At 43.9% G+C, this 144179-nt stretch overlaps 2 protein-coding genes and 1 non-coding gene across 5 annotated transcripts; 1 reads left to right on the top strand and 2 right to left on the bottom strand.

The window, feature by feature from the left end:
* The first annotated feature begins 1034 nt into the window (after positions 1–1034).
* Positions 1035–1137, top strand: LOC144506689 (U6 spliceosomal RNA). The gene has a single exon (XR_013499938.1). It is a non-coding gene; the product is annotated as a U6 spliceosomal RNA (small nuclear RNA).
* A 42340-nt stretch (positions 1138–43477) lies between these two features.
* On the bottom strand, positions 43478–136616 carry mrps6 (mitochondrial ribosomal protein S6). The gene is made up of 3 exons (XM_078232787.1): positions 136492–136616; positions 73211–73350; positions 43478–43768 (listed from the first exon to the last, which is right to left on the bottom strand). The coding sequence occupies exons 1-3, from the start codon at positions 136534–136536 to the stop codon at positions 43585–43587; spliced, it is 369 nt and encodes a 122-aa protein (XP_078088913.1). The 5' UTR covers positions 136537–136616; the 3' UTR covers positions 43478–43584.
* Positions 118692–136599, bottom strand: LOC144506534 (sodium/myo-inositol cotransporter-like). Of its 3 annotated transcripts, none has more exons than XM_078232783.1 (3): positions 136492–136599; positions 128278–128331; positions 118692–127153 (listed from the first exon to the last, which is right to left on the bottom strand). In XM_078232783.1, the coding sequence occupies exon 3, from the start codon at positions 126831–126833 to the stop codon at positions 124704–124706; it is 2130 nt and encodes a 709-aa protein (XP_078088909.1). In that variant the 5' UTR covers positions 126834–127153; positions 128278–128331; positions 136492–136599; the 3' UTR covers positions 118692–124703. The 3 variants fall into 3 exon arrangements, with proteins under 3 accessions (XP_078088909.1, XP_078088910.1, XP_078088911.1); XM_078232784.1 differs by lacking the exon at positions 136492–136599 and adding an exon at positions 129232–136482; XM_078232785.1 differs by lacking the exon at positions 136492–136599 and adding an exon at positions 135258–136482.
* Positions 136617–144179: the final 7563 nt, after the last annotated feature.

The following is a 144179-nucleotide window of genomic DNA, read 5'->3' as shown; positions in this document are numbered from 1 at the left end:
GAACATTCATAGCCAAGGACAATGCTACATATCTCATATGGGTTAAATGAATAGGTCATACATTACAGCAGATAAGAGAGTCTAGAAAATGCTATGGGAGTGTGAGAAAGAATTTTCAAATTTCACGAACTCATGTATTCTCATGCTGACAGAGAGTAAATGTTATTTGCCAAGGTAAATGACCTAAAATAGTGATTGGTTCATGCCCAACCGGGGTGGGCAAGAAGGTGGGAAGAATGACTTTTGAAAATTGTATAATTGTAATACTGACAGCCATGTAACTTCAAAGTAGATTTGAACTGCCCTAAGTCTCTATCCCAGCGTATGTTGGTCAATAAAAGAATGTCTTTATCCAGAATATTGTCTCCATGAGTCTTGTGTTAGCTGTGTCGTCATTGAGTGAAAGCCAGCATAATACATGGCCTCTGAAAAACGCTCCTACACATGCCAACACATGTCACCCCGACCTGACAAATATCAGATAAAGTTTTTCAATATGGAAAATCCATTTTAGTTTTTTAAGTTTATTTATTAGCATCACAAGTAGGCTTACATTGACACTGCAATGAAGTTACTACGAAAATCCCCCAGCCGCCACACTCCGGCACCTGTTCGGGTACACTGAGGGAGAATTTAGCATGGCCAGTCTTTCAGACTGTGGAAGGAAACTGGAGCACCTGGAGGAAATCCATGCAGACACAGTAAGTAGTCTCACAACACTGACATGCAGACACCGGGAGAACGTGCAGACTCTGCACAGACAGTGACCCAAGTTGGGAATCGAACCTGGGTTCCTGGCACTGTGAGGCAGCAGTGCTAACCACTGTGCCACCGTACCGCCCCATTTATGTCGTTTGGCTTTGTTTCCACTCAAGACAACTGGTTTGTGAGGCATTGATCAAGCCATTAGTGATATTTGTTAATATACCCATGCAAACTATGTGCACTTGCTGATACAGAGGATGGGAGTCAGCCATTGTTCATTTGACAAAGTAGTGTACTAAAGTGGAGATCTATCTGGAGTGGCATTGTTCTTGCTTCAGTGGCATGCATACTAAAGTTAGAATGATACAGAGAAGATGAGCATGGCCCCTACGCAAAGATGACATGCAAGTCCGTGAAACCTAACAAAGAATCTGGAGTGGCATTGACTTAGCATTGGCTAATTGCTCAAAGAAGTGTCTTTTATGTTACTTGATGATCAATTCTGTAATTGTCAATACATTTAGAGATAGTAACTGATCTCAGATCACACCCTTATATTCAATGTAAAGAATGTTCTCAAGGCACAAGGCAACAATAGTGGAATTGCCCTTCATTTCAGACTCACATTCCTCCCCTGATCCTTATTGTCCTTGGAATCTACATCCCCCATTTTATTTCCAATCATCATGCCATCAGCATTTCTTTAACAAGTTATATTTTGACCCTTTCAGGATTAAAGGCAGACAAGTTCCCAGGGCATGATAGCCTAGATCTTCGGGTCTTAAAGGAAGTGGCAACTGATATAGTGGAGGCCTTGGCTATAATATTCCAAAATTCCCTGGAGTCTGAAAAGAGTCCAGTAGGTTGGGAAAAGGCTAATGCAATGTTCCTGTTCAAAAAGGAAGAAAGGCGGAAAGTAGGAAACTGTGCATCAGTTAGTTTAATGTCTATTGTTGGGAAAACGTTGAAATCCATTATTAAGGAAGTAGTAAAGGGACATTTGGAAAGTCAAAATGCAATCTATCGGAGCCGGCATGGTTTTATGAAGGGTAAATCGTGTTTGACTAATTCGCTGGGGTTCTTCAAAGACGTAACAAGCAAAGTGGATAATGGGGATCCGGTAGAAAGTTAGAATGCTGGTACAGCAGATAATAAGGAAGGCAAATGGAGTTTTAGCATTTATTGTCAATGGAATCGAGTATAAAAGTAGGGAAGTGCTGTTGCAACTGTACAGGGCATTGGTGAGACTGCATCTGGAATACTGAGCACAGTTTTGGTTTTCCTACTTGAGGAAAGATGTAAATGCGTTAGAGGCAGTTCAGAGAAGGTTCACTAGATTGATTCCAGGGATGAAGGACTTATCTTCTGAAGAGAGATTGAGCAGTTTAGGCCTTTACTCGCTGGAGTTTAAAAGAATGAGAGTGGATCTAATTGAGATATACAAGATGCTAAAGGGGATTGACAGGGTAGATGTAGAGCGGATGTTTCCTCTTGTTGGACATTCTAGATCAAGGGGCCATAGTTTTAGGCGAAGGAGTGGCAGATTTAAAACAGAAAGGAGGAGGAATTATTTCACTCAAAGGATTGTGAATCTGTGGAATTCTCTACCCAGAGTACAGTGGATGCCAGAACACTAAACAAACTGAAGGAGAAGATAGAAAGGTTTTTAATAAGTAACAGAAAGAAGGGTTATGGGGAGTGGATAGGAAGGCGGTGATGAGGCCGAGATGAGATCAGAGATGATTGTACTGAATGGCAGAGCAAGCTGGAGGGGCTGAACTGCCTACTCCTGCTTCTAGTTATGTTCTTATGGCAACAACCTTCGGATTTCTGTGTTTAAGCACGCAGCTGCCCTGTCCTGAAGTTGTTGCGGGATTTGATCAAGGACCTGCCTGCAGACAAAGTACTCGAGAAGAAGAAGGAGGAGAATGAAGATAGACTGCCCTCATATTGTAGGGATAGCTAGCAATTCCCTCAGCCTATACTTGCAGCCATTTTCCTCTGTTCTTCTTCAAGGCTTTCGCCCAAGTGGCATAGTGACACTCCAGCCACTGTGAGAGATAGTGGCTCTCCGCTATCAACTCACCTGTCCTCCCTAACCAGACACAACTCTTAACTAGAAACTTCTGGAAAATTGACCTGAAAGGCTTGTCGCTCTGACAGTCAGGTTACAAACCTGGAAACATTCTTGACGGCCAAAAATATTCTGTATCCAGAAATTCAGCCTATTGTGTCCATAATAAGTAACAGAAAGAGTCAAAGTTCTGAATATGAATCCATTATTGTTCCATTGTTTGTCTAGTGCCAAACCCCCTATCCAGCTGGAGTACGGTGAATTGATATAGGTTATCAGAAAAAGGAATTCTGTTTTCCTCCAAAAAGTTGGCTTTCTTGAAACACAATTGTACATTGTTATAAATCCAACACAATTAGACAAAACAAAACGCTGTTTGGGAACGTTACCAGCTCAAACTGAAGAAAGTCGGGGAAACCAAAGTTGTGAAAATAATGAGCGCCGTGTTATTTTCTATTAAGATGAATTTCTTTGTTTATTCTCGATAAACGCTACACACAGCTGCATGCCCAGCTGCAAGGCTCGTTAACACATTTGCATTTGCTATTTACTCCCGCTGGAATTGGCATTTTAACACACTCTCTCTCTCTATATTTATATCATACAATTGCTTGGGGTAACGTTGTACAATTGTCAGTTCTTTAGATATAGCACTTCAGTAGAAAGTCCAATGTGCAGCCAGCACTTAGGCCACTAAAGATGCAGGTCCAACATTGGACACTGTTTGGAGCCTAGTTAAAGTGGTATGATATTTCTTTTTACTTTGTGCAGTGTTACGGACCAGATCAGAAACCCCAAGGTATATTATGAAGTTAGCCTAGACCCCAACTTTATATGATTTTGGTGTTAGTGCGAGCATGAGGTGTTTCGCTCCAGGTATGATTCTACAGTCACAGCGGGAGGTGATGGCCGAGTGGTATTATTGTTAGATTATTAATCCATAAACTCAGCTACTGTTCTGGCGACTCATGTTCAAATCCCACCACGGCAGATGGTGGAATTAGAATTCAATAAAAAAAATCTGGAATTAAGAATCTTCTGATGACCATGGAATCATTGTCGATTGTCAGAAAAACCCATCTGGTTCACTAATGTCCTTTAGGGAAAGAAATCTGCCATGCTTACCTGGTCTGGCTACATGTGACTCCAGAGCCACAGCAATATGGTTGACTCTCAACTGTCCTGGGGCAATTAGGGATGGGCAATATAATACAGGTCTGCCAGCGACACCCATGTTCCACAAATAATTTTTTTAAAAATACCCACTGAGTACTTTTTATTAAAGTAAATTTTATTTAAGAGTACAGCTAAAACATAACAAAAAGAATTAGCAGAGTTTTCTTAGAAACCCTACAGCACAGAAAGAGGCCATTCGGCCCACTGAGTCTGCACCGACCACAATCCCACCCAGGCCCTACTCCCATATCCCTACATATTTACCCACTAATCCCTCTAACCTACGCATCCCAGGACACTAAGGGCAATTTTAGCGGGGCCAATCAACCTAACCCGCACATCTTTGGACTGTGGGAGGAAACCGGAGCACCCGGAGGAAACCCACGCAGACACGAGGAGAATGTACAAACTCCACTCAGACAGTGACCCAAGCCGGGAATCGAACCCAGGTCCCTGGAGCTGTGAAGCAGCAGTGCTAACCACTGTGCTACCGTGCCGCCAATTAAAATACTTAAACATGACATAGCATAATTCGTAACAGCTATCTATCTCTATAGTTCCAATTTAAGCAATATCCCCATAGACATAAATCAAACTTCAGAACCAATTTGCACCAAAAAACAGATATGCTCATGGATGCTAGATTTCCAGCCTTTTAACCCTTCTGGAGAGATACAGAAAGACATTTGCCTTCTGACTCCCATACAACAGCTTCCAGAGAAAGATCTACCTTCAAGAAGCAGAATTTCAGAGAAAGATACCTATTTTCTGGCAGGTTCCAGTCTCCAAATCCAGAGAAAGAAGGAGACAGACAGGGAGCTATTTCTTCTCTCTACAGATCCAAAATAGCAACTGAACTGGGTTTCTCTCTGTGAGCCTATCCCCACCCAGTCACATGACCTTACTTTTCAATCAACCTAATCAAGTCCCATCCTGAAAAACCCAAGGGAAAACACTAGAATAACAATCCTGCAATAGTCCAGATTAAAACAAATATTCCAGCAATTAAGATTAATTATGCTGCTGCAGTAACAACAAGGGCTGCTGGATACTGACAAAGCAGCACCGATAAGCAAACAAACTGCTAAAACAAATCCTGCAGAAGAAACATGACACAAATACATTTCTTAAAGTCACAGTATCGTCACAGTTGACAAAGAGGCTTATCCCACTTCCACATGGACACTTGATCAGGGGGTTGAAATCATGTCGAGAAATGGAACACTATTGGCCTGATAAATGCCTCGAAAATGCCTTGCCAATGATTGAAGGATTGTCAATGTTATACTATGCCCATTGTACACCACTGGTTTATGTCAATATTTCCACTGGATCACTCTGTGCATAAAATAAAAGCTCATGATGTAAAGGGTAACATATTGGCATGGACTGAAGATTGGCTAGTTAACCAGAATCAGAGAGCTGGCATAAATGGGTCTTTTTCAGGTTGGCAGGATGTGACAAGTGGTATGCCATAGGCATCACTGCTGGAGCCTCGGCTTTTTACAATTTATATCAATGACTTGGATGAAGGGACTGAAGGTATGGTTGCTAAATTTGCTGAGGACACAAAGATAGGTAAGAAAGTAAATTGTGAAGAGGGCATAAGGAGGCTACAAGGGAATATAGATAGGTTAAGTGAGCGGGCAAAAATCTGGCAAATGGAGTTTAATGTGGGCAAATGTGAAATTGTCCATTTTGGAATAAAAAAGAAGCTATTATCTAAATGGTGAGAGATTGCAAAACTCTGACATTCAGAGTGATCAGGGAGTCCTTGTGCATGAATCACAAAAGGCTAGTAGGTACAGCAAGTAATTAGGAAAACTAACAGAATGTCATCACTTATTGTGAGGGTAATTGATTACAAAAGTAAGGAGGTTACGCTTCAGTACAGAGCATTGAAAAAGCAAAAGTAAAGTTTATTTATTAGTCACAAGTAAAGCTTACAATACATGGTGTACAGGTTACACAGGTCACTGAAAGTGGCAATGCAAGTGGAGAAGGTAGTCAAGAAGGCATACGGCATTCTTGCCTTCATCGGCCAGGGCATTGAGTTTAAAAATTGGCAAGTCATGTTGCAGCTTTATAGAACCTTGGTTAGGCCGCACTTGGAATATAGTGTTCAATTCTGGTCGTCACACTACCAGAAGGATGTGGAGGCTTTAGAGAGGGTACAGAAAAGATTTACCAGGATGTTGCCTGGTGTGGAGGGCATTAGCTATGAGGAGAGCTTGGAGAAACTTGGTTTGTCCTCACTGGGACGACGGAGGTTGAGGGGCGACCAGATAGATGTCTACAAGATTATGAGGGGCATGGACAGAGTGGATAGTCAGAAGCTTTTTCCCAGGATGGAAGAGTCAATTACTAGGGGGCACAGCTTTAAGGTGCGAGGGGCAAGGTGTAAAGGAGATGTACGAGGCAGATTTTGTACACAGAGGGTGGTGGGTGCCTAAAACTCATTGCCGGGGGATGTAGTGGAAGCGGATACGGTAGTGACTTTTAAGGGGCGTCTTGACAAATACATGAATAGGATGGGAATAGAGGGATATGGTGCCCGGAAGGGTCGGGGGTTTTAGTTAAGTCGGGCAGCATGGTCGGTGCAGGCTTGGAAGGCTGAAGGGCCTGTTCCTGTGCTGTAATTTTCTTTGTTCTTAACACTGCAATGAAGTTACTGTGAAATTCCCCTAGTCGCCACACTCCGGCGCTGTTCGGGCCAATGTACCTAACCTGCCCATCTTTCAGAGTGTGGGAGGAAACCGGAGCACCCGGAGGAAACCCACACAGACACAGGGAAAACATGCAAACTCCACACAGACAGTGACCCAAGCCGGGGAATTGAACCACATCTGGAATATTATGCACAGTGTTGGCCTCCTTATTTACCGAAATATGTAAATATGTTAAAATCAGTTCAGAGAAAGTTCGTTAGACTAATACTAGGAATGGGCGGGTTGTCTTATGGGAAAAGGTCAGAGAGGTTAGGTTTGTATCCACTTGATAGGCGACTTGATCAAAACCTTTAAGATCCTGAGGGGTGTTGATAGGGTGGATATGGAGAGAGTATTTCCCCTTGTGGGAGAATCTAGGACTAGGGGTCACTGTTTAAAATTAAGGGGCTGCTCATCTAAGCTAGTGATGAGGAGACGTTTTTTTCTCTCAGAGAGTCATTATTCTTTGGAATTCTCTTCCTCAAAAGGCAGTGGAAGCAGTGTATTTAAAACATTATGCTGATATTAACTATGAATACTGGTGCGAGTGCACATTTTTGATTTGAATTACTTTTAGTGCATTTTGGATAGAATTGTGACCATGAACCTCACAGCGCCAGGGACCCGGGTTCGATTCCTAGCTTGGGTCACTGTCTGCGCGGAGTCTGTACCTTCTCAACGTGTCTGCGTGGATTTCTCCCCGGGTGCTCCAGTTTCCTCGCACAGTCCAAAAGACGTGCTGGTTAGGTGCACTGGCCATGCTAAATTCTCCCTCAGCGTACCCAAACAGGTGCCGGAGAGTGGCCGCTAGGGGATTTTCACAGTAACTTCATTGCAGTGTTAATGTAAGCCTACTTCTGACACTAATAAATAGAATAAAATTTTAACAATCTATTCATGACTCAATCAGATATCTGTTATAGTTTCCTTTTGAATGTTTCAGTGAACCCATTTATCGGATATAAAGTGAAAAGTGTGAAAAAAAAGAAACACTGCGAAGATTGCCTATTCTTCTTTTCTTACAGTTCCTGAAGTGTTAATAAATCCTCTCATGATTCAAATTTTGTTGATTATTTTTAATAGCTCATTGCAAATTATATTTTTTGCTTATCTATTCAGGTATCTCAGCAGTTTATCGAAGAATATACTTCAAGTCTAATATTATTTTGTTCCCTCTTTCACCTAATTAACTCAAATCTCCTATTACTAAAGCAGCAATAAACCACAACTGAACGTGATCGGAAGCAGCGAGGAGGAAGCAGGATTGAGAGCTGCTGTGGCCAAATGGGCCATCTAAAATGGCGATTTGCAAAGCACCCTGGGACAATTGGGCAAGAACTGAAACGTAAGCTGCAGCCTAAAAGACAGAGATAAACAGGCTGCAACCCAGACGGGTGAATACACAGGATATGGGTCAAACTGGGTTGTTTACCAGACATAAGGGTGCTGTAACCCCTTATTTGGGAGGGAGGTGTGAACCCTATGTGCCCCCAGCACCTACAGGCATGGCTGTTGGGTACACACCCAGAGATCGGTGTGGCGACACCTGATTGGACTCTTATCGATCAGGGTGATCAAGCCCTGATCGACTGATTGACAAGAATCAGGAGACCGCCCAAAAAGGACACAAAACCAGGGAGGGATAAAAAGCTGCTGCACAACAGAGGTTCTCTCTCTCTTTCTCTCTGACCCCACGGACGAGCTACAACACCGGTGACCATCGCCAGCGACGACTAGCACGAGGAGAGCCACCACACCCGAGAAGGAAGGAAGACCAGAGCCAGACTGCCAGACCAGACCAAAGGACCAGACTACACAGAGGACGACCGAGACCAGCGCACAGATAAAGGCCAATATCTGCTTGGGTACTTGCCAGTCACGCAAAGTTAAGTCAAGGTCTTGTATTGGACTTGAATTCTCATATTTTCTGTAAGGATAACTTATTATTGGCTGGGTGGGTGATTATTGATTGTGTGTCTTAAATAAATATTGATTGAACTAACCAGACGTCTACTCGCAGTTATATGTCCACCGTATAAGGTTAAAACAGACCGTGCGGCAGGCACAACACTGCTAAACATGGCTAAAAATCCAAATGCAAGATACGTGTCTGAAAACCCTGTCGACTGACATCCGGGATCAGCTGAAAAGTGAATTGCTGAAGTAATGTTTGTAACACTATAAAACATTAAAAATCCGCAAGTGAATGAATTTATCTGTGCAACAGCGTTTCAGAATTGGAGACAGCTTTCCTATTTCATTTCTGTGCTGAAGTGAGAAGACTGAGCCTTGGGTGTTTACGGAACACTAGAATCTTCAGCAGAGTTGCTTCAAGTTAGCACAGCTCTGAGCAAACATCAGTGTGCACAATATTTTTGTGATGGACAGGAAGACTTGGCAAACTCTATGGCTATTCATAGAACATGCAGAGACTTAAGAATCTGTAAGCCCTATACCCTCCAGTGGAAAATTACTGATAATGAAAAAAACCCATGGAAACTATTTTAAAGTAATGAAAGTATCCAGAATTTTATTTTGGTATTAAACATCAAAGACAAGACAAAGCATAAACTCAGCAACTTTTGTGGAGGTAATATTTTTGCAAAAAAAAATACTTATATGCATACTAGTGTGTGGCGAATGACGTTTTAAACAAGGTCAAGTTTCAAACTTCAATTTTTAGCTGTCGTTACATGTTCTAAATGGTACATTCACTGCTTTTTCTTTTCATTTCTACTAAGAACTGAAACAACTCAAGATCACGGTTGTTCAGCTGTCCAGCATCCTCGAGTGGGGATCACTCCCATTTACCTGCCCACCACCGAACTTCGATTCCAGAACAGAAGATTCTGCCCATTAACTCTGATTCTCTCTCCACTGATGCTGTCTGACCTGCTGAGTTATTTCCAGCATTTTCTGGTTTTATTTCAGATTCCCCACATCCACAGTATTTCGTAGGTACGTTTATGTCAGTTGTTGATGTGTACGCATACCCGTGGCTGCTGGTGGTTGGCAACTTTACCTCAGGGACAGTTCATCAGGGCCAGGTCGAAAAGGGTCCAAGGGCACAGCACACTAATGTTATTGAAAAGAATAAAAGTAAGCTCATTTAAACACTTGTTAAATCACATTTCCTTTATAATTCAGAACTCCGAGTCATGATAATGACTTGTCAGAAGTCATAGATTGGTACAGCACAGACAAGGCCCTTCGGCCCATTGAGTCTGCACTGACAATAACTACCACTAAAGTCACGCTAATCCCATTATCTAGCACTTGTCCCAGATCCTTGAATGTTATTATATTTCAAGTGCTCATCCTAATACTTTTTATGGGTTGTAACGTTTCTAGTCTCCTTCCCAGGCAGTGCATTCCAGATTCCCACCACCCTCTGAATGAAAACAATTTTTCTCAATTCCCCTCTGAATCTCCTGCCCCTTACCCTCAAACTATGCCTCCCTCGTGATTGACCCCTCAACCAAGGGGAACAACTACTTCCTGTTCACCCTGTCCATACCCCTCATAGATCAAACACTGGGGACTGGGATTCTCCTCAAGTGATTCAGTAACTAATTTAATATGGATATTTGTTGTTTTAAATTTGTTATCTTATGAAGTGGAGATATTTGTAATGGATAGCTTTGATTAATTCTAATCTTCAGAATATAAAGCATCAAAATTTGACCCCTGATACCATCCCCCAGACTCACTTTCCCCTAATTTAGTTTGCAAATGTCAAGTTGTCTTAGCTGAACACAAGCTACAGGGCATTCTAGTTGAGCCGAATGCCTTATTTGTTAGTTATTAGTGGTTAGTGTTATATAACTTATGGCTGAGTCACAGGATTGTGGGTTCAAGTTCCAATCCAGGACTTCAGCGCACAATCAAGTTGGCACTGCAGCAGTCCCTGTCTGTCTGTTGTGGTCTATGAGGATCAGGGCATTGTCTTAGTGTTCAAAACGGCAAATGCATTAACTAGTATTAGAAAAACAAAGCTGATATCTTGTCGAGCATGTGCTGAGTTTAAACACGCTGGTGCAGGAGGCAGTGAAGAAGGCAAATAATATGTTCATAGCGAGAGGAGTCGAGTCCAGGAGCAGTTTTAAAGTTTATTTATTAGTGTCACAAGTATCCATACATTAACACTGCAATGAAGTTACTGTGAAAATCTCCTAGTCGTCAACACTCCGGCGCCTGTTCAGGTACACTGAGGGAGAATTTAGCATGGCCAATGCACCTAACCAACACGTCTTTTGGACTGTGGGAGGAAACCAAAGCACCCGAAGGAAACCCACGCAGGCATGGGGAGAACATGCAATGGTGGAGCAGGCTCAAAGGGCCAAATGGCCTCCTTCTGCTCCTATTTTCTATGTTTCTAAGTTGCTGCAATTCCTGCTGATTAGTTCAATAGCTATTACTTACATTGGATCTACTCCACGTTTTTGCATTGATGGCATCCAGATTATGACATTTTTAATGAAGTGAGCTTTTGGGTGCACGCACTGCGATTGGATACACAATTTGATTTGATTTGATTTATTATTGTCACATGTATTAACATACAGTGAAAAGTATTGTTTCTTGCGCGCGACACAGACAAAACATACCATTCATAGAGAAGGAAACGAGAGAGTGCAGAATGTAGTGTTATAGTCATAGCTAGGGTGTAGAGAAAGATCAACTTAATGCAAGGTAAGTCCATTCAAAAGTCTGACAGCAGCAGGGAAGAAACTGTTCTTGAGTCGGTTGGTACGTGACCTCAGACTTTTGTATCTTTTTCCCGAAAGACGAAGATGGAAGAGAGAATGTCCGGGGTGCGTGGGGTCCTTAATTATACTGGCTGCTTTGCCGAGGCAGCGAAAAGTGTAGATAGCGTCAATGGATGGGAGGCTGGTTTGCGTGATCGATTGGGCTACATTCACGACCTTTTGTAGTTCCTTGCGGTCTTGGGCAGAGCAGGAGCCATACCAAGCTGTGATACAACCAGACAGAATGAGTTAGATTTGTGTGGGTAAACGAGATTGTGATAAGGGGGTGTCTGAACAGTGGGAGTTAACTATATTTCTGATGTGGTCTCACCAATGCCCTGTCCAACTGCAACTAAGCATCCCGACTTTTATATTCCATTCCTCTTGCAAGAAATGCCAACATTCCATTTGTCTTTCTGATCACTTGCTGTACCTGCATAGTAACTTTTTGTCACCCAGAATACCCAGATCCCTCTGCATCTCAGAATTCTGCAATCTCTTTCCATTTAGATAATATGCTGGATTACTATTCTTCCTGCCAAAGTGGACAAGTTCACATTTTCCCAGATTACACTCCATCTGCCAAACGTTTGCCCACCCACTTAACATGTCTCTATCCCTCTGTAATGTGGAGTTGCCGGCGTTGGACTGGGGTAGGCACAGTAAGTAGTCTCACAACAACAGGTTAAAGTCCAACAGGTTTATTTGGGAGCACGAGCTTTCGGAACGCTGCCCCTTCTTCTGACTCACCTGATGAAGGAGTAGTGCTCCGAAAGCTCGTGCTACCAAATAAACCTGTTGGACTTTAATCTGGTGTTGTGAGACTACTTATTGTGCCTATCCCTCTGAAGACTCTTTATATCCACTTCACAAGTTACTTTCCTACATATCTTTGTGTCATCAGCAAATTTAGCAACCATACCTTTGATCGAGTTATCCAAGTCATTGATAAAGATTGTAAATAGTTGAGATTGCAGCACTGATCATCACACCTTGGAAATGATCCACTTATTGCTATCTCTGTTTGCTGTTTACTAACATTGCTGACATTGCCCGATTCCTTCTCTGCCTCAGCTGATCTACTGTTGAAATCCTCATCCATGCCATGTTATCACTAGACTTCAAAACTGGAATTTTACCATCCTGCCCGCCACGGGAATCGGAGAGGACCATGGAAAGATCCGGTGACCTCAGGCGGGATTTTAGTTCCGGGATGAGTAAGGCTGTATTTCCCACCCTGCTAATCCAACGCACTCCTCATCCACCTCAAAACATTCGCCTTACCTAAACTAGAAGACCTCCAAATTTCTGATGCCCGTGTCTTTATTGCTGAGAATTGTTCACCCATCATCCAGTGCTCATTAACCTACTTTGATTCTCGCTTCAGCAACACTTCAATTTTGAAGTCATCTTCCTTGTTTTCAAAGATGTCCAAAGATGTTTCAAGTCCAAAGATGTGCGGGTTTGGTTGATTGGCTATGCTAAAAAAAAATTGCCCTTAGTGTCCTGAGATGCGTAGGTTAGAGGGATTAGTGGGTAAATATGTAGGGATATGGGGGTAGGGCCTGGGTGGGATTGTGGTCGGTGCAGACTCGATGGGCCAAATGGCCTCTTTCTGTGTATTGGAGGGTTTCTATGATTTCTATGATTCTATGAAATCCCTCTATGGTCTAACCTTCCTCCGTGTTGAGTGGGAACAATCAGGAGGCAATCTGTAACTGCATCTTCAATAAGACATGTTTTACCTTCAAACTTGACTAATCCTTGCTGACCTCAACACTACTTCCAAAAACTAGGTGGCATCCAAATTTCTGATGCCCCTATCATTACTTGCCGAACCTCATTCACCCATTATCCTGTGCTCACTGACCTCTCGGTTAAGCAAGGTATTTTTTTATTTGATTTGATTTATTATTGTCACATGTATTAACATACAGTGAAAAGTATTGTTTATTGCATGCTATACAGACAAAGCATACTGTTCATAGAGAAGTAAAGGAGAGGGTGCAGAATATTGTGTTACAGTCATAGTTTTAAATATTGTGGAGTAGACGGATTACAAGGGAATCATAGAATCCCCACAGTGCAGAAGAAGGCCGTTCAGCCCATCAAGTCTGCACCAACCGCAATCCCACTCAGGCCCCATTCCTGCAACCCAACACATTTACCCTGCTAATCCCCCTGGCATTTAGCATGGCCAATCCACCTAACTCACACATCTTTGGACTGTGGGAGGAAACCGGAGCAACCAGAGGAAATCCACATAGACACGGGAAGAATGTGCAGACTCCACACGGACAATGGCCCAAACCAGAAATCGAAGCCAGGTCTCTGGCACTGTGAGGCAACAGTGCTAACTACTATGCCACCATGCTGCCCCATCTAGCCTCATTTCATCAGGCATAGAACTGCTATGAGTCAAGGGCACATCCATTATAACACTTCAATTACTCTTTCAGTTTGATATATTTTGAAGGGATTGGGTTTGACTGTAAAAATCATTTATATTATCCGCACTTCTGACAAATCTTTCCAACCAGAGTGTTTACCTATCTTTCTCTTTCAAAAGCTGATTGACCTGCTGTTAATTTCCTGCATTTTCTGGATTATAGCTCGAGTTTTCAGCAGAATGTATGTCATATGTTGTGTTCACTGTAGGCAGTTGGGGAAAACTAAAGTTCAAAAGGAACACTTGTAATCGTCGTTTAAAATATTCGAGTTCCTGAATAGTTGAAGGCACTGGGGGAAGATGGAAGGTGTCCAACTTTTCACGGCTCTTTGAACATGGGAATGATACTAGAAGGTTGGAAAAACACTAATGTTCCATTCTGGTCAGGCACGTGACCCTGGGAATTTCAATTTCTTAGCTTGATTTATACAGGAACTGAGGAAGGAATTTCAGTGCAAATATAGCAGTCCATTAGAAAGGAAGGAATTCGAGTCCATTAAATCAGAATAAAGAGTAAGGAATTGGATGATGCAGCGAGTTAGCACACTTCACCTACAGAACTCAGGTTCTGTCGCCCAGATGCATAGAGCGAAAGTCTTTGCTTTGATTTGATTTATTGTCACATGTATTAGCATATAGCGAAAAGTATTGTTTCTTGCATGCTATTCAGACAAAGCATACCGTTCATAGAGAAGGAAATGAGAGAATGCAGAATGTAGTGTTCCAATCATAGCTAGGGTGTAGAGAAAGATCAAGTTAATGCGAGAAGGTCCATTCAAGAGTCTGATGGCAGCAGGGAAGAAGCTGTTCTTGAGTCGGCTGTACGTGATCTCAGATTTTTGTATCTTTTTCCCAATGGAAGAAGGTGGAAGAGAGAATGTCCGTGTGCATGGGGTCCTTGATTATGCAGGCTGCTGTACCGAGGCAGTGGGAAGTGTAGACGGAGTCAATGGATGGGAGGTTGGTTTGCATAACAGACTGGTCTACATTCACGACTTTTCGTAGTTTCTTGCCGTCTTGGGCAGAGCAGGAGCCTTACCAACCTGTGATATAACCAGAAAGAATGCTTTCTATGGTGCAGTGTAAAGGTTGGTGAGAGTCGTAGCTGACACATCAAATTTCCTTAGTCTTCTGAGAAAGTAGAGACGTTGGTGGGATTTCTTAACTTTAGCGTCGGCAGGGGGGACCAGGACAAGTTGTTGATGATCTGGACACCAAAAAACTTGAAGCTCTCAACAATTTCTACTTCGTCCCCACTGATGTAGACAGGGGCGTGTCCTCCACTACGCTTCCCGAAGTCGATGACAATCTCCTTTGTTTTGCTGATATTGAGGGAAAGATTGTTGTCACCGCACCAGTTCACCAAATTCTCTATCTCATTCCTGTACTCTGTCTCATCATTGTTTGAGATCCGACCTACTACGGTGGTGTCATCAGCAAACTTGAAAATCAAGGAGAATTTGGCCACACAGTCATAAGGAGAATAGTAAGGGGCTGAGAACATAGCTTTGTGGGGCACCGGTGTTGTGGACGGTCGTGGAGGGGGTGTTGTTGCCTATCCTTACTGATTGTGGTCTGTTAGGAAGTTCAGGATCCAGTTGCAGAGGGAGGAGCCGAGGCCCAGGCCACGGAGATTGGAGATGAGTTTCATGAGAATAATGGTGTCTCAGTCTGTTAGCTGGAGTAGCACAAGACATGTTTGAGTTGGCTCAGTCCTGGACAAACAGGCAGATGACAGAACTTTTTTTTCCCAAAAATATACTTCATTCATAAGAAATCTGCAACAACATCATAAAATTCCAAAATGATCATCGCACAAAATGCAATAATATTCAGGCTTGTTACATACATCAAGTAACACCCTGAGATGCTTCAGTACAGTAACGGAACGGTTCAAACATTTTACAATGCTCCTTACAAATGTTGCAAAGTTAGTTTAAATGTTGTCTACATAGAACAAGTTGCACTCTGAGGTGCTTCAGTACAACGGAGATACATGTAATATAGGGAGAGGCGATGGCCTAGTGATATTATTGCTAGACTATTAATTTAGAAACTCAGCTATGTTCTGGGGACCTGGGTTCAAATCCCGCCACGGCAGATGGTGGAATTTGAATTCAATAAATATCTGGTGTTAAGAATTTATTGATGACCATGAAACCATTGTCGAATGTTGGAAAACCCCTTCTGGTTCACTAGAATCATAGAATCCCTACGGTGCAGAAGGAGGTCATTCGGCCCATTGAGTCTGCACCGACCACAATCCCACCCAGGCCCTATCCCCATAACACCAAATATTTACCCTGCTAATCCCCTGGCACTAGGGTCAATTTAGCATGGCCAATCAACATAACCCGCACGTTTCCAGCAGGAAACCGGAGCACCCAAAGGAAACCCACACAGACATGGAGAGAAAGTCCAAACTCCACACAGACCGTGATCCACGGCCAGAATTGAAAACGTGTCCCCGGCGCTGTGAGGTAGCAGTGCTAACTGCAGTGCCTCTAATGTCCTTTAGAGAAGGAAATCTGCCATTCTTACATGGTCTGGCTTACATGTGTCTCTAGATGTGGTTAGAAACATAGAAAACATAGAAAAGCTACAGCACAATACAGGCCCTTCAGGTTAACTCTCAACTGCCCTCTGAAATTGACTTACTGACAGTACGGCGTTCCCTCAGCGCTGACCCTCAGAATTTTTGTTTTCATTTATCTGGAGTGGGCCTCGGACTCTGAAACCTGGTGACTGAGGTGAGGGACATTGACCTTTCCATAGATAGGGGCGGCATGATGGCACAGTGGTTAGCACTGCCGCCTCACAGCGGCAAGGACCCTGGTTCAATTCTGGCCTCAGGTAACTGTGCGGAGTTTGCACATTCTCCCCGTGTTGCATGGGCTTCCTCCGGGTGCTCCAGTTTCTTCCCACACTCCAAAGATCTGTGCGTTAGGTGGATTGGCCATGCTAAATTGACTCTTAGTGTCATGGGATTAGCAGGGTAAATACATGGGATTATGGGGATAGGGTGGGATTGTTGTCGGTGCAGACTCGATGGGCCGAATGGCCTCTTTCTGCACTGGTGGGGGGGGGGGGGGCAATAAATGCTGGCCAACCAGCGACACCCATGTTCCACAAATGAATAAAAGAAAATTGCATACATTCAGTGAGTCATCCAGCCTGAGGGGGTTCTGTTCCCCTCAGCTCACAGTGGTCGAAAGGCCTTAGACAACAACCTTCCCCATTGCGCCTCTGCGTCAGCTGCCCCAGACTTTAGCATGCTCCTCTGCACGTATCCTTATTTACCATTAAATTAGCCAACTCATTGAGAAAATCGACAAGATGAATGTGCATGAAGGGGGGCCACTCACATTCATGTAATTGTGGGACTTCTGACTTAAATCTAATGCAGTAAGAAGTTTAACAACACCAGGTTAAAGTCCAACAGGTTTATTTGGTAGCAAAAGCCACACAAGCTTTCGAGGCTCTGAGCCCCTTCTTCACCTGAAGAAGGGGCTCAGAGCCTCGAAAGCTTGTGTGGCTTTTGCTACCAAATAAACCTGTTGGACTTTAACCTGGTGTTGTTAAACTTCTTACTGTGTTTACCCCAGTCCAACGCCGGCATCTCCACATCATTAAATCTAATGCACAAGAACGGGACAAAAGTAGAAGAAATCTTCCTCTGTGGTTGCCTCGGGCATTCAGGGATACTTGTTGACGTTGAGCAAGATATTACAATTGTTCAGTTCCGTAGCACTAAAATCTCTTGGCCTGATTAGCATGAATAAAACGTGAACAATGAACCAAGGCAATAAATACAGGCCAATGGACAGTTAAGAAAAGGAAAACAATCCTTGCCAAAGAACCATAGCTTTCTGAGAAAGTAGCGAAATTAGAATCAGCAGTGTGGCTGGAGCAAATCTTGATTTTTCTGAAGGCATTTAATAAATTGCTCTCAGGAGACTTGTAGACAGAGCTTTTGTAATAAAGCAGGAAACTGCAAATTGGATATATAATAAGAAACAAAGGATAAACAAACAAATGGTACTGATAATTTGAAACTAAAACAAAAAGCTGGAAAAAACAGAGCAGGCCAGGCTGCAGCACTGGTTTGATTTGATTTGATTTGATTTATTATTGTCACATGTATTAACACACAGTGAAAAGTATTGTTTCTTGCTCGCTATACAGACAAAGCCATACCGTTCATAGAGAAAGAGTGCAGAATGTAGTGTTACAGTTATAGCTAGGGAAAGATCAACTTAATGCAGGGTAAGTCCACTCAAAAGTCTGACAACAGCAGCGAAGAAACTGTTCTTGAGTCGGTTGGTTCATGATGTCAGACTTTTGTATCTTTCTCCCGACGGAAGAAGGTGGAAGAGAGAATGTCCGGGGTACGTGGAATCCTTAATTGTGCTGGCTGCTTTGCCGAGGCAGCTGGAAGTGTAGACAGAGTCAATGGATGGGAGGCTGGTTTGCGTGATCGATTGGGCTACATTCACGACCTTTTGTAGTTCCTTGCGGTCTTGGGCAGAGCAGGAGCCATACCAAACTGTGATGCAATCAGAAATAATACTTTCTATGATGCGTCTGTAAAGGTTGGTGAGAGTCGTAGCTGACATGCCAAATTTCCCTAGTCTTCTGAGAAAGTAGAGGTGTTGGTGGGCTTTCTTAACTATAGTGTCGGCATGGGGGGACCAGGACAGGTTGTTGGTGATCTGGACACATAAAAACTTGAAGCTCTCGACCCTTTCTACTTCATCCCCATTGATGTAGACAGGAGCATGTTCTCCTTTACGCTTCCTGAAGTCAATGACATTCTCCTTCATTTTGTTGATATTGAGGGAGAGATTATTGTTGCTGCACCAGTTCACTAGATTCTCTATCTCATTCCTGTACTCTGTCTCGTCATTGTTTGGGATCCAACGCACTATGGTGGTGTCGTCAGCAAACTTGAAAATCAAATTGGAGGGGAATTTGGCCACACAGTCATAGGTGTATAAGGATTATAGTTGGGGGCTGAGAACACAGCCTTGTGGGGCACCGGTGTTGAGGATGATCGTGGAGGAGGTGTTATTGCCTATCCTTACTGATTGTGGTCTGTGAGTTAGGAAGTTCATGATCCAGTCACAGAGGGAGGAGTCAAGGCCCAGGCCATGGAGTTTGGAGATGAGTTTCGTGGTGATAATGGTGTTGAAGGCTGAGCTGTAGTCAATAAATAGGAGTCTGACATAAGAACAAAAGAACAAAGAACAATACAGCACAGGAACAGGCCCTTCGGCCCTCCAAGCCCGCGCCGCTCCCCGGTCCAGGATTGAATCCTGAATCCAGGATCCCCGCCCAATTTTCCAGCCTATCTACATACCAATATCCTATCCACCGAGCTGTCCCTCACAGCTACGATGCTTTGTTCATTACAACCTATTAACTCACCCCCACCCCCCTATTCCAGACCATGTGATCCCCAGGGAGAGGCGAAAACCCAGAGTGAAAAACCCCAGGGCCAATATGGGGAAAAAAAAAATCTGGGAAATTCCTCTCCGACCCCCTGAGGCGATCGAAACGAGTCCAGGAGATCACAATGGCCCTGATCGGAAAATGCTTCCCAACCCTAGTCATTTCCACTTCCATGAACACCATATGAATTCCCTGCCCCCGAGACAGGTTCCCAACTATCCGCAGTCTCGCTCTGTACTGGCACCAGCAAGGTGATCATAGAATGAAGCCTTGAAACGAGAAACAAGGAACAATTAGCCCGCGCCGCTCCCTGGTCCAAACTAGACCACTCTTTTGTATCCCTCCATTCCCACTCCGGTCATATAGCAGTCTAGATAAGTCTTAAACGTTCCCAGTGTGTCCGCCTCCACCACCTTGCCCGGCAACACATTCCAGGCCCCCACGACCCTCTGTGTGAAATATGTCCTTCTGATATCTGTGTTAAACCTCCCCCCCTTCAAAGAACAAAGAACAAAGAACAGTACAGCACAGGAAACAGGCCTTCGGCCCTCCAAGCCTGTGCCGCTCCTTGGTCCAACTAGACCAATCGTTTGTATCCCTCCATTCCCAGGCTGCTCATGTGACCATCCAGGTAAGTCTTAAACGATGTCAGCGTGCCTGCCTCCACCACCCTACTTGGCAGCGCATTCCAGGCCCCCACCACCCTCTGTGTAAAAAACGTCCCTCTGATGTCTGAGTTATACTTCGCCCCTCTCAGCTTGAGCCCGTGACCCCTCGTGATCGTCACCTCCGACCTGGGAAAAAGCTTCCCACTGTTCACCCTATCTATGCCCTTCATAATCTTGTATACCTCTATTAGATCTCCCCTCATTCTCCGTCTTTCCAAGGAGAACAACCCCAGTCTACCCAATCTCTCCTCATAGCTAAGACCCTCCATACCAGGCAACATCCTGGTAAACCTTCTCTGCACTCTCTCCAATGCCTCCACGTCCTTCTGGTAGTGCGGCGACCAGAACTGGACGCAGTACTCCAAATGCGGCCTAACCAGCGTTCTATACAGCTGCATCATCAGACTCCAGCTTTTATACTCTATACCCCGTCCTATAAAGGCAAGCATACCATATGCCTTCTTCACCACCTTCTCCACCTGTGTTGCCACCTTCAAGGATTTGTGGACTTGCACACCTAGGTCCCTCTGTGTTTCTATACTCCTGATGACTCTGCCATTTATTGCATAACTCCTCCCTACATTATTTCTTCCAAAATGCATCACTTCGCATTTATCCGGATTAAATTCCATCTGCCACCTCTCCGCCCAATTTTCCAGCCTATCTATATCCTGCTGTATTGCCCGACAATGCTCTTCGCTATCCGCAATTCCAGCCATCTTTGTGTCATCCGCAAACTTGCTGATTACACCAGTTACACCTTCTTCCAAATCATTTATATATATCACAAATAGCAGAGGTCCCAGTACAGAGCCCTGCAGAACACCACTGGTCACAGACCTCCAGCTGGAAAAAGACCCTTCGACCACTACCCTCTGTCTCCTATGGCCAAGCCAGTTCTCCACCCATCGAGCCACTTCTCCTTGTATCCCATGAGCCTTAACCTTCTTAACCAACCTGCCATGCGGGACTTTGTCAAATGCCTTACTGAAATCCATATAGACGACATCCACGGCCCTTCCTTCATCAACCGTTTTTGTCACTTCCTCAAAAAACTCCACCAAATTTGTAAGGCACGACCTCCCTCTTACAAAACCATGCTGTCTGTCACTAATGAGATTGTTCCGTTCTAAATGCACATACATCCTGTCTCTAAGAATCCTCTCCAACAACTTCCCTACCACGGACGTCAAGCTCACCGGCCTATAATTTCCTGGGTTATCCCTGCTACCCTTCTTAAACAACGGGACCACATTCGCTATCCTCCAATCCTCAGGGACCTCACCCGTGTCCAAAGAAGCGACAAAGATTTCCGTCAGAGGCCCAGCAATTTCCTCTCTCGTCTCCCTGAGCAGTCGAGGATAGATGCCATCAGGCCCTGGGGCTTTGTCAGTTTTAATGTTCCCTAAAAAACCTAACACTTCCTCTCTCGTAATGGAGATTTTCTCTAACGGGTCAACACCTCCCTCCGAGACACTCCCGGTTAACACGCCCCTCTCCTTCGTGAATACCGATGCAAAGTATTCATTTAGGATCTCCCCTATTCCCTTGGGTTCTAAGCATAATTCCCCTCCTTTGTCCCTGAGAGGTCCGATTTTCTCCCTGACAACTCTTTTGTTCCTAACGTATGAATAGAATGCCTTAGGATTCTCCTTAATCCTGCCTGCCAAGAACATCTCGTGCCCTCTTTTTGCCCTTCTAACTCCCCGTTTGAGATCTTTCCTACTCTCTCTGTATTCCTCCAGAGCTCCATCTGTTTTCAGTTGCCTGGACTTAACGTACGCCTCCCTTTTCATTTTAATCAGATCCTCAATTTCCCTGGTTATCCACGGCTCTCGAATCCTACCTTTCCTATCTTTCCTTTTTACAGGCACATGCCTATCCTGCAGCCTTATCAATAGTTCCTTAAAAGACTCCCACATGCCAGACGCGGACTTACCCTCGAACATCCTCTCCCAATCAACATCCACCAATTTCTGCCTAAACCGGCTATAGTCAGCCTTCCCCCAATTTAGCACCCTGCCCGTAGGACAGCACTCATCCTTGTCCATTACTATCCTAAAGTTAACAGAGTTGTGGTCACTATTTGCCACATGTTCCCCTACCGAAACTTTGACGACCTGACCGGGCTCATTTCCCAGAACTAGGTCCAGTATAGCCCCCTCTCTAGTCGGGCTATCTACATACTGTTCCAAAGAACCTTCCAGTACGCATTTTACAAATTCCTCCCCGTCCGGTCCCCCAGCTCTAAGCACTTTCCAGTCTGTGCCAGGGAAATTAAAGTCCCCCACTACAACAACCCTATGTTTTCTGCACCTATCCAGAATCTCCTGACATATCCTTTCCTCCACTTCCCGTGGGCTGTTGGGTGGTCTGTAGTACACCCCCAGCATAGTGACTGCACCCTTCCTGTTTCTGAGTTCCACCCACAGCGACTCAGTACATGACCCCTCTAAGTTGTCTACCCTCTGCACCGCGGTAATATGCTCCTTAACTAATATCGCTACTCCCCCACCTTTTTTAGCCCCTCCTCTGTCTCGCCTAAAACACTGATACCCCGGAATATTCAGCTGCCAGTCCTGTCCTTCTTTTAACCAAGTTTCCGTCACCGCAACCACATCCAAATTCCGCACAAGCATTAAGGCCCTAAGTTCGTCTGTTTTACCCGTTACACTCCTCGCACTGAAGCAGATGCACTCCAGACCTCCAGGCCCAGTCAGGTCCTCCTCCTCCAGAGTGCTCCTCTTCTTAGCTAGCCTTGCCCTGGCCCCCAGCTCGACCCCAGCCTCAGTATTTACTGACCTCCTGTTTTGTTCCCCACCCCTCTGCCACACTAGTTTAAATCCTGCCGAAACACTCGAGCAAAACTCCCAGCCAGGATATTTGCTCCCTTCCAGTTAAGGTGTAACCCATCCTTTCTGTACAGTTGCCATCCTGACTTGAAGATTTCCCAGTTATCTATGAATTTAAAACCCTCCCTCTTGCACCAGTCCTTTAGCCACGCGTTCAACTGTAGAATCTCCCTGTTCCGAGCCTCACTTGCACTAGGCACCGGGAGCAGTCCAGAGATTGCTACACTGGAGGTCTTACTTTTTAGCCTAGCACCCAACTCCCTGAATTTCTCTCGTATGACCCCCCTGCTCTTCCTACCTACATCATTTCCCCCAATGTGTACAATCACATCCGTTTGACTACCTTCCTTTTTAAATATGCTTCCTACCCTCTCGGAGACATCCAGTACCCCGGCACCAGGGAGGCAGACTACCATCCTGGATTCTCGTTCAGTCCCACAGAAGCGCCTGTCCGTGTCTCTAACTATTGCGTCCCACACAACTATCGCTCTCCTAAACCCCTTCTTTCCCTTCCGGACCCCTGAGCCTGTCCCCGTGGAGGCGATCTGGTCCTCGTGGCTTACCCCTGGAGGGTCATCCCCCTCCACAGAATCCAAAACAATATACCTATTGTGGAGGGGGACAACCACAGGGGATCCCTCCACAGACTGCTCACTCCCTTCCCTTCTCCCATCTGTTGCACATCCCTTTCTCTTATGGGAGACTGCCACTGGGGTGCTTTCTGGCACATCACCCTTCTGACTATTACCCCTCCTAACCGTGACCCACGTGTCTTCCTTCCGAGACCCTGGTGTCACTACCTGACTATAACTTTTATCTATGACTCTCTCATTTTCCCTAACTAAACTGAGTTCATCGAGCCTCAGCTCCAGCTCCCTTACACGATCCTTCAGGAGATGCAGTTCCACACATCTGGCACAGATATGGACTTCCGGGAGGCAAGTTGTCTCCAGGAACTCCCACATCCCACACCGAATGCAGTATACTGGCCTCCCACTCATACCAGCCATGTCCTTTTTAGTTTTGGGGATAAAACAAAAAGGGGGTGTAACCGAAGAAAAACAAACAAACAACCTTCCTCGCCGAAGCCCTGTGAGTCAAAGCCCTTTTAGCTCTCACTCTGTCCCCTGCTCACTCCACTGCCCGCTAACGACGCTGCCCGCTCAAAGGTGCGGCCTACTTTTAAACCCTCCAAAATCTTCCCAGGCTGCTGCTGGGCCTATTTCCTGTTTAGAAAAAAAAACCTCCGATTTTTTTTACTAATTGAACTGAAAAATAATTAAATAAATTAATTACTCTACTGCAGCCCGAGCAGCACTCCCACAGTGAGACACCAACTGTCACACTCTACTGCAGCCCGAGCAGCACTCCCACAGTGAGACACCAACTGTCACTCTCTACTGCAGCCCGAGCAGCACTCCCTCACTGAGACAGCAACTGTCACTCTCCACTGCAGCCCGAGCAGCACTCCCTCACTGAGACAGCAACTGTCACTCTCCACTGCAGCCCGAGCAGCACTCCCTCACTGAGACACCAACTGTCACACTCTACTGCAGTCCGAGCAGCACTCCCTCATAGCTGTCCTTGTTATCTAGGTGTTCCAGGGTTGAGTGCAGGGTCAGGAAGATGGCGTCTGCTGTGGACCTGTTGTGGCAGTAGGCAAACTGTAGTGAATCCAGGCAGTCTAGGAGGCTGGAATTGATTCGTGCCATAACTAACCTTTCGAAGCACTTCGTAATGATGGATGTCAGAGCCACCAGCCAATAGTCATTAAGGTACGCTGCTTGGTTTTTCTTAGATGTCGGGACGATGGTCATCTTCTTGAAGCAGATAGGGACCTCAGGTTGCTGTAAAGAGAGATTGAAGATGTTTATGAATACTCCCGCTAGCTGATCCACACAGGATCTGAGTGCTCGACCGGGTACCCCATCTGGGCCAGTCGCTTTCCGTGGGTTGATCTTCAAGGAACCTGCTCTGACATCTGCAATGGTGACCCCAGATACAGGTTCATCCAGGGCTTCCAGGGTGGAGGGCATGCTCTCGCTGACCTCTTGCTCAAAACGGGCATAGAATGCATTGAGCTCATCAAGGAGGGGTGCGTTGGAGCCGGCGATTTTACATGCCTTTATCTTGTAGCCTGTCTTGCAGACCTTGCCAAAGTCGGCGGGGGTCGGTGTGGCTAGCCTGGGACTCTAGCTTGGTCCAGTACTGTCCAGTACCTGCTTCAAAGAAAAACAGGAGTCAGGTAGAAGGCTGTGTCGACCTTTACAATGGGAAAGTTGAAAGAAATTGGAATAGAGAAAGGAGAAACACATAAATAATGCAATCGGTGAAATGCAAACCGATAGAGGGAAAATCTGCTGATCAGGTCTGAAATTAAAATGAGAATCTGGCTAAGTGGGGTTGCAGGTTCTAGCTAAGTGTGCAGCGTACCACGCAGCACGGGGGGAGAGGCTTATGGTGAGGGCTCTTCAGGCAGTAGGAAGCAGGCAGCCAGAGATTCATTCAATGAGCAAGAGGCCAGGGTGAGCGGAAATGTGTTTTTGTGGTTTGGGAGCTGGCGGGGGGGGGGGGGGGGGGGGGGGGGGTGGTGGATAGAGGGAGAATATCAAACTGGAGGAGGGTGAGCATATTCTGAGGGATAGACTGTGCAGAGATTTAAAGATAAGACAGGATATTAAACTTAAAGTGCTGGAAAATGGGCATGATGCGGAGATGCCGGCGTTGGACTGGGGTAGGCACAGTAAGTAGTCTCACAACACCAGGTTAAAGTCCAACAGGTTTGTTTGGAATCACGAGCTTTCGGAGTGCTGCTCCTTCACCAGGTGAGTGGAGAGGTAGATTGTGGTGAACCATAGATGGTTACCACTATGGGTACTGAACCATAGATGGTTAGCACTATGGGTACTTGTACATACGTTACTGTTGTCACTGTTGGGGTTAGGGTTGGGGTGTTCTACCTGTTGGTATTGTTCTGTGGTACACTCCGGTTGGCTCCGCCTACCTGTAGGAGTATAAAGGTCACTGCACTGCCGGGTGACCCTTTAGTCTGGGATTGTATTGTTATATAGTATGCTCCGTTTTTGTTACTAATAAAAGCCTTTATTTCCCGGGTACGATCCAGCCTCCCGAGTGATTTAATCGCGCATCATAGATTTCACATACACGGCATATATAGATAGAGATTCCATTGCAAGATAATGGTTGGAATGTGAGTCTTTACAGGTAATCAAGTCTTTACAGGTACAGACAATGTGAGTGGAGAGAGGGATAAGCACAGGTTAAAGAGGTTGAATTGTCTCAAGCCAGGACAGTTAGTGGGATTTTGCAAGCCCAGGCCAAATGTTGATTCCAAATAAACCTGTTGGACTTTAACCTGATGTTGTGAGACTTCTTACTGGAAAATGGGGACTAGGTCAGTGAGGTTGGAGTTGTTTGTCCGATTTGGTGCAAGACAGGATAATTGCAGAAGAGTTTTAGAAAAGTTAGAATTTTTGGAGGATGGGAGACCAACAGAGTTTGAAAGTTTTTGAGTTTGGAGGTGATCAAGGCATGTATAAGGTATAGGCCGAGTGGTCACATGATGATGTGGCTACTTTAAGGATTACATGACAGGGGTGCGGGATTTCTCCCTGGAGCGCGGGCAGAATACCAGCATGTAGTGCCGCCTAGACTAGTGAATAAACTATTGTTGTTCTAAGCTAAATTTTCAGTTTTATTTCAACTGTTCCCCGTGGTATTAAAGAAAAAAAAACCTTGGCAAAGGAACCATAGCTTTCTGAGAACTCAGTTTTATTATAAACTGTTTGCTGTTCACGATTTCCCCCTTTGTCAGGTCTCTCAGGAACAGGACCCATTCGAAAAGCGGGAATTGACTATACTATGTAAAGTTTTGGACTCCTTATTTAAGAAAATACCTAATTGCTTTAAAAGCAGTTCATAGAATGTTCACTTGATAGTAATGAAGGCACAAAAATGGTCAGAGTAGGTGTTAATAGCAGAATAAAGGTCAGCACTGTCTGAAAGTAAAAACATGACAGCAAGGCACAGAGCAGTGCTGTAGTGAATAATTTCAAAATGGAGGACAGAATTCATGGTCTGAAGTTGTTGAACTCAGTGTTGCGTCCAGAGGCTGTAACGGGCCGAGTCGGAAGATGAGGTGCTGCTCCCTGAGCTTGCGTTGGCCTTCACTGGAACATTGCAGCAGGCCGGGGACAGAAATGTCAGAGCAAGATCCTGAACTGAAATGGCGAGTGATCAGAATGTCAGGGTCATGTTTGAGGACTGAGTGGAGGTGTTCCGCAAAGCGGCCACCCAGTCTGTGTTTAGTCTTCCCAGGGTAGAGCAGACGGCATTTTGAGCAGCAAGGACAATTAAACAAATTGAAAGTACAGTTAAATGCTGCTTCACCTGGTATGATTGGTTTATCTTAATCTGATGCATTTTGTTAAAGGCTTGAATTTTACGCTCCCCACTGGTGGGTTTGAGATGGGGAGAGGGCATGAAATCCCATGGCCAGGATTCGCTCCAGGATCCTGTCTGCCCCAACCTGGATGTGATTATACAGTGGTATTGGCAGGCCCTCAAACAGGAAGCCTGCCCCTCAAACAGGAAGCCTGCCCCTCAAACAGGAAGCCTGCCCCTCAAACAGGAAGCCTGCCCTTGCCCTACTAAGGCCCTTAAGTGGCCACTGAATGGCACCCCCATTAAAAAGCCCATGTTGATTGAAGGTGCCCTCCCCTCATGGACTGGACGCTTTCAGATCTCCCACCCCGCCCGGTCTACCCCTCAATTACCCACTCGCACCACCTGGTGACTCCTCACGGCATCCTCTACCCTCCCCTCCCTGGAGCCCCTACTTACCTCACGCTTGCATATACCTGTCTCTGTACCTGGAGAGTCTGGAGAGCTGTCAGCCAATCTGATTGACCGGCTGGACTTCCTTCTGAGTGAGGACGGCCAATCGACACTCATTAGTGTTCCCAGCCGTCTCTCCGAATCGGCCATCTGAAAAATTCAGGCCAGTGTGATGACTGTTTCTGCCTCCACCATACTTTCAGACAGCGAGTTCCAGCTCCAACACCTTCAACCCACAGCTAATCCATCCACCAATTACTTTAATTCTATGCCTTCAAATAATGAGCTTTCTGTGAAGGGAAGATCTATCTATTCTATCTATACTCCTCATCTTTTTATTCATGTATTAATTACACAGACTATACTTAGAAATATTAAAAATAGGAGCAAGAGAAGGCCTTTTGGCCCTTGGGGCCTGCTCCAACACAGTGTCCTGTTCCTGCTTTTCCCCCATAGCCTTTGACCCCTTCACCCCAAAGTAATATCTCTTTCTTGAAAAGGGGGACAATTCTCTCACAGAAATTCTATGTGTTGAATTTGTGTAAAAACTGGAGTAAATCCCGTTGTTTTTTTCAGCGGGAGTTTCAGAATGAATCTCCCGCACTCTGTGCACTGCAGAGGGCACTAGCATGAATCACACAAAAAATCTGGTGGTGGGGCCTATTCCCGCTGGAGAGGCCAGCAGCCCAGCGCTAAGCAGGCCACTGCGCATGCGCCTATCTATCAGCAGCAAGATCGGCACATGCGAAGCAGCCCCGCACTGCCGGCCTCCTGATTGCTGGCCACCCGAATCACTGGCCAGCTCCATGACCCCCGCATTGCTGGCCCTCCAACCACCCCCCCCCCCCCCCCATCCACCCCACCCCACCCCATGGCCCAATCCCTGGCCTCCCGAATGTGTCCAGGCCAGCCTCAAACCCCCTCTCCCGCGGCCCGCCTTGATTCCCCCCCCCCCACCCCCCACTCTCGGTAATCCCGATTTCCTGATCCCTCCCACTCCCACTGGCAGCCCTGACCATCCCCCTCCCTCCCTGCAGTCACAATCCCACCCCGCTACACCAACCCTCCCCCCACCCACCCCCCCTCACCTCCTCCTCACCCCCCCCCCCCCCACCCCCCCACCACCCCGGACAAGCTGACCGCGCCCCCACACCGATGGCCAGCCCTGATCACTGGCCCTGATCCCTCTGTCACCAAGCCCGTATGCAGAGTGACAGCAGAACTCCCCCACCCCCATGAATCTCACCCTCAGAGGTCCCACCCATTAGGCCCCACCCCCTTGACACTGCCCAATGCCAGGTGGGCAGTGCCAGGGTGCCCCCTGGGCATTGCCACTTTGCCCCTTGGGCAGTGCCGAGGACCAGGCTGGCACTGCCAGACTGGCAATGCCCAGGGGGTACCCCCCCTATTACCCCAACCTCCTGGAGGATTTCCATTGCCCTCCCTTCACTGCAGCGGGGTTGGACCACCAGCTCCATGAGTGGGTATCTATTATAAATCACACTGGAGTGAAACACTCCTGGCGGGGGTTTTGGGAGGGGACGGGTGACTCTATCACTTCAGTCTCTAGACTTCAATCCCAAGTCTGCTAATTACATGTAAAATACATTCAAATGAGAATTAACATAAATTATACAGCTCCGTGCCTCATTTCCAGCGCAGAGTTGATGGCGCCGGAAATCCGGTGCCCGGAGACTCGCAGAGGCCGCAGCATCCAACGGGAAGCCCGCTAACTGGAATTGTTATAGCTCTAGCTCGTTAGAGGGGTCAGTTTTTGTTCAAAGCGTGCAGGAAGGTTTTTTGACTCAGTATGTAGACAGGCCAACTAGAGGTGAGGCTATATTGGATCTGGTGCTGGGAAATGAGCCAGACCAGGTGCTAGACTTGGAAGTTGGTGTGCATTTTGGTGATAGTGACCACAATTCGGTTACGTTCACCTTAGTGATGGAAAGGGATAGGCATGAACCTCGGGCCAGTGGTTTTAGCTGGGGGAAGGGTAATTATGAGGCTATTAGGAGAGAATTAGGAAACATAGGTTGGACTAGGAGATTACAGGGACTGGGAACGTCCGACATGTGGAGTTTTTTCAAGGAGCAGCTACTGCGAGTCTGTGATAGGTATGTCCCTGTCAGGCAAGGAGGAATTGGTAGGGCTAGGGAACCGTGGTGCACCAAAAAAGTTTCTTTGTTGGTTAAAAAGAAAAAGGAGGCTTATGTTCGGATGAGACGTGAGCACTCGGGTAGTGCACTAGAAAGCTTTAGATTGGCTAAGAGGGAGTTGAAGAGCGAGCTTAGAAGGGCTAAAAGGGGACATGAGAAGACTTTGGCGGATAGGGTTAAAGAGAATCCTAAGGCGTTCTATAGGTATGTCAAGAACAGAAGGTTGGTTAGGGCAAGTTTAGGGCCAGTTATAGATGGCAGAGGGAAGTTATGTGTGGAACCGGAGGAGATTGGTGAAGCATTGAACCAATATTTCTCTTCGGTGTTCACGCAAGGGGACATGAATATAGCTGAGGAGGACACTGGGTTGCAAGGGAGTAGAATAGACAGTATTACAGTTGATAAGGAGGATGTGCAGGATATTCTGGAGGGTCTGAAAATAGATAAATCCCCTGGTCCGGATGGGATTTATCCAAGGATTCTCTGGGAGGCAAGAGAAGTGATTGCAGAGCCTCTGGCTCTGATCTTCAGGTCGTCGTTGGCCTCTGGTATAGTACCAGAAGATTGGAGGTTAGCGAATGTTGTCCCATTGTTTAAGAAGGGGAACAGAGACTTCCCCGGGAATTATAGACCGGTGAGTCTCACTTCTGTTGTCGGCAAGATGTTGGAAAAAATTATAAGGGATAGGATTTATAGTTATTTGGAGAGTAATGAATTGATAGGTGATAGTCAGCATGGTTTTGTGGCAGGTAGGTCGTGCCTTACTAACCTTATTGAGTTTTTTGAGAAAGTGACCAAGGAGGTGGATGGGGGCAAGGCAGTGGACGTGGTATATATGGATTTTAGTAAGGCGTTTGATAAGGTTCACCATGGTAGGCTTCTGCAGAAAATGCAGATGTATGGGATTGGGGGTGATCTAGGAAATTGGATCAGGAATTGGCTAGCGGATAGGAAACAGAGGGTGGTGGTTGATAGTAAATATTCATCATGGAGTGCGGTTACAAGTGGTGTACCTCAGGGATCTGTTTTGGGGCCACTGCTGTTTGTAATATTTATTAATGATCTGGATGAGGGTATAGTTGGGTGGATTAGCAAATTTGCTGATGACACCAAAGTCGGTGGTGTGGTAGACAGTGAGGAAGGGTGTCGTAGTTTGCAGGAAGACTTAGACAGGTTGCAAAGTTGGGCCGAGAGGTGGCGGATGGAGTTTAATGCGGAGAAGTGTGAGGTAATTCACTTTGGTAGGAATAACAGATGTGTTGAGTATAGGGCTAACGGGAGGACTTTGAATAGTGTGGAGGAGCAGAGGGATCTAGGTGTATGTGTGCATAGATCCCTGAAAGTTGGGAATCAAGTAGATAAGGTTGTTAAGAAGGCATATGGTGTCTTGGCGTTTATTGGTAGGGGGATTGAATTTAGGAGTCGTAGCGTTATGTTGCAACTGTACACAACTCTGGTGCGGCCGCACTTGGAGTACTGTGTGCAGTTCTGGTCCCCACATTACAGGAAGGATGTGGAGGCTTTGGAGAGGGTGCAGAGGAGGTTTACCAGGATGTTGCCTGGTATGGAGGGGAGATCCTATGAGGAGAGGCTGAGGGATTTGGGATTGTTTTCGCTGGAAAGGCGGCGGCTAAGAGGGGATCTTATTGAAACATATAAGATGATTAGAGGTTTAGATAGGGTGGATAGTGATAGCCTTTTTCCTCTGATGGAGAAATCCAGCACGAGGGGGCATGGCTTTAAATTGAGGGGGGGTAGTTATAGAACCGATGTCAGGGGTAGGTTCTTTACCCAGAGGGTGGTGAGGGATTGGAATGCCCTGCCAGCATCAGTAGTAAATGCGCCTAGTTTGGGGGCGTTTAAGAGATCCGTAGATAGGTTCATGGACGAAAAGAAATTGGTTTAGGTTGGAGGGTCACAGTTTGTTTTTTTTAACTGGTCGGTGCAACATCGTGGGCCGAAGGGCCTGTTCTGCGCTGTAATGTTCTATGTTCTATGTTCTATGTTAAACAGCCAGCACTAGAGTTCCCCGGCTCACTACACTGCAAAACTGGGAGAATCACCCCCACCATGTTTTGGCCTCATCTGCTTTCTGTGGTATAGAATTCCACCCTCTGGGTGAAGAAGTGTCTCCTCATCTCAGACCTAAATGGTTTACCCCTTATCCTTAGACTGTGACCCCTGGTCTGGATACCCCCACCATCAGGAACATGTTGCCTGCATTTACCCTGTCTAGCCCTGTCTAGATTCCCCCCTCATTTTTCCAAACTACAGTGAATACAATCCTAACTGACTCAATCTCTCCTCATACATCAGTCCTGCCATTCCAGGAATCAGCCTGGCAAACCTTCTCTGTACTCCCTCTAGAGCAAAAGCATCCTTCCTCCGTTAAGGAGACTCAAACTGCACACACTACTCCAGGTGTGGCCTCACCAAGACAAGCACCAAGACATAATAAAAGCAAATTACTGCGGATGCTGGAATCTGAAACCGAGAGAGAAAATGCTGGAAAATCTCAGCAGGTCTGGCAGCGTCTGTAAGGAGAGAAAAGAGCTGACGTTTCGAGTCCAGCTGACCCTTTGTCAAAGCTGCCAGACCTGCTGAGATTTTCCAGTATTTACTCTTTTGGCAGCAGCAAGCCACCGCTGCTCCTGTACTCCAATCCGCTCGCTACGAAAGCCACGTTTTTAATTAATGGAAGTGATGACCTTTACCAACAGCTCAGAGGCTGTCAGTCAATGATCCTTCTAATTTTTTATTGTTGTGCATCACTTGTTTAATTCTACACTCGACATTTTAAAGGCGGCAGCTTGTTTGTGGCCCGCACGCCACCTTCACAATGGCTACAGTGGGGACAAAGCTTCAACATTCCCAACGTCACGGCAGGCCTCCAGGATTTGCCCCAACAAAACTGTGACAATGAGCCCAGAAATATTTGATGATCGTGAGGCTTGATGACCAGATGGTGTTAAGTGGTGAGTTAAAAATCCTGCCATTCCAGAGGTACATCTCAATTCTGCAAAGGCAAAAAATCCAGGTCATTGTTTACTTTGCACCATTTCCCCGCTACCTTCTCCCTATTCCAATCTTTTTGGCTTCAAAAGTAGGTTTTCTTTGGTCTCCTACATTCATTTCATTGGCTCCAGCTCCTACCTAATTGAATCCAGCCGTAAGTATTCCTGCACCCAGCCAGGGTAGCAAGAACAAAGAAGAAAAAGGCCATTACAGCACAGGAACGGGCCCATCGGCCCACTAAGTCTGCGCTAACACATGATGCCTTTCTAAACTAAACAACTTTTGCCTCTACGCAGTCTGTATCCCTCTACTCCCTGCCAATTCATGTATCTGTCAAAATGCCTCTTGAACGTTGCTATTGTATCTGCTTCTACCACCTCCTCTGGCAGCGCATTCCAGGCACTTACTACCCTCTGTGGAAAACACTTGCCTCTCACATCCCTCTGTAAACTTTCCCCCTTTTACCTTAAACCTATGTCCCTTAGTAATTGTCATTTCTACCCTGGGAAAAAGTCTCTGACTATCCATTCTATCCATGCCTCCCATCATTTTGTAAACTTCTATCAGGTCGCCTCTCAGCGTCCAATGTTCAAGTGAAAACAAACTAAATTTGTCCAATCTCTCCCCATAACTAACACCCTCCAAACCAGGCAACATCCTGGTAAATCTTGTCTGTACTGTCTCCAAAGTTTCCATATCCTTCTGGTAGTGTGGTGACCAGAACTGTACGCAATATTCCAAACGTGGCCTAACTAAAGTTCTATACAGCTACAAAATGACTTGCTGATTTTTATACTCTATGCCTGACTGATCATAGAATCCCTACAGTGCAGAAGGAGGCCATACGGCCCATCAAGCCTGCACAGACAACAATCCCACCCAGGTCTGATTCCAGTAACCCCACATATTTACCCTGCCAATAAGTGGCAATTGAGTATGGCCAATCAACCTAGTCCATCTTTGGATTGTGGGAGGAATCCAGAGCACCCGTAGGAAACCCACGCAGACATGGAGAGAACATGTAAACTCCACACAGACAGTGACCTGAGGCCGGAATTGAACCCGGGTCTCTGGCACTGTGAAGCATCAGTGTTAACCATTGTGCCAGAGTGCCGTCCTTGATGAAGACAAGCATGCCATGTGCCTTCTTGATCACGTTATCCACTTGTGTTGCCACTTTCAGGGAACTGTAGACCTGTACGCCCAGATCCCTCTGTATATTGATGCTTCTAAGGATTCTGTCATTTACTTCCCTCCTGCATTCAACCTTCCAAAATGCATACCTCGCATTTGTCCATAGCGTTTGGAAAATGAGAAAGTCCAATGATACTGGATAGTGAAGTAGAAAGCGTTCCCATTCCTGAATCCTCTTTGGTGATTCTCCACTGCAAAATGTGTGAAAGTGAATGCCAGTGGAATACTGAGAATTGATGCCTGTGTTGTCTTCACAGTAAAGTCGTTTAACGACACCAGCTACCTAGGCTCAGCATGACAGATGCTGTGGAGGTGATGGCCTAGTGGTATTATCGCTAGACTATTAATCCAGAAACATTGTTAATGTTCTGGGGACCCGGGTTCAAAACCCACCACGGCAGATGGTGGAATTTGAATTCAATAAAAAATATCTGGAATTAAGAATCTATTGATGACTATGAAATTACTGTCGATTGTCAGCAAAACCCATCTGGTTCACTAACGTCCTTTAGGGAAGGAAATCTGCCATCCTTACCTGGTCTGGCCTACATATGAATGCAGAGCCACAGCAATGTGGTTGACTCTCAACTGCCCTCCAAGAGCGATAAACGCTGGTCAGCCAGCAATGCCCCATGTCCCATGAATGAATTTTTAAAATGGTAATTTGCTTAAGGCACCAGGGTGTGGCATGGATGTGAGGGTCAGTGCCGTGGGAGCAAGGTGGAGATACAACTGTGGTAAAAGATAAATGTTTCTCGGACATCCCAAAATTAGGATAGCTGCTTTTGATTAAATGCTAAAAAAAATCTTTTGTCAAGATATAAGAACATAAGAACATAAAATCTAGGAGCAGGAGTAGGCCATCTGGCCCCTCGAGCCTGCTCCGCCATTCAATAAGATCAGGGCTGATCTTCTCATGGACTCAGCTCCACTTACCCGCCCGCTCACCATAACCCTTAATTCCTTTACTGTTCAAAAATCTATCTATCCCTGCCTTAAAAACACTCAACGAGGTAGCCTCAACTGCTTCACTGGGCAGGGAATTCCAGATTCACAAACCTTCGTGTGAAGAGGTTCCTCCTCAACTCAGTCCTAACTCTGCTCCCCCTTATTTTGAGGCTATGCCCTCTAGTTCTAGTTTCACCTACCAGTGGAAACAACTTCCCTGCTTCTATCTTATCTATTCCCTTCATAATCTTATATGTTTCTATAAGATCTCTCCTCATTCTTCTGAATTCCAATGTGTATAGCCCCAGTCTACTCAGTCTCTCCTCATAAGCCAACCCTCTCAACTCCGGAATCAACCTAGTGAATCTCCTCTGCACCCCCTCCAGCGACAGTAAATCCTTTCTCAAGTAAGGAGGCCAAAACTGTACTCACTACTCCAGGTGTGGCCTCACCAGCACCTTATACAGCTGCAACATAACCTCGCTGTTTTTCAACTCCATCCCTCTAGCAATGAGGGACAAAATTCCATTTGCCTTCTTAATTAACTGCTGCACCTGCAAACCAACTTTTTGTGATTCATGCACAAGGACACCCAGGTCCCTCTGCACAGCAGCATGCTGCAATTTTTGACCATTTAAATAATAGTCCATTTTGCTGTTATTCCTACCAAAATGGATGGCCTCATATTTACCAACATTGTACTCCATCTGCCAGACCCTTGCCCACTTACTAAGACTATCCATATCCCTCTGCAGACTTTCAGCATCCTCTGCACACTTTGCTCTGCCACTCATCTTTGTGTCAGCTGCGAATTTGACATATTACACTTAGTCCCCAACTCCAAATCATCTATGTAAGTCGTAAACAATTGTGGTCCCAACACTGATCCCTGAGGCACACCACTAATCACTGATTGCCAACCGGAAAAATACCCATTTACCCCCACTCTTTGCTTTCTGTTAGTTAACCAATCCTTTATCCATCTTAATCCGTAACATCGTGCACCTTTATCTTATGTAGCAGTCTTTGGTGCGGCACCTTGTCAAATGCCTTCTGGAAATCCAGATACACCACATCCACAGATTCCCCATTGTCCACTGCGCACATAATGTTTTCAAATAATTCCATCAAATTAGTCAAACATGACCTGCCCTTCATGAACCCATGCTGCATCTTTCCAATGTGACAATTTATATCCAGATGTCTCACTATTTCTTCCTTGACGATAGATTCAAGCATTTTCCTTACTACAGAAGTTAAGCCAACCGGCCTATACAAAGAACAAAGAAAATTACAGCACAGGAACAGGCCCTTCAGCCCTCCAAGCTTGCACCAACCATGCTGCCCATCTGAACTAAAACCCCCTACCCTTCCGGAGACTATATCCCTCTATTCCAATCCTATTCATGTATTTGTCAAGATGCTCCCTAAAAATCACTATCGTATCTGCTTCCATTATCTCCCCCGGCAGCGAGTTCCAGGCACCCACCACCCTCTGTGTAAAAAACTTGCCTCGTACATCTCCTTTAAACCTTGCCCCTCGCACCGTAAACCTATGCCCCCTAGTAATTGACTCTTCCACCCTGGGAAAAAGCTTCTGACTATCCCCTCTGTCCATGCCCGTCATAATCTTGTAGACTTCTATCAGGTCGCCCATGGAGATCGCCTACAGGTTTTTCACGTAAAGAACTGTTTCTTCTGCAGGACTCTCTACTTATTTTTAACCTGGCCACATAGACAGATTCTGGAACTCTGTCCTCAGTTGAACGGGCTGCTGCAAGGTCCTAATGTCCACCTGGTTAAAATCTCACCTGAGGAACAGCATCAGTTCACCACATACCTGTGGTCAATCTGCCATGGGTGGCGAGTGATGAGCACATTGGACAACACTGATCCCGACTGTATTTAAGGCTGTGACTTTACCTCAGATTTGAGAGGGGTTAAAGGTCTTATTGGGGCTCTCTGATTTGACAACAATGCCCAGTGTAGAACTGAGCCACAAACAAGCCCAGGTTCAACTTCTGGTCTACACCAAGTTAGCTGATCTCATCTGGGGGTGGGGTAGGGGATGACTGCAAGGTCATTAACATTAGCTTCAATATCCCTGGCAATTAAGAACATAGTTACCCACCTTTTGTTTACCTCCTTTTTTAAACAGTGACGTCACATTTGCTGTTTTCCAATCTGCCGGAACACCCCAGAGTCCAGTGAATTTTGATAAATTACCACTAGTGCATTTGCTATTTCTCCCGCCATCTCTTTTAGTTCCCTGGGATGCATTCCATCAGGGCCAGGAGACTTGTCTACCTTTAGCCCTATTAGCTTGCCCAACACTACCTCTTTTGCAATAATGACTGTTTCCAGGTCCTCACCTGCCTTCTTGTCATCAATTTTTGGCTTGATATTTATGTCTTCCACCATGAAGACCAACACAAAATACCTGTTCAATGCCTCAGCCATTTTCTCATTTCCAGTTATTACATCCCCCTTTCTCATCCTCTAAAGGACCAATGTTTACTTCAGCCACTCTTTTTCGTTTTACATATTTGTGGAAACTTTTGCTATCTGTTTTTATATTCTGAGCTAGTTTACTCTCATAATCCATCTTACTTTTCTTTATCGCTTTTTTCGTGGCTTTCTGTTGACCTTTAAAGATTTCCCAATCCTCTAGTTTCCCACTAATCTATGCCACTTTGTATGCATTTTCTTTCAATTTGATACCCTCCTTTATTTCCTTAGATATCCATGGCTGATGACCCTTTTTCTACAGTCCTTCCTTATCACCGGTATATACTTTTGCTGAGCACTGTGAAAAATTGCTTTGAAAGTCCTCCACTGTTCCTCAATTGTCCCACCGTAAAGTTTTTGCTCCCAATCTACCTTAGCCAACTCCTCCCTCATCCCTTTGTAGTCTCCTTTGTTTAAGCACAAGACACTGGTATTGGATTTTACCTTCTCACCCTCCATCTGTATTTTAAATTCAACCATACTGTGATCACTTCTTCCGAGAGGATCCCTAACTGTAAGATCATTAATTATTCCTGTCTCATTACACTAGAACAGATCTAGGATAGTTTGCTCCCTTGTAGGTTCCATTACATACTGTTCAGGGAAGCTATCGCGGATACATTCTATGAACTCCTCCTCAAGGCTGCCTTGACCGACCTGGTTTGACCAATCAACATGTAGATTAAAATCCCCCATGATAATTGTTGTATCAGTTTTACATGCATCAGTTATTTCTTTGTTTATTTCTCGCCCCACCATGATATTATTATTTGGTAGCCTATAGACTATGCTTATCAGTGATTTTTTTCTCCTTACTATTTCTAATTTCCACCCAAATGGACTCAGCCTTATTTTTCATAGAACCTATATCATCTCTCACTACCACCCTGATGTCATCCTTAAATATCAGAGCTACACTCCCTCCCTTATCTTCCAGTTGGTCCCTCTGAACAGTCTAATACCCCTGGATATTGTAACTCCCAGTCGTGACCATCCCGCAACCATGTCTCTGTAATGGCCACCAAATCATACTCGTTCGCAATGATTTGTGCAGTCAACTCATTTACCTTGTTTCAAATGCTACAAGCATTCAGATAAAGTGCCCTTATGCTAGTTTTTGTACCTTCTTTTTGAATTCTAACATCTCCATTAATAGCATCTCCTGAATTCTCCTTCCTTTTAACTTTTTTCCTGATTTTCGATGTAGTTGGAACCTCCTCCTCACATGCTAACCTGCTGCTTTGCTTTCCATTAACCATTATAGTTTTACTCTTCCCTTCACCCCAAACTTGCTAGTTTAAAGTCCTTGTGACCACCCTATTTATCTTTTCGCTAGAACACTGGTCCCAGATCGATTCAGGTGAAGACGTCCCAGCGGTACAGATCCCTCCTGTTCCAATACTGATGCTAATGCCCCATGAAATGGAACCCCTCTTTCCTGTACCATTCCTTTAGCCACGTGTTAACTTCCCCCTTCTCTCAACCCTATGCCAATTCACATATGGCTCGGGTGTAATCGAGAGGTTATAACCCTTGAGGACCTGTTCTTTAATTTAATTCCTAGTGCTTGATAGTCCCCAAACAGGTCCTCTTTCCTAGTCTTGCCTATGTTGTTTGTCCTAACATGGACCACAACAACTGGATCCACCCCTCCCACTCCAATATCCTTTCAATATATACATTTTATCACTTACAATAAATGTTAAAAGGAGATTTGCAATACCCTGAAGCTGCGCATATTCCTATAGCTATGGATCAAAGCGCAAAGTTCTCATTCCAAGGTACAATAGGTATTTCAGATGCCAGAAAGCTGGAATTATGTCATAAAATAACAGGCAACTTAAAGAGAAACAGCCTACGGTCTATTATCACAATAATAAGTAACAGACCAGGCAAAAAAGCTTATGTGCCCAAAGTGTTTACTGTCCTCTTAATATTGGTTGCTGGCAATAAGCCCCATTTCAAATCTGGAAGCTTTGATTAGTTTAGTGAAACAAAAAATAAGTATGTGTTTTCTGTGGAAAAGCATTCATCTAGCTGTCTGGATTTATATATGACCTGAAATATGATACTATATTTCAAAATGTTGTAAACTTTCAGCACTGCTTAATTGGAAATCCATTAATAGACCATCAAAACTGATCTTTTATCATCCTGGACAGAGATTTTATTGTGAGAATGTTCACAATCGCAGTTGAAATGAACTACAAGCCTGAAGGAGGAGGGGACCTAGATCACAGCAGAAAGATCAATCCAATCATAACACAACATCTATTGCAAAGCCAAATACATAATGTCACTGGCAATCGACAAAGATACATATCATATATTAAACACAGATGTGAAATCACAATGCCTAAAACATAAACACCCTGTAAAGGGAGGATTTATTCCAGGGACTGAGCGTTTGGGATAGAACTCCAAAGTGTAAAATTTAATTCAAAGAACAATACAGCACAGGAACAGGCCCTTCGGCCCTCCAAGCCTGCACCGATCAACTGTGTTTCTAACTAGACCATCCGTTTGTATCCCTCTATTCCCAGTCTGTTCATGTGGCTATCTAGACAAGTCTTAAATGATCCTAGCGTGTCTGCCTCAACCACCTTGCTTGGCAGTGCATTCCAGGCCCTCACCACCCTCTGTGTAAAATACGTCCCCCGCATATCTGTATTGAACCTTGCCCCCCTTACCTTGAACTTGTGACCCCTTGTGTTTGTCATTTCTGACCTGGGAAAAAGCTTCCAACTGTTCACCCTATCTATGCCCTTCATAATAATTCATGGTGTAGTGTGGATCATTCCAGATTTGGAACAGAAACAAAAGATTATTGTGGCTGTGTTTGGTGTGGAACTGGTCCCTCATCAAGCGACCTGGCTCTCAATCTTACAGCCATTCGTTCCCAGAAATAATTTCGCTGCCATTTTCACAATTAATTATCAAAAGCAAAAGAGCGATATCAAACGCAGATTCATCCTCTTCCCAATGTCCTAACAACTGGTTTTGGAGGTGACTGTCCAGTACTTGTGCTCAATGGCAAATAGCACAGCAAATGGTTAGTTGCCAATTGCTTTGAAGAAGGAAAGCTGTGAGGGTGCAACAGGTCTACCCTCATGGATACATGATTGGGTGCCTATGCACAACTCTCGCAAACCTTTACAGATGTACCATAGAAAACATCATTTCTGGACGTATCGCAGCTCCTGTTCTGACCAATGCCACAAGAAACTACAAAGGTAGCTCAGTCCATCACGCAAACCAGCCTCCCATCCATTGACTCTGTCTACACTTCCTGCTGCCTCAGAAAAGCAGCCAGCATAATTAAGGACCCCAAGCACCCCGGGCATTCTCTCTTCCACCTTCTTCCATCGGGAAAAAGATACAAAAGTCTGAGGTCACGTATCAACCGACTCAAGAACAGCTTCTTCCCTGCTGTCATCAGACTTTTGTATTAACCTACCTTATATTAAGTTGATCTTTCTTTACACCCTAGCTATGACTGTAACACTTTATTCTGCACCCTCTCCTTTTCTTCTCCCCTATGTACTCTATAAATGGCAAGCTTTGTCTGTATAGGGCAAGAAACAATACTTTTCATTGTATACTAATACAGGTGACATCAATAAATCGAATCAAATCATATCACCACAAAGTTTCCTCTGTAGGGAGTTGGTTTAGCACAGTTGACTAGATAGCTGGTTTGTGATACCAACAGCACGGGTTCAATTCCCAGCAGAGGTTATTCATGAAGGCTCCGTCTTCTCAACCTTGCCCTTTGCCTGAGGTGTGACCCTCAGATTAGTGACCATGGTCATCTGGGACAATGGCAACTTTACAGTTACTGTACAGAGTTTCCTTATAAAGCTGTCATCAAGTTTGGACTGGGAAAATAAGCAGCCCCATAAACACACTGTAAATTTCAGAATGAGGTGAGCAACCTGCTGAGATTGGACATTTAGATAACAACAAACTATATCACAATAAAATCCCAGCAGCCATCATGGCGCCGTTGCAAACAACATCTGCCAATGAAACAAAAATAATGTAATCCAACTTGGACCAGGTTTGATAATCTCATGCCAAGACTAAGATTTGATTAGCAAAGAGCAAGGGACATAAAACATAGCACAGCAGAGGAAGAATGTTCCTTTTTTGACAGGACACAATATTACTACAAATTCTGTCAGGTAACAATCTGCTCCTCAGGGCGAATTTTAAAGAAATTAACCTCCTTATTCAAGATGTTTCTTAGAATGCAAAAGGTACCACACATTAGGAGATGATTCAAAAGGCTTGAAACTTCTCTTGCTCCCTGTTCACTGATGAACGTTTTCAGGAGTACTGGGTGCCCTTTGCACCTTACGTTGAGTAGCCATTATTCATGTGATGGTATGCACATAAGAAATAAGAACAGGATTGGGCCAATCAGCCCCTCTAGCGTGCCTTATCATTCAATGTGATCATGGCTGATCTTCTACTTCAATACCACTTTGCTGCACTACCCCTTGATGTTTTTAGTATGTAGAAATGTGGGGATCTCAGTCTTGAACATGCTCAATGATTGAACCTCCACAAAGAATTCCAAAGATTTACCACCTCTGAGTGAAGAAAAAACTGGAATCAATGGATATCAGGGGGCAAACTCTCTGCTGGTTGGAGTCATACCTGGTCCATAGGGAGATTGTTGTGGTTGTGAAGGGTCAGCCATCTCAGCTCCATGACATCTCTGCAGGAGTCCCTCAGGGTAGTGTCCTACGCCCAACAATCTTCAGCTGCTTCATCAATGGCTTTCCCTCCGTCATAAGGTCAAAAGTGGGGACGTTCGCCGATGATCGCACAATGTTCAGTACCATTCGCAACTCCTCAAGATACTGAAGCAGTCCATGTTCAAACGCAACAAGATCTGGACAATATCCAGGTTTGGACTGATGCGTGGCAAGTAAGATTCGCGCCATACAAGTGTCAGGCAATGACCATCATGCAGACTGAGCGAAGGTGTTTCTCAAAGCAGTCTCCCAGTCTGCATTTAGTCTCCCCAATGTAGAGGAGATCGTATTGAGAACAGCGAATACAATGAACTAAACTGAAGGAAGTGCAAGTGAAACCCTGCTTAACCTGAAAGGGGTGTTTGGGCCCTTGAACAGTGAGGAGGGAGGAGGTAAAGGGACAGGTGTTGCACCTTCTGTGATTGGATGGGAAGGTGCCATGGATCAAGGTATCATAGAGGGAATGGCCTTGCTGACAGGAGGAGTTGGGGTGAAAGGAAGATGTGTTTAGTGGTAGAATCATGCTAGAGTTGGCAGGAAAATTATACCTGGACTCTCAGTGCTACACCCCACTCCAGTCTTTCCCACAATACAGTTGCTTTCAACACTATAGCCCGTGCCCCTCTCCACTTTTTGCATTCAAGGATATGAACCCAGTGGCAAAACCACAACCGATGCCAGGATTTTACTGGCGCGCCCACCCGAGGCTCGCAGAACGGCCTCGGGCAGGATCTTATGAGCCTTGGGCAGGCGAGACAGTAAAATTCCAACATGAGTGTTTGTGAGGTGGTAATTGAGGAGTAGGAGTTGTCCTGACACTATTCCTTACATCACTAGGCTGGTGATTGGAAGGAGTCAGATAGGGCTGTAATTAGCCAGAGTAGATACAGGGCATACCGAGATAACTTTCCACGTTATTGAGATGATAGTTTTAATGGAGTGGCTTGACCTAATGTAGATGTAGATATCTGGTGCGAACAACTTGTCTGTTCTCCACACGTGGCTAGTGTAGACACCAGCAAAAGAATCAGGTTCAGCTGGGATGCCCTCTAACACGCACTATCTCAGCTTAGAAATGCAAAAAAAGGACATATTGGATAAGAAGGATCCCTTGGAACCATACTCTATATTCCTCTGTATGTGCTCACTCCTATCCATGTGACCCAGCTGGCAAAAATAACAAGATTTTTAAAAAATGCCAGTAATTCAAAACTTTTCACCTTTAATGAAGCAACGGTCTGATCATTTTCAGTACAGAATGAATTGGATATATGTTCCTTTAAATAGTTAATTGTCTTATGACACGGGATTATTTCTTTCTAGATTGCAATTTTGCTTCGTAGTTGGGTTGGGTCATTCCTGGGCAGGTTTCATCGGTCTCTGGAGTGCGGTGCTTGAGTATCGTAGGTCGGATTACATCTATGTCACGTCCTAAATGATCCAACATGGTTGGGATAACGGTAGGAGGGGCATCAAAATCCACTAGGAAATATCTGAAAAATAAACAGAAGATCATAAGCAAACTCACCGTAAATAAATAAATGGCCATTTTTGATCTGACTACAGCCAACAGTGTCCCCTCTGGACATCTTGATAAGTGAAAGATGATGGGAGACACCACTGTAATGTATGCTGTGAGCATAAAGTCTCTCTTACATTTTCCACCCATCCCCAAATTGTTTAATTTTAAATCCTCCATGCTAAGTTAATTAATTAATTTTAATCAGGGGAATCGCAAGAAGTGCAATTGATTCCATAAACTAAAGAAGCAAATCATAAATTATCACGTAGGCAAAATCTTGCGTCAAGAAATAAATCAGTTTTAATCTCAGAACTGCTATACTCCTCACACAAAATTCACTGCCCAACATCCCTTTTCATTGTTCAGGGTTATTCTGCAGCCGCCATTGATACAGGGCTGAGCATCACCAACCCTTAGGAGACTGGCTGGGAGGGGGGCTGGTAAACTGGCAAGGAGCTTGGCTTCTATAGTATTGTGTCAGCGGCAGGAACATCAACGGTGCAGATGTCCACTGGATGGCCAATTAAGAGCTCAATTAAGAGTCTCCTCCAACACCCTGCATGGTAGCACAGTGGTTAGCTCTGCTGCCTCACAGCGCCAGGGACCCAGTTTCGCTTCCCAGCTTGGGTCACTGCCTGTGTAGAGTTTGCACATTCTCCCCGTGTCTGCATGGGTTTCCTCCAAGTGCTTCAGTTTCCTCCCAAGGGCCAAAGATGTGCGGGTTAGGTGGATTGACCATGCTAAATTGCCCCTTAGTGTCAGGGGGAATAGCTAGCGTAAATACATGGGGTTATGGGGATAGGGCCTGGTTGGGATTGTGGTCTGTCCAGACTCGACGAGCCGAATGGCCTCCTTCTGCATGGTAGGATTCTTTGATACCTCTGCTAGCATTTTACAGACAACGGGAGGAACCTCCGCTGCATGGGGAGGGGTGTCTTGGAAGGCAATGTCCGGGGGGGTGGTGGGAGTGGGGAGTGGAGAAGGTACCTCATTTCTGGTCACTCCATGGTGCACAAGGTGAAGTAAATAAGAACAAAGAACAGTACAGCACAGGAACAGGCCCTTCTGTCCACCAAATCTGTGCAGACACAGATGCCTCTCTAATCTAATATTTTCTTGCCTCTACGTGGTCCATATCCCTCTATTTCCTGCCTATTCATGTATCTATCCAGATGCCTCTTGAACATTGTTATAGAATCTGCTTCCACCACCTCCTCCAGCAGCGCGTTCCAGGCACTCACCACCCTCTGTGTGAAAAACTTGCCCCTTACATCTCTTAAGCTTTCCCCCTCTCACTTTACAAACATACTAAGTTGTTAAACTTTAAAATGATTGGAAAGAGACTAGAGCTTTAGTTTCACAAATGGAAATAAGGTAATACTCAACTTACATGCATGACTGGTTATGTTATAGTTAGAATATCATGTCCAGCGTTGAGTGTCTTGATTTAGAAAATATATGAAGGCCACGAAGAGGGTACAGAGATTGAAGGAAAAACATGAATAAATATGAACAGTGACCAGGGAACCTAATTAGCATATTCAAGGCTCATTTAAATTTTCAGTAAGGTGGGAGAAAGTAGAGGAGATTTGATAGCGACGTTCAAAATTAGTTGTAGAAGCAGATCCATAACCAGCATTAAAATGGAAATGGATCATTTGTATTAGAAATATTGATAAATATGGAAACATAGAACCATGGAAGATAGGAGCAGGAGGAGGCCATTCGGCCCTTCAAGTCTGCTCCACCAATCATCGTGATCATGGCTGATCATCCAACTCAACAGCTGAATCCTGCTTTCTCTCCATAACCTTTGATCCCGTTCACCCCAAGTGCTATATCCAGCCGCCTCTTGAATACATTCAATGTTTTGGCATCAACTACTTCCTGTGGTAATGAATTCCACAGGTTCACCACTCTTTGGTTGAAGAAATGTCTCCTCACCTCCGTCCTAAATGGTTTACCCTGAATCCTCAGACTGTGACCCCTGGTTTTGGGCTGCCCCACCATCGGGAACATCCTCCCTGCATCTACCTAGTCTAGTCCTGTTAGAATTTTATAGGTTTCTATGAGATTCCCCCCTCATTCGTCTGAACTCCGACGAAAACAATCCTAACCTCGTCAATCTCTCCTCATACATCAGTCCTGCCATCCCCGGAATCAGCCTGGTAAACGTTCGCGCACTCCCTCGAGAGCAAGAACATCCTTCCTCAGAAAAGGAGACCAAAACTGCACACAAACTGTCTAGGTGTGGCCTCACCAAGGCCCTGTATAATTGCAACAACACATTCCTGCTCCTGTACTCGAAACCTCTCGCAATGCAGGCCAACATACCATTTTCCTTCTTTACCGTCTACTGCACCTGCATGCTTACCTTCAGCAACTGTGGAACAAGGACATCCAGATCCCGCTGCACACTCCCCTCTCCCAATTTACAGCCATTCCGGTAGTAAGGATAGAATGAATGTGAAAAGGGGCAAAAAGTAGCTCTTTGAGAATTCCATAGGTGTAAAAGGCCAAATGGACTACAACCTCTGTTATAAAATGCTGAGAGAAATTAGTTCACATCAGGCTTGAAATTTGGATGGTCAGGAATGAATTTTAGTTGGCAATATACTGTGCGTGATCTGTAACAGGCAAAGAACCCTTGAGTGTGCTAATCAGGAACCTAACAGCTTATGGAATGGGAGCAGTCAGAGGGCAGAGCAGCAGCACAGAGTGCGTATAAAAACTAACATACCTTGGGGATCCACAGCCTAGTCTGCAGGGAGCAGTTGGAGAGCGGAACTAAGGTAGAATGGGAGCGAAGACTTTATGATGGAACAATTGAGGAACAGTGGAGGACTTTCAAAGCAATTTTTCAAAGTATATACCAGTGAAAAGAAAGGACTGTAGGAAAAGGGAAAATCAGCCATGGATATCATAGAAATCATAGAAATCATAGAAACCCTACAGTACAGAAAGAGGCCATTCGGCCCATCGAGTCTGCACCGACCACAATCCCACCCAGGCCCTACCCCCATATCTACCCACTAATCCCTCCAACCTATGCATCTCAGGACTCTAAGGGGCAATTTTTAACCTGGCCAATCAACCTAACCCGCACATCTTTGGACTGTGGGAGGAAACCGGAGCACCCGGAGGAAGCCCACGCAGACACGAGGAGAATGTGCAAACTCCACACAGACAGTGACCCAAACTGGGAATCGAACCCAGGTCCCTGGAGCTGTGAAGCAGCAGCGCTAACCACTGTGCCACCGTGCCCCCCCTGTCTAAGGAAATAAGGGAGGGCATCAAATTGAAAGGAAATGCATGCAAAGTGGCAAAGATTAGTGAGAAACTAGAGGATTGGGAAATCTTTAAAGGTCAACAGAAAGCCACGAAAAAAGCTATAAAGAAAAGATGGGTTATGAGAGTAAACTAGTTCAGAATATAAAAACAGATAGCAAAAGTTTCTACAAATATATAAAACGAAAAAGAATGGCTACGGTAAACATCGGTCCTTTAGAGGATGAGAAGGGGGATTTAATAACAGGAAATGAGGAAATGGCTGAGGCATTGAACAGGTATTTTGTGTCGGTCTTCACAGTGGAAGACACAAATAACATGCCAAAAATTGATGACAAAAAGGCTATGGCAGGTGAGGACCTAGAAACTGTCATTATCACGAAAGAGGTAGTGTTGGGCAAGCTAATGTGGCTAAAGGTAGACAAGTCTCCTGGCCCTGATGGAATGCATCCCAGGGTACTAAAAGAGATGGCGGGGGAAATAGCAAATTTACTAGTGGTAATTTACCAAAATTCGCTGGACTCTGGGGTGGTTCCCGCAGATTGGAAAACAGCAAATCTGACGCCACTGTTTAAAAAAGGAGGTAGACAAAAGACAGGTAACTATAGGCCGGTTAGCTTAACTTCTGTAGTAGGGAAAATGCTTGAATCTATCATCAAGGAAGAAATAGCGAGACATCTGGATATAAATTGTCCCATTGGTAAGATGCAGCATGGATTCATGAAAAACAAGTCATGTTTAACTAATTTAGTGGAATTCATTGAAGGCATTATGAGCGTGGTGGACAACAGGGAACCGGTGGAATGGTGTACCTGGATTTCCAGAAGGTATTCGACAAGGCTGCTGCATAAGATAAAGGTACATGGCATTATGGGTAACGTATTAGCATGAATAGAGGATTGGTTAACGAACAGAAAGCAAAGAGTTGGGGTAAATGGGCATTTTTCTGGTTGGCGACCAGTCACTAATGATGTGCCTGAGTGATCAGTGTTGGGACTGCAATTGTTTATGATTTACATAGATGATTTGGAGTTGTTTCAAAGTTCACAGATGATACTATGATGAGTGGTGGAGCAAAGTGTGCAGAGGACACTGAAAGTCTGCAGAGGGATACAGATAGTTTAAGTAAGTGGGTAAAGGCCCGGCAGATGGAGTCCAATGTTGGTAAATATGAGGCCATCCATTTTGGTAGGAATAACAGCAAAATTTAAATGGTAAATAATTGCAGCATCCTGCTGTGCAGAGGGACCTGGGTTCATTGTGCATGAATTGCAAAAAGTTGGTTTACAGGTGCAGCAGGTAATTGAGAAAGCAAATGCAATTTTGTCCTTTGTTGTTAGAGGGATGGAGTTTAAAAACAGCGAGGTTATGTTCAGCCGTATAAGGTATAACCTGGAGTACTGTGTACAGTTTTGGTCTCCTTACTTGAGAAAGGATATACTGGCACTGGAGGGGGTGCAGAGGAGATTCACTAGGTTGATTCTGGAGTTGAGAGGGTTGGCTTATGGGGATAGACTGAGTAGACTAGGACTATACTTATTGGAATTTAGAAGAATGAAGAGGTTTCTGAAAGAAACATTTAAAATTATGAAGGGAATAATGAGAGAGAGGCAGGGAGGTTATTTCCACTGGCGGGTGAAACTAGAACTAGGGGGCATAGCCTCAAAACAAGGGGGAGCAGATTTAGGATTGAGTTGATGAGGAACTTCTTCACCCAAAGGGTTGTGAATCTGTGGAATTCCCTGCCCAGTGAAGCAGTTGAGGCTGCCTCCTTGAATGTTTTCAAGGCGAGGATAGATAGATTTTTGATCAGTAAAGGAATTAAGAGTTATGGTGAGTGGGCGGGTAAGTGGAGCTGAGTCCACGAAAAGATCAGCCATGATCTTACTGAATGGCGGAGCAGGCTCGAGGGGCCAGATGGCCTACTCCTGCTCCTAATTCTTATGTTTTTAATGTTATGTTCTTATGAAATCTGCTCCCAAATTAGGTAGAAACGGAGCTCCACTCGGCTGATCTGAATCTATGAGTTGTCTAGACAATGCTTCTTAAAGGGACCCGCCTTGGGGCTGTTGGCATAAAGGCAATGCTTTTGTCTAAAAAAAACCTTACTGCAGTGTGGAGCCAGGAGCACCTTTGCCTTTGTCAGCCTGGGCTCATTCTCTCGGTTCACATCCCAGCTCCCAAACCAGCATCAAGCCAACCACTTTGAGAAGACGCTGGCCAGAGTGCTGAACCGGGGTGCCCAAGTGGTGCCCACAGCTCACCAATTTCATGGAGATGAAGCTCAAGGCCCAACTTGCAGCAAGCCATGGGACAGGTTCTGTGGGAAGCTGATGCCCGGACGCGGGGATCTACTTTGTGCTGATTCCTGGTGCAGGACGAGTATCCTGGCTTAGAACATTGCTAAGCATTTTATAAAAACGCACCTCAAATAAGAGGCAACGAGTGAGTTAAATAGATACTATGTGCGCATAGCACCAAGCAAATCTTGTACCTGTAGTTGGTTAAGGTACATTTTCAGCCGCTGTTAAATGAACTGCAGTCAACAGAAAAAGAATGAAAAAAATTCCCCAATCAAATGGCTTCTACCTAAAAGTCAATGCATATTATTATATAAGTTTACCAGAGCAGCAAAGTAAAGGTCCAGAGTAAAGTTAAAATGAGAAGAATTAAGGAAATCCAGGCTGCAAACAAATTATGCATTTACTATTTAATATTTAAAAAGTTGGAGAAATTACTGTCATTAGTCCCAATATGTTCTGTGAAATGTATTCCCCATGTTAAACCTTACTTGCCTAATGACTAATTTTGCAGGTCTTGGCAGCAATACAACGTGGATTTTTCCACACTGATTAGCTGTGTTGGAGCAGTATTAAAAGACTTTGAAAGGAATCTGGCAAAGTCTTTGCTGACTGATTTACATCGAGTATTCTTCCACACAGTTACTTCCTCAAACTATATGCAGTGAAATTTTCCAAACAGCATTAATTTTTTGCCCTCTAAAGGTACTGCACATCCCTTGCCCCCTCCCAAAAACAGATCCTGAACCCGTACGCAAGATCTGATCTTTCAATATATTTTTTGTCTCGAAGTAGTCTGCAAAGTCATTGAGGGTCAGTTTTGACTAACTGGGTTGATGGTAGGGATGGGGAGTGATTGTTTTGAGGACAGATTTGAGATACAGGCTGGAAATTCTAATAATAGCTCCACAAAATCAGATGTTCCCATCTCATATCATACTGTAAAGTTCTAACCTTTAGAACAGCAGCAACATCAGGTTGGAGCAATGAAAGACTAGCATAGCCACAATGGGCCAAATGGCCTCCTCTGAGCCAGGGATTTTCTATACAGGCTGCCCTCATAAATTGAAAGTGGAGAGAATAGTACAACCATTAACAAATGGGAAAGAAAACACCCTGTGAACTGGAGGGAGGAATAGATGCGTGCCAATGCAAACTGGATTGAAGATGTTGCGGTACCCTGTTCCTCTAGATTGGCAGGGGTGGGGAAATGGGTGCCAGTGTGAACTGGAGGGGTGGAATGCTAAACAGGTGGCAGTATGAACTGGAGGGGTGTGGGTAAACAGCACTTGTGTGAACTGGGAAGGAAGAGATTTCAGCATAAAGTGAGGCCACTAGAATGACCGGAGTAGTAGGGTGGGAGAATAATGACAGGTCAAAGCACTTCCATCTTTCCTGGGGTAGAGATGGTGTCAGTTTGGTCAAGTGAGCGGGGTAAAGAGAGGGTTAAGTGACAAGAACATGATTGACTGATAGTTTTGTCCGAGAGATGGAAAACTACATTCCAAGAGTACTTGGAATAAATATTTTTGCAGCTTTTTCCCCTTGAGATTGGCGAATGTTGGAGATCACTTGTGTTGACACAAAACAAAGCAAACAACAGATTACTCCTCAACTAACCTGGATGGAAAGAATTATTTGCCCCTTTTTCTTAAATTAGTGAAACAGTTAATTTCTCAACGTTTTAAAAATGTAAAGATGCTACTAATAATCTACAATTGCACAAATAGCAATGACAGACGATACCTCGAGTAAATGAATCAGATCTTTGAACAGAAAATGCAATCTCCATGTCATAAAGTGATGTTTGTCATCAACAATGCCCTGCATATCCACAGATATGCACGGTGGCACAGTGGTTAGCACTGCTGCCTCACAGCGCCAGGGACCCGGGTTTGATTCCTGGATTGGGTTACTGTCTGTGTGGAGTTTGCACGTTCTCCCCGTATCTGCGTGGGTTTCCTCCGGGTGCTCCGGTTTCCTTCCACATTCTGAAACACATGCTGGTTAGGTGCATTGGCCACGCTAAATTCTCCCTCAATGTATCCGAACAGGCGCCGCGTGTCCTGCGGTGCCGCAGATCTGGATTCACTGCTGCAAAAAGTTCAATGAGCACATGGGAATAGGAAAGATGAGAATCCCCCTTTCAAATTCCAACCCTCACAACCTGACTTCCCCGGTATTTTCCTGCGTTCCTCAGTCCAACACATTTTGCAACTCCACCCATTCCTCACTCTCAAAGCACCTCCACACATTCCCATTTGAACAACCGACAGTCACACTCACCATCGTCTCATTGCCTATCTCGCACCCATTGGTAATGAAGAGAATGGGGTCTCATGGGCACATGGTGACAGAATTAAAAATCACATTGCATATAATCCCATAAATCACTAACATGCAATTTCTGTCACCATTATTTGAAATATGAGCACCACATAATGACGACGTGGAACTATTTCCCCAAGTCAGATCTAATTGCCTTTCATCTCCCGCAGGTCCTTGAAGTGTGATGCAGGAGGCGGCCGGGGTTACTCTGAGTAATTATTGTTGCATAACTAACAGGTACCCTTCACCAGTGCAGATACACATCTCAGTCGGATCTCCAAGGCAGATACTGAGATTGTCATATGTCGCATGTACATCACAAGTGAGCAGGAAAAAAGGTTTCCTGCTTTTATCTTTTTATCCTTCATTCATTCGTAGGACATGGGCGTCGCTGGCTGGCCAGCATTTACTGCCAACTCTCGTAGCTCGAAGACAGTTGAGAGTCAACCACATTGCTGTGGCTCTGGAGTCACATGTAGGCCAGACCAGGTAAGGACAGCAGATTTCCTTCCCTAGTGAACCATAGAAATCATAGAAACCCTACAGTACAGAAAAAGGCCATTCGGCCCATCGAGTCTGCACCGACCACAATCCCAGATGGGTGTTTCCAACAATCGACAATGGTTTCATGGTCATCAATAGACTTTTAATTCCAGATTCTTTTTATTGAATTCAAATTTTACCATCTGCCGTGGCAGGATTCAAACCTGGGTCATAGAATTCCTACACTGCAGAAGGAGGCCATTTGGCCCATCAAACCTACACCGACAACAATCCCATCCAGGCCCTATCCCCGCAACGCCACATATTTACCCTGCTAACCTCCCTGAAACTAACGGACAACTTAGCATGACCAATCAATCTGACCCCCACATCTTTGGGGTGTGGGAGGAAACCGGAACACCCGGAGGAAACCCACGCAGACACGGGGAGAACGTGCAAACTCCGCACAAACAGTGACCCAAGCCGGGAATCGAACCTGAGTCCCTGGCGCTGAGAGGCAGCAGTGCTAACCACTGTGCCTGGACCCCCAGAACATTAGCTGAGTTTCTGGAATAATAATCTAGCAATAATACCACTAGGCTATTGCTTCCCCTAGTTAATCGTCTTTCCCTGTCAATATGTCATCCAAAACCATGAGCTCATATCTTGTGCAGTAAACTTACTGAACACCTTTTGGAAACCAAATTACATCCACAGATACCCCTTTATCCACCCTGTTTGTAATATCCTCAAATAATTCTAATAAATTAGTCAAAGTGATTTTCCTTTCACAAAACCATGTTGCCTCTGATGGTTTTTCCTGCTTTTTTTTATTCATTCGTGGGACATAAGTGTCGCTGGCTGGACCAGCATGTATTGCCCATCTCTAGTTGCCCTTGTTGGAAGGGCAGTTGAGAGTCAACCACATTCCTGTGGTTCTGGAGTCGCATGTAGGCCAGACCAGGTAAGGACAGCAGATTTCCTTCCCTAAACTCTAGTCCCAGTTATTGACAACACTCAGACCACTGATTTCATCCCAATCTGATCTCGGCCACTGTGGAAATATCACTCATTCCTCTGTTACCTCTAATAATGCCTCCAAAAGCTTTCCAACTTCCAACCCCCCAGAAACTGAGGCCATTCAGATCTCTGCTGCCTATGCCTTTAGCCTGCAATAATCTTCCTAAAGCTCTTCACCTCCCTTCCCTTCATCTCTATGCGGCAGCGTCAGGGTTTGCTCCTGTGGACCACCTTGGGATCTTTTACAATGTGTTGTGTAAATATAACTTATTAGTCATAGAGTTATCAAGGTTTACAGCATGGAAACAGGCCATTCGGCCCAACTTGTCCATGCCGCCCTTTTTTGAAACCACTAAGCTAGTCCCAATTGCCCGCATTCGGCCCATATCCCTCTATACCCATCTTACCCATGTAACTATCTAAACGCTTTTTAAAAGACAAAATTGTACCCGCCTCTACTACTACCTCTGGCAGCTTGTTCCAGACACTCACCCCCATCTGTGTGAAAAAATTGCTCCTCTGGGCACTTTTGTATCTCTCCCCCCTCACCTTAAACCTATGCCCTCTAGTTTTAGACTCCCCTACCTTTGGGAAAAGATATTGACGATCTAGCTGATCTGTGCCCCTCATTATTTTATAGGCCTCTATATTGTTCTGATGTTTATTAATGAGGCAATAGTTCCTGAACATTCTCATTCACTGACACAGACAGAAACAGCCCATTCAGCCTGACAAGCCCGTCTTTCTGCTCCACATCAGCCTCTTTCTACCTGACACAATCTCACCCGATCAGCACAATTCCTTTCTCTCCTTTCCTTCTCCTTTAATGTATTTGCACCATTCACTTCGCCACTCGCTGTGTTAGTGACTCTCACATTCTCACCACTCTCTGCCTCACGAAGAATGTTTGAAGAAGTGACTAGAATGGTTGACGAGGGAAGGGCCGTGGATGTCGTCTATATGGACTTTAGTGAAGCGTTTGACAAAGTCCCTCATGGTAGGTTGGTGCAGGGGGTTGGATCTCATGGGATGCGGGGGGAGGTGGCTGGATGGGTGGAGAGCTGGCTTGGTCACAGGAGACAGAGGGTGGTAGTGGAAGGGTCTTTTTCCGGCTGGATGCCTGTGGCTAGTGGTGTTCCGCAGGGCTCTGTATTGGGACCTCTGCTGTTTGTGATTTATATAAATGATCTGGAAGAAGGTGCAACTGGGGTGGTCAGTAGGTTTGCGGACGACGCGAGGATGGCTGGACTTGCGGATAGTGAGGAACATTGTCGGAGGCTACAGAGGGATGTAGATAGGCTGGAAATTTGGGCAGAGAGATGGCAGATGGAGTTCAATCCAGATAGGTGCGAAGTGATGCATTTTGGTGGAGCTAACGTAGGGGGGAGCTATACGATAAATGGCAGAACCATGAGGGGTGTAGATACGCAGGGGGACCTGGATGTGCAAGTCCACGGATACTTGGGGGTGGCGTCACAGGTGGAGAGGGTGGTGAATGGGGCATGTGGCATGTTTGCCTTTATAGGATGGGGCGTAGAGTGTACAAGTTGGGGTCTGATGTTGCAGTTGTATAGAATGTTGGTTCGGCCGCATTTGGAGTGCTGCGCCCAGTTCTGGTCGCCGCACTACCGGAGGGACGTGGAGGCTTTGGAGGGAGTGCAGAGGAGGTTTACCGGGATGTTGCCTGGTATGGAGGGGCTTGGTTATGGGGAGAGATTGGGTGAACTGGCGTTGTTCTCACTGGAAAGACGGAGGATGAGGGGTGACCTAGTGGAGGTGTATAGAATTGTGAAGGGCATGGAAGGGGTGAACGGTGGGAAGCTTTTTCCCAGGTCGGTGGTGGCGTTCACGGGGGGTCATAGGTTCAGGGTGAGGGGGGGAGGTTTAGCACGGATGTCAGAGGGACGTGTTTTGCACGGGGGGTGGTGGGGGCCTGGAGTGCGCTGCCGGGCGGGGTGGTGGAGGCAGACACGCTGGGAACGTTTGAGGCTTATCTGGATGGCCACATGGGCGGAGTGGGAATGGAGGGATACAGGAGAATGGTCTGGTTGGGACCGGGGAGCGGCGCGGGCTTGGAGGGCCGAAGGGCCTGTTCCTGTGCTGTATTGTTCTTTGTTCTTTGTCCCCTTGTTCAAAAAGGGGAGTAGGGACAACCCTGGTAATTATAGACCGGTGAGCCTTACTTCTGTTGTGGGCAAAGTTTTGGAAAGGATTATAAGAGATAGGATTTATAATCATCTCGAAAGGAATAATTTGATTAGGGATAGTCAGCACGGTTTTGTGAAGGGTAGGTCGTGCCTCACAAACCTTATTGTGTTCTTTGAGAAGGTGACCAAAGAGGTGGATGAGGGTAAAGCGGTTGATGTGGTGTATATGGATTTCAGCAAAGCCTTTGATAACGTTCCCCTGGTAAGCTATTGCAGAAAATACAGACACGTGGGATTGAGGGTGATTTAGTGGTTTGGATCAGGAATTGGCTAGCTGTAAAAAAACAGAGGGTGGTGGTTGATGGGAAATATTCATCCTGGAGTTCAGTTACAAGTGGTGTACCGCAAGGATCTGTTTTGGGGCCACTGCTGTTTGTCATTTTTATAAATGACCTGGATGAGGGCGTAGAAGGATGGATTAGTAAATTTGCGGATGACACTAAAGTCGGTGGAGTTGTAGACAGTGCAGAGGGAAGTGGTAGGTTACAGAGGGACATAGATAAGCTGCAGAGCTGGGCTGAGAGGTGGCAAATGGAGTTTAATGCGGAAAAGTGTGAGGTGATTCACTTTGGAAGGAGTAACAGGAATACAGAGTACTGGGTTAATGGTAAGATACTTGGTAGTGTGGATGAACAGAGGGATCTGGGTATCCATGTGCATAGATCCCTGAAAGTTGGCACCCAGGTTGAGAGGGTTGTTAAGAAGGCATACGGTGTGTTAGCTTTTATTGGTAGAGGGATTGAGTTTCAGAGCCATGAGGTCATGCTGCAACAGTACAAAACTCTGGTGCGGCCGCACTTGGAGTATTGCGTACAGTTCTGGTCGCCGTATTATAGGGAAGATGTGGAAGCGTTGGAAAGGGTACAGAGGAGATTTACCAGGATGTTGCCTGGTATGATGGGAAGATCGTATCAGGAAAGGCTGAGGGACTTGAGGTTGTTTTCGTTAGAGAGAAGAAGGTTAAGAGGTGACTTAATAAAGGCATACAAGATGATCAGAGGATTAGATAGGGTGGATAGTGAGAGCCTTTTTCCTCGGATGGTGATGGCTAACACAAGGGGACATAGCTTTAAATTGAGGGGTTAGAGATATAGGACAGATGTTAGAGGTAGGTTCTTTACTCAGAGAGTAGTAAGGGCGTGGAATGCCCTGCCTGCAGCAGTAGTGGACTCGTCAACATTAAGAGCATTCAAATGGTTATTGGATTAACATATGGATGATATTGGAATAGTGTAGGTTAGAGGGGCTTTAGATTGGTTTCACTGGTCGGCGTAACATCGAGGGCCGAAGGGCCTGTACTGCGCTGTAATGTTCTATGTTCTATGTTTTTAAAGGACATTAGTGAACCAGATGGGTTTTTCCGACAATTGACAATGGTTTCACAGTCATCAATAGATTCTTAATTCCAGATTTTCCTTTATTATTCCCTTAATAATGGATTCTAGTATTTTTTCAATGTCAGATGTTAGATTAGCTGGACGAGAGCTTCCTGTTTGCTGTCTCCCTCCTTTCTCGAATAAATGATCATTTTTTAAATGAAGATAAAGCCAGACATAAACTGTATTTCCCATCATAATCCCATGCTCACCATTTAAACATACAGTGGCTCGAAGACTTAATAGAATAATAAATCTAGTCCAAATGTCTGTGTTAAGGTTTAAACCCTAGGTTTGCTATATGTTAAAGTATTCTAAGCTCTTCCTGCTTTAGTTGGCTTCACCAGCCATTTTTCCCGTCACACTTGTAAATCTTCCTGGTAAATAGTGTGGTTGTTATTCATTACAACTTCTGAAAGCGTTCCATTTGATCAGTGTTGACTGGCTAATCCAAGATACTGTCATTTCCAGTTGAACCACAAGAACACTGACAAAACATTCAACCCAAAATATCACGTGGTCTTTTGCATTCAAAACAGTATGTTATATACACAATAAACCTCCATCCACATCTTTCTTCAAAATATGTTTAGAGGTCAGTCCAGAAAACTTGGAGTCTTTAAACTTAATTAAAGTTAAACGTTTGCGCTACAATGACTTAGAACTAAACTGGATGCTCACTCAGTAAGTCATTACCATTGCAAAGATTCATTTCATTATCTACAATATCAGTGGGACAGATGTCTGCCAGACACCTTCAGCACATGGCTGCATCTTCAGTCAGTTTATACACAACTACTTATACAAATAATCTAAAGCTCAAAAAAGTGGCATTCACTAAATATTTTATGATTTCGAACCTTTAGAACTCCACAAATCAACGAGAAGACAATGGAAAATTTAACTTCAGTTTTAGCAAAACAATCTTCTTGCCTGCCTTTAAACTTGATAAACAAGAACTGTCGGATTACTTAAAGTTTATTTATTAGTGTCACGAGCAGGCTTACATTAACACGGCAATGAAGTTACTGTGAAAATCCCCCAATCGCCACACTCCGGCACCTGTTCGGGTACACTGAGGGAGAATTTAGCATGGCCAATGTGTCTGACCAGCACGTCTTTCGGACTGTGGGAGGAAACCGGAGCACCCGGAGGAAACCCACGCAGACACGGGGAGAACGTGCAGACTCCACACAGACAGTGACCCAAACTAGGAATTGAACCTGGGTCCCTGGTGCTGTGAGGCAGCAGCGCTAAGCACTGTGCCACCATGCCACCCATATTTATTTTGCACAAGATCAGTAAATGGATCTCCGAGTGCCAACTGGCACAATCTTCCTTTAGTCAGATGCTGGACCTGTCAGTATGACATATGCAGTAGTGAACTGTTGCTATGTGTGACTATTTGCTCCCTAAACAGACAAACTACAACCGGAACAGGATCCAACTGCAGCCTGCTCAACCTGCCCACAAGCTATATGGCAGGGTTGCCACAAACAAAATTTCCATTTGACTTCTTTCAAATATCGTACTCAAATTGTTTTCCTTTCACAACGTGCGAATATTAAAAACTTATTACCAATTAAAACATTAAAGAATAAAAGCAAATTACTGCGGATGCTGGAATTTGAAACCAAAAGAGAAAATGCTGGAAAATCTCAGCAGGTCTGGCAGCATCTGTAAGGAGAGAAAAGAGCTGACGTTTCGAGTCCAGATGACCCTTTGTCAAAGCTGACACAGGGTCATGTGGTCTCAATGTCAGCTCTTTTCTCTCCTTACAGATGCTGCCAGACCTGCTGAGATTTTCCAACATTTTCTCAAAACATTAAAGAATCCTCCTTTAAAGTGGAGATTTGTCAAAAATTCAGATCTGTGCCTCCAGTCCATCATGCAAACCAGCCTCCCGGCCGTTGACTCTGTCTACACTTCCCACTGCCTCAGAAAAGCAGCCAGCATTATCAAGGACCCCACGCACCCCAGACATTCTCTCTTCCATCTTCTTCCATCGGGAAATAGATACAAAAGTCTGAGGACACGTACCAACTGACTCAAGAACAGCTTCTTCCCTGCTGCCCGTCAGACTTTTTAATGGACCTACCTTATATTAAGCTGATCTTTCTCTGCACCCTAGCTATGACTGTAACACTACATCCTGCACTCTCCTTTCCTTCTCTATGCACAGTATGCTTTGTCTGTGTAGCGCGCAAGAAACAATACTTTTCACTCTATACTAATACATGTGACAATAATAAGTCAAATCAAAAAATATTTGCTATTTGTTAGAGCTTTATTTTTGTTAGGAATACCCAGAGTTCAACTGACATTGTTCCACATTTAGATAGTGGGCAGTGCTGATGGTTCACTGACTACGCAAGTAATTCACAAAGAAGGCTTGAAACAAAATGTTGATCAACTTCAGCTTGAAACAAGTAACTCAGGAACGCTGTGGCTGGGATTTTCCAGGCTCGTTCGACTTGGGCAAAAATCCTGTTATGGCCACCAACTCTTGCGAGAGCGTCACAACAGGATTTGCACTGAGGAGACCTCAGAATATCTTCCCCAGTCCCCCGCCGGTGACATAGTCAGGTTTACGTGCAGTGAGGCCCTGAACCCGTTACCATCAATCTGCATGGATTTAAATATGCCTAAACGGCTTAGCGCTGTAACTTCTGGGAACATCACGTGAACACCGATGTGATGTTCTCCAGCAGTCGAGATGACCATGTGGGGCTACAGAGGCCAGTGTAGCCCTCAGGTGGTCAGAGACATGGCTGGGCAGTGCTCTGGCACAGTCCCCCGACAGCTGGGTGGCATGGTGGAACAGTGGTTAGCACTGCTGTCTCACCACACCAGGGACCAGCCTTGGGTCACTGTCTGTGTGGAGTTTGCACGTTCTCTGTGTCTGCGTGGATTTCCTCCGAGTGCTCCGGTTTCCTCCCACAGTCTGAAAGATGTACGGGTTAGGCTGATTGGCCATGCTAAATTGACCCTAATGTCAGGGGATTAGCAGGGTAAGCAAGAAGGGTTACGGGAATAAGGCCTGGCTGGGATTGTGGTCGGTGCAAACTCGATGGGCCAAATGGCCTCCTTCTGCACTGTAGGGATTCTATGATTCTAAATTACCCTGGCAGGGCCAACCACGGCACACCCTGCATGTCTGAACCAGGTTTTTATAAAAAAAACAGGCTTAAAAAGTCTTCGTACATTTAAAATCATAGAATCCCAGAAGAGGCCATTCGGCCCATCGAGTCTGCACCAACTCTCTGACAGGGTATCTTACCCAGGCCCTCTTCCCCGCCCTATCCCCGTAACCCCACACATTTCCCATGGCCAAGCCACATAACCTGCACATCTTTGGACTGTGGGATTCCCAGCAGCAGAATATCAATTAAACTCATTAATGAACTATTTGACAGGTATTATTACAATTTAGTGGGTGGCTCGGTGATGAAATGGAAGCTGTGCAGCGTTCCTGCACCCTCGGAAGCCCACGCAGCAAACCCTGTTCTATAATTCTGCTGAGTGGGTTTGCCAGCACCTTCCTGCCGTGTGAGTTTCCCCTCACTATCAAATTCTCTGTCCAATCAAGGCAGCTGGCATTGGGCAGTGGGATGGCTGCTAAAAATCTCTGCCTTTGACCCCTCCCCCTTCCCCCAAATGGTCCCTTCGCGCCTACACCCATGTGTGCCTGAGGGGGGGCCCATAATTATCCAGGGCGTTTGACAACAACAGTGCCACCAGCAGCCACCGCTCTCTCTGGTACTACAAACATGGCGGACTGTCAGCCTCTTGATTGGTCAGCCACTCTCAAAAGTAGGAAGGACTTCCACCACCCAGGAGCTCAGCCACGAGGGAGGCCCAACGGCTGTTACTCAATCGCCTGATTGCTTGATTCCATCAAGCCTCCCCCCACGGACTCACGGGGGGGGGTTCCCCTCTGGTTCTCTGACAGGCAGACAACACCTCCGCTGTCACACCAAAATCCAGCCCTGAAAAAATATTTTCTTTTAAGGAAAATACTTTCAATGAGATTCAAATACAATCTAAGGTCATCTCAATTAAGTTAAGTTTATTTATTAGTGTCACAATTAGGCTTACATTAACACTGCAATGAAGTTACTGATTTAATTTGATTTATTATTGTCACGCGTATACAGTGAAAAGTATTGTTTCTTGCACGCTACACAAAGCATACCGTTCATAAGGAAGGAAGGGAGAGAGTGCGGAATATAATGTTACTGCAAACGTCCCCTAGTCGCCACATTCCGGCGCCTGTTCGGGTACAATGAGGGAGAATTTAGCATGGCCATTGCGCCTAACCAGCACGTCTTTCGGATTGTGGGAGGAAACTGGAGCACCCTGAGGAAACTCACGCAGACACGGGGAGGACATGCAGACTCCGCACAGACAGTGATCCAAGCCAGGAATCGAACCCAGGTCGCTGGCGCTGTGAGGCAGCAGTGCTAACCACTGTGCCGCCTAGCAGGACATGAGAGTGGTAACGTTAAAGAGAATCCTGACAGTCTGAGTGCAGCTGCTCAAACATCAGAACCAGTTCAGTATTTTGACCCAGCAAGAGGGAAAGAACAGACAGTTACAATGGGATGTGGCAATCAGTGGGATGTAGCTATCAGGTTATTAAGAAGCAAAGTATAACCAGTCTTTCCAGTACTAAAGAACAATGGAAAATTTCTGTAATGTAGAATAGATTTCTCCCTACAACATACCTTCGCTCAAACATTATCTCTAACTGCACCAATGCCACACACCTACTTACCACACAGCCACTGCTCAGTATGGTTATCAGTTCAAGACCAAATGATAACTTTGTGGATCTGTGCCCACCTATTATAGTCACAAGTGTCTGCATGTATTTCACATAACATTTTGTAACTGGCACAATGTGATTTCCGTCACGTCTGGATTTCATTCTGGGGAGTTGTTGTAATCTATCAGGATAACTGTTCCAAGCTAGGAGGAGGAATATAGCACTAAGAGTGCGAAATTCCCACTGGAGTGCAAGTTTAAAATATTTCTGTTCAAAGTGGAAGTTGCTGTTTCTCACCCTGGGGCTACTTGCAAAGTTCAGCTTGCAGCAGTAATTTTAAAAATTAATATCTACTAAAAGAGGACTCTCCTTTAAGATGGGAGTTAAGGTTATAAAGTTTATAACCATCAAAGTCCGCCCTTTTCATGTTGGCTGGTGTTCACATATACAGTATCTTTCCTATTGCTCATTTCAAACAGTGTATTCTCATGTGCTGTTTTTCTAATCGTCCTGCACAGTGATATTCACCTGACCCTCCCCCTCTCGACTCCAGTTCAACTCCAGCCGAAGTTCTGTAAATCCCGTGTCTGTCCTGATAGGCTGTCTGTGATTTTACGTCTGCAGTAAGAGCTGGGACGGATGTTAGGATGGAAAGCAGTCATTAAAAAATTGGGGTGATACGGTGGCACAGTGGTTAGCACTGCTGACTCACAGCACCAGGGGTCCTGGGTTCAATTCCTGGCTTGAGTCACTGTCTGTGTGGAGTTTGCACGTTCTCCCTATGTCTGCATGGGATTCCTTCGGGCACTCCGGTTCCCTCCCACAGTCCAAAGATGTGCGGGTATAGGTAGATTGGCCCTTAGTGTCAGGGGGACTAGCTAGGGTAAATGCATGGGGTTATGGGGAGAGGGCCTGGGTGGGATTGTGGTTGGTGCAGGCTCGGTGGGCCAAATGGCCTCCTTCTGCACTGTAGGCATTCTATACTTCTGTCAGAATAGTGAAGCTAAAACCACTTTGGAGAGAAGGTGGGCATGCTCCACATACATTCAATGAGTAAATGTAACATCACAAAATTGAATGGTGGTGGTAGGGGTTGGAAGTCAACTCATCAATATAACCTTTAGAACTCTTTCCTGATCAACATGCTTTATGTTTCTGTAAATTAGCACATTTTGATGTGTGGACTGACAAATTTTAGAAAGAGTTACATTGCTGAAGGCGTTGTCCTAGATTGAGACATTAAACCAAGGTCCCGCCTCCTTCAATGAATGTAAAAGACTATAATTTTTCAAAGTAAACAAAGTTCTGTACCTCAACCAGCAAAAACACATTCCCTGGACATTTATGGTTATAGCTGTTTGCTGGACCTTACTTTGTCCAATCTGGTTGCCCCATCTGCCTCTGAAACAGGACTACACTGCATAATTAATTTATGCATTAGTGCTATGAAGCACTTTAGAATGTCCTGCGGGTACCAGAGACACTATATATATAAAAAGATGAAAGAGCAGCGCTCCGAAAGCTCGTACTACCAAATAAACCTGTTGGATTTTAATCTGGCATTGTGAGACTTCTTACATTGCCCATCCCAGTCCAACGCCAGCATCTCCACATCAGGGTTGTGAAGGGAATGGCTAAATTGCGGTGGGCAGATAGTTCACTAATCAATGATGCATCACTACATTAAAAATACACCTATATTACAATACAACACCTAATAGTGACATTTGAAGATGTCCAAACATTTTGTACTTGGTCTTTCCCCACTCCTCAATAGGCTTCCCTGGTGGTCATGAGCTCTGCAAAGTGGTGTGATGTTTTTTAGGCTTACAAAATCCACACCAGCACAACATAAATATTGTTTTGGATGAATGTAAATTTTCCTGCTATTCCCACAACAGGGACCTGACCTCGGAAAAAGTGCATTTTGCACCCGAGGCTTTTCTGACCCTCCAGACGGCCACCTGAGTTTGGCGTGGACTCAGGATGCCACAGGAAAATTGTTTCTCCAGCAAAACAAAATGAAATTCAGCATTTTGCAAGTCCACAGGAGACCAAAATCTAGTCCTTTATCTCTTGTTGCTCTCTCCACAGATTCTGCCAAACCAGCTAAGCGTTTCCAACATTTTCTGTTTTGATATGAAATTTGATAGGTTTGGTTTAAATCTCCTAACATCTGGTTAAACTCAAACTTAAACTTTTTACACAATTAATTTTGTTCAGTAATAGTTCTGAAATCTAAAACAGGTGATTCAGGAAAACAAAAGGTGCAAGTGCAGCAGCTTGAAGGCGGATCATGATGTACATTCTCCTGATGAAAGCAAATGATCAAAATTGAAACCACATCTCAGATATAAACATTAAATGTATAGAAACTTTAATTCTCCTCAATTGAATTGCGACCAGACTTCTGATCTTCACGTTCCAGTATTGGAAGTAAAGTTGTACAACTTTGTCTGTCCGCAGCTGTCATCTCTTAACCCTTAAAATACATTGGCGTAAAAGGTCTCTACAGGCTGCTTCTATCAGAGGACAGGGGCAATGAGTGCTGAACCCACTGCTCCTCTGGAGTCTCTCGCTTTAAACAGACCAAACTCTTCGCCACACACCAGGGAAGGTTCACGTTGGCCACTTAGTGGCCCTTATTGGATGCCATAACAATAGTGGGATCAACTACAATGGCCTCAACAATTAAATAGCTTGTTCACACCCAAGCTAGCTCTATACAGCAATCAACCACATTGTCAAGGTACCAGGTGGCACTACCAGACAAAAATAGTTTGAGAGGGAAGGTGGGGTTTGGGGAGGGAGGGGAAGGAAAGAGAGAACAAAATAATCATACACAGCAGATTATCACTGTTTGGGATTTGAAAGGTAACCAGTGTGATTGACACCACAGGCCATAGAATCAACCATAGAATCCCTACAGTGCAGAAGGAAGCCATTCGGCCCATTGAGTCCGCACTGACTCTCCGAAAGAGCATCCCCAACCCAGATCCACCCCTCCGTCCTAACACTGCACATTCACCATGGCCAATCCACCTAACCTACACATCTTTGAATACTAAGGGGTAATTAGGAATGAACAATCCACATAACCTGCATATCTTTGGACACTAAGGGTCAATTTAGCATAGCCAATCCACTAACCTGCACATCTTTGGACTGTGGGAAGAAACGGAAGCATCTGAGGAAGGGCAGTAACATGTCGCAAGTCTTCAGGAGCACTCTCACTGCTATTACATTGAAGGCTGCCAATTGCCCTCACATCACAGGCACTGACAGGCCCTGCCATCTCCTCACGCTGTCCACTGTCCCTAATTGAATAGTGATCCTGGAGGTGAGTTCTTTATTGGTCATCAGTGGTGAGATTGGGCCCAAAGTCCAGTTGCTGCTGCAAACTGGGGTTAGGGTCCAAACATTTTTGGATTCTGGAAGATTCCACCCCAAGTCTCCCACTAGCCTCACAGATGTACAAACACCATTCCTCCATCAGGGTTAAAATCCTAACACCATTGTAGAATACCATCTCCACCACCACAGGAACTGCTCTGATTCAAGAAAACATCACATCACTTTCTCAGGGTAACTTTGGATGGCGGGTAAATGCATCCATGCCAGCAATGAATGGGGCAGCACGGTAGCACAGTGGTTAGCAATGCTGCCTCACAGTGCCAGAGGCCTTGGTTCGATCCCTGGCTTGGGTCACCGTCTGTGCGGAGTCTGCACGTTCTCCCCGTGTCTGCTTGGGTTTCCTCCGGGTGCTCCGGTACCCTCCCACAGTCCAAAAGTTGTGCTAGTTAGGTGCATTGGCCATGCCAAATTCTCCCTCAATGTACCCGAAAAGGCGCCGGAGTGTGGCGACTTGGGGATTTTCACAGTAACGTCATTGCAGTGTTAATGTAAGCTTACTTGTGACACTAATAAATAAACCTTAAACTTTTAATAATATTCATACCTCATGAAGCAATGTTTAAAATATCATCAAAAGGAACTGACTTTCCTACACACAAAACTGACTCCAAATGTTCCAACCTTTCAATGTCATTTCATCCACAAGCATAAGAATCTTCCAACCTCTCCCCCTTGACAAACTCTTTTATTTAAACATCCTCACGTCCCCTTATGCTGAAAAGAAAGGGCATCACGTCCTGGATACTTTGTTTTTTTTTATCTCACATTCAATCTGTAATCAAAGGATGAATTCCCATGTGAGAATTCCTTGGTAGTGTAAAGCATCATAAGCTTCAGGAAAACCCATTAGTAAGAATGCCTATTAAAATAAAGTAAAGTTTATTTATTAGTCACATTGCATTAACACTGTAATGAAATCACTGTGAAAATCCCCTAATCACCACACTCCGGCGCCTGTTCAGGTTCACTGAGGGAGAATTTAGCATGGCCAATGCATCTAACCTGAACATCTTTCAGAATGTGGGAGGAAACCGGAGCACCCAGAGGAAACCCACGCAGACACAGGGAGAATGTGCAAACTCCTCACAGACAGTGACCCAAGCCAGGAATCGAACCCGGGTCCCTGGCGCTGTGAGGCAGCAGTGCTAACCACTGTGCCGCCCCGGCAATTAACGAATAACTTAACAAATCTTAGTAAGTTCAGTCCCTGAATGGGCAAATAAATAGCAAGCTCTACCTGATTACATATTAAAGTTTTAAGAAGTAACAATGAAAGCAACAGTTTAGAATGCTGCACTGTATCACATCTGGTACAACATTTGAACGTGAAGCTACCCATGAGATGTTGAAGAAATTAAGGGCGAGTCAGTGATTTCTTCCATATGGTAACTGGTTTCGAGGTCCCAAAAGGCTGTGTTAATTACTGGGAAAAATATCAATATGCTCTCTGAGGCAATTATCTGCACCAGGGATCCTAAATAAATGCAAGATGCTCTTGACGTTCATGTTAATCCATCAAACGTATTGGCAGATTCTCACAGTCCCCTGCACCCCCACAATGCACATTTTCCCTTTTTGTAGGCTCCAAAAATGCACCCGCTAAAATTGCAATGTGGACTTTCTAGATAGCTTTACCAAATTTAATATCAAACCAAGTTTCTTGAATTTTCATCTTCATCTGTTAAGAGTAGCGAGAAGAGGGCAAACCTCCGCCAAAGACAGACCGAACTCAGAAAGCATCCGAGCATTCAGAAGTTTTTAAAGAAAGTACAAACTTTTATTTATATACGCATCGTTTACAACCACAAGGGATCCACTAGCGATGGCCCCTAATGGTATTATCACTGGACTATTAATCCAGAAACTCAACTAACGTTCTGAGGACCCGGGTTCGAATCCCGCCACGGCAGATGGTGGAATTTGGAATTCAATAAAAAAATCTGGAATTAAGAATCTACTGATGACCATGAAACCATTGCCGATTGTTGGAAAAACCCATCAGGTTCACTAATGTCCTTTAGGGAAGGAAATCTGCCGTCCTTACCTGGTCTGACCTACATGTGACTCCAGATCCTCAGCAACGTGGTTGACTCTCAACTGCCATCCAAGGGCAACTAGGGATGGGCAATAAATGCTGGCCCAGCCAGCGACGCCCATGTCCCACAAATGAATAAAGATTTCACAACCAGTTAATTACCTTTGAAATGAAGCACGCCTGACACACGGTTTGCAAGCAGCAAGGTCCCACAAATGAATGGATAATTTGCTTGTGTGATGTTGGCTGAGTGAGGAAATGTAGATCAGGACATGAGGTGAAATATGTTTTTCTTTGAACAGCGGGTCAGGATGAAGCCTCAGTTTAATATCCAAAACACAGAATAGCAGGACATTACAAAGCTCAGAGGAAGATGGAATGGGGCGGGGGGGGGGGGGGGGGGGGGGGGTGCTTGTCCACAGATTCCTGAAGGCAGCAAGACAGGTTAATAGGGTAATTAAGTCATATATGCCACGTACCTTTATCAGTCATGACATAGATTATAAGAGCAAGGTTATGTTGGAACTGTACAAAACTTTGTTCAGGCCGCAGCTGGATTACTGTGTGCAGTTCTGGTCACCTCACTATAGGAAAATGTGATTGCACTGGACAGGGTGCAGATCTGATTGATTTTATGTACAAATAAAGCTGATAGGAAGCAGCTGTTCCCCTTAGTTGAAGGGTCAATAATGAGGTGGCATAATTTTAAGGTGAGAGACAGGAGGTTTAGAGGGGTCTGAGGAAACCTTTTTTTCACTCATTGTGTGGTGAGAGTCTGGAATGCACTGCCTGGGAGGGACTAGAGGCAGGAAACCCCACAAACCTTTCAAAAGTACATGAATGAGCACTTGAAATGTGATAACATTCAAGGCTATAGACCAAGTGCTGGAAAGTGGGATTAGTGTGGATTTAGTGTAGTTTGGTCAGTGCAGACTCGATGAGCCGAAGGGCCTCTTCTGTACTGTTTGACTCTATGGCAGCACTTCAGATAAAGTGGCATTTTCTCTGTACTGTACTGAAGTGTCAGCTGACGATGTTCAAGGTCTGAGCTGGGGCCTGATCCCTCATTTCTGACTCAAAGTAGCAAGCACTACCACTGAGCCAAGATGACACTGTTCAATCCTTTTTTCCATTACTACTTGTAAAACGATGGACTACATTGTTGATTCAAAAAAAAAATTCCTTGCCTGTATCCCGCACTGTGGTCCGTGACCCTCCCCCTTAATAAACCCATTTTAAAAACATTGGGATGAAATTGAAGCTTGAAGCGTTATGTACTGCCAAGGAATATCAGATTGGAATAACTGTCCACCTTTGAACGTCAGGAATATTTCTGCAAAACCTTCCCCTTGGACGTTAAATGAATGGGACATAATGATACGTTAGATGATTAAATCAAAACGCAGATGCTCGAATCTGAAACTAAAACAGAAAATGCTGGAAAACGCAGCAGTTGTGACAGCATCTGTGGAGAGAGAACAGAACCAATGTTTCGAGCCTGGATGACCCTTCATCAGAGCTGGTATATGGGCCGGAATTTTCCCATCCCACCCACCACTGGAATTCTAGCAGGGGGGCGGCAGCGGTGGGGGGAGGGGGGGAGGAGTCGGAAATGGTCCATGGTCTCTACATATTCTTACCTAAATATTACCTGTTTATAGGTGACAAGACAGACCACAGCAGGTCATAGCACCAGAAAGACATTTGATCGCATGTCTAATTCGGTAAAAGCTTAGCTGCTGAAGGTGGATTAAAGTGAAGGCCAACCCACATGACTTTATGCATCAATTTACCTCAAGCGCTTCTTGAACGTTTGTTTGGATAAGCTATTTATGTACCGCATTTTTCAAAAAGATTGTTCTATTGAGTAGCTCGATGGAAGAGTGAAAAAAAAATGACAGAAATTGTTCAATAATGCAGCACTACCTTTCAACTCTGGAACTTTGAGTTGACTCCAAGATAAACTCAGTGCTTATTTTCATTAATATCACAGTTGGCAAAATCCACAAATAGCTTTTTGCAGCTGATTATCAAATATTTGGAATTCAGATCTTAAAATATTTAATACCCAAATGCAATATTTAATCTCTTATGAGCAGGGAGAGACATGTGTGCAGCCGTTACAAACCTATCTTTAAAAACTGTATTTCAGTTCTGATTCCATGGAGTAGAAAAGTATGAAGGGAAAGAAGAAACTGGATGGTGTTATGATATTTGTTGCCCATCGCTAATTGCCCTTTGATGGCAAGCCACCTTGTTGTGCCACTTCCGTCCATTTGATCCTCTTTAGACTTTTCTGTAACTGTTTGGGACAATCGAGTGATTTGTTAGGCCATTTCAGGGGGTAGTTAAGAGTCAACCACATTGCTGTGGGTCTATGGGGGAGGCTGTGGTGTCGTGGGATTGTCGCTGGGCTAGTAATCCAGGCACCCAGGGTAATGCTCTGGGGACGCAGGTTCTAATCCCACCACAGCAGATGGTGGAATATGGAATTAAATATCTAATGACGACAGTGAAATCATTGTTGATTGTCGAAAAAAAAATCTGATTCACTAATGTCCTTTAGGGAAGGAAATCTGCTGTCCTTACCTGGTCTGGCCTACATGTGACTCCAGAGCCACAGCAATGTGGTTGACTCTTAAATGCCCTCAGGGGTGGACAACAAATGCTTGTCCAACCAGCGCACATTCCATGAACAAATAAAAAAGTCATAATGATGCCAGATTTCCATCCCTAAAGGACATTAGTGAACCAGATGGATCTGTAAAACAATCAATTATAGGTTGTTGATCATCATATCTGAGACTAACTTTCAATCCCTGGTTTATTAATTGGTTGAATTTAGTTGATTAAATATAAATTCCACCGGCAAATGGTGTGATTTAAAGACATGTCCCCCGAGCATTAACCGGAGCCTCCGGATTACTGGTCCAGTGACATTAAAGGTATGTCACCATCTTTCCATTACCCCTATAGTGCCTAATCTTGACTCCAATCTAGATTGACTGGATGAAAGTCTCCACTTAGCTCCTTGTAGACAAGGGTCCCAAGCAAGAGATTCTACACTTTGGCATTAACAGATACTTTCACACATAGAAGAGAATGACGGCTGCAATAAGAAAATGAATGTCCGTGCAATACAAGACATTTTCAGGGGCTGAGGAACAGAAACACTTGTAGGCAGAATAGAAAGAGCTCAAATCTGCATGGGAGTTGTTCATCTAGATCCCAAGAGCCGACAAAGGTGTTAACAGCCCTAACATCCCTCACTGACATAAACAAAGTTATATATGAAAGTGAATATTCTGAAGTGACAAAGATTTTTGTCCACTACATTGCTGATCAAATGTAAATTGTAGAGAAGAAATGTTTGGTACACCATAAGCATTAATATACATCTGCTGGTTCCTGTCAAACAAAACAAGGCTTAATAAGCTAACATTTGTGAAGAGAGAAAGCAGACTGCTGGAGACTGGAACTCAGAATCTCCATCGCACCAGGCAACAACTTGCACTTATGTAGCATCCTTAATGTAACAAAATGTCCCAAGCTTCAGAAGAGTTTTACCAAATAAAATTGGACGACAAACCATATAAGGAAATATTCGTGCAGCTAACCATTAGTGCAGATGGCCAAGGGATGCATCAAAGAGGTAAATTTCAAGGATGATCTTAAAGAAGGAAAGAGGTCTTGAGAGTAGGTTATAGAGGCAATCCTAGATGTTAGTGCCTCAGCAGGTAAAGGATGGTGTGAGTAAGATCAGGGATTTTAGGAGGTCAGAATTGGAGTTCAGAACAGTTATCTTGGACGGTTGTGGGATTGAAGGAGATTAAAGAGGCTGGGAGCAGGCAATGCCTTGGAGGTATTTTACAAGAATCAGAATCTTAAAATTGAAGCCTGAGTGAAACGGGAGGCAATGTAGGTCAGGGGATATAAGCATGATGGGTGAATGGGACTCGGTGCACATTATGATTGAGTTTTGAATGAGTTTAACTTTATGAAGAGTAGAAGGTGGAAGGAGAAGATAGGAGACCAACCAGGAGTACATTGGAACAATAAAGTCTGCAGGTGACAAAGTGAGGATGTGTTTGGGCAGGGCCAGCGTCAGGCAGTGTTTTGGAGGTGGAAATAAGCAGTCTCGGTGAAGGCGCAGATACATGGCCAGGCAACTAATCTCCAGGTCAAAATGTAACATCAAGATTGCAAAGTCTGATCCAGCCTCAGTCAGTTGCTAGGGAGAAGGATGGAATTGGTGGATAGAGAGTGGAATTTGTGACAGAGACTGAAGACAATGGCTCCACAATGGCATGCATGAAGTGAGCAATTGTGTTTCAAAGATTCTGGGTGGAATTCTCCCAAAAAACTTCAAAGTTTGAATTCATGTAGAAACTGGAGTAAATCCCACTGCTTTTTTTAGCGGGATTTTCAAAATGAATCTCCCACAGAGTGCACTAGCGTGAATCGCGATGAAAATCAGTGGCCGGGGCCTATTCCTGCTGGAGAGGCTGGCAGCATAGCGCTGAGTGGGCCACTGTGCATGCGCCAATCTGTCAGAGCGGAGATCGGTGCATACGCAGTAGCCCCGCACCACCGGCCTCCTGAGCGATAGTCAGCTCGATCGTTGGCCAGCCCCGCGACTCCCCGTCGCTGCTCCTCTGATCCCTCCACTCCCCGATTGCTGGCCTCCTGGACGTGTCCAGGCCAGGTCCAACCCCGACCTACACACCCCCCCCACCCCCCGCCGCAGTCCCTACCCTCACCCCCCGCAGCCCCGGTGAGTTGACCACCCACCACCACAATGGCCAGCTCCGATCGCTGGCCTCCCTCCTTCCCTCTGTCACTCATTGAAAGTGCAGAGTGGTAGTGGGACCCCCCCCGCCACCCCCATCAATCTCCCCTCCCAGAGGTCCCGCACCCTCTCTGGGCCCACCTCCTTGGCACTGCAAAATGCCCAGTGGGTAGTGTTAAGTTATCCCCTGGGCATTACCAGTTTGCCCCTTGGGCAGTGCCAGGGGGCCAGGCTGACACTGCCAGGCTAGCAATACTCAGGGTCACCACCCCTTACCTCAGCCCTGTCGGGGGATCTCCGTGGCCCCCCTTCACTCCAGCGGGGTTGGGCCACCAGCTCCCCACTAGTTGTGAACCCCGCTGGAGTGAAACATTCCTGGCAGGGCGGAAGAGGCTAGCAGGCCCGGAGACCTCGGTCCTGGGCTCGCTAATGACATTTAAATCAAGGTTTGAATAATTTATTCAGCTCTGCACCAATTTCTGGCACGGAGCTCTCGACGCTGGAAATCTGGTGGCTGGGGAGCTACAGAGGCCATGGCGCCCAACGGGGAGCCCGCTACACGGCCTCCGCTTATGGCTCCCCGCCCGCTGTGTTGCTAAGGCAGGGCAGCAGGCTGGGAGAATCGCCCCCCAGATTTATATTGAATGAATACTAAAGAAACATCTGGTTTGACAGTTCAAGGAGAAAAGAAAAGGCTGCAATTACATGAGAAACACAGTCTGTTCTGAGTGCTATCCGTTTAATCACAGAATGTCAACAGTGCAGAGGGAGGCCATTCAGCCCATCGAGTCTGCACTGACTCTCCAGCAGAGCACCTTACCCAGATCCACCCTCTGCCCTATCCCAGTAACCCCACGCATTTACCCCATTAATCCCTCTAACCTACACATCTTTGGACACCGAGGTGCAATTTAGCATGGCCAATCCACCTAATCAGCACATCTTTGGACTGTGGGAGGAAGCCGGAGCATCGGATGAAACCCACGCAGATACGGGGAGAATGTGCAAACTCCACACAGTCACCCAAGGTCAGAATTGAACCCGGGTCCCTCGCGCTGAGAGGCAGCAGAGCTAACCACTGTGCTGCCCAATGTTAATGGCTCAACAATAAACAAATTTGCTATCTGGTTTAGACTAATAAAGTGCAGAGCAATCCATGTTCTGAAGCTAGAGGTAGAGTACAGGATATCCCAGTAAACAGCAGTACAGCGACAAGGGATACTTCACTTGACTTTTGGGTTTCAGTATATTTACATAGCCGCTCAACAGATAGAGATTCACTGTGGGCCATGAGGCTATGACTTACATATGCTTACTGCTGGAGTCACCAGTGGCAAAGAGATTATCTAGGGTACAGCCTCCCAAAATGTAGCAGCATTTATAACAATCTCTACGTCAGACATACCCGCCGCTGGCGTGCCGCAGATTGTGTTTGGACATTTTGTATGGCAGGGTTTGCTCTCCCAGGTTATCCAGGTTCCTCACCACTGCTCCATTCTTCAGTAATGCCTCCACCGTGCGACGTAGGGCTGCAGCTGTCTCTGTCTATTAACGGAAGAATGGGAGTTGGGAGGAAAAGGCAAAGAGAAAGAGGACAGAAAAAGAGATCAAACTTTAGAGTCCAATGATTACGTCTACAAAAACACCATTTAGCATTTCATAAGCCCAGTCATTTCTCACTTGGAGGAAATAAGCTGTTTCCCACCTCCCTGCGCACCTCCCCCCCCCCCCTCCACCCCCACTACCCCCACTCCTCAACCCTCTATTCTATCCCCGTAACCCAATTCATTCACTATAGCTAATCTTTGAACCTACACATCTTTGGACACCAAGGGGCAATTTAGCATGGCCAATGCACCTAACCTGCACATCTTTGGGGTGTGGGAGGAAACCGGAGCGCCCGGAGGAAACCCGCGCAGACATAGGAGAACATGCAGACGCAACACAGTCGCCCAAGGCCGGAATTGAACCCGCGTCCCTCACGCTGTGAGGCAGCAGAGCCAACCCTTGTGCCGCCCAATGGTAATGGCTCAATAATAAACAAGTTTGCTTTTTGGTTTAGACTAACAATAGCCATCCATGTTCCTGTGCAGACACGGGGAGAAGGTGCAAACTCCACACAGGCAAACACCCAAGGCCGGAATCGTATCCCAAGTCCCTGGCGCCGCGAGGCAGCAGTGCTAACCACTGTGTCACCGTGTTCCTATGTTAGCATCACACAAGGGTGAGTTCAGAAAGTGCTCTCACAGCAAATCAAGCCCAACAAAACAAAGTGCTTCTTGCTCCTTTTTACTGCAACCAATATAAGAAGAGTAGAATGTCAATAATGCCGTAACGATGGATACTTTCAAACAACACATTATTAACTGAAGCATGGCAACAAAAAACAGAATTTGCTGCCAAATTATCTGTTGACACAGTCAATTACAGACCTCATTAGATGGAATTTACATCCAGACCTGGTTTCCATACCTACAGAATCACTATCAAACCACAGAATTACCTAGAATCTATGACGATGTGTGACCCACACTACATTAAATCAGGGAACTACCTGAAAATCCACTGCAATTACATTCAGGAAAGCCATATACGATTTCAAAAGGGTAAATGTTCAGTAGATTGAGGGATAAGCTAAAATAAAATACATGCAGTACATTGGTCAGACAGACCCCATTGAGGGGTCTCATCTGCTCCACCAGGGTAAGTCACCCTTTCAGCTCTCAACATGGCTTCATGGATAACAGCAACTCTCTTCAGGGATCTCATACATCCATTAGCGGGCACACATATCACCACCCATTCTCTCACGCAGACTTTCATATCACCACAATCCCATCTATCATGTTGCTCACACTCCACCCTCTGGCTCTGCTGGGGAGGGCTCACCACACATAGAGTACATGCATCTTACCCACCTTCTGCTCCATCCTTTCTCATCACATGCCATTCTTTAGTCTTCACACAGGCCAAGCTGGCACGCCACAGAAGGAAAAGAGGGCAGACTGGGGAAGGGACGGCCAACATCATTGCCCTCACTGAGTTTGAGTAGGCTGCCACCAAACTGGCCGGGAGGAGATGGATCACTCCTGTAGGGGCGGCATGGTGGCACAGTGGTTAGCACTGCTGCCTCACAGCGCCAGGGACCTGGGTTCAATTCCCGGCTTGGGTCACTATCTGTGCCGAGTCTGCACTTTCTCCCTATGTCTGTGTGGGTTTCCTCCGGGTGCTCCGGTTTCCTCCCACAGTCCAAAGATGTGCAGATTAGGTGCATTGGCCAGGCGAAATTCTCCCTCAGTGTACCCGAACAGGTGCCAGAGTGTGGCGACTAGGGGGTTTTCACAGTAACTTCATTGCAGTGGAAATGTAAGCCTACTTGTGACTAATAAATAAACTTTAACTTTAGGGAAGGAGAGATCAAGATGTCCCATCAACCTTGTACAGATCACAGCTCCATCACTTCATCAAATCCTGATGATCACAGTGAGTCACACGCAGCATTACATTGCTCAAATTCATCAGCTGAAACTGTATTCTCTGTTTTAAATGTGGAGGCAATGGCCTAGTGGATTTTCACCAGACTATTAATCCAGATACTCAACCAAGGTTCGAATCCCACCACGGCAGATGGTGGAATTTGAATTCAGTGAAAAATATCTGGAATTAAGAATCTACTGATGACCATGAAACTATTGTCGGAAAAACCCATTTGGTTCACTAGTGTCCCTTTAGGGAAGGAAATCTGCCGTCCTTACCTGATCTGGCCGACATGTGACTCCAGAGCCACAGCAATGTGGTTGACTCTCAACTGCCCTCAGGCAACTAGGGATGGGCAATAAATGCTGGCCAGTCAGCAACGTCCACGTCCCATAAATGAATTTAAAAAAACATTTCTAGGCAGTAGCAGATTGAGCCCCACAAGGCAGCCCAGTATGAGTCCGAGTTCCTAGACCAGGCTCAGGTCCAAAGAGGAAGCGCTGGAGAAATGTCGCTGTGCTGACCCGCACTCTCCACCAGCACAGAGACACACACCGCAGTGGGGCACAGCTCTGGATTAGACTCAGGTCACTTTCTGGACAAGGCCTCACTGGCATGTCCCCACAGCAGTTGGTGGCAGGGACTGCCCAGGTCTCCAGCAGTTGGAAGGCTGCTGGAAAACAGCCACCTGCTCAGTCTGAGTCAGATGAGGAAACTGTGCGAGCAGCCACTCAATGCAGAAGATGCATCAGGCCAGAGTTTTGACAGTCACTCAGCAGACCAGAGCGAACAATGTAGGAGTCCATCCATGTTCTGTCTGATGCCATGACTCCGACATAGGAGCGCCTCAAGTCCATCACAGGATGGTTGGCAACCACCATAAAGATCTTAGTCCAGCAGGTCTTGCTGGATATGCACTCAGCCCTGCAATCCATGGCCGCACACCCCAATAGCACCATCAAGAAGTAGGCGACACGGAAATGCAGCACCTTGACTTCCCTCCAGGTGCACCATCTCCTCGAGGAGTCACGGGGGCCCTCAGAAACCCAGAGGGAGGATGAGCATCAGCCAGACATCCCGGGGCCTCTACTCAGGACACTCCAAGAGTGTGTGGTCACCCCTGTCTATGACCCAATCCACTCTAGCTGCTCAGACCCCTGACTGAGCATCTGCCCCTGAGCAGGAGACCCTCATCAGGCCAAGGCCCTCCAGACCTCAGACCACCAGAAGACATCTGCCAAGATCATCACAGACATCAAGGCACAGCAATGAAAGACTGTCTCCGCCTCTGCTGTGGATGTCAGAGCTACAGTGAGACATAGCGGTATGGCTAGAAAGTTAAGAAAGTTTGATGTCAAAATTTGGGTCATCACTGTAAAGAAACTTCAGTTTTGATGTTTATGTGAATATTTTGGTCAGCTGAGGGCGTGGTGATTTTGTACATTGGAATCCTCTTATGTCAAGGTTTCGCCATCGTCTCACTCAGTGATAATGTCCCAATGTGAGATTAACATTCATCATAGAATTCTATCCTATGATTCATTTGAACTGGTCTCTACACCCTTGTGTGATATCAGGAAGATGTGTTCAAAGTAAGTGGTTTAAGCTTTTCTAACCCTTCTTCCACAAGGAATGTCATTGAGTGAGAGCTGCCCATCAGCATTGCTATTCTAAAGGAATCAGTGTCAGTCAGTGGTAGTGGCAGAACACAAGACATGCCTGGGAGAAGGAGATCACTAGCCATGACCTCATCTCAGTCACAGCAGTGTTTGAGAAGTTGGGAGGAAGCTCGCATTGGAGCCATTTCAGGAGGTGAGATTTTTCCCCCTCAGGAACAGGAAGGCCAATCAGTGGCTGGCAGCACTAACGGGGATTGATTATGAAGAGACCCCAGGCCTACCACCAGGCTGGGTGCTTGACATGGGCCTCATCTCGCCGCTGATCAAATCCTAGTCATCATAGAATCATAGAATCCCTACAGTGCAGAAGGAGGCCATTCGGCCCATCGAGTCTGCACCGACCACAATCCCACCCAGGCCCTATCCCCGCTTAGTTACTCTGCTAATCCCTCTAACCTATCACATCCCAGGACACTAAGGGTTAATTTAACATGTCCAATCAACCTAACCCACACATCTTTGGACTGTGGGAGGAAACCGGAGCACCCGGAGGAAACCCACGCAAACACGGGGAGAACGTGCAAACTCCACACAGACAGTGACCCAAGCCGGGAATCGAACCCAGGTCCCTGGAGCTGTGAGGCAACAGTGCTAACCACTGTGCCACCGTGCCGCTTAAGTGGCGGGGTGAGGCCCCTTGAAACCCCAAGCCTTCAAACCTATCATCAGGGGAGCAGAAATTCTAACCTATGTCTCTGTCAACGCAACCACATTATAATCCCATGTAGCAATTTAAATACATAAGAAATAGAAGTCAGTCATTTGGGCCTTCAAGTCCACCTCGCTCTTCAGAAGGTTCAGAGTTGATCTACTCAGCTCCACCTTCCTGCATTAAACGTGTATCTCTTGATTTCCTTAGTACCGAAAAGTCTACTGATCTCTGGCTAAAATATACTCAGGAACTGAGCATCTGCATCACTGTGAGGTCGAGAATTCCAGAGGTTCACAGCTCTGTGCGAAGAAATCTTTCCTCATCTCTGTCTTAAATGGCTAAGCCCTTATTCTGAGACTATGACACCTGGTTCTAGACTTCCCAGCTAGGAGAAATGCACTCCCATCAATTACCCTGTCAAACTCATTACTTATGTTTTAATGAGATCAGTTCACTTCTAAACTCGAGAGAATGAAGGCCTAATCTACTCAATTTCTCTTCATGTCCTTCCTTGGGTAAGAAAACTAAAATTGTGCTCAATAATCCAGGTGTGACCTTACCAAGGTCCTATATCATTGCAGTAAGCTTTCTTTCATCTTAAATTCAACTCCTTCGGAAAAAAGGCTAACACTCCATTTGCTTTCCTAATTGCTCGCTACACCATGTTAACCTTCCGTGATTCACGAATAGTACAAGGACACCCAGATTGGAGGTTTTTTAACCCTTCTTCCAAAAGGAATATCATTGAGTGAGGTCAGCTCATCAGCATTGATATTCTAAAGGCCGAACGGAGGTTGAGGGCAACTTGATAGAGGTTTACAAGATTATGAGTGGCATGGACAGGGTGGATAATCAGATCTTTCCTAGGGTAGAAAAGTCAAGTACTAGGTTTAAGGTGCGTGAGGAAAAGTTTAGAGGAGATGTGTGAGGCAAGTTTTCTAAACAGAGGGTGGTGAATGTCTGGAACATTCACCACCCAGGTAGTGCTTGGAGCAGGTACGATAGTGGCATTTAAGGGGCAACTGGATGAATACACGAATAGGATGGGAATGGATGGGAATGGAAGGATATGGACTCCATAAGTGCGGAGTTTGCATGTTCTCCCGTGTCCGTGCGGGTTTCCTCCGGGTGCTCCGGTTTCCTCCCACATTCTGAAAGATGTGCTGGTTAGGTGCATTAACCCAAACAGGCACCGGACTGTGACGACAAGGGGAATTTCACACATTGCAATGTTAATGGAAGCCTTACTTGTGACTGATAAATAAACTTTACTTTTACTTTAGAACATGCAACCCTTCATAGATTTTCAAAGTGGCTAAGCGGTAAAGAAATAAAACGGTGAACAAAGGCAGGCAAATCAGATCAAGTAAATAGCTTTTCCAGAGAACTAACTTAGATGTGATGGGTCGAATGGCCTCACTGCGTAAAATTCTGTGAAATGCAATTCTAAAATGTTGCTGTAGATGCTTTATTTCCAAAGGCCAGTGAACAGATAGATTGGAGTGTAGAAAATACCTAGCAGTCTGTGTTGCCGAGCATGATTATACTCCGTATTTCCTTTAGTTCAGGCAATTTCTGATGCTTAAAATTGCACAATTTATAATAATCACCTAAGGAGCAGTAAAGTCATTCCCAAATAGTTATTAATCCTGACAACAACTGCATACATTGCACCTTTAATGAGGTAGAACTTCCCAGAAGCATTACTAAATGGGATATAACACAGAGTCACATCTTAGGGAGTCACGGCAGGTGACTGAAAGCTGGATTTTAAGGGGGAGTCTTAAAGATGGAAAGCAACGTAGAAAGGTGGTGGGGTTTTAGGAGGGAACTCCAGACTTTTAGATAACGATAGAGTGCTTGAAGTTGCTAAAGAGGCTAGAATCGCAGGGGTGCAATTGTGGAGCTGGCAAAGTTTAAGACTATGAGAAATTTAAAATCAAGGCATTATAATGGGGAGCCAGGACAGAGCACAAGAGTGAGAGGGAAACGAGGTTGCACAAGCAGTGTTTTGGATGGCCTGAAATTTATAAACGGTCGAAGATGGAAGGCCAGCCTGGAGTGCACTGGGATAGTCAAGTCTAGAGGCAACAAAAGGGATGGATGAGGGTTCCAGCAGATGAGCTGCCGTGGGGCGGAGCTGGGACTTGGGAATAGTCAGTCTTAGCGAGAATGTCATCTTGGGGTCAAATCTGACGTTGAGGTTGTGAACAGTCTGATTCAGGCTTGGGCCGCTGGCAAAACAAACTGGGGTTTGCATTTAATTTTAGCCTTAAAACTGAGATGGTGGTTCTGTCCATTCACAGAGAACAGATGGAATATATATTCAATGCAGATGCTCTGGTTGTATAATTCCTGTCGCGGAATTAACAGAAATCTGTCTGAGCAGCACACTTGAATCTGAGGCCCATCAGCAAGTCACAAAGTCGTGGTTAATCTCAGAATTGGGCTAGAGGGGACGTTGGCGCTTTGTTTGTCAGCTGTGATTGGCTAGGTAACTGTTTCTCCAGCAGTCTCAGGTGTGGATGGGAGGAAGAAGGGCTGAAGGTTGAGCCTCGTATTTTTACTGCTGAGAGTAAGGCAAATATCTTCAACAGTCAAACATTAAGAACTTAACCTCGAAAGGAACGCGTGATAACCTGGGCGCCACACCCTGGGCACCCCCCCCCCCTCACCACCTGTGCCACCTGCGACAGAGACCTGTAGGTCATACATTGAACTCCTCCGTCACTTGAGAACTCATTTTTAATGTGGAAGCAAGTGATCCTCGACTCAGAAGGTCTGCCCGAGAAGAAGAACTGACAGCACAATATGAAGCACTACAATATAAAGCACAGTCACTCCTCCTGCCTGTTCTAAATATGGTCCCTCAAGTGAAGGCACCACGCTTACTGGCTAGGTGGTTGGAAACACCTGGATGATGGGTGTGGGGTGGCAGGGGGGTTGGGAGGTAGCGTTGGAATGAGAGAAATCATCTCCGTCAGCTCCTTCACTGCCGCTGATGATGAGGTATTTGTGTGGGAGCAGATGTTTGAGAAGAAATGCGCTCTGGCTGTCTCAATCTGATCAATGGGGAATCCAGAGGAAGCAGGCTTCTGTAGATCGCAGCTCCAAGGTGCCATCGCACCAGTCAAAGCCGTTGAGAAGTTGCGACTGAGCTTAGAATGTTGGCCAATTGTCAGTGTTATGTGTCATTAACCATTCAATTGCCCACTTGCATAACTCATCGAAATTCTTCCATAGCTGGCTAATTGTCGACTTGTTACGTGGGCGGCACGGTGGCACAGTGGGTTAGCACTGCAGTGCCAGGTACCCGGTTTCAAATCCCGGCTTGGGTCACTGTCTGTGTGGAGTTTGCACTCTCCCCATGTCTGTGTGGGGTTTCACCCGGGTGCTCCGGTTTCTTCCCACGGTCCAAAGATGTGCAGGTTAGGTGGATTGGCCATGCTAAGTTGCCCCTTAGTGTCAGGGGGATTAGCTAGGGAAATGCATGGGGTTATGGTGATAGGGCCTGGGCAGGATTGTAGTCAGTGCAGACTTGATGGGCCGAATGGCCTCAAAGAACAAAGAACAATACAGCACAGGAACAGGCCCTTCGGCCCTCCAAGCCCACGCCGCTCCCTGGTCCAAACTAGACCATTCTTTTGTATCCCTCCATTCCCACTCCGTTCATATAGCTGTCTAGATAAGTCTTAAACGTTCCCAGTGTGTCCGCCTCCACCACCTTGCCCGGCAGCGCATTCCAGGCCCCCACCACCCTCTGTGTAAAATACGTCCTTCTGATATCCGTGTTAAACCTCCCCCCCCCTTCACCTTGAACCTATGACCCCTCGTGAACGTCACCACCGACCTGGGAAAAAGCTTCCCACCGTTCACCCTATCTATGCCTTTCATAATTTTATACACCTCTATTAGGTCACCCCTCATCCTCCGTCTTTCCAGTGAGAACAACCCCAGTTTACCCAATCTCTCCTTATAACTAAGCCCTTCCATACCAGGCAACACCCTGGTAAACCTCCTCTGCACTCTCTCTAAAGCCTCCACGTCCTTCCGGTAGTGTGGCGACCAGAACTGGGCGCAGTATTCCAAATGCGGCCGAACCAACGTTCTATACAACTGCAACAGCAGACCCCAACTTTTATACTCTATGCCCCGTCCTATAAAGGCAAGCATGCCATATGCCTTCTTCACTACCTTCTCCACCTGTGATGTCACCTTCAAGGATCTGTGGACTTGCACACCCAGGTCCCTCTGCCTCCTTCTGCACTGTAGGATTCTAGGATTCTATGATTGTCTCAGAGCTAGTTGGTTTGTGCATCTACACTATTCATGTGAAAGGACAAAGATTTGACACAGTAACCCAGTGCAGTACTCCAGTCAATATACCTCTGTCCTCAGTCTTAAGCTGCACCTTTTATGATTGTTCTTTGTTTCTTTGGGCAGAATCCTGCCTGCCCCGGATATCCTGGTTATCAAGTACTCGGGGGCAATGGAAAAGGAAAAATGCCATATGGCAGCAAAGATTAAGACACTTGTAATAATTATAAATAGAAAGGATATAATGGATGGTACAGGAGCTGAACCTGTTTGGCTTGATTTGAGGGACAAAGGGGGAGTTTTTACAACATTATTCTCTAACCACCAAGGGCAACTAGGGATGGGCAATAAATGCTTGCCCAACCAGCACTGCGCACATCCCATAAATTATTATTTTGTTAACTCTCCCTTGGAATGAGTGACTTGCTAGGTTATTTCAGAGGGCAGTTAAGAGTCAACCACATTGCTGTGGGTCTGGAGTCACGCGTAGGCCAGACCAGGTAAGGATGGCAGATTTCCTTCCCCAGCAGACATTACTGATGGGTTTTTCTGACAATCGATGATGCTTCCATGGTCACCATTACTGAGATTAGCTTTCAATTCCAGATTTATTAACTGATTTAAATTTCTACCTTGGTGGGATTTGAACCCATGTTACCGGAACATTAGCCTGGTCCCCTGGATTGCTCCAGTAAATCCAGTAAGGAGTCTCACAACACCAGGTTAAAGTTCAACAGGTTTATTTGGTAGCAAAAGCCACTAGCTTTCACAGCTAGTCCAGTGACATTACCAGTACACCACCATCTCCCCAATCCTGTCCGCAATCAACTACACAGGCTTTATTTAAATAGCCTTTCTGCATTATTTTTTTCCAAAACTAAACAAGCAATATTTTGTTGTATATATTTTACCTCTGCTACATGTGGATTTCAATACCTGCAGATAATACAAATCTTGGAAGTTTTGTGAACTGTAAGGTGAATAGTGATAGTAATAGACTTTAAGAGGATATATGGAAGATAAATTTTAATTTAAAGTGGTGGGAAGTGATTCATTTAGCCATAAGTATCAGGAGAGGCAATATAACATAGACAATGCAATTCTAAAGGAGATACAACTCTGAAGATGGCACAGCAGATTGAGAAAGTGGTTTAAAAGGTATACAGGATCTTGTGCTTTATAAAATGCAAAAGCAAGGAAATATGGTGGGAGGGTGGTGGAGGCCTTGTATCCTTTAAAAATTCCCTGGATGAGTACTTGGCATACCGTAACATTCAAGGCTCTGGGCCAAGTGCTGGCAAGTGGGATTAAGTGGGCAAGTCAGGACCTTTCATGTGTCGGTGCAGTCTCGATGGGCCGAAGGACCTCTTCTGCACTGCAGTATTCTGTGATAATTGAGTCATTATATTCTCAAGTGGGTTATGGTGTTCAATTCTGGGCACCACACTTCAGGAAGGATGTGAAGGCTTTAGATGTGGTGCAGAAAAGATTTACTAGATGAGGGACTTCAGTTTTGTGGAAAGTTTGGAGAAGCTGGATTGTCCTCCTTGATGCTGAGAAGGTCGAGAGGAGATTTGATCTAGGTGTTCAAAATCGTGTGGGCTCTCGACAGTAGACAGAGAGAAGCTGTTCCCCTTGCCAGAAAGGGTGAGAAGCAGGGGATACTGATTTAATGCAATTAGCAAAAGAAACAATGAAGGCAGGAAGGAAAACCTTTTTATTAAATGCAGCGAGTGGTTAGAATCTAGAAAGACCTGCCAGAGAGTATGGTGGAGGCAGATTCAATGACGGCTTTCAAAGGGAAATTGAATAAACACCTGAAGAGGAAAGCTTTGCACGGCTGCGAGGAAAGGTTAGGGAGTGCGACTAGCAAAGTTGTTCACAGAGAAACAGCCAGTGCAGACACAATAGGACAAATGTCATCCATCAATGCTGTAACCACCTGATCCTGCTCAGAGTTCTGTTGAAGTGTATTAACAGCTTCTATAGTGTCAAATAATTGAAGGTCATTGATAGGCATTTCATGTTATTTTTAAATTTTAATATACTATTAATTTTAATATACGTGCTGGGCAGCACGCTGGCACAGTGGTTAGCACTGCTGCTTCGATTCCCGGCTTGGGTCACTGTCTGTCTGGAGCTTGCACGTTTGCCCCGCGTCTGCGTGGATTTCCTCCGGGGGCTCCGATTTCCTCCCACAGTCCAAAGATGTGCGGGTTAGATGGATTGGCTATGCTAAATTGCCCCTTGGTGTCAGGAGGTTTGGCTAGGGCAAATACATAGGGTTATGGGGATAGGTCTTGGGTGGGATTGTGGTCGGTGCAGACTCAATGGGCTGAATGGCCTGTAGGATTCTATGATTCTTAATTTCACACTGAAGTGAACTGAAGTGAAGCTACAGGACAAGCAAGTGCCTGTAAAAAAGGATAGGAAGGGTAGGATTAGAGAACCGTGGATAACCAGGGAAATTGAGGGACTGGTCAAAAAGAAAAGAGAGGCGTATGTTAGGTCCAAGCAGCTAAAAACGGAGGGAGCTCTGGAGGAGTACAAAGAAAGTAGGAAAGTACTCAAACGGGGAATTAGAAGAGCAAAAAGGGGTCACGAAATGTTCTTGGCAGACAGGATTAAGGAGAATCCCAAGGCATTTTATTCATACGTTAGGAACAAAAGGGTTGTTAGGGAAAAAATCGGACCTCTCAGGGACAAAAGTGGGGACTTATGCTTGGAGCCCAAAGAAGTAGGGGAGATCCTAAATGAATACTTTGCGTCGGTATTCACAAAGGAGAGGGATGTGTTGACTGGGAGTGTCTCTGAGGGGAGTGTTGAACCGTTGGAGAAAATCTCCATTACAAAGGAGGAAGTGTTAGGTTTGTTAGAGAATATAAAGACTGACAAATCCCCAGGGCCTGATGGAATCTATCCAAGGCTGCTCAGGGAGACGAGAGGTGAAATCGTTGGGCCTCTGACGCAAATCTTTGTCTCGTCACTGGACGCAGGTGAGGTCCCAGAGGATTGGAGGATAGCCAATGTGGTCCCGTTATTTAAGAAGGGTAGGAAGGATAACCCGGGTAATTATAGGCCGGTGAGCTTGACGTCCGTGGTGGGGAAGTTGTTGGAGAAGATTCTTAGAGATAGGATGTATGCGCATTTAGAAAGGAATAAACTCATTAACGATAGTCAGCATGGTTTTGTGAGAGGGAGGTCATGCCTCACTAACCTGGTGGTGTTTTTTGAAGAAGTGACCAAAATGGTTGACGAAGGAAGGGCCGTGGATGTTGTCTATATGGACTTTAGTAAAGCGTTTGACAAAGTCCCTCATGGTAGGCTAGTGAAAAAGGTTGGATCTCATGGGATAAAGGGGGAGGTGGCTAGATGGGTGGAGAACTGGCTTGGTCATAGAAGACAGAGGGTGGTAGTGGAAGGGTCTTTTTCCGGCTGGAGGCCTGTGACTAGTGGTGTTCCGCAGGGCTCTGTATTGGGACCTCTGCTGTTTGTGATTTATATAAATGATCTGGAAGAAGGAGTAACTGGGGTGATCAGTAAGTTTGCGGACGACACAAAACTGGCAGGACTTGCGGATAGTGAGGAACATTGTCAGAGGCTACAGAAGGATATAGATAGGCTGGAAATTTGGGCAAGGAAATGGCAGATGGAGTTCAATCCTGATAAATGCGAAGTGATGCATTTTGGTGGGAATAATGTAGGGAGGAGCTACACGATAAATGAAAGAACCATAAAGGGTGTAGAGACGCAGAGGGACCTGGGTGTGCAAGTCCACAGATCTTTGAAGGTGACGTCACAGGTGGAGAAGGTGGTGAAGAAGGCATATGGCATGCTTGCCTTTATAGGACGGGGCATAGAGTATAAAAGTTGGGGTCTGATGTTGCAGATGTATAGAACGTTGGTTCGGCCGCATTTGGAATACTGCGTCCAGTTCTGGTCGCCACACTACCAGAAGGACGTGGAGGCTTTGGAGAGAGTACAGAGGAGGTTTACCAGGATGTTGCCTGGTATGGAGGGGCTTGGTTATGAGGAGAGATTGGGGAAACTGGGGTTGTTCTCCTTGGAAAGACGGAGGATGAGGGGAGACTTAATAGAGGTGTATAAAATTATGAAAGGCATAGATAGGGTGAACGGTGGGAAGCTTTTCCCCGGGTCGGTGGTGACGTTCACGAGGGGTCATAGGTTCAAGGTGAAGGGGGGGAGGTTTAACACAGATATCAGAAGGACATATTTTACACAGAGGGTCGTGGGGGCCTGGAATGTGTTGCCGGGCAAGGTGGTGGAGGCGGACACACTGGGAACGTTTAAGACTTATCTAGACAGCTATATGAACGGAGTGGGAATGGAGGGATACAAAAGAGTGGTCTAGTTTGGACCAGGGAGCGGCGCGGGCTAATTGTTCTTTGTTTCTCGTTTCAAGGCTTCATTCTATGATCATCTTGCTGGTGCCAGTACAGAGCGAGACTGCGGATAGTTGGGAACCTGTCTCGGGGGCAGGGAATTCAGATGGTGTTCGTAAAGCAGAAGTGGAAATGAATAGGGTTGGGAAGCATTTTCCGATCGGGGCCATTGTGATCTCCTGGACTCGTTTCGATCGCCTCAGGGGGTCGGAGAGGAATTTCCCAGATTTTTTTTTCCCCATATTGGCCCTGGGGTTTTTCACTCTGGGTTTTCGCCTCTCCCTGGAGATCACATGGTCTGGAATGGGGGGGTGGGGGTGAGTTAATAGGTTGTGATGAACAAAGCATCGTAGCTGTGAGGGACAGCTCGGTGGATAGGATATTAGGATGTAGATAGGCTGGAAAATTGGGCGGGGATCCTGAATTCAGGATTCAATCCTGGACCGGGGAGCGGCGCGGGCTTGGAGGGCCGAAGGGCCTGTTCCTGTGCTGTATTGTTCTTTGTTGTTCTTTGAAGTATTTTATTTAGAGTGCTTGATTTTTAATTACAACGCATCAGAATCTCCAGCAGATTGATCTACTTTCCATTCTGAATTTGTATTTCAAGCTTATCCCCCGATCTGCATGGCACAATATTAAACGTGGAATTTGCTTTGTTAGGTAGCTCAGTATTTCTCAAATGGGAGTACAGCAAAAAAAATAATACTCAAAACCCCCACAGTAACTTCAGTTAAAAATAAACTAATGAATCATGAGTGTTGTATGATTAAGCTCCTTACACTAAATGAAAAGATTATGAAGGTCATGAAACATGTCCTCCTACAGTGTAGGACAGAACATTTTTGAAATTCTGTAAGCAGCATGCACAGAAGATCCTTTCATTGCTAACCCTGCATCTAGAGGTTTGGTGAGCCAGTCTCTCAAGAGGCCGATAAGAAGTTTAAAATTACAAGACTTAATAACATCAGATATCAGTTCTTTGGAAACATGTTCTGATTTTTTTGAAATTGTTTACAGTAGGATTGTTTATGGTGGATGTACGCAGAGACCAATGCTGGTATTTTGTGTACAGTACATTAACTGCACTATTGGCAAACAATTCTTGACTTGGCAAATGAAACCACATTAACTATGTTATTGTTGACTCCACAATTTCTTTAAATGCTCTGGCTCAGCTTCAAGTGTCTGTTCTGCTTCAGAATAGAATGTCTTTTTGTTTTTTTTCTCCTCATGTCCACATCTGCATATCAGGCCATCATTGTCACATATCATAAAAACTGGAATGCCAGTTACATATGAGCAACCATCAGTTATCCCCTGAGGCTATCTCTCTCTCAAACCACTCTTGCATTTTGGATACTGGTGAGCAAGATGGTTCCTCAGAGGACTGTAGCAAAAGCCAAGTTTGTGGCACCGGGGCAGGCTCAGCTGCACAGGATGGGAGGAGGAAGAATGCAAGTGCCATAATGGTAGAGCATTCCATTGTTAAGGAGGCAGGCAGGTTTCGGCAGCTGTAGCTGCGACTCAGAATGGCATGTTGCCCCTCTGGTGTTGGGGTCAAGTGTGTCACAGAGCGGCTGCAGGGCATTTTTATGGGGGGAAGTGAACAGCCAGAGGTCATGGTTTATATTGGGACCAAGGATATAGTCTTCAAGTTTAAAATGTATTTATTAGTGTCACAAGTAGGCTGACATAAACACCGCAATGAAGTTACTGTGAAAATCCCCTAGTCGGCACACTCCAGCAGCTATTCGGGTACACTGAGGGAGAATTTAGCACGGCCAATGCACCCAACCAGCACATCTTTTGGACTGTGGGAGGAAACCAGAGCACCCGGAGGAAACCCACGCAGACACAGGGAAAACGTGCAAACTCCATACAGACAGTGACCCAAGCCAGGAATCGAACCTGGGTTCCCTTCTCACTGTGAGGCAGCAGTGCTAACCACTGTGTCACCGTGCTGCCCCAGGAAGGGAAAAAGGATGAGGTCCTGAAAGCAGAGTTAGAATGGGAATTAAAAAGCAGGACCTCAAGGGCAACAATCTCAGAAATTACTCCCAGTGCTATGTGCTAGTGAGCATAAGAATAGGAAGACTGGGGTCAGTTCAACATGTGTCTAGAGAAATGGAGTAGGAGAGAGGGTTTTAGATTTCTGAGGCATTGGGAATGGTTCTGGGACAGGTACGATCTGTACAAGAAGGACGGGTTACACTTTAACAGGACTGGGACTAATGTCCTCATGGGGAGGTTTTAAACCAGAGTGGCAGGGAGATGGAACCTGAGGGGAAATTCAGAGTGGAGAGGGAAACAACTAGCAGTGGGAAGTAGAGAAATATTAACTGATAAGGAGGATATATCAGAGAGTAGCACTAAGATAAACAGAATACTTGAAGAGTTTGATAGAATTAGAATAGGCAAAAGTAAGTCATTAGATGAGATCAGAGTAAGGGGGATAGTAAAATAACCTAAATCACGGTTAATGTATGCATCAGCGTTGACTGAATTAGAATCAAATGTTGGTAGAAAAGACAGTGACTGAACAAGGGGCAATCTTGAAAGAGATAGTACTGCAGGCAACGTCAAGGTATATTCCCTTAAAGGGGAAAGGTAGGACAAATAAAGCCAGAGCACCATGGATGATGAGGGAGTAAAGGTGAAGATGAAAAGGAAGAAGTACGAGAGATGTGGGGTAGAAAATACAATAGAGAATCAGGCTGAATATAGAAGGAGCAGACAGTGAAAAAACTAATAAGAAACAGAAGGAGAGAGCATGAAAAGAGACTGGCAGCTAACATAAAAGAGAATCCCAAGGTTTTCTATAAAGTGTGTAAATGATAAAAGCGTGGTAAAAGAAAGTGAGGCCAGTTAGGAATAAAAAAGGGGGCTCGCAATGGAGTCCAGAAAAGTAGTGGAGGTATCAAACAAGTACTTTGCATCTGTCTTCATAAAGGAAGAAGATGCTACCCATGCCGAGGTGAGAGAGGAGGTATCTGGTACACGCAAAGAATTTACAATTGAGAAAGAGGCAGTATTAGAAAGGTTATCTTGGGTTAAAACTGATATGGTATGAGGATTGGATGTGATGCATCTAAGGATCCTGAGGGAAGTGAGAGTGGAAATTGCAGAAGCACTATTGATAATCTTCCAGTCTTCCTTAGACACAGGGGTAGTGCCAAAGGACTGGTGAATTAAGAATGTTACACGCTTGTTCAAAAAGGGGTACAAAGATTGGCGTATGAGGAAAGATTAAACAGTTTGGGCTTATACTCACTGGAGTTTAGGGGAGCAGATCGAGGTATATAAAATTTTAAAAAGGATTGATGAAGTAAATGTAGACCAAATGTTTCCTCTTACGGGACAATCTCGAGCGAGAGGTCACAGGTATAGGTTGAGAGGCGGTAGATTTAAAACCGAGATGAGGAGGAACTACTTCTCGTAGAGGGTGGTGAATCTGAGGGCAGACGGTGGCACACTGGTTAGCATTGCTGCCTCACAGCACCAGTGAACCGGATTCGATTCCCGACTTGGATCACTGTCTGTGCGGAGTTTGCACATTCTCCCCATGTCTGCATGGGTTTCCTCCAGGTGCTCCGGTTTCCTCCCACAACCTGAAAGACGTGCTGGTTAGGTGCATTGACCCAAACAGGCACCGAAGTGTGGCGACTAGTGGAATTTCACAGTAACTTCAGTGCAGTGTTAATGTAAGCCTTACTTGTGACTAATAAATAAACTTTTATAAGCTTTGTGGAACTCGCTGCCCCATAGCGCGGTGGAGTCTGAATCGTTGAATGGTTTCAAGAAGGAGATTGATATATTTCTAATAAAAAACAGGGATAAAGAGATATGTGGAACAAGTAGGGAGATGGATTTGAGACTATGGAGGGATCAGCCGTGATCTGATTGAATGGCGGAGCAGGCTCAAAGGGTTGAATTTGCCTTCTTCTGCTCCTAATTCCTATGTTCCTATAAACCTGGCAACTACAGACCAGTCAGTTTGACTTCAGTGTTCAGAAAACTTCTACAAGCTATGGTTCTGGAAAAAAATCAATAATCACTTAGACAACTGCAGGATAATTAAGAAATACTTGTGTGGATTTGTTAAGGGAAATCATGTTTAACTAACTTGCTGGAGTTTCTGGAAGAGTACCAGAGAAGTTTGAAAAGAGAAATGCTGTTGGTGTGCATATGGATTTTCAAAAGGCATTTGATACGATGCCACCTAACACACCTGTGAATAAAATTCTAGTTATAGAATCATAGAATCATAGAAACCCTACAGTGCAGAAGGAGGCCATTCGGCCCATCGAGTCTGCACCGACCACAATCCCACCCAGGCCCCACCCCCACATATTTTACCCGCTAATCCCTCTAACCTACGCATCCCAGGACTCTAAGGGGCAATTTTTTTTTTTTTAACCTGGCCAATCAACCTAACCCGCACATCTTTGGACTGTGGGAGGAAACCAGGGCACCCAGAGGAAACCCACGCAGACACGAGGAGAATGTGCAAACTCCACACAGACAGTGACCCGAGCCGGGAATCGAACCCGGGACCTGGAGCTGTGAAGCAGCAGTGCTAACCACTGTGCTAGTTCTTGGAATAAAAGGGGAAGTCAGCACTTGGATAAGAAATTGGCTGAGTGACAGGAAACAGAGGTGATAGATGGGTTGTTTTTCACATTGAAGGGAGGTTTGTAGTGGAGTTCCCCAGGGGACAGTGTTGGTACCTTTGCTCTTCCTGGCATTTATATTAATGAACTAGAATGTGGTGCCCATGGCATGATTACAAATTTGCAAATGATATGAAAATTGCAAATATCAACTGTGATGAGGAAGGTCTTCAACTTCAAAAGGAAAGGATTGGATAGAAAGGTGGCAAATGAAGTTCAATGCAAAAAAGTGCAAGATAATACAATTTGGCAGGAAGAATATAGAGAGATGGTATAAAATAAAGGGAGAAACTCTAAAGGTGCAGGTCTAATGGAGGTGCAGGAACAGAGGGACCTCGATGTACATCTACAAGTCATTGAAGATGGCAGGCTATACTAAGAGAGCAGTTAATAACGCTATAGTATCTTAGGCTTTATTAATAGGGGCACTAAGAATAAGAGTAAAGAGGTCGTAATGAACTTAAGACACTAGTTGGGCCTCATAAGGAAAAGTAAAAAGTTTATTTATGAGTCACAAGTAAGGCTTACATTAACACTGCAATGAAGTTACCTTGAAATTCCCCTAGTCGTCACAGTCCGGCATCTGTTTGGGTCAGTGCACCTAGCCAGCACATCTTTCAGACTGTGGGAGGAAACCAGAGCACCCGGAGGAAACCCACGCAGACACGGGGAGAATGTGCAAACTCCACACAGACAGTGACCCAAGCCGGGAATTGAACCCAGGTCTGGAGTACTGCATCCAGTTCTGGGCACTGTGAGGAAGGATGTGGAGGCACTGGGGAGAGCAGAGGAGATTGACAAGAATGATTCCACGGATAAAGGACTGTACCTATGAGGATTGATTGGAGAGGTTGGGATTGTTTTCATTGGAGAAAAGAAGATTAAACAGAGACTTACAAAGATATTCAAGATCCCGATGGGTATGGACAAGGTAAATAGTGAGAAACTGTTCCCACACCAAGACAGAATCAAGAACTAAAGGGCACAGATTCAAAATAATTGGCAAAAAGAGTAAAAGTGATGTGAGGAAAGTTTTTTCATCCAGGGGGCATTTGGAATCTGGAACAAACTTCCTGAGAGGATGGTGGAGGCAGGTTTGGTCAAGGGAATTGGATTGCTATCTGAAAACAAAATGGCTGGAATTTTACCGTTTTGCAGAACGGAATTTTTGTTTGGCCTTGGGTGGGATTTTACGAGCCTCGCCTGAACGAGGTTGTAAAATCCCGGCCAATGTGTACGGTTACGGGGATAAGGCAGGGGAGAGGGACTGGGTGGAATGCTGTTTATGAGAGTCACTGTAGACCCGATGGGCCGAATAACCTCCCACTGCACTGTGAAGATTGTAAGAAGTTTAATTACAAGTTAACTTTAAACTTCACAAAATATCAGGTTTTAATTCGTATGATCAAAGTCGACGGACTAGCATCAAGCAACAGAAATCCAAATCTTTTATTCGTCAATTTTTAATTAAATTTGAATTAATAATGAAATCATAATTATTAATGCCCATTTGATAATATTACATAAAGTACACTTTAAGATACAGAAAACACAAAAACTGGATGGATCCACCGTAAAACTATAAACCATCATATACACAGGGGTGTAAAATCAGATGGCTTGTGGAGTTTAGGACATACAGTTTATGACATCTGAACACCTTCATGAGCTGGGTCTTCTGATCATTGTGAGCTAAAGTTTGGTTTCTGTAGAAGTTTTTAGTAAGAGTGAAGTAGATGTGCTAGTTTCACCAGGTATTGCACACAGCATCACACCACTTGCTGTATACTGCACCACCAGTGGCTTACTCTAAAATCAAAATGAAGTGCGTGAATATTAAGTACAAGTGGGGTAACTATTTGACAGGAAAGGTCAGTAGGTTAGAACTATGACCAAATGTAATGTAGTGCAATATCTGCAATCAGCTTTACTTATCATTCTTGGTTTGGATGATTTCACAAAATGTAGATTTCTCAATCTTTATTGGTAGGAAACCAACCAGTAAAACTACTTCAGAGAATCTCTACAGTGCAGAAGAAGGCCATTCGGCCCATTGAGTCTGCACCGGGTATCTTATCCAGGCCCTCTCCCCCACCCTATCCCCATAACCCCACACATTTACCTTTGCTAATCCACCTAACCTACACATCTTTGGACTGTGGGAGGAAACCGGAGCACCCGGAGAAAACCCCTGCAGAGCCGAAGAGAATATCTGTGTGGAATTTGCACAGTCACCCAAAGACGGGATTGAACCTGGGTCCCTGGTGCTGTGAGGCAGCAGTGTTACCCACTGTGCCACCCTCACTTACAACAAGGTGTTCCATGTTTAGGAAGCTCAAGGTTCGAGGAGGTTAAGCATTCTGTGAAAAAGTATACCATTTGAAAAAAGATAATTGACAAAGTATGTGCATGGCTGTCAAGTTTAAAAATCAAGGATAGTTAGCAAAATTCAAATGAAACGAAGAGGCAAATTTTACCATCCCGCCCGCAACGGGAAAGGGAGCGGGCAAGGGGCGGATCATGGAAAGGACCATTGACCTCGGGCAGAATTTTCCAGGGCGAGCAAGGCCGGAAAATCCCGTCTGATCTCGCCACAGATGCTGCCTGACTCGAGTTTTTCCAGCACTTTCTATTTTTGTTGCAGATTTCCAGCAACTGCAGTAAGTTGTTCTTATAATCAGAAAAGGCTTGTTTATTGCTGTGATTACAAGGCTATTGTCTTTGGTTCAATCACACATTTATCTTTTTTTGATTGTCATGGTTTATGTTGGATAAGCATTTTTTCTTACTCCAAAGCGAGGTTTGTGGTTAATCTTTGGCAGTACTTTCTTCAAGCTAATAATGAAAGATAATAAATTATGATTTCTCTTAGTAAACATTAACATGTGCTTTTATTTGGCTAGAAAGAAGCATAATACTGCAAACAATTTTTAAATATTGTTTGCAGTCAGTGTCAGAATTAGATTTAACACAGACTACAAGTTCCAATTACAAGTTCCACTCTGAAAACAGCTTCACAGGTGGCAACCTGGTGAAGGAAGACTGAGGCCAAGTACTTTACTATCTAAAGGTACCCTGCTCTTAACACAAATATTTTAAACTTCATGTTTGTCCAGCAATGTCTATTGCTAAGCTGAATAACAGCAATGTATTATAACCCTCAAGTTCCTGAGTTCCATACAACATTCCCACCTATCATTCAAAGTGTCCATTTCAAATGTTCACATTGAGAACACCCTCCAACGTATTGTGTGGCACTGCCACCATGCTAAATAGAATAGATTTCAAACAGATCTAGCAACTCAAGACTGGGCAACCATGAGGCATTGTGTGCCATCAGATGCAGCAGAATTGTACTCAACCACAATCTGTAGTCTCATGGCCCGGCATATCCCCCACTCTGCATTACCACCAAGGATCAACCCTGGTTCAATGAAGAGTGCAGGAGGACATGACAGGAGCAGCACCAGGCATATCTAAAAATGAGGTGTCACCTTGGTAAGCTGCAACACAGGACTACTTGTATGCCAAACAGCATAAGCAACAAGCGATAGACAGAATTAAGTAATTCCACAACTAAAGGATCAAATCTAAGCTCTGTCGTCCTGCCACATCCAGCCGTGAATGGTAGTGAACGCTTAAACTCACTGAAGGAGGCGCCTCCACAAATATCCCCATCCTCAATGATGGGGTCTCACGGCACATCAGTGCAAAAGACAAGGCTGAAGCATTTGCAACAATCTTCAGCCAAAAAAGTGCCAAGTGAAGATCCATCTTGGCCTCCTTCCACTTTGAAATACCCCGTTTAAGCCTCTCTGACATTCCAACCCCTCTCCTTCGAGTCTCCTCATGGATTACCTCTTCTTTTATCTTGTCATACATTATTCCTTGGAAAATATCTGTGAACTACCTTGGAAAGTTTTCCTATAATAAATACACCATACAAGGGTACAGACAGCCTCAGTGTAACAGGTTACCTGAAAGATGGCATCTCCAACAGTGGAGCACTCCGGTAGCACTACACAAGAGGGTCAGCTTTGATTTTTATGTGCACATCCTGGAGTAGGATTTGAGCTCACAACCATCTGACTCTGAGACAGGAGCACCCCCAGCTGAGCCACGGCCAACCCCCATGACTAGATACTTGACCAAAGTGAATCCAACAGTATACATGTGAAGGGCAGGAAATACAAAGTTCAGGACCTATATGCCTTTCCCAAAAGAAACTAAGACAACAAAAATGTCCCAAACCTAGAAGATACAAAATGATCCCGCAGCATACAAACAGATAAACTAGTCGCTTCTTCATCTCATGATGCACCCATTCTAGCGTCACTGCCAGTTCAGAACTAAAACCAAGGTCCATGTTCTCATGGGTGAGTAGTCCTTATTCAAGGTGGAGAACAATTTGAGCAGTCAAAAACATTGACAGTTTCATATCGGAATATAGTCGGTAACAGACATGGTTGATTCTTTAGCTGTCATTGATATACTAGGAATGGAACATCCTGCCTTACTCAATTATAACAATGGGAAAACATTGATAATGCTGACAACTCATTATCAAACCTCCCTCAAGACTGACTCTGCCATTCGAGATGAAGATACACATAGGTTAAAAGTGTCTACATTTACTAGAATATCTCCAAATTCCCTAAAAAGACTGTACCAATAAATGCAATAAGCAGCATAGTCAGGCTCTCCTGTGAACAGAGTTTCAAACCTATTTCAATCAAAGGTTGCTCTTCAAATATTGCCCGAGTCTGAAGATTAGACACAACGTTTTCTTATTAAAGAGGCAGCAAGGTAGCACAGTGGTTGAGGTGTTACGGTGGTTAGCACTGCTGCCCCCCCCCCCCCCCCGAGTGCTCTGATTTTCTCCCTCAGTCCAAAGATGTACTGGTTAGGTTGATTGGCCATGCTAAATTGCTACTTAGTGTCAAGGGGACTAGCAAAGTAAACATGTGGGGTTTTGGGGATAGGAGCTGGGTGGGACTGTTGTCAGTGCAGGCTCAATGGGCCGAATGGTCTCTGCACTGTAGGGATTCTATGATTCTAACTTCTCAATGTAGCCGATTTTCTACAGCTATGAGCAATTTAGGATCATATTCTTCTCTTATATCTCACACCAATGAGTATTTGTAATTGAGGAGAGAAAAGCATAGGCTGAAAACTTATCAAAAGTTTTCAGCAAAAATTATCAATGCCCACGGCATCGGATTGAGCAGGACCCTGGTCACAACATAAAAAAAACCATCTACCAATTTAACATCAAATCACAAAACACAAGTACCAGCTTACACCAACATTTACAGTCACAGCGGGGCTGGAGTGTCTCACAGGGAGCCCTAGTACGGTGGCTGTGGGAGGCCGATCCTCTTAGTTCCTGAACAACACTGCATCAGTTCTTCAGGGCAGTGCCTTGGGACAATAATTCTCAGTTGCTTCATCCCGACATGACAATGTCAGGTGGGGCTATTTACCGGGTATTGCATAATGTTCTGCTCCCATTTGCAATTGCTCAGATGATGAAAGGATACATCCCACATGCAGTAAGGCCTGGACAACATCCAGGTCTGGGCAGGTATGCGGGGCAGTCATATTTGGGCCGCACATTGACCATCTTTAACAAGAAACTTGTTCCATAGATATTAATTTGCTTTTTTATAAGATAGGTGAGAATTTAGGGCCAACTGGTTTTGATAGCATAAGCAAAGTTTCTTATATACTCTGGATTTATTTGATACCTGCAGATTTTGTACTCCTGTTCTGTGGATCTGCAATTATCAGTAAACTAAAGAAACTATCTAGATCAGTGTTGTGCAAATGAATACTTAGAGGTTTGATTCACACCTTACCAGACCTCATTTAACAAGAGAAAATGAGTTCTGTGTGACCCGCTCCATAAATCAGAGCGTTAAGTCCTGGATTCACTTGTCTGCTTGTTTCTAAACCTCTCCAAATGTATCAACATTTAAATTTACATCCAGTTTGAGGGAAAGAGTGTGTCCAAGACTACCATTTTGAACTTAAATAAGAACAATTATGTGGGCATAAGAGCTGAGCTGGCTAAAGTAAACTGACAGATAGGTTTAAGGGATGGGTCATTAGAGATGTAGAGGCAGACATTGAAAAGGATATTTCAGAATACACACAGAATTAATACATTTCAATGAGAAAGAAAAATTCCAAGGGAAAATTCCACCATCTGTGGTTCACTAAAAAGCGAAAGACAGTACCAAACTTAAAGAAAATGCATACGATTGTGCAAAGACGGGCAGCAGGTTAGAAGGTAAGACGGAATATAAATAATAGCGAAGAATAATTAAAAGATTGAGGAAGAAAAAATAGAGTACAAGAGAAAGCAGCTAGAAATACAAAGAAGGAAAGGAAGAGTTTCTATAGATGCTTAGATAAGGAAAGAATTGAAGTGAGTCTGGGGAATTAATGATGGAAATTAAAGAGATGGCAGATGAATTGAACAGATATTTGCATCGGTCTCCACTATAGACAATCCAAGTAACATCCCAGAAATAGCTGTAAATCAGGAATTGGAAGAGAGGAACTTGGAAAAATTATAATCCCCCAGGAAGTGATACTTAGCAAATTATTGGAGGTTGGCAAATCCCTGGGTCCTGATGGACTTCATCCTAGGGTCTTTAAAGTGGCTAACAAGATTGGTATTCATTTTCCAAAGTTCCCTGGATTTGGGGAAGGTACTATTAGTTTGGAAAACAGCAAATGTAACTCCTTTATTCAAAAAAGGGAGGAAAGCAGAAAGCAGGAAACTACATGCCAGTTAGCATAACATCTACCTTAGGAAAAATGTTGGAAGCTATTACTTAAGATGTTATGGCAGAGCACGTAGAAAAGAATCAATGCTATCAGACAGAGTCAACAAAGTTTGTGAAAGGGAAATCATGTCCAACCAATTTATTGGAGTTCATAAGTCACATTTGCTGTGGATAAAGTGGAACCAGTGGATGTACAGTACTTAGATTCCAGAAGGCATTTGATAAGGTGCCACATGAAAAGATTAATTTCATAATGGGATTGCATGGTGTAGGGGATAACTTACTGGCATGGGTGGAAGGTTGGTTAGCTAACAGAAAATAGAATGTTGGCATAAATGGCTTTTTCTGGTTGGCAGAATGTAACAAATGGTGCGCCACGGGGATCAGTTTTGGGCCCTCAACTTTTTACAATATATAAATGACTTGGATGAAAAGACAGAAGGTGTGGTTGCTACATTTGCTGATGACACAAAGACAGGTAGGAAAGTAAGTTGCGAAGCGGACATAAGAGGACAAAGATAGGTAAAGCAAGAAGGCAAATGGTCGGAAAATATAAAATGGTCCATTTTGGCAGGAAAATAAAAAAGTATATTATCTAAATGATGAGAGATCACTGAGCTCTGAGATTCAGAGGGATCAGGATCTCCAAGTGTATAAATCACAAAAGGCTCTTATGCAGGTACAACAAGTAATTAGGAAAGCTAAGAGAATGTTACTGTTTATTGTGAGGGGAATTTAATATAAAAGTAGGGAGGTTATACTTCAGTATAGGACACTGACGAGATCACACCTCGAGAATGGTGTGCAGTATTGGTCTCTGTTATGTTTGTATTAATTCTTATTAGTCTAGTGAGGCTTTGTTGCATTGATGTCTTCGTGTATTCGCCGGACGTGATGTCACAAGTCCCTAGGGCGGGAAACAGGCAGAGAAGAAACAGCCATGTAGCCATGTAAGAGAACACACATTTATAAATAAAGCTCCACTATTTTAAAGCCTCCCGTTTTCCAGTACACAACAGTCTCCTTCTTTAAGGAAGGATGTAAATACATTAAAAGCAGTTCAGAGAAGATTTACTAACATAGTATCAGGAATGGGTGGATTGTCTTATAAGGAAAGATTGGACAGGCTAGGCTTGTAACCGTTGGAGTTTAGAAAAATAAGAGGGGACTTGATTGAAACACAAGATCTTAAGGGGCCTTGACAGGGTAGAAATAGAGAGGATGTTTCCTTTTGGGAAGGATCTAAAACTAGGGGTCACCATTTTAAAATAAGGGGTCAGCCATTTAAGACAGAGATGGGAAGATTTATTTTCTCTCAGAGGATCGTGAGTCTTGGAACGTCCTTCCTCAAAAGGCAGTGGAAGCAAAATATTTGAATTTTTTCAAGGCAGGTGCAGATAGATTCTCGATAAACAAGGAGGGTTATCTGGGACAAGCAGGAGGTTATGGTGAGATCAGCAATCGTCATATTGAATGGTGGAGCAGGTTCAAAGGGCCAAGAGGCCTACTCATGCTCCTAACTAGTGTGTTCATATGCATGTTATTTTTTTGAAGTAAAATGTTGAAAATTATTCATAAAAAGGTTCGAATTTATATAGTGTCTTTCAGAACTATCTTTACAGCCAATTAAATTTATTTTTTAAGTGAAGTCATTGTTGTAACGTAGGAAACACAGCAGCCAATTTACTCAAAGCAAACTCTCACAAACAGCTTTCTGATGATATTCAGATAATCTGTTTTTCTCAAAAATTCTGGAACTCCCTCCCTAGCAGCACTGTGGGTGTACCTACACCACATGAACTGCAGCCGCTCAAGAAGGCAGCTCACCACCACCTTTTCACAGAACAAAGAAAAGCACAGCACAGGAACAGGCCTTTCGGCCCTCCAAGCCCGTGCCGATCATGATGCCCTAACTAAACTAAGAAAAAACCTTCTGCCCTTACTCAGCTCTCCCTATTCATGTATCCATCCAGATGTCTCCCAAATGTTGCTAATGGGTGCCTGCTTCCACCACCTCCTCCTCCTCAAAGGCAATTAGGGATAGGCTATAAATGTTGGCCGAGCCAGTCAAGCCCACTTCCCATGAATAAATGTTTTAAATGTCGATTGAATGATGAGTATTGACCAGGACATCAGAAAGCTCCCTTGCTCTCATCGAAGTAGTGCCATGGGATTAGTTATGTCCACGTGTGGGGTGAGGGGGCACACTGTTTAACGTCTCATCTGAAATATAGCACCTCTGACAGTGAAACACTCTCTCAGTACTGCGCTGGAGTGTCAGCCTAGATTGCTGTGCTTGGGTACTGGAATGGGACTTCAACCTACAACCTCCAGACTGAGAGGCAAAAGTGAGCCAAGGCTGACACAGTCGTCCTACCAGTAAGTTAAACAAATCTAAAATAATTTACCCTCGAAATGTGTCCTAAACAAGAACCACATATTGAAGTGACTGCCCAATAACCAGGCTCAATTTGAAAACTACCATTGCCAATTAATATATTAGACTCATAAAGGTTTACAACATGGAAACAGGCCCTTTGGCCCAACTTGTCCATGCTACTTCTTTTTTTAACCCCCAAGCTGGTCCCAATTGCTCGCGTTTGGCCCGTATCCCTCTATACCCATCTTAACCATGTAACTGCCTAAATGCTTTTTAAAAGACAAGATTGTACCCGCCTCTACTACTACCTCTGGCAACTTGTTCCAGACACTCACCATCCTCTGTGTGAAACAATTGCCCCTCTGGACCCTTTTGTATCTCTCCCCTCTCACCTTAAACCTATACCCTCTAGTTTTAGACTCCCCTACCTTTGGGAAAAGATATTGACTATCTCGCTGATCTGTGCCCCTCATTATTTTGTAGGCCTCTATAAGATACCTCCTAAGCCTCCTACGTTCCAGAGAAAAAAGTCCCAGTCTATCCAGCCTCTCCTTATAACTCAAATCATCAAGTCCCGGTAGCATCCTAGTAAATCTTTTCTGCACTCTTTCTAGTTTAATAATATCCTTTCTATAATAGGGTGACCAGAACTGTACACAGTATTCCAAGTGCGGCCTTACCAATGTCTTGTACAACTTCAACAAGATGTCCCAATTCCTGTATTCAATGTTCTGACCAATGAAACTAAGCATGCTGAATGCCTTCTTCACCACTCTGTCCACCTGTGACTCCACTTTCAAGAAGCTATGAACCTGTACCCGAGATTTCTTTGTTCTATAACTCTCCCAATGCCCTACCATTAACCGAGTAAGTCCTGCCCTGGTTCAATCGACCAAAATGCATCACATTGCATTTATCTAAATTAAATTCCATGTGCCATTCATCAACCCACTGGCCCAATTGATCAAGATCCCATTGCAATCCCAGATAACCTTCTTCACTGTCCACTATTCCATCAATCTTGGTGTCATCTGCAAACTTACTAACCATGCCTCCTAAATTCTCATCCAAATCATGAATATAAATGAAAATAATAGTGGACCCAGCCTGAGGCACACCACTGGTCACAGGCCTCCAGTTTGAAAAACAACCCTCTGCAGCAACACTTCTGTCATCAAGCCAATTTTGTATCCATTTGGCTACCTCGCCCAGGATCCCGTGAGATTTAACCTTATGCAACAACCTACCATGCGATACCTTGTCAAAGGCCTTGCTAAAGTCCATGTAGACAACATCAACTGCACTACCCTCATCTACCTTCTTGGTTACCCCTTCAAAAAATTCAATCAAATTTGTGAGACATGATTTTCCACTCACAAAGCCATGCTGACTGTCCATAATCAGTCCTTGCATCTCTAAATGCCTGAGATCCTGTCTCTCAAAATACCTCCTAACAACTTACCTATTACAGATGTGAGGCTCACTGGCCTGTAGTTCCCAGGCTTTTCCCTGCAGCCCTTCTTAAACAAAGACACAACATTTGCCACTCTCCAATCTTCAGGCCCCTCACCTGTGACTATCAATGATTTAAATTTCTGTGAGGGGACTCGCAATTTCCTCCCTCATCTCCCACAATGTCTTGGGATACACTTCATCAGGTCCCGGGGATTTATCTACCTTGATGTGCTTTAAGACTTCCAGCACCTCCTTCTCTGTTATATGTACACTCCTCAAGACATCACTATTTATTTCCCCAAGTTCACTAACATCCATGCTTTTCTCAACAGTAAATAGTGATGAGAAATATTCATTTAGGATCTCACCCATCTCTTGTGGATCCACACATAGATGACCTTGTTGATCCTTAAGAGGTCCTACACTCCCCTTGTTACTCTTTTGCCCTTTATGTATTTGTAGAAGCTCTTTGGATTCTCCTTCGCCTTTTCTGACAAAACAGTCTCGTGTCCCCTTTTTGACCTCCCGATTTCTCTCTTAACTCTCCTCCTACACCCTCTATTCTTTTCAAGGGATCTATTTGATCATGTGCCTCCTTCTTCTTCTTGACCAGGGCCTCAATATCCCGAGTCATCCAGGGTTCCCTACTTCTACCAGCCTTGTCCTTCACTCTAAGATGAATGTGCTTACCCTGAACCCTGGTTAACACACTTTTGAAGGCCTCCCACTTACCAGACGTCCCTTTGCCTTCCCACAGACTCCCCCAATTAACTTTTGAAAGTTCTTTTGATACCATCAAAATTGGCCTTGCTCTAATTTAGAATTTTAACTTTTGGGCCAGACCTTTCATCCTCCATAGCTATCTTAAAACTAATAGAATTATGGTCACTGGTCCCAAAGTGATCCCTCACTAACACTTCTGTCACCTGCCCTTCCTTATTTCCCAAGAGGAGGTCAAGTTTTGCCCCCTCTCTCATCGAGCCATCCACATACTGAATGAGAAATTCCTCCTGAATACACTCAACAAATTTCTCTCCATCCAACACTCTAATGGTATAGCTGTGCCAGAAAAATGTTGGGAAAATTAAAATCCCCTACTGTTACCACCCTATATTTCTTGGAGCTATCTGTAATCTCCTTACATATTTGCTCCTGAATTTCCCATCGACTATTTGGGGGCCTATAGTACAACTCTATGAAAGTGATTTCCCCCTTCTTATTTCTCAGTTCTACTCATATAGACTCAGCGGGCAAATCTTCGGATATATCCCCTCTCAGTACCACCGTGATGTTTTCCTTAATCAAAAGTGCAACTCCCCCTCCTTTCATATCTCCTGTTCTATCTTTCCTATAGCATGTGTACCCTGGAACATTGAGCTGCCAGTCCTGTCCTTCCCTTAGCTATTATTATTGGGTAAATATCTCATGTTTTCCAATCCATTTACCTTCATAAATCTCCTCTGCCATTCTACAGCTCAAGTCATTAGCATGCAAAAAGCCCTGGCAATTTGAGCATTTTAAAATCTAATCCTGACATCCTGACCAGACAGCTTGATGTACTCCAAAAATTTTACTCAGGAACATTTGCGAACAGTGTAAACTGTTTTACCAGGCCCCTTGTCGGCTTTACCGACACCCGATTCAGACGCGGGTCCGGCCCGCGCCCGAATCGGGCGGCCCGACGATTTAAATGCATTAGCATGTATTTAAATCGACTTAATGAACCGCGCACCCAACTCTACCGCCAAATCCCACTTTACCGTCTTCTGGCCAGATCCGGATCCGCGCTTTTAACGACCTGGTGAATAAAAGTCTGAAGTCGTCGCTGCAGCTTCCAAAGGGCGGGCTCAGAGCCTGCAACGGCTCTCTGACCCAGGTCATCCTCTGGTTTGGGGGGGGGGGGGGTTCCACTGCCAGTCTGCAGCCGATCGGTGGGGAGGGAGGGGGCAGGGGGGGTTCCGCTGCCACTCTGCGGCCGATCCCTCCTCCCCACTGGAGGAACGAATCCCTCCTGCGGCCATGCCATCCCACAAAACCTACAGGATGAAGCGATTCCTCGCTAAGAAGATGAAGCAGAACCGGCCGATTCTACAGTGGATCCGCATGAAAACCGGCTACAAGATCAGTACAAGTCCAAGAGGAGACACTGGAGAAGGGCCAAGCTGGGCCTGTAAAGGGATACACCATCACTGGTACACTACCAGCCACAGCCATCTCTCCCGCTCTCTTGCCCCTGCAGGGAAGAGTAATCTGTATTTGACGCCCAGATTCGGCACTTAAGAGACTCAAAATGGTAAAATTAGGCCCAAGGGCCTCAGAACAGACCACTGCAGAACCCATGTGACACATCTGAGGGCACTTTAGCTCTCCATCTTCTAGCTTCAGCTGCCAAGCTAAATTTGCATCCAGATAGCTGTTTTACAATTAATCTTGTGCAGGTTAGCTTTTCAACAGGAAATTGATCAAACACCTGAAAATCCAAGCAAATTACCAGAGGACACAGTGTACACTCATTGCCGAATTCCAGTGGATTTGTGAGGCATGAGTTATCGCTACTGTGGCCACATGAATTACCTTTTGTGACCTCCACACATTGTTAGTGTCACATAAAATTTTAAAAATATTTTCCCTGCTACCAATGTTACACTAATAATTTTAAAACTCCTGTTCATTTTGACTCCTTTTTGATGTAGATTGTAATGAAGTTTGCTGCTATCCATGGGCGGCACAGTGGTTAACACTGCTGCCTCACAGCACCAGGGACCTGGGTTCAATTCCGGCCTTGGGTGACTGTGTGGAGTTTGCACATTCTCCCTGTGTCTGTGTGGGTTTCCTCCAGGTATTCTGGTTTTCTCCCACAGTCCAACTATGTGCGGGCTGGGTGGATTGGTAATATTAAAATTGCCTCTTAGTGTCAGGGGGATTAGCAGGGTAAATATGTGGGCTTACGTGGATAAGGCCTGGATAGGTGTCCATGCAGGCTCAATAAATGGCTTCCTTCTGTACTGTAGGGATTGAATGATTCTAACTAGCAAGGAAAAGTAAAGTTAAAGTGTATTTATTAGTCACAAGGCTACATTAACACTGCAATGAAGTTACTGTAACCTTTGCCTATACTAAGCTCCTGGAAATATTTAGAGTTTCACATTTTTTTAAAAAATGTATCGTAAGAAAAACTTAGAGATTTGCTCCAGGCCAGCTGCCCGACAAGAGTTATTTTCAGTTTCTGTGCAACAAGCACTGTACTTAGCTCTACGTGTTATAAATCCCCAAATCAATGCGACTGGCTCGGGAATTTGGCCACAGAGAAGAATTTAACATCTGCAATTTTTAATTCTATCCAGACCCCCATGGAACTCTACAATGTTGACCCTGGAGAGCATTTTATTCATTTATCATTTCTTAGGTTCTGTTTCTAAGCCAACGAATACCTTTAAAAAAATCATCCATCTGCCCACTTTATATAGAGCTAAAATTATTTTGATTCTCAGGCAGGGAACAAAAGTCTGCCTCCTGAAGCCCAGTTACCCTCCCCCTTACTCACTTTGATGTCAGCTAACAATGACTTCAGCAGTCCAAGCCAGATTGATGTCAGCATCAAAACCAAAATCAACCCATGACGCATCTTGATTTACTTTACTTTTGCTTACAATGCAAAAAGGGGCCATTCCATCTATTTGGCGCATGCTTCCAGATCATGTGCAATCTACAGTATGCAGTGCAGTATCCATTCCATTTAATCATTCAGAGGAAAGATGTATCTAGGATTTATCTATGTTCCCGATTGTAAAAAAATCAAAGGTACTTATCTCCACTATAATCCAAGGTGCATCATTGCACAAGATGTTACAACCCAAGGAGGGCAGCTTCCGCATCCCAATTCAATCAGGATAAGAATGCACGCCACCACCACCACCGCCCCTCCACCACACCCCCCCTCCACCACACGCCTCCCCCCCCCCCCCCCCCCGCCTTCCACCACACCCCCCCATGCCAATGTCAGGAAATGCTAACACTGCAAAACAGCAGGTTTCTCCAATGTGGTAGGTTTGTTCCAGCCAGTCAAGGCTTTAAGAACACCTACTAATGTTTAGGCATCACCTCCTCTGGGGAGGCGATGGTCTAGTGGTATTATCGCTACATTATTATTCCACAAACTCAGCTAATGTGCTGGGGACCCTGGTTTGAATCCCGCCGCAGCAGATGGTGAAATTCGAATTCAATTTAAAATAATCTGGAATTAACAATCTACTGATGACCATGAAACCATTGTTGGAAAAACTCAGATGGTTCGCTAATGCCCTTTAGGGAAAGAAATCTGCTGTCCTTACCCAGTCTGGCCTATATGTAACTCTAGAGATACAGAAATGTGGTTGACTCTCAACTGCCCTTGGAGCTGGACAATAAATGCTGGGCAGCCAGCGATGCCCATGTCCCACGTGTGAATAAAATAATCTTCATTTTTTTGTCCTAACAGTACTTTCCACTCCTTACTCTGGGACTATCATCTCCTTTTGTGTATCTCAGTTGCTACGTAATTCCATTCCAATGCCAACCAGTTATTAGTGCAGTTCCTCTTTGAAAGTATTAAGTAATTATTTTTTATTAAAATGTTACTCCATTTGCCCATTACTCACTAATAATTGACAAGTTTCAAAAATGTGTTTTGACTTGTAATGAAATGCCTAGGATGTGTGTCTGTATGCAATGCCCTGCATGTAATACCATTGTGTAGATAGTGTAGAATAGTGTGGAATAGTGTGGAATAGTGTAGATTAGAGGGGCTTTAGATTGGTACCACTGGTTGGCGCAACATCGAGGGCCGAAGGGCCTGTACTGCGCTGTAATGTTCTATCAAGCTGCCTGAAGTTTTTCTGTTAATCATTAACAATCACCCAGCATATTCCTCCTGCACCCTTAGTAAATGAATTTGCTTCCGTCAAGCATACTATGCTGTTTTATTCCAATACACATGACTCTTATCTAAAGTTCTCCCTCAGTGTACCCAAACAGGTACCAGAGTCTGGCGACTAGGGGATTTTCACAGTAATTTCATTACAGTGTCAATGTAAACTTACTTGTGACACTAATAAATAAACTTAAACTTTTAAACTTAATGTGTATTTGCCGTTCCTTAGCACATCATCTTTGTTGGTTCAGATCTTACTGAATGTCGAATATTCATCTGTCACATAGCTATTAACATTAGTAAATTGTTAAATATGAAGATACTCCGTCATATATAAACAGTGTGAGCAGGAGGGAACCCAGATTAAACCCTATGAAGCGTCAATGACAAGTGCCTACTGCCCATCAAGGCTTTATTCTCATTAAGTGCATCAAGCGCTTTCTACTTCCTATTGCCAAGTGAACATTGAGCCCTTAGAGTTAATTCTCATTTATCCCAACAACCTTTACCATCAAGAAATGAAACTGTAGAAAAATGAAGAATAGTCCTCATCCACTGAATTCTAGATTACTGAAGTATAAATCTAGGCTGACTGTTTATGGCCACAGTGCTCCTCAGATGAGAAATGATAGCACTCTATATAGCATTTTCCTACTGTATACATTGGATTAATTGGTGCATCATTTCAAGGTCCGTGTCTCATTTCTTTGGATATTGGGATAACATTCCCTATAGGTTTTCTTTATTCATACATGGGATATTAACATTGTTGGCAATCCAGCTTTTTTACCCAAATCCTAATTTCCCTCTGCAAGGTGGTGGTGAAATGTCTACTTGAACCACTACAGCCCATATGGTATAGGTACATCTATAGTTCTGTCGAAGGGAGTTCTAGGTTTTGGACCCAGTGTAAGTGAAGGAATGGTAATATAATTCTAAGTCAGGATAGTGTGTGGCTTGAAGGGGAACTTGTAAGTGGGGTTGTTTTAGTGTGCCTGCTGCCCATGTCCTTCTATGTGGTAGAGGTTACAAATTTGGAAGGTGCGTTCAAAGGAGCAGTGCATCTTGTAAATGGTACGCATTGCTGCCACTGTGCGTCAGTGGTGGAGGAACTGAATGTTGAAGGTGGATGGGGTGCCAATCAAGCTGGCTGCTTTGTCCTTGGTGCTGTCAAGGTTCTCGAGTGTAGCTGAAGTTCCACTCATCCAGGTAAATGGAGAGTATTCCATCACACTCCTGATTTGTGCCATGTAGATGGTGGGCGGTCTTTGGGGAAATGGGTGACTCATTTCAGAATTGCCAGACTCTGACTTGCTCGTGCAACACATTATTTATAAGGCAAGTCCCTGTTAAGTTTTCAATCAATGGTAACCCCCAGGAAGTTGATGAAATGGGATGTAGCAATGGTAAAACCATCAAATTTCAAGGGGAGATGTTTAAATTCTCTCTTGTTGGAAATGGCCATTACCCGCTACTTGTGTGGTGCAAATGTTACTTGCCTCTTATCAGCCCAAGCCTGTCCAGGTTTTGTTGCATATGGATACAGACAGCTTCAGTATGAGTCGTCACCAACTGTATGGAACGCTATACAATCATCAATAAATATCCCCACTTTTGACTTTATAATGGAAGGAAGATCATTGATGAAGCAGCTAAAGGTAGTTATTACCTGGGGGACCCTTGGGGCTGAGATGATTGGCCTCCAATAACCACAACTATCTTTCTTTATGTTAGGTATATGTCCAAGCAGTGGAGAATTTTCTCGCCAATTCCCATTGACTTTGTGTCATACTCAGTCAAATGCTGCCTTGATGAACAAACTGATGAGGTTGTAATTGGCACAATTGGATTTGGACAGAGAATTTTCCACATTTGTTGGTGGATTTTCATCGCTGGCTAGGCCAGCATTTATTGCCCTTCCCTAGTTGCCCTTGAGAAGTGAGCTGCCTTCTTGAACCACGGCAATCCCTAAAGTGTTGGCACACCCATAGTGCTGTTAGGGAGGGATTTCCAGGATTTTTGACCCAGCGACAGTGAAGAAATAGCAATATATTTCTAAACCAGGATGATGAGTGACTTGGAAGGGAACCTCGAGGTATCTGCTGCTCATCCTTTTAGATGGTAGTTGTCATGGTTTTGGAAGGCGCTGCCTAAGGAACCTTGGCGAGATCCTGTGGTGCGTCTTGTAGATGTTAAACATTGCTGTCACTTTTAGTAGAGGTGGAGGGAGTGAATGCTTGTGGAAGCAATCAAGCTAGCCGTTTTGTCCTGGATGGTGTTGAGATTCTCGAGAGTTGTTGGAACTGCACTCATCCAGAGAAGTGGAGAGTATTTCATAATACTCGTGACTTGTAGATGATGGATATGCTTTGGGGAGTTAGGAGGTGAGTTACTTGCCACAGGATTTCTAGCCTTTGACCTGCTCTGATAGCCACAGTATTCGTATGGCTAGTCCAGTTCAGTTTCTGGTCTATGGTCCAGGATATTGATAGTGGGGGATTCAGCGATGGTAATGCTGGGCATTGATGAGACCTGCAGTGATGTGTGATAGAAGTTCAGAGAAGGTTTACTAGACTAATACCAGGAATGGGCAGGTTGTCTTCTGAGGAAAGGTTGAAGGGGTTAGGTTTATATCCGCTCGAAATCTTTAGGATCCTAAGGGGTATTGACAGAGTGGATGTAGAGATATTTCCTCTTGGGGGAGAATTTAGAGCTAGGGGTTGCGGTTTTAAAAAAGGGATCGCTCATTTAAGACAGAGATGAGGACAATTTTTTTCTCTGAGCCTTTGGGGTCCCTGAAACTCTTTCCCTTAAAAGGTAGTGGGAGGTGAAGCTTTGAAGGCTGACCTAGATGGATTCTTGATTAACAAAGGAGTGAAAGGTTATCAGTGGAGATGAAGCTACAATTAGATCAGCCATAATTGAATGGCAGAGCAAGCTCAAGGGAGCAAGTGGCCTATTCTGCTTTTAATTTGTATGTCCGTATGTCAATGGGAGAAGATTACCCAGGATGATGATGGCAGTGTCTTGGAGCTTGGCTGCAAGCTATGTTTCAATGTTAGGCTGAATAGCCAGCAATACAACTCTTTCAATTGTGGTACAAGTACCCAAGTATTAGTGAGGAGGATTTTTCAGGATCGACTGCGCATCATGTGGTTTTATCATTTTCGGTGCCTTGGTTAATACCAAATGGTCCATCCAGTTTATTACTTTTCAACAGCTGTTTGCCTTGCTAGACTATTTCAGCTGTATCATTTGGGAGGGTAGTTAAGCATCTACTGCATCTTCTGCGGCATTTTTCTATTGACTATTTGCAATGTACACGCCACTAACAAGACTACATTTAATGACCATCTCTTGTTAGGATCAAAATAAGAACGAATCCTGACATTTGGAAATGGAGGCCTATTTGGGCCAGACAAGGGACTTCTCTGATTCTCTGAAGCGCATTGTTATGATAAATAACCAGGCAGAGAATTTTATAATGGTGCCTTCCCAAAGGTTTTATTTCACACTTTGCCATGATTACACAACTGCTAAAATTGCTCACATACTGTGGGTTTTTTTTATTCTTTCATGCCAGATGCATGCTGCTATTAAGACCATTACTTATTGACCATCCCCAATTGCCCTTGAAAGAGTGGTGAAGAGCTGCCTTCTTGGATCACTGCAGAGCATGAGGTGTAGATGCATCCACAGAGATTTTAATCCAGCAGTAGTTAACTAAAGGTGATATAGTTCTAAATCAGGATGTTGTGTGGCTTGGTGAGGAACTTGCAAGTGGCGTTGTTGTAAAGTGCCTGATGCCCTTTTCTTCTGGATGTACAGGTCACAGTTTGATAAGTCGCTGTTGAAAGATTCTTTGAGTTCCTACTTGAGTGCATCTTGTATATGGTTCACTCCACTAGCACTCAAAGGCAGCAAAGTGTGTGAATATTTAAGATGGTGAATGGGGTGCCAATGCAATGAACTGTTTTGTCCTGGAGGGTGTTAAGTTTTCAACATTGTTGCAAGCTACATTCAGCCAGGCAAGTGAAAAGTATTTCACCACATACCTGATTTGTGGCTTATAGCTGGCTGACAGGAGGTGAGGTACAAATTCCCAAACTCTGCCCTTCTCATACAGTCACTACAGTTATGTGGGTGGTGCAGTTAAGTGACACCTACAATGTTAATGGTGGGAGGTTTAATGAATTTAACGCCATTGAATGTCAAGGGAAAAGAAGTTAGATTCTCTCCTGTTGGAGCTGGCCATAGTTACTTGCCCTTTATCAGCACAAGTCTGAACGTGGTGCAGATCTTGTTGCACGCAGCCATGAGGCTTTGTATAGCTGAAATAGGACTACTATTCCTTTATATTCTAGTCCTGCATTCCATTAACATTTTTGATTAAAATGAATCAATAGTGAGCTCCGTATTTCTTGCATCAGATTCTTTGAACCTCCATTGCTTGTAGCTGTTCTTCATTTGGAAAATACTCATGCCTAGCCCTGTTAAGACCTTGAGTAGGTATTTGCCTTCTTGAAATCCACTTGCCACAGTTTTGCCCATTCATTTAATCTCATTGCTTACACTACCATCTATCTCAGCATCATCGGAAGATTTGAAAATGTGGCTTTCAATCCCATAAATGGGGTGAAAATAAACTGCAGTTCCCAACAAAGTCACATCCAGCCAACTAAAGTACTGCTCATTATCCCTACTACCTCCTGCCACTTAAATCATCTTCCAAATCAGGTCCAGACAACTACCTGTCATAAGCTCTATACTCTGGGCGAAACAAAAAAAGAGAACCAAATGAAAACAAACATTCAAAGAAGTGTGAATTAAAGTTAAATCTTGTATATTACTAGCTGGCAGCTTACAAAAGAAAGCTCAAGAATGATTTGAGGTTTTTAAAAAAAAATCCAGTTCCTCTTCCAAGTCCAATTTAAAAATAGCATCAAGTCTGAAAATCTTTCATCGCTCTGCTTAAAATATTTGAAAGGCACACAAGAATTCTATAACGCAGACTTTTTGTCCACTGAATGCATGCCTTTCCCTGAAAAATGCAAAATAAGGTGCATCGGTATTGAAAAAAAATACACAAGATTTAAGCTCCAATGTGAATCTTATTAGCTGCACAAAAGATTTAGGCAAGTTATGAAAAATGAAAAGACTCAATTGCGGTATTGGAAATCTTTCAACAGCAGTTTGCCAAACTGTTGCAAACTCTATAATGCATTAACCTTATTTGCCAGTCAGCCTTCTTTCATTGCAAAAATGTCTAAATCCTACAACTTAAGGCTGCCAACACCAGGTTTGTTTCATGCACACTTTATACGACTGTAGAGCTAAGGCCAAAGTGATTGAAGGCACAAAATCATGGGGTAAAATCTCCAGAATATCCAGAGTCGATAACCCATATACAACAGTAAAATGGCTGCAGTACAATGGCTTTGAATTATATAACAAGTTAATATGATTCAGTAATATTCCTTCCGTAAACATAGGAACAAGCATAAGCCCTTTAGCTCCGAGTGTATTTTGCATTCAATTGGATCATGGCTGATCTGGACCTAATCCCAGGTGCCACTTTGCAGATGGCACAAGTACTGTGAACTGCGAGGAAGATAGTGATAAACTTCAAGACAACCGAGGCTGGATGGTAGAATGGGTAGATGTGTCATATTTTAAATTTAATGCAGAAGTGTGGAGTGATACATTTTATAAGAAAGAATGAGAAGAGACATATAAAGGCTAGAACTCCAAGGAAGGTGCAGGAACGGAGGCACTTTGGGATATGTAAACAATCACTGAAGTTGGCACAACAGGTTGAGGAAAGGGCTTTAAAAAAGCATGTGGCATTGTGGGTTTTATAATAGAGACAATGTACAAAAGTAAGTTGGGTTTAGCTTTTACAAAACACTGATTCAACCTCCACGGGAGTGTACCCAATTCTGGATACCACAGTTAGGAAAGATGTGAAGATTTGAGAGGGTGCTGAAACGTTTTATGAAAATGGTTCTGGGTGTGATGGCCTTAGGTACACTGAAAGATTAGAGAAGCTGAGGTTGTCAGTGAAGTGAGGTTGGATGGAGGTTTTAATAGAGATGTTCAAAATCATAAGTTGTCTAAACAGTAGGTAGAGAGAAACTTCCCAGTGGTGGAAGGATCAAGAATCAGAGAACACAGATATAAGATAAATGGTAATGATGATGTGAAACGCAGTGCCCAAGAGTGTGATGGAGGCAGATTTTATTGTGAATTTTAAGATGGAATTGGATTACTTACCCCAGAACCCTTAATATGTTTAATAACTAATGTGGCATTTATTGCTATTGGTAGAGTTCCAAACTTCGACCACACTTTGCAGGAAGGTGTTTTTCCTAATTTGACTCCTGAAAAGTTTGGTTCTTTTTTTTTAAGTCTATGCCCCCTCTTTCTAAACACAGTGGTCAGCACTGCTGCGTCACAAAACCCGGGACCCAGGTTAAATTCCAGCCTTGGGTGACTGTGTGTGGAGTTTGCATGCTCTCCTCATGTCTGCGTTGGTTTCCTCCAGGTGATCCAGATTCCTCCCACAGTCCAAAAATGTACAGATTGGGTGGATTAGCCACGAGCAGTGTGCAGGGTTACAGTGGGGGATTGGGACTAGGTAGGGTGCTCTTTCGGAGGGTCGGGGCAGAGTTGATGGGCCAAATGGTCTCTTCTATACTGTAGAGATTCTATAGATTTCTAACTGGCAGAAATAGTTTCTGCCAATTGCCTCCATCACTTCACCTTCACCATATTGTAAGCTCCACTCAAATTACCTTTTAGTGTTCCAAATTCCCAGGAATATAGCCCTAGTTCTGTAATTTCTCCTTGTAATTTTAGCACTTGAAGTCCAAGTATCATTCAAGTAAACTTGGATTGCATTCTCTCCACAGCCAATAAATCTTTCCTAAGGTGTGATGCTCTGAACTGCTCACAGTACTCCAATTGCGGTCTAGAGGATTTTCACAATAATTTCATTGCAGTGTTAACATAAGCCTACTTGTGACTAATAAATAACTTTTAAAAACTTTTTAACCAGGGCTTTGTATAGCTGAAGCATGGCATACACTTGGGTTCTGGTCGTCAATATAAAGGCCAGCAATAGCCTTTACTTTTTTTAAACTTTTCATACTTCAATGACCCTATGACTCCCACATCGCTTTGGACCTTCACCTTTTCTAGCTTTTCACCATTTAGAAAACTCTCTCCCAACTGGATGACCTCACATTTGCCTACATCCAAACTCATTTTCTAGTTTAGCCCACACTAATTTTGTAAGTTTATGATTCCATTTATGCTGCTTATAATGCCATCTATCTTTGTAGCATTGGCAAATTTGGACATGTGGCTTTTTTGAGATAATAATTGAGACCTCAATACAGATCACAAACCATGTAATTTAACATGAATTTGATCTAACCCAAGAGTCTGTAACGCACCTCTCCTTCCAAACTAAAACATATATTCAAAATAGCTTTCAACGGTGTATGCTTCAGATGGAAAGCATAGCTTTTGAAAGAAGCGTACTCAAGAAAATGCCACACACATTGGAGAATCTATCTGTCCCTGTAATATTTAGATCTCATTTCTCAAAAAATATGAAACTACGACTATTGCAGAATTGTTTTCAGCTGTTTGAAGTGCCTCTTCCCATTCCATTCCCCCCCCCCAACCCCCAAATTAGGAAAAATGTTTGAAAATAAAACCCAGTTCTTACATCTTCCATTACTTCGTATGACAATTACTGAAATAATTCTCAAAACAGGAACTGTGCTGCCCCAAGGCCATCAGAATGCACAACAACCTTGTTAATCATTAACTGTCAAGATATTCCAAACTTGGTGGTGGTGACCCTGTTTCACAATCATTTTTCTGTAAATTCAAGGTACAAAGAACATTCTTACATGGTTTCATTGAATCCCTACAGTGCAGGAGGCGGCCATTCGGCCCATCGAGTCTGCGCTGACTACAATCCCCCCCAGGCCCTATTCCCGTAATCCCACATTTATGTAGGGAAATCCAAAGACAATGCAAATCTTCTCCATCCCTAAAACATCAAACACCATTTATACACTCCATAGTTTCCAGAGAAAGTGGAGCAAGTCCTTAGCTTAGTGGTGACATCCCCACTGAGTCAGAAGATGCACAACTTCAATACCACTCCCATACAGTCTCACCGAGTGGCAACTGGAATGGCAACTCTGAATTCTAGGTTGATATCCAATGTACAACACAGTGGTGAATGTGGTGGCCATCCACCACCCACGAGTTTATGGCAGTAGTTGAAGCCCTCCCATTGTCTGACTATTCACAGCTAGTGTAAAGACACTTACAGCTGTAGAAGCTTTCATTTGGTGACATGTCAAGAGGCTGTGATCAGTCTGAGGATTCTTCCCCTACTGCTGTGTGAGAAAATACGAAAACATCAGCACAGATCATCTTTTCACTTTTGTCTGGCTGACTTGTTAAAAGACATTACTGCAAATGTCTTATGCTTAACTATTGCGCTCAAATATTTAAACTATTTTTAAATTGCAACTTGCAAGTTGTTAATAGATGAAGTATTACCCAACGTCATAAAATTAGCATGCATTTCCTCATTGTTTATTGAACTTGAAAATTTGATACTTTAGTTTAAATTCTTTTACCAACATTGTTCAGATAAAATATTGCATCTCTCAATTCCTGCAGCAGCCTTTCGTAATTGAATATTTCTGTCACCTCCTTGGTCTGAATTCCAACACTTGCAGTTGCAATTATGATTTGTCTAGATGACCAGTACAAGAGGTCAGGACATTTATTTCTTCTGTATCCTTTGGCACATCATATTTTGCTGATTGCTCCATTTTGTTTCGATCAAGGCAAGGCTTGGATTGTGATTGACCTCTACAATGGGCCTATTAGTCTTGGCCGATATTGGTGCATTGCTCCTAAGTCAGGTGGCTGTTAAAAAGCAGTGAACCGGACCTTGGATACTTCAAAAAGGTGAAGAAATTGAAAGCGGGCAGAGGAGCAGATAGGGCGGCACGGTAGCACAATGGTTAGCACTGCTGCTTCACAGCTCCAGGGACCCGGGTTCGATTCCCGGCTTGGGTCACTGTCTGTGTGGAGTTTGCACATTCTCCTCGTGTCTGCGTGGGTTTCCTCCGGGTGCTCTGGTTTCCTCCCACAGTCCAAAGATGTGCGGGTTAGGTTTATTGGCCATGCTAAAATTGCCCCTTAGTGTCCTGAGATGTGTAGGTTAGAGGGATTAGCGGGTAAATGTGTTGGGATATGGGGGTAGGGCCTGGGTGGGATTGTGGTCGGTGCAGACTCGACGGACCAAATGGCATCTTTCTGCACTGTAGGGTTATGATTTCTATGATTTCTCCCAGAATTGAAGATATGAAACAGAGAATATTTTAAATCAGGACTATAGGTCAAGAAGCAATGATATTGCATATTGATAGTACTTTGAATCACGTTAAAATCGAGCATCACTCCCGCACATGTATTCAATGAATATCACCAAAGTAACAACACAGCAAGGTGCTCAACAGCCATAAATCAAACAAAAATGAACACTGCAACAAAGCAGGTATTAGGAACACTGAGCAAATATTTTTGTCACAAGGTGGGTCTTAGGAAGGGAGGGAGCAAACAATAGGGCAATGGGGGTGAGATGCACAAAGTCAGAGGCATGGAGAGTTTGGGCCGAAGTTTCAGGACTGGAGAGATGGAGAGGGGCTAAACCATGAAGGATTCAAATATTAAAGAGGATGAGAACTTTAAAATGGAGGCATGAGGAAAAAGCATTTTTTTCAGCACAGAGTGAAGTGTGAGCAGGGCAGCAGAGTGTTAGATGGAATTTAAGCTTAAGTATCGACCAGAAGAAAACAAAGATTTTGCTCGTAGACGTGCTGAAGCAAGAACAGAGAAAGGCGATGTTATATAGGTGGGAGTATGCAGTCTTTATGAAGGAGTGAATAGGTGCTTGAAATAGGACACAATCTTCCCCGTGTTTAACTGCAAGAATTTTTCAGCTTACTCAAGATGGCATGGCAGAAGGCTGAAAGGGGTGGTAAGAGTTGGATGTTGTTGGCATACATGTGGAACATGATGCATGTCTGAGATGAGGAAGAAAATAGAGCAACAATAAAGCATAGGGTCAAGGAGAAGGCATTGTTGGAAATCCTCTGGCTACAATTGGGTAGATCACTGAAGCAAGCAAGAACGATCCAGCTGAGGTGGAGAAGAGGAAGTAGTCACCGTGGCTGCACAGAGGCAAGCAGGGACAATTTATTAGAAGTAAAAGATGATGCCACTTTTAATTTAGGGTTATTTTAATGCTTGTGGAGGAGGAACCATATTGGAGAAATTTTAAAATAGAGCTGCAGATTAGTGAGGCCACAAGAATTTAAAGAACTTCAGCAAGGAAAGAGAAACAAAGGAGACTAAAACTCAAAATCCTAAACGTTCATGTTTGCGGTTGACTTCTTACAAAAACATCGTGCCATTGGACTGAGCAGCAAATATGTTTCAATGATCCAAAATTAAGTTATTCACTGGCAAGTTCTGATCTGCAATTTTGCTGTTCAAAATGTAAACAAGGTAATCAGAGTGATGGACTGAAGAATTTGTGTAACATTCTAAATTTAGTCCATGTGCAATTTGTTATACACCTCAACTGTTCAAAAAAAAGTATGGGAAGTATTTGTTTGAGTGACAGGCATTTCTTATTTTAAAATAAATTGAATTTGGCACCAAATTTACAGCACATAATCAAACATCATCCTATTTGCTCAACTTTCAATTGAAGGCCAATATTGTGATGGTTGCCAAATCACATTCCTCGATTGGGACGAACTATCTCTCACTTTATAAAAACCAAGTATCCTCCTCTTAACAATTCTGTATGCCAGGTATACATGATCACACAATGGCCAAATCAGTAACTGGATTTAAATTTACAGCCTTATAAACCAAAAGTCATATTTATACTATCATTGATCTGTTGATAATTCAGATCTGCTGTCTAGTCTTCTAAGTTTTAGAAATCCAATTTTCTAACTCATCATAAATTCAAGAGGCCACCAATGGAAAAAGGTCACAAAGAAATCCAACAGGGAATTCAGAAGATTTTTTAAAAGGCAAAGCGAGACTAGCATTTAAAGAAGCAATAGTTCAACTCTCCCAAAATCAGCAGTTCCCAAACTGGTTCTGGACCCACAGGATTGCAGAAAAAGACTTACAGGGTTTCAAGTTTCCCTCCCCGAGGCTGCACCCTACCTTGGCACAGAGACCCAGGTGACATCCAGCCCTTCTCTTGCCATACTTCTCTGGGGCATGGGTTCTTGCATACAAAGAACAAAGAAGCCCAGGAACAGGCCCTTCGGCCCTCCAAGCCCGCACCGCTCCCTGGTCCAAACTTTTGTATCCCTCCGTTCATGTGGCTATCTAGATAAGTCTTAAACGCTCCCAGTGTGTCCGCCTCCACCATCTTACCCGGCAGCGCATTCCAGGCCCCCACCACCCTCTGTGTAAAATACGTCCTTCTGATATCAGTGTTAAACCTCCCCTCCTTCACCTTGAACCTATGACCTATGAGACATTCACCTCACCAAGTCTTCTGTCACTGGGGATTCTGGAGCTTGGCCCAAACAGGATATTGTGTGTTTTCAGAAGCACTCCATTTTCCTCGAAGCCCAGACCCAACCATGAACCCAACAACTGCAGTCTGAGCTCAATCCCATTACCCTGGCACTGCACAATGACCTGAGCTCCAAAGTCAGCCAGCTCAAGGTGGCCAGTGGAGCAGCTCAGGTGACTTATGAGACACGTTAGTAGATAAAATACAATTTTGCTGAGTATTTAAACAGATTTTCATATTTAGATGTACATGGTGCTTGAGAGTACTTAAAAATGTAATGATTATGTACATTCCAATGCTGCTTTACTGCTGGGATTTTTTGGCATCTGGGCTCATGTTAATTTTCAGATGTTAATGGGGTCATACTGGAATAAATAGATGGTTATAAAGGTAGATTTAAGGAATGCAAGTGGTCCATAAACACCAGCATGGACCAAATACCCTATTTCTGTGTCGTACAATCTATGTAATTCTATGAAGGACGAACAGCATTACAAGTAAAATATTCCTCAACTTTTTATTAGTTATTTTGACAATACATGTTTCATTCTAAAAATACAAGAGTTACATAGCCATCACATATTAAAACAAACATTTTATAAAATATTATCTTTGGTTAAGGCTGATTTACATAGTACATCTGTTACACAAATGGACAAAAAGAATCATCCAAAACTAAATCCAATTCTTTTCATCTATCATCCAAGTTAGTGTTTTACACTTCACAGGTTTCGTGACTCCGAGTACAAAACAGACCCACCACCCACGGATGATTTAACAAACCCTGTACCAAAAGGTATATTATGGCATTAATATGGCACTATTTCTCCATTTTCCATCTCTTCAACCCCAATAATCAATCTGGCTAAACTTACAAGGCACATTGAATACCTTTCAGTTACAATATTTTGCCCTGCTGCGGTTGTAAATTGGATGGGTTAATGCACAAATTGCCGAACACTCTTCACTTCAAACAACACTGCAGTAGCTCCCTCACCCACAATTCTGGAATCGCTTGATATTGAGAGCTTAATTCACAGTCCAAAGAGGAAAATCTCTATTTGGTATAATCTTACTAGATTCACCATCAACATACACAAAATGTGTCCATCTATAAAGTGGAGATGAATTCAGCAAGAACGATAATCTAGGTTCCAATCACTAGTCACAATGCAATTTCCTCCAATATATACATTTGACTCCAAAGCTTATAATATTCTCAAAAACAGATTTCTTACCTCCCCAAAGCTATGGATAAGAACTTAAAAGCTTCAATTAAATGGCTTGTAGAAAATTCCAGGATGAAACTAATTAGGCTATTTGAGTGTTCAAGGCACTGTAGCATACAAGTTAAATAACGGATGGCTCTATAATCTTTAAAACTCAATTCACTTTGGTCGGAAAAATAGATTTTAAACAGAAAACGGAAAACAAGCTTCTCCCTGCATTGGGTGCCAGCATGTTCTTCATATAGGCTTTAACAGCCAATCAGGTGAAGATAAAAAATAGTTTTGAAGAAGTCGAGGGCAGAATTAGTTTTGTACATGTTCTCTTTCCTGATAGGGACCAGGAGAATGCTTTTAAATTGTCTGACATACTAACTGGTGATTCGTACTAGGATAATCTTTACCACACTAGTGAGCAAAGAATAATCAATGCAGGAAATCCAAGCGGTAGTGGAGTCATCAGTGGTAAAGAGAGGAATCTGACCTCACTCAAGTGATGAATTACAAATATTTATAAATACTTCAACAAAATGGGAAGCCATAACAAATGGCAACTATATTACCAGTTAAAACAATTTTAACATTTAAGATTCATCTTTCTATTAATTCTGTTTATAGGTGGTTTCCCTTCCAGTCACTCTCACCAAGTAAAACAAAATGTGATGGGGCCTGACTGATTATAGATGGGGTAAATAAAAAAACAGGTTGACAGCCCATTATCACCACATATCCAAATTAAAGTTCATCCTGGAAGTTTTGCACTATGGTGCAGGAACAAAAGCAGCTCTGTCATGGTGGTACAGCCACCTAGCATAATTTCAAATGGTCACAATCATTTCCCAATTTTGAAACTAGCCAAACTGATCAAATGAGATTGTCCAAGTTACAGATTAGTTCTAGTAATCTGTCCAAGCAAAGTCTCTGAAAAGGTTAAAATCCAACATGGAATCTAAAAACATGGGTCATTTTTTCCAATCACCTGGAATAACGGACTAGTGCAAAATGCTACAACTCTGATCACTAAGCCCACTAATCCCAGATGAAATGGACAGAAGCAAGATCTGCTTAAAGGCAGATTTACCCTCTTTCCAAACAATTCAGGATTTGCATCCTCTCGAACTAGCGAACTGGCAACTTAAATAGACAGGCTTTAAAACTATCCTAAAAACATCCTTATGTCCCCAGTTTCCAGCTGTAATAATTCTCTTTTAAAAGCAAATCTATTTTTATTTAAATCAATTAAACCGTCAGAACTAGAAACTTATAAATGCTTCCTGCAAAAGTCAGTCTTCTTTATTCCTTTCAATGACAGCAGCAAATGCTTTAAAACCTCTATTTCAAATCAACTATATTGAATTGTGTTACATGCTACTAGGCTCAACAATTTTGGCTTAGAAAATCTATCCCAATAACAGAAAACAAGAGAACACAAAAATATTTTGATTTAACGCTAGGCTTCATCACATCCTCAGAAATTATCTCCCACCCATACTTCCTTTCAAAATCTACTAGGAATGTCCTCCTCACCATACTGACAAGAAATGGAAACAATGCTTAAAGGGTCTGACCAGAGCATTATTCAGTCTGATCACAACTTCTTCTGTCTAGTATTTTACTGTTCTGGCTATATGTATTGACATTGATGTTTAGCATTAGTTGGACATGCGAGCTCATGAAGGGACCTGCACATCTTGGACTGATGAAAAGGTAGCTTGTTTCAAGAAAACTTAAAGCTGCTTTTGAAATGCCCCATTGCAAGATTTCATGCTCAATTTCAACTTCTAAAAACCTGCAGTGGAATTTGACCTAACACATTTTACTGCAACCACATAAAACATTCAATAAACCCAATACTGGCTGAAATCCTCTCTTCAAAATGATTAGCCAGCCAGTAAATACATTGGTCCCAGTTCAGTAAAATGAAAAGTTAATTTATGAAAGGAATCATTGTAGAGTAGAAGGCAGGTCTGCTTGCAATTTAGAAAAGAACATTAGATTGCATAAACGGGAAAGACAGAAAAGGAAAATAGGCAACAGCCAGAAACAGACATTCAGTTTTCAGCTATCCTAATTAGATCCATATTTGCTGTGAAGCAATTAATATTTTTTAAAAAGCTGAAGCAATAGTGTACAAAATAGCTCAAATATCTATTCAACTAAATAGACTTTAAAACTTAACCAAATCTTCAGTATTTGAAAATGTAGTGTTACGAGTATGGTAACTGTAATGTATAAGGTCTGCAAGATTAGCGTACTGAAACTACCAGGCTATAAAAAAAAGTGTATGGTGGTATTACTAGAGATGCCAAAGCTGTATGTTACTCTTCCCCCCAGAAACACAACAGATTAAATATGGCTGGAATGATGGTAGGTGATTCCTATATTAGCTGTTTATAGTGTTCATAATTTATCATAACTAACAGAGGGAAGAGGGCATTTTAAGAGAGCTTTTCAAGAACCCAAGACCACTCATTCTGCATCCATGACTGGCAATTGCCCAGAAAAGATTTGGAATGAATTGCCAGTCATTCCACAAGACAATAAGCCTTGCCAATTCAATCAAATGATCTTTGCACATATGCAGATAGTGTTCATTCAGTATTTTCTATGAATGCTCAAAGACAAGATGCAAATGTCACATCTTCTGATATCTCAAGCATTTTATCAAACTTGAAATAATATACTTTCAAATGGTGTTTAGATTATGAATACCAGATTAAAAGAAATCTATTTATAATCAAAAGTTTTGGGGGGGGGGGGGGGAATTACTTCAAATATCATACCTGTGGAATTCATCTCTGGATTTATGCTGAGCAATTCCCAATTTTGAATCAGGAGAATCCATTTTAAAATTTCAAACTTTAAATTCAGATGCAGATGGCTGTCTGCGTTTACATTTACATGTTTAAACTCTAGCAACTGGGTCAACACCCCTTCAAACATGTAAAAAAAAGCACAGCAGATAATCAAAACAAAATTGATGGGTGTGTGCATTCTTCCCTGCACGATTACATATCCAGTCCAAACTACTTGTACAAATTAAGGAACTAGATACTCTTGCAAATCAAGGAAGGAATGTCACTCTACATAAGAATATGGTATATCATTTTTATGCTGTTTGTTGGCGATGAGATAAATACAATACAAAATTAAACAGAAAATGCTATTCTGTAAGTGCATTGTGCACATTTTTGCAGATCTTATGGTAATTACACTTGTATATTCTTCCATGAAGATAACCAATGGTTTTTGCATGGCAATACATTATGTCCTTACTCTATAATACTTATTTCCCGATATTCAAAAATTAAACGTTCTAATTTATGTTTGCCTGATGACATACAAATTATAGTTCACTCTTGATAACTGTCAGTTTTGTTTAAACAATTTTAATCAATTAAGTAATGTTGCAAATGCACTTTATTCTCTTATACTATCCACAATGACCTGCACTTCAGTATTTTGTTGCAACATAAGCTACTCTTTTCAAAGAATATAAAGTCAAGCTTTAAAAGAAATCTGCAAGTGTTTTTTTTAAAAAAATGACTGAGAAAGGAGAAAATAGAAAGAGTGGCGAGGAAGAAAATAACCATTTTTTTACCAACAATATTTGGGTACCTTTTGGTTTGGGTTAGTAAATAAATAACTGACACCTAAAATTAACTTAGGAACATATACACTTCTAATTCTCCTCCATCCAATCATCATGCTTTACAAATTTAATTACAACAAATATGGGATGGGGGAGTGGGGGCGTTACCATAAAGGCTATATATTTTCTTTGTTATCACAACAGCTCCATCTAAGCTAAGCTGATTACTTCCCAGAATATAGTTACTACAGAGTACAACTAAAGCAGACAAGGCTTCCCCAAAAGCAAGTATTAATGATTTCCACTTGACTTAAGACTAAAACACAATTTATTTTACAGGGAAAGTTTTTTTTAAAAAACCCAAATTATTCATAACTACTTTACAATAGCTGAGGGTTTTCATAATTTAAGTCTCACGACTATGATCATTTTGTTGGTCTATATACTTGCATATATATCTTAATAGTTTTTCACAATAAATCTCCTTTGGAGTGAGTATCTGTTACGCAGAAACTATTATATAACTGGATTTAATACCTACAAATAAAAACGTAGAATACGTAATAGTACACTGGAGCAACTAACATCCATCCCCTTAATATGAAGAGACGAGTATAACTCTCCCCTGTCCATTCTACCAAATTCCTGACCCCAGTTATGGAAGGTGTTCAACACAGAGCAACTCCCCCATGAGGGTAGGGAAGGGAATTTGGGGAAAACGATCATCCCAGGGTCACAGCCGAAGACTGTTTTTCCAGCAGAGAGAGAGATCTGGTAGCAGATCATCAACATTCAATAGATGGCTAAGCAGCACTTGGAGGCAGGTGCACGCGGTGGGGGAGGTAATTGGGAGAGAAATGTGTAAAGACAGAAACATTTTATCTTTTTCACTTTTCAGAAGGCTATTCATAAATTCATAAGAATTTATCAATTCAGTCTATTCAATTGTATTTTTGATCTTGGGGCAAAAAATGTTCAAGTGCTCAGACATTATAAGCATTTTATGATCAAAGTAGAATTTCACCTCCCCACATACAAATGTTTGTCAATTTATCAGTACAGGAAAAATCAACTTTATAAAATAAATATGATAGAATTGTCTTGCTTTAAAAAGTCATAGCTTATTTGCACATAATTCACAGAATAAATACAAGAAAATGAATTTACCTATATAAAACGTGTTAAATTACAGTCCCCAAAATTAAGTTGGCCATGGACATAATTCCAAGGTTCCAACATTTCTTTTCCAGCCACTTTCACTCCACCAGAAGGCACTGATTTAATTGTCTAACATAGATTATTGGGCAGGAATCACCCTCTGGTACCCCATAGGAGGCCAGTGAGCCTCGACAGTGGACAGAAGGATACTTAACCAAAACCACATCACAACTGAACCTGATCTTAGTCCTCACCTGAAACTCACATGTATATTCCAGCAGCTATTGCTGAGCAGCAAACAGAAAATGAAATATAATTTAATTTTCCCCCACCACACTTCAGCCAATTTTACTGCCTCTGTTCTGCATCAGCTGCGATCAAACTGGGCATCTACAATTTCATTTCAGCTTAATAATCTCCCTCCCTTTTACTTTACAAAAAAGATAGGAGTTCTCTACCTCTGCGAACAAAAGGAACTTTTTCTTTAAAAAAAAGTCTTCAAAAACAAAAACAGCATCACCTGAATTTGCAGGCTGATTTTACAAAGAGAAATAAATGAACATGGATATGCCAGAAGATAATACAACTACAAGTCCAACATTTAACAATATTTTAATCCTTGGTCTTTCTTGGAGCATTTGTAAGCAAATCATTTCATCTTCGAAAGGAGTTCTGGTTACTGGATTTTTCGCATCAGAATTTTTTAATCCACAAATGCAGTCAACAAGTTTCCACCATTTGCTTCTTTCTGGTTCTGGCTCCTCTTTGGTTTCTGTGTCCACAGCAATTGTTTGTCCATTTATATAACCATCATTTGGTGTCTGCCCTTCCGAGATGCACGATGAGTTCAAAGATTTGGAATCATCACTTCCAGGCGTTAACAGAACTAATTCTATTCCATCAGCAGCTTTACAGTCAGACTTATCCACACTTGAGGTGTGGCCATTGCATTCAGCCATAGATTGGTTTGCTAGTTTATCACATTCTTCTTTCTGGGAGTCTTTTATGGTGTCCATGTCTGTCAATGCCCAGAAGGTGGTATGGGAAGTATATGTTCTGGGAAGAGCAGGGGTCAGCAGACTCACTGTTACTGCTGTAAAAATCGTGGTCCAAAATAGAAAAGTTGACACATACATGTAGTGAACATTTTTGATGAAACCTGGTCTAGTATCAACTTGGTCACAGTCTGGTGCTCGATAGATAAAAGCAAGAATCAAGCGTGTGATTCCCAAAATGGATCCAATCAACCCTCCATAGAAAGCCCCCTGTTCATTGCAGCGCTTCCAGAAAATACCAAGAAGAAACAGGGCTGCCACTGGTGGGGTAAGATAATTTGCAACTTCTTGAATGTAAAGATACATTTGTCCTCCCTGCATCTCTACAATTACAGGAACCCAGGCAATGCTTATAGCTACCATGACGAAAACAAACAGTCGACCTACTATCATAAGTTCTCGAGAGCTGGCAGCCTTCCGAAGATGCTTGTAAATATCAAGGGTAAATATGGTGCTGGCACTATTGAATATGGAATCCAAATCACTCATTAATGCTGCTATCATGACGGCCATCATTAGACCTCGAAGACCTGCAGGCAAGATTCCCAATACTAATCGTGGGTAGGCAATATTTGAGCAACCTGCTCTGCTGCCACATACTTGCATACAGTGCTCTGGATTAATGCAAGCAATCTCATCAGTAAAAAGAATTCTGGAAATCATGCCTGGGATGACTATGATAAACATAGGCAAGAGTTTCAAAAAACCAGCCATCAGGGTCGCTCCTTTGGCATGAGCGATATTCTTTGCTGCCAAGACACGTTGCACAATGACTTGGTCAGCACACCAATACAAAACAGAAGCTGGTGTTTGACCCAACAGGAAACCAGGCCAAGGAATATCCTCATCAGTTGGTTCACGTAACATCTTTAGAGAATCTTCTTTTGGGTGAATGCGGCAAGTATTGGTAGAACTTAGGTTGAAGGAGGCTAGAACTGCTGTAACATTTGGCGAGGCCAACATATATCGCCGTCTCAATTCCTCAAAACCTCCCACCTTGACCATTCCCACAATCATCAATGTTAAAGCTCCACCAATCATAAGGACAGCCTGCAGAACATCCGTGTAGATGACAGCCACAAGTCCTCCTGTGACAGTTAACACTGCAGTCAACCCAATCAAAATGATGATAGAGAGATACAAGTCCCAACCAAGTGAGGCTCGGATGAACAGTGCACCAGCATACAGGTCAACAGAAAGCTTTGTGAAAACATACAATGTCAAAAACAATAAAGCAAAATATACTTTTAATCTGTTACCTCCATAACGTTTAGAAAGATACTGTGGCATGGTATACACACCAGACCTGATATAGACAGGGATGAAAACCCAACCTAATAACTGTAAAAGCAACACTGCGTTGAACTCCCAAGCTCCCACTGCAAACCCACTGGCTGCTCCAGATCCTGCCAACCCAATAAAGTGTTCACTGCCAATATTGCTGACAAACAATGAAGCACCTATTGCTATCCAGTTCATGGAGCGTCCTGCAAGAAAGTACCCACTCACAGTACTTCTATTAGACTTCCACATTGCAAAAAAACCAATACACAATACAAGAACAAAATAAAGTGCTACAACAGCTAGATCAGCTGGTTCCATAAAGCCAAACATTTTTATAAAATTTTTCAGATTCAATTTACAGAATAGGATATCCAATGACCAGGCAGGTTTATGATCACTATGAAGTAGGAAAAAAAACTGTATGGAGTGGTAAAATGTTTGTCCTTTGGTTTGCTGTCTTGGTTGAAACTGCAGGATTCCAGTTGTACAGGTACTGGGATGCCAACTACTATTAATCTTGTTAACTTCACTTCTGACTATTTCTCATGCTCTTTTTAGAAGCATTCCACAAGACCGTCACAGCTTAAATTTGTTGATGTTGAATTTCTTAGCTGTTGTTGACAGGTCTAGTAAGGCCTAGAGTTACACTCCTGCAAGACAGCAAAGACAAAAGACAGAGGATATTAGAATTACACTTTTTAAAATCTGGTTCATTTCTGAAAGTACATGACGCAATTTTTTTCAATCGCTAATGTTTTAATATATGCAAGTATATCGAGAAATTAGATTTCCATTTTTAAAACAAAAAAGGCGTGAGGTGACAAAGGCCTATGATCAATGTTACCAATCACAGACTCTCAACTCCACAAGCTCCAATCTTGCATGTGAATTAGGGATGTGAGGGCAAGCATTCTCAAGTGGCATAATTAGGGTTAGATCAGATGGAAAACCAAAGAAATGGAATTATATAGTTGGCAGATTTCAAGGAACATTATTTTACACAAAACAAACTTAAGTGGTACCAATCTTGTAATTTACAAGTACCACATACTGGTCTGTGAAAGCCACAATCCAAGTAGTTCGTTTTGAGAAAACATTAAAGGCATTTTCAACAAACCACTGGCTCCTGATGCATGATTGATGTACACATTAAGTTGATCCATATAATTCCTCAAACACCAAATTTAAGTGAACTTATCAGTGTGGATTTAGTGGAAAGTTGCAGAGATTGACATGCATGGCAAAAATCATCTGAAGCAGTCCAAAAAAAGCAGTCCAAAATCAATGTAGAGGGAAGAAAAAATTAAAATCTTCAAAAAGATAGTTTTAAGGTAAAACTAACAAGACAAGTCAGAATGTGGCATCAAAAAAAAATGTCCTTACAAAACTAAAGATTAAACAAAATATTTGGAAAAGTTTTATTGTTTACAAGATGGGTGTGTACAACCCTACACCAAATTTAAAAAGACCATATGTACATAATTTATTTATTTCATAAATTATCTGTCCAAGGAAGATACCTAATAAAGCTATCAGAAAAATGTTACCAAACAAAAAGTTTTGTGGGAATCAAATGATCAGCCTGTTTTGCCTCTCTAAAAGACCATGGATATGTGGTCCATAATAATTCTGGAGCATTTCAGGGGGGGGTAGGATATTTTTTAAAAACACACACACACAAAATGTAATGGCATTACATCTAGGGTTCTAAGACTTTTCACAATAATCAAACCATCAAGTATTGTTTTGTAAAACAAATTTAAAATTTAAATACCATGTACAGCAGACATGTGTGACACCAGAAAATACTTTAAACTCTAGGCCGTTTCTGCAAAACAAAGTTTAACATAAAAGTCAAAAATCTAGTTAGTGGTTGTAGTTTAAAACTCAAAATTCATGGCTACAAGCAACAGAATGAAGCATCAAATAGAAATTTGAAGAAAAATGAGGAAATAGTCATCCTCATCAATGAAGATACAACACGGTAATAGAGAGGCAAAAGCAGAAATGGAGGCTTATTGATCATTTAATGAGAAATTGCACCAGGATGTGGTAGTAGTGAACAACATGTTCAATCCCTGATCTGTGCTAAGTTAGCCAAGATATAGTTAACTCCTGGGTTGTGGCAAGGAAAGAGAAATAGTGAACCAGGATTCCCAGTCCTGATCTCACGTTAAAAAGCCTGGAAGCTCGACAGTGGGAATGACAGGATCACACACAGCAGTGATACCACCCAAAGTCAAGTACTCTTCCAGCATCCACGGTCACATGAAGAATGGCCCCTATGTTATCAGAAGACAAATTCCAACAGGGATTACTGGATAACATTCAGAAGCCAATTGGTTTTGCTCCTTGCTCCCACCTTAATGACTGGGAAGCCAACTGCAGCACGTCACACTAACCCTAGCTGAAATCAGCTAACTCAGACCAGTGATTAAATTTGGGAACTTCTGGACTGTACAGCTCGGAGCATTTTGTATTCACCAGGCTATGTATCAATTCTATAATCCTAATATATTGTAGCCAATTACAAATAGGAAAGAATTAAATAAATTTGAAACAGCCTTGATGTGTATAGAGAGGCAACATGAGAAAAGCTTATGTGGTAGTGGTAATGTTACGGAGGGTCTTACACATACAAATACCTTAATATCGTAAAGTGCATTTGTATAAAAGTTTACCACAATGGAATGTCACTAGTAAACGGTTAGAAGATATATCTACTCACGTATGCAGAAAGGAGAAACCACGGGTTTTCCAAAAGATTTGCACTTGAGGTTCACGTGAGGCACATGAATGGTGCAGGTATCCTAAGCTTACAGCTGCACTGTAAGTACCATTGACAGCAATGCACCTTTAACAGAAGTGCTGGAGTAATTGCATTCAAAAGGCTAAATGATCCAATACTATCAAATCTAGTGCACATGTCATAGGTCGATTTTACAGTTTTCTACAAGACAGTCATACCCCAGGACATAACCATGCATGAAATTATAACTTGCACACCAAATTTCAGACCTTTGCCCTAATCATCATTTTACACTCTTAAAATACATTGCTATCAGTACTTTGGAACACTGGTTCAAATTTTTCAAACTGTAGCCAGATTCAATGGTTGGAGGTAATGTCTCCAGTTCATGATGAGGGTGTTTTGCAAGATTGAGAAAGAGATCGCCTGAGTGTTCACAAATTCCAAGCTAGTCTTAAGTGGTCACAAATTCCAAGCTACTCTGTTAATGCACAATGTATTTTACTGCGCATTTATCCAACTACTTAAATTACTAATTCTTGCACAAAAGACATGCATAAACAAATTTTCATGAGGTTCCAATAGTACATCCTGAGGTTCCAATAGTACGTCCTGCACAACATAGTAAGCAAGATTTTAAAATAGCAACGTTTGGTGCTGGGTAATTTATTTCATCCTCCATTCAGTATTCCATTAAAATTTTATAGGGTTTATCCACCACCCTCAAAAATATGCGCTTCTAAATAGTTGCCCACATTTTGATGCAAGAATAGCAATGAGGCTTAGTGCTCAACGGTTTTAGGGAAGTGGATAACCACTTCCATTGTCCACACATACGCAGTTTAATAAGTTGCTGTCTGTTTTCCCTGCTCTTCCAAAAGCTGTGCCACAATGATACCTCACCAAGAGATCCAGCATTGAAATATCTGAAGGGAGCGAGTGAAGCTGTAGCACTTACCCCACTAAACATTCCAGAAATAGTTAGGTTCATTAATTGTTTTAAGTGTGAAGTTGCACACCTTGAGATTTTAATTATACTTGGAATTTTTGAAAAACTTTTCACTTTTTTGTTCTGTCCCTTTACCTCATCCTATTTTTCCTTGCCCTTTTAAGTTTGCTGGCATATTCAAATCACTTTAGGAAGAGCATAATAACTTTGGAGAGTGTACAAAGACCCTTTTGAATTGTGCCAGACATGAGGAACTTCAGTTATGTAGAAACGCCAGAGAAACTGGGGTTACTCTCCTTCATGTAGAGGCAGTAAGTTTTGGGAGTAAACGTTTCCACTACTAGCAGGGCCAGTAACCAGGGGGCACATTTAATATAATTTGCAAAAGAATCAGAAGGTTGATGAGGAAAGTTTCTAGACGCAGAAAGTCACAACCTAAATCACACTGATCGAAAGAATGGTGGAAGCAAATTCAATAGTAAATTCCAAAAGGAAACTGAAGCAGCAAGGAAGTGGAACTGAATAATTTGTTCAAAGAACAGCCACATGAAACTGAATGGCCCCCGCAGTATGATTCCAACCAGAACACACTGACATTGTTGAATTATATAACAACCTTTTCTAGCTTCTTTAATGAGACAATGGAATGGGGTTTCTTCCAAACCATCAAAAGCACTGACCTTTAAATATTTTGCAAACAATTGTTACCCATACTCCATTATTTTGCTTCACCTTCTTTTCTAATAATGAAGATGTTAAAACATTATTAAAGTAATAAGTATGGTCTGTGTCAAACATCCCCAAAGACCTCCATAAATCAAGTTTGCTGCAAGACTCCTTAATGTTAGAAAAGGAAATTCTCACATCCCAGGACAGCCCGATCTTAAGAATATCAATACAATGCTTCGTACCTTCCTCATTTCAAAGTTCCGAATAAACAATCTTTTACATTCTATTTCCTCCCTACATTGAAACCAAGATCCATTCTACAGATTCTATTCTTTACCAGCTCCCAAGCTAAGAAACTCCTTACTGCTTCCACCCAAATCCTTCCTTTCACAATCATGTCTTTCAAAAACCTGAGTTGCAATTAAGTACCCATTTAAATTTACCTAGTCTTCTCTTCTACTTTGATAGTGTCCTGCAGTACAAGCCTTGTTCCAAACCTTGACTTCTCAAAAAATGTTAAAACTTACAAAGAAAATTAAATATTCCACAAATAATTTGGGAATCAAATTTCTCATCTTGATAGTCCCATTAATTCTGCTCAGAAATGTCATGCATGGTATCAATCCTATCATTTTATCACACCTAGGGTTCAAGCTGCACACAGTTGCAGTGTGCCAATCTTACCTACTTTCATTACCAACAAGTACATATATTTATGACCAATTACACAGTAAACAATGCCCAACTTTTCCATTAACATTTCACCCTCAAAATTTCTTGCTAGGTTTTCCTGTAAATTAACATTGATAAGTATTTATTGTTAATTTCAAACTATGCCAACAGATCCGTGGCAAATCTACCATTTTTATATTTACAAGACCCAACACTACTATGTGGCAGTCAGAAAACACTGCATATTAGACACAATTAAAAAACAACCAAAAATGAATCTCAGTTCAATATCTTAAATGAAAATAAAAATCTAACCTTGCATACACTGGAATATTCATTAATACTTTAATAAAATAAATGCTTTTAAACTAGCAGGTGTTTTACAATGTCTCAGTTGATTTAGTTCCATTGACCTAGGTCAGTGCTGGACAGATTATGTTCAAGTCAGTGAAGAGAGATAATAAAAGAAAGCCACAAGGAAAGCTGCTGGATAACGAGTCAAATCACAAGTATAAACATTCAGTTACCTTACTGTTTAGGCAAATATGGTGTAAAATATGCCTAACCTGGAGGCCTTTTACATTTACTTACCAAGGATTTGCAGATATGCTTTTCAGTTGCAAGTTTTATTACAAGTGTTAAACCACCAATGGAATAAAATCATAAGAGAACACAAGTTCAATTTAAATGACAATCCCCTATGCTTTTCTATTTTTAAACTCCACCCAAGTTTTGTTCCATCAGGTTAATGTAGAAACAAATAGCACTATTGTTCCATTCAATCCAAAATGTGTTTATGTTTCTTATTGAGAAGTCAGTGAAAGCAGAAACTTATCAATTATGTCAACATGCTTAAAACCATTACTTTATTTGGGGCTTGGCAAAGGCAACTGTTCAAAGTTCTTTAAGCCTTGAAAAGGAAATTAAAATTCTTAAACTTGCTGAATTATTTACAACATTCTATTGCGAAAGTGGAGGTTGTCACCACACGCATGTGGAGACGTGGTACTTCAGGGACTTAAGTTTAAAGTTTATTTTAGCGTCACAAGTCAGCTTACATTAACACTTCACTGAAGTTATTGCAAAAATTCCCTAGTCGCCACACTGTCACCTATTAGAGTACACTGAGGGGGAATTTAGCATGGCCAATGCACCTAACCAGCACGTCTTTCGGACTGTGGGAGGAAACCCACACAGACAACGGGGCGAACACGCAGATGCCACACAGACAATGATCCAAGCTAGGAATCGAGCCCAGGTCCCTGGAGCTGCGAGGCAGCAGCACTAAGCACTGAGCAGATTCTTATGCATTATGGCACCAGACAAATCCATATACACACTCTGCACCCCATTCCAAGAATTCTAACCCTGACTGCAACCTTGGCTGTCAGGGTTACTGTGCACTGGACATTATTGCTCCCGAATTCTAATTTCAAATAAACTCCAATTTATTTCACTCAGGAGGGGACAGTGTGGGAATTCAGGGACAAACTCCAGTAGGTCATGACATGTGATGTTCCCCAGGCAAATGTTCTGGGCACAACTTTTCACCAAATTACTAATGAGGTGGATGAAGGGAGAGAGTTACGTATCCATGTTTACAGGTTTGCCTTGTTAGGCAGGAGAACAAGTAGTACAGATGTGAGTGTCAAGTTACAAAAGATCTCAAGTGACCGGTCTAAACTATACCAAATGGATTTCAATGTGTGAAAAAGTGAGAAGTCATTGGCTTTGGACACAAGGAGGATGAACCAGAATATTTTACAAAATGGTGAAAATCTAGAAACTAAAGAGGATCAGAGATTTGGGGGTCCAAGTACCATGAACCATTAAAACCTAGTAGACAGGTAGAAAAAGTAACAAAAAGACGAACAGAATGTTGGCCTTTATCCCAAGGAGGGTTATAATACAATGAGAAGTTATGGTTCAGTTGTACAGTGCTTTGCTCAGACTCCCATCTAATACTGGAGCGTAGAGATAAAGGATGAGAACAGGTTGTCCAAACTTGGCTCGTATTCATCCGGATATTGAAGATTGAAAAACGATCTAATCAACATATTGTATAACATGTAAAAAGGATTTGCATATGGAGGAAACATAAACAAGGATACAAACTTAAAATTAGAAATGGGCCTTCAGGAGCACGAAAAAACTTTTTTCACAAGGGTAGAGGAAATCTGGAGCTCTCCACAAAAGGCTGGGATGTTGGAATTGACAATTTTTTAGTTGGGTTACGGTGCAAAGATGAGTAAATGAATTGAAGTGCAGATCAGCCTCTGTTAAAGAGCAGCATTTTTGTTCAGCCTTGGGAATAGGTCTTTGAAATGCAATTTCTTGGCCGTGGGTAATACATATTAACTGTGGTGGAGACAGGGAGAAGTTGGAAACTGATGATACACAAAAAACTGTTTTTTCACTAATATTATGAAAATATACTGCAACCTCTCCAGTCTAGAAATACTAGTTATCCAGAAAGTCCCTCAATATCACTGCCATAATTCTAGTATCGTGCTTTGGAAGTAGAACATGGAAGTTACAGTTTTGGGCAAAATGAAACAATTGCTACTGCTTTATAATGTTTTATTACTGCTTTATGTTTCGGGTAAATAGTTAATTCTAGAGTATTTTCTAGATCATACACTTTCAATCAAGCATTCGGTCATGCTATAATCTTGCCAGCCAATCAGCACGCTTTCTTCTGTCGTATAAATTGTCATCGTCTTTTGAAATTTGGCATTTTTCCTCGATTGCCCTGATGAGTGCAAGATGAACAGCTTCAGCAACAAATCTCTCTTTTCAGCAACGTTCTATAATTCAGAAATTTCTGAAATCCAGAAATGACACGGTCCCAAGAATTTCAGACTGGAGTGATTGCAGTATATTAAAATTCAAACAGTGAAATTTGAGATAATGAATTGTTTCAGTTTTCAAATATCTAAACAAAACTTCACACTATATGAACTCGCTTTCTATTCCAGACATATTTTAGTTCAACTAAAATAATTTACAGCCAAGATCAGAGCTGCCCTCCCGAAAATTGCAAACTATTCAATGTAGCACTTACCTGTCCCAAAATTGCAAGCAAAGTACAGTAGATTCCTATTGATTCTAGCGCTGTCAAAACATCACATTTTCTGAAATTATCACCTCACATAAACTCATCAAAAGTTAGAACCAGACAAGTCTTTTGGAAGGTGGAGAAATGTGAGTGAACATAGTGGAACCCAGTTTTGTAGTGAAAAAAATGCCTGGCTCAATTGACATGCCGGGCAATGAATGCAAGACAATTGCAATGAAACAAAGTTGGCAAATCTATGCAACTTTTACTGTTTAAACTGTCCAAAATCAAAGTCAGCGATTCATATTACAAAGTTCATTTTAGTTACTACTATACACTGCAGGTTAGAAGTTTGTTTTGCAGTTCTACTTTACTTTTACAAATAATTAAATAACTTCAGTCACAGGTTACAAAACATAATTTGTTGCATGCAATACATGCTTTGGTTTAGAGACTAAAATTCTTCAAATCAATGTCTACAATGCAGCTAGTTGGTTTTGAAACTCTTGCTGCAACTGAATTTGAAAGATCTTTGTGTTTTTTTAAAAATTCCATTGATATTCAATTGTTCAAGATCCATATGAATTGGGTCATGCCACAATGGGAAAGGTTTTCATAAAACTGGGTTCTACCATAGGTAATCGCGAGATAACTTACCTTCTGCCCAGTAATAGGATAACTGTAAATTAAATATTTAATTCGAGTAGGGCATGATTTTTAGGCAGTTTTACGAGCTGTGGAGGCAAGATTATGTAGTTGACCTAACACATTATTCTAAACAGCAAACACCTTTATTTAATTACTAAATATTTCTAACGCTCTGTATACTTGCATGGCTAACAATAATATAGTTGCATTAGTTAAGACTATGAAAAAAGTGCCATTACCCTGCTGATTTCCCCTTTAAGTTGATCAGATCCCAAGTTTGCAAGATAAAAATATTAACTTGCTAGCATAAATTTCAAGGCAATAATTAAAACTATGAATTATTTCAGCAAATCTTAAGTTACAAATATTAACTTATAAAATTTAACTAAATTAAAACTATGAATTGGTTCAGCTTAAAACCAAACAAAATGCTTCACGTTTGAATACGATGCAGGGGTGCAGAAACTAATACATGTCTCATTTTAGCCAACTAAAGAAAAGTATTGAGCAGTACCAAACTTTTATTTTATTAGAGGATGATTATTCTGGTGTGGGGTGCTGTTTCATCCAAGCGTCTCCAGTTTCCTAACAACGGAGGCATCACAGTCCAGGGGCAGTGATCGGAAATAAAAAGGGGGCAGTCTCGACTGGACGGCTAGTTTTAGCCTCTATTCAAATAGAGTAAAAGCAAATAGCAAGGGCAAACAGCTTTGACAAAATGGTCATCTGGATTCGAAACGTCAGCTCTTTTCTCTCTCCCTCCTCACAGATGCTGCCAGACCTGCTGAGATTTTCCAGCATTTTTCCCTTGTGATTTCTTAGCCCCTATTCTCCAGCCAACCGAAGCCCACCCCCGGTTTCTTCATCTAAAATCTCCCCCAGTGACTCTCTGTCTCTCTCTCTCCATCCTCCAGAAAGCAGCTAAGCTGAGGCGCACACACACACTCCCTGTGGCACCAAGGTCGGCTTGGGGCCTCAGCGGCCAACTGACTTTACCGGTTAAAACAAAAAGGGGAACAAAGCGCACCAACTATCCTGACACCAAAAAAAGGGGGAAAAAAACAGCCCCCCCCCCTTAAAAAAAATAAAGTCAGGTTAAGGTAGAGGAGAAGATCGCTGGTTCTGTGGTTTCCCCTGCTGACAAGACATGGCTTTCCAGCCGCTCACTGGGTTAACACGAAGCGGGAAGATGGCGACTGCTTGATCTTTCTCTCTTTTTGGTTTTTGTTTTGTGAACACTCACCCGCTGCATGGCCTTCAGGATCAATGCTAGCTCATATCTGGGCATGGTGTGGTAGTCGCTCGGCGGTGATTCTCCCGCGTGTTCTTTTATAAGTAGATTCGGCCTCCTGTTGTCCCCGCCTCTGAAACAGCCGCATCCACTCACTGTCACTCAACCGGGCCCAACAGCTTAAAGGGACAGGCGCCCAGCTCCCTCTTAAAGGCGCACGCACCTTCCCTCAGTTTTATTCCTTCCCCCCCCCCCCCCAACCACCACTTTCCTAAAATTGATTCTTGCCGAAGCATACGTCTGCAGACACCGGCATCCCAACTAAACGGTAATTCTTCTAAGATAAAGAAAGATCAATTTGATTTATTGTCACGTATTGGTGGTACACAGTGAAAAATATTGTTTCACGCACTATACAAAGCAGTACCATTCATAGAGTACATTGGGGGGGGGGGGGGAGAAAGGAAAGAAGAGGGTGCAGAATGTGGTGTTACAGTCATAACTAGTTAATATAAGGTAGGTCCATTCAAAAGTCTGATTACAACAGGGAAGAAGCTGTTCTTGAGCGGGTTGGTACGCGATCTCAAACTTTTGTATCTTCTTCCCAACAGAAGGTGGTGGAAGAGAGTATGTCCAGGGCGTGTGGGATCCTTGTAGCGCCTTCCACAAACAGACTTCTCAAAGTGTTTTACAACCAACACATATTTTTGAAATCGTCACCCTTGTAGCGTGGGAATTTGTGCACACCAAAATGACCATATAAATGGTTTTGGTATGTTATAGAATTATAGAATGGTTACAGCAAAGGAGGAGGTTATTCGGTCATGTCTGTATCTGCTGTCTGCAAGAGTTACTCAACCTGGTCCCATTTCCCTGTAAGTTTCTCTTCAGATAATGTTCTGACTCTTGTTTGAAATGATGTGGAGATGTTTGAAAGCCATGATTGAATCTGGCTCCACCATGCACGCAGCAGTACCTTCCAGATTCCAATCACTCATTACATGAAAATAACATTTCCTTGTGTCTCTGTTGCTTTTGCAATCAACCCTCTTAAACTATGTCCTCTGGTTCGTGATCTTTCAACTAATGGGAACAGTAATAGAAAATGCTGGAGAAACTCAGCAGGTCTGACAACATCTGTGGAGCGAGAAGAGAGTTAACGGTTCAAGTCTGGATGACCCTTCGTCAGAGCAGAATGGGAACAGTTTCTCACTATCTATCCTGACCAGATGCTTCATGATTTTAAACACCCCTATCAAATTTTCTCTTCTCCAAGGAGAACAGCCCCAACTTCTCTAATTTATCCACATAACTGAAGTTCCTCAGCCTTGGAACAATTCTCATCTTTTCTGCACCCCTTCACATTTCTTCACATCCTTCCTAAAGTGTGGTGCCCAGAACAGGACACAATTGTCCAGTTGAGGCTGAACCAGTGCTTTATGCAGGTTTATCATAACTTCCTTACTTTTTGTATTCTATGCCCCTATTTCTAAAGCCCAGGATCCCATATACTTTATTAAATACACTCTCAATCCGTCCTGCTACCTTCAATGACTTGTTCACACATACCTCATCTGTTCCAGCAACGCCTTTACAATTGTATCCTTTATTTTATATTGCTTCTCCGTGTTTTTCATTCCAAAATGAATCAGATGTCCGGTGTGTATGATTGGAATCACCTCCAACTGGACATTTATTAAACATAAAACCCCAAAGCTGAATGGATATAAATACTGCAAACAAAACAGGCCAAACCTCAACCCACAAAGGCAGGAAGGAGTTCACCTTCAGAGCATGTCAATATCAATACCAAGTTGATACTGTGTAAAGATACTGGGATATTATCATCTTAAAGACACAAAACAGTGGCCATCAGGCAATCCAATTGAAGAAACTGGCAGGCCATCAGAGCAGATGGACCCAGACAACAACCATTGTATAAACAAACATTGATAACAGCTAAGAAGAAATGGACTTTATCACATACATATCAACTTGCGAGCCAGAGACATCACACCTGAATGGAGTCCCTTGTTTCGATTATAGAAACAACATCGCAATAAATGGGTTTGTATGGACCAAAGCAGGAACTAGGATAAAAAAAATTTAAAAAGTGATGACCACTAACCATCCAAACAGGATGTCTTCAGGAAATACGCTTTGGTATTTTCAATAAAGCTTTGCAATTAAAAAGGCCAAGGGTGATGCACCATTGATTCATGCAAAGACTAGATGTTGCGAAACAACAGGCTTTTATTAACAAGAACAGAAGCACTCCCAAACCGATGGCTAACCCGAACTGAGGGAAAAGGGGCGGAGAGCAGCCACCTTTATACCCCGAGGAGGACGGACCCCGGATTGAGGCAGCAGGGGTGTGCCCAGGCATATCCCATATACAGACAGTATTACCGTGGTTCACCACATTCACCCCCTGTTTAAAAAAAGAGTTCGGCGGGGGCGAGGTGGTGGAACGACAGTCACAGGTTATTGATTCAAGTTACAAGTTCAGTCTCTCTGGGGGCTTGATCTGCCGCTGCGATTGCCGCAATGTCAGCTGTGGTGCCGGTTCAGGAGGCCGCGGTGATGGGTCAGACGCCAGTCCATAACTGGTGAAGCCGTCCGTAGCGCCTTCAGACTGCCGGGTGAGTGGAGGCTGCTCCTGGGGCTCAGGCGTGCCGTACACGGGGGCTAAATGAGCGTGCTGCGACTCTGGTGCATCATGGACGACGTTGGGAGCTGGGGGTGAGGGGCCATGGGACGTAGTACCTGCGGGGGCCAGATCGCGAATGGAGACCGTGTCCTCCTGACCGTCGTGATATGCCACATAGGCGTATTGGGGGTTGGCATGGAGGAGCCAGACCGTTTCGACCAGGGGGGTCCGACTTATGGGTGCGCACATACTTCCGGAGGACAGGACAGGACAGGACCAGGGGACGTCAGCCACGACGGTAGTGAGGTCCCAGAGGAGGACTTCCTGGGGAAAACAAACATTCGTTCATGAGGGGTGGTGTTGGCAGCCATGCACAGTAGTGACCTAATTGAGTGTAGCGCATCAGGGAGGACCTCTTGCCAGCAGGAGACTGGAAGACCCTTAGACCGGAGAGCTAATAAAACGGCCTTCCAGACTGTCGCATTCTCCCTCTCCACCTGTCCGTTCCCCCTGGGGTTGTAGCTGGTGGTCCTACTCGAGGCTATGCCTTTGGAGAGTAGGTACTGGCGCAGCTCGTCACTCATAAAAGAGGAACCCCGGTCGCTATGAATATAGCTGGGAAACCAAACAGGGTGAAGAGGCTGTGCAGGGCCCTGACGACCGTGGCAGAGGTCATATCCGGGCAGGGAATAGCAAAGGGGAACCGCGAATACTCATCAACGATGTTGAGGAAGTATACGTTGCGGTCAGAGGAGGGGAGGGGACCTTTGAAGTCAACGCTCAGGCGTTCGAAAGGGCGGGTGGCTTTGATGAGGTGCGCTCTGCCCGGCCGGTAGAAGTGCGGCTTGCACTCCGCACAGACTTGGCAGTGCCTGGTTACAGACCTGACTTCCTCAATGGAATAGGGCAGGTTCCGGGCCTTGATGAAATGGAAGAACCTGGTGACCCCCGGGTGGCAGAGGTCATCGTGGAGGGTCTGTAACCAGTCTAGGTTCACGCTGGCACAGGTCCCCCGGGACAGGGCGTCTGGGGGCTCATTGAGCTTCCCAGGCCGGTCTAAAATGTCGTAATTGTAGGTGGCAACTCGATCCTCCACCTCAAAATCTTATCGTTCTTGATTTTGCCCCGCTGTGCGTTACTGAACATAAAGGCAACGGACCGTTGGTCCGTGAGCAGGGTGAACCATTTGCCAGCTAAGTAGTGGTGCCAGTGTCGCACAGCCTCCACAATGGCTTGTGCCTCTTTTTCGACAGAGGAGTGTCGAATTTCAGGGCCCTGGAGGGTGAGCGAGAAGGCGGCCACGGGTCTGCCCGCCTGGTTAAGAGTGGCGGCTAGGGCAAAATCAGACGCATCGCTCTCCACCTGGAATGGGGTGGATTCGTCCACGGCGTGCATCGTGGCCTTCGCGATATCCACTTTGATGCGGTCAAAGGCCAGCCGGGCCTCCGCCGCTAGGGGAAAAGATGTGGATTTGATGAGCGGACAGGCTTTGTCCGCATAATTGGGGACCCACTGGGCGTAGTATGAGAAGAAGCCTAGGCATCTCCTCAGCGCTTTGAGGGTGGTGGGGAGGGGAAGTTCCAGGAGGGGATGCATGCGGTCGGGGTCGGGGCCGATGACCCCGTTCTCCACAACACAACCAAGAATGGCGAGGCGGCACGTGCGGAATACACACTTCTCCTTATTGTAGGTCAGGTTGAGGAGTGCCGCAGTGTGGAGGAATTTTTGGAGGTTGGCGTCGTGGTCCTGCTGATCGTGGCCGCAGATGGTGACGTTATCCAGGTACGGGAAAGTGGCCCGCAACCCGTTCTGGTCCACCATTCGGTCCATCTCACGCTGGAAAACCGAGACCCCATTGGTGACGCCGAAGGAAGTGGTAGAGACGGCCATCCGCCTCGAAGGCAGTGTATTGGCGGTCTTCCGGGCGGATAGGGAGCTGGTGGTATGCAGACTTCAAATCAATGGTGGAGAACACCCGATATTGTGCAATCTGATTGACCATGTCAGATACGCGGAGAAGGGGATACGCATCCAGCTGCATGTATCGGTTGATGGTCTGACTGTAGTCAATGACCATGCGAAGTTTCTCCCCAGTTTTGACAACCACCACTTGGGCTCTCCAGGGACTGGTACTGGCCTCAATGATCCCCTCCCCCAGGAGGCGTCGCACCTCGGACTTGATGAATGCTCTATCTCCAGCGCTGTACCGTCTGCTTTTCATGACAATGGGCTTGCAGTTGGGGGTGAGGTGTTCAAAGAGCGAGGGAGGGGCGACTTTGAGGGTCGAGAGACCACAGGTGGTGCATGGTGGCTGGTCTGTTAGCTGTGGAATTTGGACGGAGATTGGGGGGAAAGGCCCATTATACACCATAGTGACGCTCCCAAGGTGGCACATGAAATCTAGCCCCAGTAGTACGGCAGCACAGAGCTGTGGCAGCACGAGGAGCTTGCACTTGTCGTACACCGTGCCCTGTACAGTCAGAGGACATTCACTGACTGGGACGTCGAAGCCATAGAGATTAATTGCTGCATTGGCAGTGCTAAGCGCCTCACCGTGTTAGGGTGGATGAAACTCACCGTACTCCCACTGTCAAATAAGTAGTTAGTAGTGTGGCCGTTTACCTTGATGTCCATCATCAACCAGGCGAGCTGGTAAGGCCTGGACTGGTCCAACGCAACCGAGGCCACTGTCGGATTAGGCGATGCGGTGGACGGTTCCCAAAATGGCTGCCCCCATGACTCGGCTGGCGTCACCCAAGATGGCGGCTCCCGTGGGTCACACGTGGCTGATGGTGTCCAAGATGGCAGCACCCGCGGATCGCACCCGGTCGATGGCGTCGAAGGCAGTCCCTCCTGCGGATCGCATGCGGTGCTGCTGGGCCTGGGAGCCGATTTTGTCCTGCAAACATTCAGGTAATGACCCTTCTTACCGCAGCCAGAGCAGATCGCATCTTTCGCCGGGCAGTGTCGTCGTGGGTGCTTCTCCAGGCCGCAGAAGTAGCACCTGGGGCCTCCAGGGATTGCCGCAGTGGTCAGTTCGGCTTCGGGACGGGGCGTGGCGTAGGTTTGCGGCCCTCCCGGGTACAGCGATGGCTGCGGTCGCGGTGTCCACGGTGCGCCCTCGTGGTCGGGGCTGTAGGCCTCGAGGTTCCGGAATGCTACCTCCAGTGAGCCGGCAAGTTCCACAGTTTTCTTCAGGTCCAGCCCACCTTGTTCCAGTAGACGCTGCCAGATATAGGTCGACCTGATGCCCGCGACAAAGGCATCTCTGATCAGGTCGTCGGCGTTCTGGGTGGCTGAAATGGCCTTGCAGTTGCAGGCTCTGCCGAGTGCACGCAGGAATTGCTCAGTCGATTCCCCGGGCTGCTGTCTGCGAGTGGCCAATAGGTGACTGGAGTAGATCTTGTTCGGCTGCCGGTTGTACTGGCTCTTGAGGAGATCGATTTCCTCCTGGTAAGTCTCTGCGTCTCGGATCAGCGCGAAGACGTGAGCGCTGACGCGGACGTGGAGCACATGTAGTTTGTCGATGTCTGTTACGACGATGGAGGAGGAGGGTCTCAAAACAGCGCAGCCAGTGATCAAAAGAGTCAGAGGCGCCAACTGCCTGCGGATCCAAATCCAATTTGTCAGGTTTCAGGAGTTGCTCCATTTCAAAAATTTTGTTAATAAAATTGATGCACCATTGATTCACGCAAAGACTAGATGTTGCGAAACAACAGGCTTTTATTAACAAGAACAGAAGCACTCCCAAACCGATGGCTAACCCGAACTGAGGCAAAAGGGGCGGAGAGCAGCCACCTTTATACCCCGAGGAGGGCGGAGCCCCAGATTGAGGCAGCAGGGGCGTGCCCAGGCATATCCCATATACAGACAGTATTACAGTGGTTCACCACAAAGGGTCTGCCACTGCAGTTAGGAGGGTCAGGGCTGGTCACCTTGACTCAGGCCTACTTCCAACACTGGACAAGACGAGCCATGTTGGGAATTGTGTGTGTTTTCAGCCATATCATGGTGATATTGACCTGAAGCTTTGGGACTGCAGTTACCACAGAGAATTAGGAATGGCCAACCCGAGTCATGGGCCTGCAGCTCTCGCTGGTGAGGAGTTGAAAGTTTCAGCCAGATCCGAGGGCTGAGGTTTCAGGATCATTTAAGTCTTGCAGCTAAATCCGGAGGGGTTTTGAGTTGGACTGAGTAAGGTTTTGGGCAGAAATGTGGGGCTTTGCTGTGGTTTTTTAGAGAGGTTTTTATTAATAAGTCATGGTTTCGAGTGTTATGTGGCAGCATCACAATAGTTTTGAGCTCTTGTAATAGGGCATTAGGAATGTTTTTTGTTATTAAACAAGTTTGTGGTTGAGCCTATGACCCTGTGTCTGTGTAAGTTTATCCTTTATAAAATCCTAAAGTCAAGTACTAATAGTAAGGGTAAATGGGAGTGTGCACCTCTTACATGTGAGAAATACATATTGGCAAAGACACTGAGGTAACTCCCCGGTTCTTCTTTGAAATAGTGCCATGGGATTTTCTGAGAGCGCAGAAGGGGCCTTGGTTTAATATCTCATTTGAAAGACCGCACCTTCAATGATGCATTTTTCCTACAACGAACATCACACTAAAGGCTATTCTAGCTATTTAAAAGGGACATTGTTAAGTTTATCAGTGTTTTGTGACAAAATTCACCTCTCATTATTGATAACCACAAAAGATGAACTTATACTGTGCAACAAAATGGCAGAAGGGCGAATAGGTCAAGGTCAGAAGGAGTGTACTTTTCACATCTTATGACTTATAAAAGAAAGATCTCAAAGTAAAAGGTCAGTGTTGAAGAACACATCAATTGTCATGGGGTGAGCATGTCGTTTTGGGGATTGATACTACTCCAAAATGATGAATCACAATCAAAGTTAAGGCCTTTCAAGTATCTTTGAAACCAATATCTATAAAATCTGACAGTGCTCCAGGTAACTGTTGACAATTCTGCAATTACATTGGCTCACTAATGGAAGAGAAGCCTGTAATTTTAGAGTGGGAGTCCACCCACTTAGCTCCA

The sequence above is a fragment of the Mustelus asterias genome, chromosome 17 (genome assembly GCF_964213995.1).
Source record: "Mustelus asterias chromosome 17, sMusAst1.hap1.1, whole genome shotgun sequence".
NCBI classification, from domain to species: domain Eukaryota; kingdom Metazoa; phylum Chordata; class Chondrichthyes; order Carcharhiniformes; family Triakidae; genus Mustelus; species Mustelus asterias.
Note: the sequence above shows the minus strand (reverse complement) of the source record. Positions and strands in the feature narration are given on the sequence as shown.

What these genes read in the sequence shown, in the direction of transcription:
- mrps6 (XM_078232787.1), bottom strand. Translation starts at nt 136,536, where the DNA reads ATGCCCAGATATGAGCTAGCATTGATCCTGAAGGCCATGCAGCGG. An exon ending in TCCTGAAGGCCATGCAGCGG is followed by an intron (nt 73,351 to 136,491) that starts GTGAGTGTTCAC and finishes TTCCGTTAATAG; the next exon opens with ACAGAGACAGCTGCAGCCCT. An exon ending in CTGCGGCACGCCAGCGGCGG is followed by an intron (nt 43,769 to 73,210) that starts GTATGTCTGACG and finishes TTTATTTTTCAG; the next exon opens with ATATTTCCTAGTGGATTTTG.
- LOC144506534 (XM_078232783.1), bottom strand. Translation starts at nt 126,833, where the DNA reads ATGTTTGGCTTTATGGAACCAGCTGATCTAGCTGTTGTAGCACTTTAT.